General features: G+C 39.4%; 3 protein-coding genes and 2 long non-coding RNA genes across 10 annotated transcripts; 1 reads left to right on the plus strand and 4 right to left on the minus strand.

Annotated features, from left to right (window-relative positions):
• Window positions 1-27702: 27702 nt before the first annotated feature.
• Window positions 27703-28398, minus strand: LOC146393294 (uncharacterized). The gene is made up of 3 exons (XR_014799952.1): window positions 28119-28398; window positions 27991-28028; window positions 27703-27838 (listed from the first exon to the last, which is right to left on the minus strand). It is a non-coding gene; the product is annotated as an uncharacterized LOC146393294 (long non-coding RNA).
• Window positions 28399-30009: 1611 nt separating this feature from the next.
• On the minus strand, window positions 30010-40765 carry LOC146393295 (retinoblastoma-like protein 2). Its single transcript, XM_084929250.1, has 15 exons — window positions 39918-40765; window positions 37772-37918; window positions 36633-36760; window positions 36061-36167; window positions 35787-35890; window positions 35463-35600; window positions 35199-35363; window positions 35002-35059; window positions 34792-34901; window positions 34536-34712; window positions 33415-33486; window positions 33048-33108; window positions 32398-32558; window positions 32123-32287; window positions 30010-31942 (listed from the first exon to the last, which is right to left on the minus strand). Exons 3-15 carry the CDS (start codon window positions 36704-36706, stop codon window positions 31742-31744), a joined length of 1593 nt encoding a protein of 530 aa, XP_084785376.1. The 5' UTR covers window positions 36707-36760; window positions 37772-37918; window positions 39918-40765; the 3' UTR covers window positions 30010-31741.
• A 62-nt stretch (window positions 40766-40827) lies between these two features.
• On the minus strand, window positions 40828-114700 carry chd9 (chromodomain helicase DNA binding protein 9). Of its 4 annotated transcripts, none has more exons than XM_084929211.1 (39): window positions 114421-114700; window positions 109956-111603; window positions 84382-84794; window positions 74916-75021; window positions 71438-71584; window positions 70159-70227; window positions 69892-69947; window positions 69203-69320; window positions 68783-68869; window positions 68406-68543; window positions 67327-67448; window positions 64311-64554; window positions 62343-62519; window positions 62089-62232; window positions 60446-60701; window positions 59960-60170; window positions 58741-58936; window positions 58234-58416; window positions 56941-57126; window positions 56627-56737; window positions 56304-56503; window positions 55784-55983; window positions 55523-55682; window positions 52861-52950; window positions 51880-51983; window positions 51416-51533; window positions 51224-51281; window positions 50977-51025; window positions 50577-50826; window positions 49965-50170; window positions 48676-49548; window positions 48354-48523; window positions 47985-48215; window positions 46876-47050; window positions 46134-46282; window positions 45694-45924; window positions 45335-45484; window positions 45096-45200; window positions 40828-44729 (listed from the first exon to the last, which is right to left on the minus strand). In XM_084929211.1, the coding sequence occupies exons 2-39, from the start codon at window positions 111492-111494 to the stop codon at window positions 43728-43730; spliced, it is 9024 nt and encodes a 3007-aa protein (XP_084785337.1). In that variant the 5' UTR covers window positions 111495-111603; window positions 114421-114700; the 3' UTR covers window positions 40828-43727. The 4 variants fall into 4 exon arrangements, with proteins under 4 accessions (XP_084785337.1, XP_084785355.1, XP_084785346.1 ...); XM_084929229.1 differs by having other exon boundaries at window positions 48036-48215; window positions 114421-114699; XM_084929220.1 differs by lacking the exon at window positions 114421-114700 and adding an exon at window positions 113643-113822.
• On the plus strand, window positions 89956-100881 carry LOC146393297 (uncharacterized). The gene is made up of 2 exons (XR_014800295.1): window positions 89956-92951; window positions 99673-100881. It is a non-coding gene; the product is annotated as an uncharacterized LOC146393297 (long non-coding RNA).
• A 378-nt stretch (window positions 114701-115078) lies between the features above and the next one.
• Window positions 115079-121619, minus strand: aktip (akt interacting protein). Of its 3 annotated transcripts, none has more exons than XM_084929279.1 (10): window positions 121441-121619; window positions 120697-120818; window positions 119102-119313; window positions 118848-118912; window positions 118639-118739; window positions 118351-118439; window positions 117145-117243; window positions 116794-116901; window positions 116601-116661; window positions 115079-116487 (listed from the first exon to the last, which is right to left on the minus strand). In XM_084929279.1, the coding sequence occupies exons 2-10, from the start codon at window positions 120742-120744 to the stop codon at window positions 116380-116382; spliced, it is 891 nt and encodes a 296-aa protein (XP_084785405.1). In that variant the 5' UTR covers window positions 120745-120818; window positions 121441-121619; the 3' UTR covers window positions 115079-116379. The 3 variants fall into 3 exon arrangements, with proteins under 3 accessions (XP_084785405.1, XP_084785414.1, XP_084785397.1); XM_084929288.1 differs by having other exon boundaries at window positions 119102-119310; window positions 120697-120822; XM_084929271.1 differs by having other exon boundaries at window positions 120697-120822.
• Between the last annotated feature and the right edge of the window lie 277 nt (window positions 121620-121896).

The following is a 121896-nucleotide window of genomic DNA, read 5'->3' on the forward strand; positions in this document are numbered from 1 at the left end:
ATGGTTATTGTAATTATTTTGATCAGTATTGAGATCACAATTATGTGTCAGAATTATTCATTGAGTTTAGTGACATGTAAATATAATGGCACTTTCACATTCATGTTCTGCTACTCTGCTAATGTACAAATCTAAATAAAACTGGTATTCTTAAAACCTTATTCTTCTAAATTCTTAGTAAAAAAAAAAAAAAGACAAAAAAACCCATAAAATTACATCAACAAGGCACTCCTCTCCTGTCACTTTTATATTGTCTTTCATGCCTGTTAATTAAAGTATATTTACAGAGAAATAAGGTGTTTATTTAATGGAAACGAGTGCCTCACCTAGAGGCAAAATACAGTACAAAGTCTTTCACTCCATTCATTAGAGTTTCATGCATATGAATAACACTTGTACCTAAGTACTTCACAGCTGTGATATCCCTCTAAATGGGGGGCTAGCATATCTTTTATCCAGTATGTTGACCATTTCCCTGAAGCCTTCATTACCCACTGTATTTATTTATCTTTGACCAAATGGAATGTGATTGCTTTGGTGATTTCAGTGCATTTTTGTGAGCTGGACGGATCCATTATCAAGCTGCACAGGCTCACTTTTATGGACGTCTGAGTTGATGTTGGATGATTTACATTAGCAACCCCTCTATTGTTTTTCCTTGTCTTCATGCATTAATCATACTCTAGTTTGTGGTGTGTTTTCTGCCAGTTGAATAAGTTAGCATAGATACAACTCTGAAGCATTTTCTGCATATGATTTGTCCCTGGTTAACATTTGCCCTGAATCCAAAGTATTTCCAAACAATAAATGATGGTCTGCTTCAGGTGACAAGCTCTTGACCTTCTGTTGTGCCAGACATTTGAATTTTGTTGTGAATCTCTCTCTTAATGTAGTGTTATCAAGGCTATATGGGAAAAGTTCAATCTGCATGGTAAAACAAACAGTTCTGCACATGCAGGCATGTGGTTAGGCAGTGACTTTAGGAAGCACTGCTTTTTGCTTTTGGTTTGTAGTGTGTTGGCACATATTTTCAGTATGGCTAAATCATGTTCATTTAATTTTGGGAAGACAAAATTTTGACATATACACACACACATATATATATATATATATATATATATATATATCAGGCAGCTGATAAATGCAGAATGCAGGACAAATAGTAAGGGAGTGGCAAGCTAAAATCTAAGAACATGGACTAGCTGTCAGCTCATGAGAGGAGCTCTGTGCTCAATGATTATGGGCTGAATAGCTGGAGGCAGGGCATCAGAATCAGGTCAGTCTGTTTACTGATCAGCTCTGAGCCTCCAGAGAGCTATCGGCTAACAGTGCTGTGCAGCAGTGTAAGGAGTGTTTTCACAACCAGTGTAGGTACCCACCGCCAAGGGCCAAACTTGGCAGAATTTATACATGCAATGGAAAAAATATCTCAGAAAACTTGATATTCATCCATACTTCAATACATGAATCTTTATGTCCTTCCAATAAATGTGAAAAACAGGCTAAAATCTAAAATGTTCCCTTTTCATGTTTCCTACAATTTCAAAACTTCTCAGTTAACAAAAAAAAGTAAAAAAAAAAAAAAAAAAGACAGATTTTATTTGTTTTGTTTTGGGGTTTTTTGTTAATTTGAAATGGAAAATGTTAAACAATGTCAATTTTTTTTAATTAGTTTGGTTTGGCAATGATGTAAATGGATAAACATTTGTAACAATTATTATTCAGCATCTGTTATTGGCACAAGGTAAAAGTGGGAGAATCATTAAATGACCTGTGTGGCTGCAGCGTCTCATAGCCGAGACATTTCCTGGGTGAGGATTTGGGGCAAAATAGCGTGTTGTTTATTTGCAGTGTATGTATCGGAAAATGTTTAATAAAGCACATTTTTCATACATAGTTTTGAGAGATATTGAAGAGAGTGAAGTTAAGACAAACATCATTGCTTGGCTGTTTTTTGTTCAGTCAAGATTCTCAGTGTGTGACTTTTACTGGCTTTTCCCATCATGCATCACAGTTACTTTATCCAGCAAATTATTAGTGCCCTATTCAGTTTAAATGTGACACACCAATGTGTATAGAGAGAGAAAGAAAGAACTGTATTATATCCAGCATCGGTAGCAATAGCTTCACCTGGTAAAACCTGTTGTTTTTCCAACAGGGTTGTCTACAGACTGTACAGTAGACAACATGATGGTTGTCTACTGTACAGTCTGCATAACAACAGAGACCATGGGCCAAGTTTAACATATGGAAAGCATAAGGGCAGGATAATTATTTAGTGTATGATGCAAACTTTAGAGAATTTTAGCTGGGATAATACAGACAGCTTACAAGAGTGGAAACAAGAAAGCCTCTTTTGATTAATTCTTTGTTCTACTTGTTTACAAGATGCAACATTAACAATGCAGTACTTTTTTTCTTTACTAAAATGGATATTGTGTGGGCTTTCTTTTGCAAAGTTGCTTTGTAAACATAAGAAGACTGCTATATTCAAGCATCTGCCATGCTGCATCAAGGATATGAAGCTGTGAGAGCAATAAGTGCTAATTCATAATATTAGCAGCTGTGACTTCTTTTTCAGACAAACACATTTTCTGTATGTTGATGTATATATGGGATTAATTCATGATATAGTAACCTTCCTGGTAAAATGTTTGCGTCAACTAATCTCTTAAAAGTATGAGTGTGTGTGTGTTCCCTGCAAGAAGGTGCTGATTATTCCTATTAGATTCGTGTTGTGTTTCAGGCAGAGTAACAGCAGTGTCATCTGCCAATGTTATTTCATGCTCGGTTGGGTGTGAATCAATTTCATTCCAGGGAGCAATTACTGAAGATTGCAGATTTTTTTCCATCCTTCCAATCATAACATTTGAATCAAATCATTGTGTGCTGCTCAACATACAGTGCCAGACTCAAAACACATCAACTGCTCAGTGCCGTGAACATGCTACGTCTATGACAGGCCGTTTCAGTTTCCCTCAGTTTTAAGCCACAGCAAAATAATCCCCCATGTTTTCTGACCTCTTTTCTCTGAGTCAATAAATACCACTCCTGACCCTGGTGAACTCTGACTCAGAGCGTTTACATTGTTAGGCCACGATAGTCAAACAATATGCTGGATGGATGGGAGATAAAGCCTCACACATTCTCCCATTACTCACATAAAGAATGCTGGCCCCTCTGCGATGGACAGAAAGCCTGGATTCCAGGGGCCTAGTTGAGCCAACACTGACAGTTATTTCTGGCCTCAGAGCTGGAGTGAGGCAGACTGAAAGAAGGGCAGTCTGCACAAGGAGCCATGCTTCAACAGTTAAAAAGGCTGATCAGTTTGAGGTTGTGCAGCTCTCACTAACGTGGAAGCTGTCATTCAAGTCCAGCTACCTCTAACTGGAGGACAGGTTCCATCCATGGATCGCTGAACAACACAGACAGGCCCTTTTCAATTAGAACTGGCTGCAATGTATCCGCCCCATCTTTCACAGGCTTTTAGTTAGACATAGACGACTATACTGGGAAGGCTTCAAATAAAGATCATTATAATTAAACTGACAAAGCTTCCAGGACACAGAAGTATTAAATTAGTTCTTAAATTTATTCTGAAATAATATGTCCACTTGGTTGCTGATTGATAGAAATTAAAGTGGTACTTTTTAAAGTGTACTACAGTAGGTAATATACTTTCACTTTTTCTAATTTTTCTTCTTTTTCTATTCTACTTTTTAGATAACAGATTTATAAGATAAAATACTATATTCATAACTGAGAGTTCTTCAAGATTAATGTGCACATTTTTAATTACTGCGTGTAATACCTAAATTATGGAAAAGTGTGGAAAAGTAATAACTTACCGGGTTATCTTTAGCAGCAGCAACTACAATCAAATACTCAAGTATAACTTGGGGTTTTCATCTCTAACCTCACTGTGGCGAAAATTGGGCACTCTCATCTTTGCAGAAATACTTACTTGTAGCCATGTTTGAGGCTATGTGGGCATGAACTGCACTACTCAGCATTACAGTGGGGTTTGGGTCTGGACTTTGACTAAGCTGCTATACATTCTTTAGTGGTTGACTTAATTTTATGGTTGGGATCATTTTTCTTGCTGTTCTTATTTTGGTTTATCACAAATACAGATGAACTGACAATCACCTTTACTTTTATGTCGTAGAAACAAACATGTTTTCCTCAGTTATAGGAGGCAACTAGTGGTGATGCCATGACTAGAGACCATAGAAGGTCCGACATGCAAAATGGTGGGAACACAGAGCAAGCAGGTCTCAAAGTTTGCTTAACCCCAAGATAAGTGATTGAAGACTACCAATCTGATAACAATGAAAGGGTAGTAAATATGTTGGACAGCTGGAGTTTCCCAGATTTCTGGTTTCCTCTTATAGTCCAAGTTCCTAGTCACTTTCTACATCAGCAAAATATCCCTATTTTAAGTTCAGTGTACATTTATTTAACAAAAACACACACTACATGCAGTTTTTATGTGGGCATGAACTACACTCTAGATTACATATATTTATGTACATACTGACATAAATATATAAATATAGTAGTAAGATTATAATAGGATTACATCTGGCACTGTATTTGTTGAGAGATGATGAGATAAGCTGAAAACTGTCATTAACCTTGACGATATCAAAGCTTTTCTTGTTAAGAAACATTTCCTTATGATCCTTATGATAGGTCTGGTGTTTACTGAAGTAATGTTATCAGCAGTTCTACAACCAATATATAGTGCAGACTGATAAAGTTATTGTAATCAGCCATGCTAGTGTCTAGATATGCCTAGTTTTAACAGCTATCCAAATGTTTTGTTCTCTGTAAATGCCCTAAGAAAACAACGATAGTCCCCCCCCCCTGTGCATGCAGTGTTAAGACAGTATTTCTTCCTATAGGCCCCACATCCCTGCAGAGGTGGCCAGTAGACTAAAGGTCACCAGCTAATGAGCCTGGCTACAGTAAAGACACAGTAACAGCTTGAACTTTTGCAGAACCTTCAAAAAATGAATTCAAACTTTGTGAACAAGAACATCCATATTATTCAGCCACAATGAATGAAGTGACCTTTTTTCCTAGGGTGCAGTTCTGGAAATTTCATTTAGTTTGTTTATATATTTGCAGGCAGCTTAGTGAAATTAGTACAGTTTCATTGGAACAGCAATAGTTGCATGAAGCCTGTATCGTTTTTCTAACAAGTCCATACTGAGGTATGACATTATATGTCAGCCATAAGGGAACGACTATTCTAAAAATTCTGATTTGGAATCTGCGGAGTACAAATTGCTTTGTAACTCATTCCAGGATAATGTATTTCAGTCGCCTACATTTTCTTTTCTTCTGGTATTTTTGTTGATTTCGGAATAATGTGCTACTGGTGAGACATTTTAGTCAACTTTACGCCTGTGAAAATGGTCATTGTAAGTGATGGTGTGATTAAACAAAGCTGGTAGTAATCATGTCTGGTTCAGCCACAACCCGTTATCAGTGCAGTTTGTCAGGTGTTTTTTTGTACTTAGTAACTAAGGGGGTGTACACTTTTTCCCACAGCCGCAGTTTATCCATACATAATTCAAAACTTTTGTTTTCTCTGGTTGCCTTTGTTTTAGATTTTAGATGATCTGGCACGCTACGTAATGTCGCACATTTTGTTTAATTCCTAATGAACACATGCTTATATTGTTGCCATCGAATGTTTTGTATTAGCGTGCAGTCAGATAGGGTTAAATTTTACAGGCGACATTGTTATAGATAAAATGTCTGCCATGAAATGTTTTCTGAAATTGAGCGAGGAGCCAATAATTGCATCTCCCCGTTCCAGAAAGATTATCTGTTTTAGCATCATGTCTTTCCTTTGTCACAGAGGAACACCTGGGAGAGAGTGTGAGCACAGCATACACAGATTTCCGCCTTTCATGCCTTGTGAACTACTCATCCCTTTCCTGTCCATATCACACAGATAGCCGACTGCTTTCGACAAGGCTGCAATCATCGAGCCCTGATTTTTCACTCAGATCTCCACAATATCAAATTGACAAAAGGAGAAGAAGCTATTTCTGAAAGAGGCACAAGAGCATAAAAAGCCCCACAAATAGAAGAAGAATCGATAGAGATTCTCTTTTTTGCAACATTGGGGATGTGCGATGTGGTGTATTGTATGGTACATCAACCTTCCACCCACACTTTGCAGATCTAAACAGACACTTCGCTTGTTGTTCGTTGTGTTGCCACAGCAATATTTCTATTTATCCTGTGAGACAGCTATACAAATAGATGAAGTGCAACAACATGACATTTTCTGTACTTCAATTACTTTGCAGGGCTGGGCCACGTGGGTTAAAAGCCAACAAACCATAACTTTCCCTGACATTTCCTCCCCCCACAGTGACCGTTGATGGATTCTCCCTGACAAAGCATTCATTATCGCAGAGAACAGAGAGTGCACTAAAATCTCTTCTCTTTTCTTCTCCCCTCCATCCTCTGCCTCTCTGTCCAAATCGAGATGAACTCAGCTGCAGAAGGAGAATGGGCTCCACACGCACACACCGTCTGAAGGAAAAAGCGTTGAATCGCTGCAGGATATTCACTGGCAATCAAAAAGTATATCCTTATTGCAAGGCAGCCATTATGGTGCAGTGGGCAGAGGGGCATATCAAATGGAAACAACTGTTCTGTGCCAGCTCAGATTTGATCCTGCTACAATGAAAGAGCCTTCTATGGAAATGAGCTACGATGGGATGCCATTGAAGATTAGCTCCCTTTTATCATTTATCTCAGAGTTCAGTGCACTGAAGCTCAGTGGTCCAAGATGCATCAAGTCACCATACGTGACAGGCAGTGCCCCAACCCCACCGCCCCACCCCCCATAAGCCCTCTGGAAGGGTGTAGCTAAGATGTACTATTCAGACAGCTCAATCGGTGAAACAGTTGAGCATACATATGCAGAGATCGAATTTGAAGTCTGGCTCAAAAATAAACCTGTGCTCCTTGTTTTACTTTTTTTTTTTGTTTGTTTAATATGATCGCATGGTAGTCAAACATGCGTAAGGGAGCAATTTACATGCCAGAGTTAATGTCTTAATCACATCTCTTTTGGATGGATGCAAACAAACATACACAAACACACACACACAAATACGCACACATTTTATTCACCTACAGGCAGGGGACTGATTGTCTGATAGCATTAGCATTCCTGTCCAAGTCTGGTAGAAGCAACACAGGAATCAGGCTCACTTCAAGAGGTGCACATCGCAGACAGAAACACATCCATTCACTGTGGACAGGGTAATAAATAAAAGAGTAACCCTGTGGCAGTAACAAGCCTATAAAGTATAGCTATGTTTTACAAGTGAATCAGACGGATGGGCAAGAAAGATGGTTGTCTCGCAATAGTCAGGTATTTTATAAGGCTGAGAGTAGTGTGTGACTGTGCAATACTGCACTCTGCTGCAGATTGACTCTGCTTCATCATGATATGAAAATCTCACTGTCACAGCTTGAGTTATCATGTTTACACTGCAGAGATGACACGCTTCTCAGGTGATGTGCTTTTTTCGTAAGATATGAGCTGGATTAGAAATGCATCCAAACGTCTTGACACAAAAACTCTCTTTTAGAGTTTAAATACACACCTGTTTAAAAGCTTCAAAGCACTTTAATTCTAAACTTTAATCTGAGAACAAAACTAATTAATAGATCAATGATGTAGTACATTAATTTATGGCTATAAAGTACTAAAGAATATTTTGTATATATCAATTTCCCAATCCTTATGATTTGATTTGAGTTGGAAAATTCATCAACTCTTAATAGGGCAAAGTTTTGTTGTCATATAAAGAATTGTTTGAATGGCAGTAGTGGTCAAAATATGGCACTTCTGGCATCTAAGATGTATTGATCTCCTGTTTTGCAGGTTGGACAGATTGACCCAATGATCCCGTTCTGAGTAGATTATAAAAAAGTGAAATAACACATAACATGTTGTAATCTGACTGTATGACAAAATCATTTTTCTTTCATTCATATAGAATTTGCAAGGTAGGGCTGTTTTTTTCTCTTCTAGACACAATTTCTGGTGTTTTGTTTCAAAAACAGCTTTCAGTGATGGCACTCAGCGTGTGCCGGAGGTTCTAGTCATGCAGGATGACCTGAAACTGGAAAAATTAACCTTTTAAAATACTAATATGAAAGTAAAAAAGTCTATTTGTTCCTGAAAAAGTATTAGAATTATTAATTTTGATATTATGTTGTAAATCTTTTTTTCCTTTTAAATATTACAGTATGGATACTTTACATGCTCTCCAGTGTTCTTATTACCACACTAGACATTGCAACCAGAACACAACTATATCACAAGTGGACAAAAGATAGAGAAATTGCTCTGAGGCTCCAGTCTGGCTGTCATGCCACATTCACGCCTGGTAGACACACCGGTAACTGACTCTATGTCAGCTCCAACATATGCGCATCAAATTGTGGATCAAAACGCTGGTGGACATAGCATCTGTTTCACAAGAACTAAAAGCCAACCAATCAAAGCAAGCTAACTCTGCTGCCTCAATTACTGGGATCGCCTGAGCAGCCAAAACACTGGCCTCATCATGTGAGCGTTAGCCCTACTCCTGTCCGCCGAGACTGCAATCAGCAGCACACAACACAAATATAAACACATTAGCTTTAATTAGATTGTGGCCAGCACTTTGACTCCATCAAATCTAATACATGTTATGCTGGATGTAATCCAGCTGGTTGCTATGGTATTGTTGCTGTTGCAGAGGATAGGGGCTGGGCCAATGCGTGCTGCTGTGGAAACAGATTTTTTTGACTGGAGATTTAGATGGGAGAATGTAAGTCTGGTTAATATGAATGCGTGTGTAGCTCATGCTCAAAAAATGTATACTGTTTTTCTGTAGGTTTGCATACAAGAGGGGAGTTTGTACGAGTTTGTTAAAAGTGGTTTGGGCATAGCTGTTTGTGTAAATCCATACCGCACACACACGGGTCTGTACAACCATAAACCATCTAACATATGCTTTGTAGAAGTTCACTTTGGATGGAAAACGAATTGGGGCAAAAGGCAGGTCTGTTCATGATCCAAGAGGATAATGTGGAGCACGTTTGTGTTGGCCGCACAGATGACCCTGGGGGCCTTGAGAAGGCTGGCGATCTGTTTGCGTCCTGACTGTTATTGTCTTGTCTGTTTACTGGCTGCTGGAATGCAAGATGCTATACAGCTATGCATTCCAGCATTTGGAAGAAGTGCAGTCATACACATTGAAATGTATGCACAGTTGTAAACACATGGCATTTGACTGGTGGACTTGTGGTCGTTTGTATACAGAGTCGAAGCTTTGATGCAAAACAGCTCAGGTCTGCAGTTCATCAGATTGAAAAGCAGTAGTTACAAACAGAGTACACACAAGCACACATACTAAAATTATAACCAAATACAAGTGTAGATAGAAACATAACTTTGCAAACATCAATACACAAATATGCACGCACATTTGTACAGGGGGAATTATATGTGTAGACACAGTGATTTACTGATTGCTTTTTTAATGCCATTAAAAATTCAAAACTCAAAGATAATTAGGAACATCACATGAGGCATAGAAAAGCATCAAATTTTCATCATTCAGATGCTTAAGTGAATGAAGTGGTTTGTCCTTAAATAATGTGTTATCATAATGGTTCGTTAGATAGGATTGCCTCAGTCTATTTTCAGATGTGTCCATTGTCATAAATACGTCACGGGTATTGTCATTACACCAACACACCATCATCAGTAAGAACTCATTGTTGGCATACTGCCCTGCCTATATTCTACATTTCCCAGTTTTACCTTTACCACATGACACTGGTCAGAGTCTGACAGCTCCAGAGATATCACCGCTGCCATAGACCAGAGTCTCTTCAGCCCCCTCAGACAAGTCCTGCAGACATTTCAGTCCTTTCTCTTTAAATTTATTAAGACACCTAGGGGGCTGGCCCATCCACAGCCTTGCTTCTTATCCATTATGACCTCAAGGAAACCCTTCAGGTTCAGCTGTCGCTCCTACTGTCTGTATTACAATGGCATCCCTATTGCCATATTATCATTTTGTTTACATGGTGATCTATAAATCAGAACATCTAAATAATCCTAACATGTACTTTCCATGATAAAGAGAGGTAAAAAAAAAAAAAAAAGGCAGGAAGACTTGAGGAGTATTATTCCAACCTTAAAATGTTAAAGGAACCATCTTATGTTTCTTAAAAAATAATATTTTGCCTAGTATAAGTGTTATGTTTCACACAGCAGCTATTATATCTGAGCAGGAAGAAGATGCCATTGCTGATGGTGATGCTGTTCAAAATACTAAACTCTTATGCAGTCCTTTGATAATTAAAGACATTGGAAAAAAAGTAAATAAAAAATGTATGGAATTTGAAAAAATAGTAATTTCTTTGCCTTAATTACTTTGAATAAAATAAACAGAGGAATTAAATAAATGAATAAACATATATAGCTCCTGAAAGTTATGGGAATCTGCTTCCTTCATAAAGAACTGTTATGTTTCTGTCAAAATCACCCAAGAAAAATGTTTATTATAATATTAGATTTATTATACAGCAGGAACGTCATTCAGACATTATGTTTTTTTCAGCTTCAGATCATCAAACTGTGACCTAATCTGCCACTTATACTTTGACAGGATGTGTATTTTCACAACAGGAGTTGTATTCCTGAAAACTATTAATAATTCCTTGAACAAGTCTGTGTTATGGCCACATAAAGTTGCTTGTTTTTGATTGGCTGGGATGACCACTGATACTGTAAACCCAAATATTTCAAATACAGTTAAGTGCATCTAATGATGTGTAACGGGTTGGTTACATAACAAGGCTTATATAACCAGCTTGTCATACACTATACTGATCAACCCTGTTGGTCAGTCAAATTAAAGGTAAACTGTTTTCCCACTCAGAGTGCTGGACACACTTGGAGAAAATAAAGTGCCATGTTTATAAATTGCATTAGAGATGACATTAGGTGGTGGGGATGGACAGCAGTTACATAAATTACATAACTCTTCCAGCAAAACCTGGCATCCAGAGTTTTGTTTGGTTTGGTTTATTCAGCAGAAGCATTTTGTTGAGAACATGCAAAAACTGTAAAATTAAATAAGCTGGAGCTCAAGTCACTGTGGATTATTTCCATTCATTTAAACCAGACCTTGATCGTTCCCCACCCCTTACAAGGAGTTTTACTTACAAAATGTAATAATTAGAGGGCAACAACACAATTCATGACATATTTGCCTTATAGTTAATAGTTTCGGTAACACAAAGACAGTTATTTTTATATTAAGATAAGTTCCTTGCAGCCTCTCCACAGGATGCAATGTGAAACTTGAAGGTTAATAGTTTTGATTATCTGTTAAGAAAAACAATATAAGCTGTTTATAGGCTATTTACAATATGGTGCAAAAGTCTTGAGGCACCTTATTTCTTAATAGTTTGCTTCCAATGAGCCAAATGTTCTATATACTTTTCAAAATGGTCTCAAAAATAGTAATAAAAGTCCAGTCCCTGTACCTGACACATAACACCATTTGAGAAACATAAAAAAGTATTTTTGCACCTGCTATTACCCTGAAATCTAGCATATGTGGTGTATAATATGGAACCAGCTGTCTGTTTTGTCTTTTCCTCTCCCAATATGCACCATGACCAATGTGACATTTGCAAATCCATCTCTGGACCTCCAGTAGAGCCTATGTTTTTACCAAGTGTGGACTAGTTACATCCAAATTGCATTTGTCTAGAACGACGACCCAGAAAAAAGAAGGTGCTGCTAAGGCATGCCATCAAGTACGGCAACCTTGTCTCAAATATCCCACTTTGTCTAAGTATCAGCCGGGCAAGAGGTTTAGCTGTGCACCTACTAAAGCTACGAAATTTAGCACATCTGGTGTGTAATATGCCCAATAAAAAGAGTAAAACAAAGGAAGTGGCAGAAGGGTAGGATAGAATAGTATCTGAAAGCCATTGTTTTAAGAAATAGAAAAAATCCAGCAAAGACCTGACACAGGACATGAAAGGTGCATCGGACCCAATACTCACAGAAGGGTCTCAGTGTAAGGTTGCTGTCAAGAAGCCAGAGAAATAGTTAGAAAAGGCTGATGTATTATAGGTGCCAAATTACACAAAAACTGGACAAAAAATTAGTGGCAACATGTCTAATGGAGTGATGAATCCAATTTTGAGATTTTTGGTTCAAATCTTCATCAATACGTACAAAGGAGGTCGGTAGAGAGGTACAACAGTAAGTGCTACAGTCATTTCTAAAATCTGGTGAAGGCTTTATGAAATAATGAACTATAAATTATAATATGAACACAGAAAACTGCTAACAGATTTTGACCCACCAAGGGAGATAAAAAAGAAGAGCTTTAGAATGTCCTTCAAGAAGCCTGGTGAGCTATTTCTGAACACTACTTAAAGAAATTACAAGAAAATTGGCCTAAAAGAGTTCAGGCTGTGTTAAAGAATAAAAGTGATCCAAATGTTAACTTTTCATTCTCTGTGTTTATGCGTTATATACTGCATTTCCATGTCTGTCCACACATGTTCCAAAAAAGCTGCACCTGTTTTCCATTTTCCTACCAAAATATAAAGAAATGAGGGTTGGCTCAAGAATTTGTACACTATAGCATATACTCGATTCAGAATGTAGATGTACTGTACGTGTAATATTGATATTGTTTATGCTGTGTATATTCCTCTATTCCACTTTTATAGAAACAACTCCATAGGTTAATTCTTACTTTGTTGTCTGTCTTACTGTGGTTCTTTATATTACCACAGCTTCTTGGCTATGAAGGGAAATACTTGAGATGGGTTTTTTTTTTCAGTGTGGAGTGAACCCAAAGAGAAACCCTACAAATGACACAGCCGCAGCCTCAGCAGATCTCTGGCCAATGGATACAATGTGTGACGCGCAGAGCTTTTGCTGGTGTAATGTGCAAACATTACTGTTTGAGCTGATCTGGCTTTAGCCTGCACTAGTCTCTCTGCCTCTCCAAACTTGGAGAGCAGCACCCAAAGCTGTGTGCAGTTACACATCTCTAATCCTGTAATTACTGGCCCATCAGCGCCTAGTAAAACCATAATTGGAACCAGCTGTCTATTTGTTTTGTCTTTTCCTCTCCCAGTATGCACCATGACCAATCTGACATTTGTAAATGCATCTCTGGACCTCCAGTAGAGCCTATGTTTTTACCAAGTGTGGACCAGTTACGTCCAAATTGCATTTGTCTAGAACGACAAGCCAGAAAAAAGAAGGTGCTGCTAAGGCATGCCATCAAGTACGGCAACCTTGTCTCAAATATCCCACGATTCCACTAAGTACCACCTAGGCAGAAGCCTAGGTGGTACTTAGTGGTTTAGCTGTGCAACAATCCAAACAATAGGCATATGTATATATATATATATATATGTATATATATATATATATATATATATATATATATATATATGAAGGTTACTCAAACATAAACTGACAGGCAACCAGAAGATAAGGCCAAATGAGACAGTTGTATTTATGTAAGCATTTCCCAGAAGCAGCTGTGTTCTTGAAAAAAATAAACACTTTGGTTCAAGAAATGTTTTCTGCTTTCATAATAGGTTATTTCAACCCTGTTGACCTACAGAAGCAAAAATCTAAATAACTCTGTAAAATAACTCTGTACTGACAATAAAAACATAACTGTGAAAACATGGACAAATCTTCATAGTTTCATCTGTTGACATGTTAGCTATGTAGACTCACACCACCCAGTTATATGCACATGCATATGATTACTATTGCTAGAATGCACTATAATAATTTGAGTGTGCAAGTGAGGCAATAAGAACTAATCTGTCATTCATTTGATAACTGCTGCTGCATATGCCCTTAGTTTTATTAGCTTGGCTAATATTTAAAGGCGCTCTGTGGTGTTTCCTTGTACTGTAAAAGTACAAAAGTTAAAGTGCAAAGCATTGCAGAAGGAACACCTCCAACTCTGAAAATTGGAGAATGGCAAAAGCAGACTCTTTTATAAACCTCTGCTACTGTTGTGTGTGTCAAGCACAGAAAAAAAAGAAAGAAAAAACATTTCTATCTGCAAACATTATTCATTGGGTGAATGTAAACAAACTGATACAAGTTTATTTTCTCACAAATAGTATGCCTTATACACAAGTTTTAAAAAAAATCAAAGCACATACTTGATATTTTGGTGCCCATTCCCTGTGCATAGATAAGTGTTTACTACTCCAGAGAAGATGTTCCTCACAGCTATTCTAACCTTCATTTTCATTCAATTTTCCTGGTGAAGGTCATTGTTTGCTTTCCCCCCTCTGTATACATTACATTTCACAGTCTATTGCTTCATTCTCATCTAATGACTTGCAGGCTCCACTGTCTGATTTGCCAAAAATGAAAGTAGTCATGACAGACTAAATGACTTCAATTCTACTCGGGAGTAGAACTACATACCCTCAATGAAAACCACACACTTGATAAATAGCGAATAGAGAAGCAGACAGAGCTATCAAGAAGTACAGTCATGATGCAATAAAGCTGAACCACAAAAAAGACATGATTAAAGTTGTTTATGCAATACAAAAAAGGAAATGGTTATTTTATTTTGAATTGTGCTTTTAAAAAATTGCATTTCGTCAGACTCTGGGTGATTATAAAAGCCGCCTGTGCGATGTTGTCTTTTAATAGTGCAACTGTTTTGTATTTGGAACAAACATAAGGCATGGAACAATTCAGCTTGGACATATTTATTAGAGTTTATTCCTGATGATTAGAACTACTTTAATAGATGTAAGAGGATAACCTGCTATCTAAAATAAATGAACCAAACTGTATTCCAAAGAGTTTGGATGAATTTAGCAATTATTGACACCACTTGATATGCTGTGTAACACTGATGTCTGATAATAGTACTGCTTATCTATCTTATCTCAAATTAGATAATAGCCTTAGCATATAGAGTTTGCAGAGTTTGTTCATAGTGTTCAATAGAGTACCTTAAGCCAGCATCGCCTTTGGGCTCAAATTTAAAATGCTACAAATGCTGTAACAACACAGGATAATTTAATAGGTTTCTGACTGCCAGTCCCCAGGAGCCAACACGAGACAGGAGGGAAAAAAAGCAGCTATTCTAATGTGCGCTTGGCTCTCTCTTCCTTGCAACTAGCTCTGATAGGAATGATGGTTTTTATATGTATCTCTTTCTGAGTGGAGGCAGATGTTCCGCATTCTCCAGCAGTGCTCCGTTCCAGGGGGAAATCAGGGAAAACTACGCACTATAAAATTAAACCACTGACACTTCACCGGCCCTGAAACCAAACAGGGCCTGCAGCATCGGCAAGCTGGAGCGAATCCATCATTTCTCATTTTTAGAGGGTTCCATCTGCGCTTACTTTCATTAACACTAGCTATATCTGCAGTGAGCTGCTTTATAAAAGATAAACACTGCAATACTTATTCGTCAGGTCCCATTGTGTCCTGCATGAAAAAATTTAGGAACACCACATATAAACAGGTACAAAAGCTAACATTATCTGATTTTATTATGTGCAAAACATCAGTAATTATTTACATCATTGTGTGCCACAGTGAGATTGACTCTGTCCTAACAAAGAGACAGCCTGTTCAAAATATGTGTTTCAGTCTGAATAAGATATTTTTGGCTCAGGATGGTACAGATGGTAGGGCTGATTTCCTGGATGAGTCATTAGAGTTTTATTGTTAAGTCCATTTTCCAGAAATGATTTGTTGCTTTTTCAAACTAGGAACTAAAAATCTACTAGTTAGCAAATGCACTTGAATACTGCACACACACTGGTGTGCAAATGTTTTTGCCCATAAATGTAAATTGGGGATGCTTTTAAAAATGATGGCATGAATTGTTTTTAATCAGGATTGATTCAGTATAAAGCGGTAAACAAGGGACAAAAATCTCACGTGTGCGTTTTTTTAAAGTAGCTGGCAGGTAGATTGTTGTAAACATCTAACACCTGCTTTACAGAAAAGAAATAGAAGTCAAAAAGCTGACATGGTAAAACGGTTTTGGTGGACGCAAATTTGTGAGTTCTTTGATTATTGGAGGGGCTACAGTTAGAAATTCACTGATATTAAGAGATTTCCTTTCTATAGAAATGACTACAACCTCCCATAAATAATGTTGTGTTAAATATGGTTCTCCAGACTGTTGTGGGCTGGTTCTCATAAACATAGTAAAGGAGAACTGTTCTGTTGATTGAGGCTGTTTCAGATACTTGTGCCTCTTTATCTAAAATTAGTCTGATTTGATAATGTTGATAACAGATAATAGATCATGACCACATTATCGGAGAACTCCATGTTCTTCTTGTGGCTAAACTGTCTAGTACAAAATGACTCACAGTATGTTTTTGGTCATTATCATGCTGCAGAAGAAATTGTACACATGCGGTTTTTCATGTATATTTGTTACTGTTGTTCTGTTTAGTAAAATGTTTATTCATACTGCATGAGAATAAAAATAATAACAAAATGAAAGTGAAAGCAAAATGTAATTGGAAAGAAAGGATAAACATTGGATGCTTAGAACAAAATCAAAAGATGCTGTAGCCTGTAGCTTGATGCACTCTACAGTATCTCTGTGTGTTCCATTTGAAGTCAAGAGTTCAGAGAATTTTCAACTTGTAGCAGCTTCACAAACCCTGACTTAACAGTCCAAGAGGGCGCCAGCATGCACAAAGATTAGTAAAACTGCACTGCTACTTTTATGTATTTGTGATTTGCTCCACTGGCCAGACTCTGTGCATGAATGTGTTGCAGCAGTGTTTTAAAGTGCAAGAAAACAAGCACTGAGCTGCATTGGTAGTGATGCGTGAATGGCTCTACCTCCTAAGGAGCAAAACAAATGCTGTTTTTCTTTGTTTTTTCCACTTTATGACAAAAACACAACTCAACTCACAAGTGACATCACTCCCAGCTCCAACATCCCACTTCTGCAGTATGGAATTCAGCACCTGACCAGTTTGACCTCCCTAAGCTTAATTGATGGCGTTAATAAAATGTGTAAAATCAGTGTATTTATTTTCCAACACAGATTTAGTATAAGATCCTCATACAGACCATTTTAATTATAGTAACTCTATTAATTTTTTTCTATTTTTTTGAGTGAGTCCATTGTAACTATTTAGCCTTTAAAGTTGCCTCCACTAGTAGCCAATGACACCCAGTTGAACCTGGATAAGAGGATTAGGCCTCAAGCATTATGGAAATGGTAAAGATCAAAAGAGAACCAGCAATGGTCAGGCTGTTCATGCAGGTAGACTGGTGGAACAAAGCCTTTTTAATTACCCTTTTAATTGCCCCTTTAACAGCATGAATTAGCATTTTAATGATGGGTGTGTAATTAGGGTGGAAAAGGCTACAAGAGCTGCAGGCTGCTAATAATGCCTCTCAGCTCAGAGATCACAGCAACAGGAGACAAGAGCAGCTGCACCTGAGTGCCAACACACACTGCATCACACAGCAAACAATGAACAGATGCTACATACACACACAAACACCCCCACACACACACATATTAGAGCTTTCTGCACACACAGATATATGGATTCATATATACAAAAGTTTAGCAGTCACTGGGGTGAACAATTAATGGACATCCAGAAATGAAGAGAACTCAGTAACAAACATTTTCTCACACACGACTGCTTGCCAACTCTACAAACGCCTGATTAAATCATTAAACTGATCATTAAAATAATTACACATCATCAGTCACTACCCCAAACCTGGCAGTTTCTTGTTTGTGTTACATTGTAGTTCTATATTGGGAGCAATGATCATGTTATCTACAACATACAATAACAGACGCACTTGCAAACAGACCTCTTAAATACACAGACTCATACGCGCACATTTCGAGCACGTAGCCTATCAGTGCACGACTTACAGAGGATAGCTTTGAGAACCTTGGCAATTACACTATTAACTACAACCTCCCGAGCTTCCCCACTCTCATGTTGAGATGGAAACGATGGTAAAGGATGAGAGTAGTTTTGCTAAAGGCTTTCCAGCTAATTAAAAGTCTAACGTTGCTTCCAAATGACCATTAGGATGCATTTGGCTTGTATGCAAAAAAGGCAGAGATGTACATCTCATCGTAACATCGAAACGCAAGTTGAAAGCAGGCACCATCAAACTTGCCAGTGTGTGTATGCGTGTGTGTGTGTGTGTGTGTGTGTGGATTATTTGTTTCAACAGAAACCTTTACCTGTGTTTACACGCAATGCAAATTGTTCAGCAATCTAATTTATTTACATATGAACAATAACTTAAATCTGCCTGTAGGAGACACAATGCAGGCAGTAATTATGTGACATTATGACGATGTTTGAAAAACAACAGCAGCCACATATCTGATTATACTCTAGTAAGAATATCTGCAATGCAATAATGGAGGTAGCTACCTAGAAGCTCATTGTAAATTCAAAGTACTCTTTTTCTTTTCCACATAATGAAACATAAATGCGCTCCCTCTCATTGACCCTAGATTTGTATTTTATGAGAATCTTTGATGCTACTATTTACATTTAGACACTAATACCATGTTTGTTTGCTTGCAGATTTTTATTATGTGAAACTTGTAATCAGCCGCAGTCTGAAACCTGCCATTCTTTTCACTTGTCTTATTTGATTGCAACGTCTTTTTACAAGAAAGCAAGTTTTATTTAGCACTGCAATAGGATTATTTAACCAGCACTTTGGTCTATCATGACCATCTTTGTGTAGTTTTGTTTCTGAGGAAGAGAGAAGGGGTTATTATGCTCTGGACGTTTGTCCTAATTATTTTTCCCACAGATGAGGTTGCATTCCTCATGACCCAATCACGGAGAGGGGATAGCTTGTTATTAACGATCTGAAGACAAACAAACATGCTGACTAAATGGCATCCATTCAAAATAACCTTTTTCTTTTTTTTTTCTTTTTTATTTGTCTGTCCTCGCAATGATCAAATTCAAACAAACAAATGTAGAAACACAGCGACCAAAACAAATAAGAGAATAATCTTAATATTTTTAGCATGAGAGTTTCAGCTTTGGAACAATGGAACAGATTTTTCTCTTTTCCCTTGAGGCATGCAGGACTGTGGCATGATGACACAGCGGGCAATAATGCCATTAGCAGACTATTACTGTTATTTGATGTGCATGAAGCAGCCCTTCTACAGATGGTTTAGTAATGTTCAGGGTATTAGGCCTGTTGTCATGGTGAACACAAAGGCTCCAGCAAACTGTCGGGGAAAATTATTGAGATAATAAGCCTTTCTTGTCCTAATGGATTTGTTTCCAGTGATGTTAAATGTTGAACACACATAAGTGTGACAAGCCAAAAACACAAGCCAAACAGACAAATACAAACATTCAGTTGTATTTGCTTTATTATCCTTTTGATATATGGCATACATTAAATATGTAGGATTTCTCAAGTATCCCCATTCCTTTTCTCCCCTTTTGTGGTGCTTGGAAGTCAGTTGCAACGTTAGAACGAGGCCCATTCTGTTAGAAGTCATGTATACCCCACAGACATGTCAGATGATAATGAACATGAGAGCCTGTGAGTGGGGGTCTGTAGTTAAAGATTGGACTCAATAGCGGTTGGGCTGTTGGATGAATATATTGGCTGTGATATCTGTTTGGTTTTTTTCACAGATATTTGTGGTCAGCTTCCTTCAGCTCTGTAAATAACTATCTTGTATGTAAAAGCATATGCTAATGGGAAATGTAGTATGATTTAAATTGTCTTAACCAGCCCATCAAATACTGCTATTAAAGCTGCTGGATTCAGAGATACAAACAAGCTGTCCTTTGGTGTCCCTTTATGCAGGGGCTCATGGTCTCACTCCCAACCTTTTACATGTAGCCACTCATTGTTTTCAATTTTAATACATTTGATACTATTAATCAGAACTTTTATATTTTTGATCCAAATCGTGATATTTTTTTTTAAAGTAATTTTGTTAAAATGTGGACTGAGTATCCAGCATACATCCTTAGTGACTTTAAAAAACAAGAATTGGGTGCACAAGTTTGAATTTATTTTGAATTTTCTCTAATTCACACAGGATCAAAATGATTGATATGGGCTGAAATATACAAGCATATAGTATGTATTTTTAAAAAGGTTCCCCACTTTCCCTGCGGGTGGTCTTCAGACCAATTTGTCTTATACTAACTAAGAGGAACTACCAGTTGTAGTTAAATGATTTTGGCCTCGTCAATTTAAACGATGTTGCAGAGCCTTTGGCACCAGTTATTAAAAGATTTAATGAGTATATGTGTTTATTTGAGCCTAAATCTAAACTTTTGATCCTGTGTGGATTAGAGAAAATTCAAACTTACACCCAATTCTTGTTTCATTGAAGTCATTGAAGATGTATGCTGTACAATCAATCCAGTCTGGAGTGAGAAACACATTAAAAACCCCAAAATACCATGACATTACTCATGGGCAGGCATTCACGCCTCTAATGAGTCATCATACTCTAGATCCTTTTGGGTTCCTGGATGAGTACAATTACAAATCAATGAATTTTTTTTGTCTTTTTTTTTTCTCAGTGATTGAGGGTGGCTAACAGCATCGTCAGCATGACCTTGGTTTGTTAAGAAAGGAAAGGCAGTTAGAAAGGCAGTTAAAGTAAACTGGCCTTGTTATCTGAGCTTCTGCAGGCCCCGCTACCATCCTTGCAGTTTACTTTTTGGTACTTTGATTACAAACTCTTTCTGTTTAAGCTAAAATATCCAACCCATGAAAATGAAACAGAATCAATATAGTATGCGGTTAATATTTACCTTCATGAACAACAAAAGGAAAAACATGTACAGAATAATCACCAGTGGTATTAAAATCTGTTTAGACAACTCACAAAGCCTATATAGTGACACGCGTTTGCTTTTACACACTTTTTCTTATCAAATTTGATATTTCAGAGAGCTCACTTGTCCACAGTCACAATAGGAAGAGCTGATTCTGCTGAAGGTCACCCTGACATCAGAGCTGAATGAATGACATTTAGAGTACAATTTCCTATTTTTCACCATTTTCTTTGAAAGGAGTTATGCTACGTGAACAGACCATGCATGCGTCCACAGAGCCATACTCGCACACAACCTTACAGAAGCCTTTCAGCTGCCGCTAAGCTATTGTATTCTTCTACAGTGAGTTACATTAATGACTTGTCCTGTCCCCCGGGCACTTCCTTCCCATCAGATCCCATCAGAATTAAAATATAGACTGACGATTCAAAATGTATTTAAAATTTGAAAATGAATTGATGGTCAAACACTGAAATAGATTATACTCAAAATAAAGTTCTTAGGGAAACACTAAAATATTTCTTAAGAGCCTTTGGTTATCTTCTTAATCCCCAGAAGAATCAAGAAGTACATTAGACATTATTTCAAAAGATTATGTATTATATAAACGTTCTCTTTTTGCTTATATAAATTTCCAGAATTATAGCTGGTACTTTTGCTTCTGTTATTAGAAGCTGGTATTTACTTTCTAACCCTGTTGCAAAAGGACATGTCTCTTTGTGCTCCTTTCCAGGATAATCAAGTCATCCTTGTTCACATGCCTCCCTATATCTTTCCCCCAGCACCTTGACCTTTATCTTCAGCTAAATCTTATTTGCCTTCAAGACTTTATAGGGTTTCCCAGTCATTCATAATCTATTTGCAGTGTCCTACAGACTTTTCATTGCTATGACATTTGACAAAAAACTTAATGGTAAGATATTTCAGTCCCTGTATTTGTTCACCGTTGACTTTTAGTGATTTATTTTGGAAACATTGAGTGAATATGTTGTGAGATGCTTTCCTCGGGTTATGTTTTCCACAGTTTAATGAAATTTTAGATATATATTTCATCAATCATTTATATTTATGAAGGCAGAGGAAGAAATAATAAAAAATATTTTTTAAATATGTTACTGTTTACTGTCAAGTTTCAACAGAATGCAATGCACTACATAAAAAACCGTAGAATTACAATTATTAAGTGTCACAAAATATCGAATATAGTTTATGTACAAAGTATATTTATAATCATGTAAATTATGTATAAAAATCTTGGACCTTGAAATTTCTTTCTACACATTTTTTAGGATATTTAGATGCGATGCATGTTAGGAACTCTTAAAGCTCATATTTCCAAACTGAAAGTACCCTGGGGAATACCAACACGACTCTGATTTGCAGTCAAATCCACAGAAATAACTGAATTCTTACCATAAACAGCTTCTAATAAGATCTGGACAATATTATCGACAGCATTTGGAAGTGCTAAATGATATGTGCATTCTAAAGTTTAGTACCATGGATACTGTTTGGTGGTATTATGCACAGTTTCCATTGACAAGAAAAGAAGAGCATAGAGCAGCAGGAATAGGAGAAAAATAGTTCCCAAATAGACATTTCACAGAATTGCAAACAGTGCACACAATGATTCAATGGCTTGTAGAATGACCTTTAACAGTGTTAACTTGAAGTTAATGCTTTCTGTATAAATTTATCAATTTCTTACACTGTTGTGGGTGAATTCAATTGAGGTTTGCAGGGATTTATTTAGGCACAGCTCTGTTGAGGTCAAATACAGCATTTAGTCATTCTGTTGTCGATTTGCTACTGTGCTTGGAATCTCTGTCCTGTTGCATGACCCAAAGTTGACCAATCTTTAGCTGTTGGACGGATGGCCTGACATTTGACTCTACAGTGCTCTGGTGTACAGAAGAGTTCATGGTCGACTCAATGACTGCAAGGTGCCCAGGTCCTTGCAGTCATTGCAGCAAAATAAGCTCAAATCATTACCCTCTCCACCACTGTGCTTGAGAGTTGGTATGAAGGCTTTGTGTTGATATGGTATGTTTGGATTTCACCAAATATTTCCACTTTGGTCTCGTCTGTCCAAAGGCTGTTGTTTTAAAGGTCTTAAGTTTTGTTCAGATGCAATCATTTTCTTTTTTTTCTCCTGGCAACCATTTTAAACAGGCCATACTTGTTCAGTATTTTTCTAATTATACTATCATTAACTGTGATATTTAACATACTAGCATGCTAGGTTTTTGTAGTTTCTTTGACCATTGCAGCCTTGGGTTAAATTCACTGGGAAGTCCACTCCTGGGAAGATTGGCTGTCCCGAATGGTTTCTGCTCGTGAATAATCTTTCGCACAGTAAAATAATGAACTTTAAATTGTTTGGAAATGGCTTTACAACACTTCCCAGATTGGTGGGGAGCAACAGTTGCTTTTTGAAGATCATTACTGATGTCCGTCCTCCTTGGCATTGTGTTAAAACCCTCCTGACTGCTCCAGACCTACAAACTGCCAAAACGTCTGATATAGACGAGGTGGTCACACTTGCTGATGATCAGTTAATTAGGTGCATTTGAGTAACAGCACCTGGCTCCTCTTAATTCCTATGAAAGAAAAATTGCAAATTGCAATCTTGGAGACTGACCTCGAAGATCATGACATAATAATTTACCAGGTTTTGCACCATTTGTCACATAAAGTAGATTTAATGAAAGAAGACAGAGGGAGATCCCAAACTCAAAGTATAGTTGCTCTTGCAGGACCCAAAACCTGCAGCGAAAAGAAAACAAAAATGGATGAGAAGAACATGTTGGACTTTTCTGAAGCTGCTTGTTGTGGAATTCCAATTTAGTTCCACTTTGTTTCTGAATAGTGTGCTCTTGACTGAGCAGAAGGGTGCCATGGAATTTGAGACAACCATATCTTAGTATTTTAAAAAAAACAACTGCAGAAAATGTTGTAAATGAACTGTTAATTTAACGTGTCAGCTCTTCAAATATACTCATTTCCCCATTAAAAAACAACAACAAAAAATGCTTTTAAAAATATAAGGTGATGGAAGCAAGTTATATCCAAATGGAGCTGTTACAGGAATTAAAATTTGCAGGTGTGATAATGTTTGTATTGTGAGACAATGGCATGTTTGACAGCCCACTTTTGCATCCTTTAAACAAGCACCACCAACTCATGAGTGTCAGATGACATACATGCGATTTTGTGTGCATTTATGTACCTTGAAATATTTACTTGCACCTTGGTGTGCATTTGCCACAAAATGTTTGAAAACCGATAGAATGGGGGTTTGCTACCAAACATTTGGGTTTAAAACTACATTATTTCTCTATAAAATAACATGTTTCTCAACAACTCTTCTTCTTTTGTCCTTTAGAGCCGATGGACTCAGGACCTCATTTATGATCTGCTTCTACTTCCTGCAATCGGTGGCTATGGTGCAAGCTTCCTTGATGGTCAATCGTCAATTTTTGATATCTTCCTTAATGTGGTTTCTCACGTTGTCTTTAACGCCGACTTTTGCAACTTCTGTTAGGCTGGTCTTTTGCACCATGGGAGCTTGAACGGTGTCAGCCCGTGATCCCAAGTACTTGAATTTGTGAACCTGAGCCTTGAGAAGATGGTTGTTGTGATTTGACACTGCATAAATAAAACTGAATAGAATAGAACTGAATTGGACTTTAGCCTGTGTGAGTATGCATGAGTTCATAGTGATTCCAAAAGGGGTGTGCGTGTCTGTGAATATTGAACTATCACCAGCGAACATCAAATGAGTTAGGAAGCCATCTTCCCCAAAATTGGACTCCAGTGTTCAATTTTTCTCCTTTATAAGAGGTTTGGAGAATAGTTTATGAGTCACCTTTACTAGTTTAAACATATTTGAGAGAAAATAGTTTTTGGTTTTTTGTATTTAAGTGGAAGTGTAATAGTAATATTTGCCTCATCTGTAAGAGATGTCATAGTTTGATATAACCAACACAGTGATATATTGGCTAAAGAACCTGAGAGGACTTGTGCTTTCATATGATAATATGCACTACCTCGTTTAGATATGTTGAACCAAAGATTCAACCACAGTAAAAAACAAAAACAAACAACAAAAGCACTTCTTTAAGATTCCTGATTTAAACATCCTTGTTTACGTCTGGTATCATATAATGAGGCACTGTGACATCCTAAATGTATAAATTCATCCACCACCACGTTTAATGCCTTGAAATACAGTTGATTGATTCAAAAACTATGTTGGCATTATTTCTGAGCGTTTTCCCAACTTTAGTTTTAGTTCCCAAACTTTTACATTTCATGGTTGCAGCTTTTTCTCTTCACACTTGTTTCTGTGGGCATTATCAAGCGGAGCAATTTGGGACACACGAACAGATAGATGTCAGACCCGGAGACTTCTAGCTTTATTATACTTTTTTGTGTATGCCAAATGTACCAGTGTTGGGGGTCTATATTACGTCTTCAAATATAGATTAAACCAAAAACGTGTTATATTTCTGATATGAAGTCAAAGTGGGTTGCTCATTGAGAAAGTCTTAGCTATTTTTATACAATCAGCTGTTTACGAACCAGCACTCCAAAGGCCTCTGGGATCAGATGGTTGTGACAAGTTCTTAACAATGTTTTTTTCTCTTTTTTTTTGAAAACACAAAATAAAGAAAGCCATAGCCCTCTAAACAACCAGAAACATGTTCTTGCACCACACTGTGAATAGGATGGTCTCTGTAGCCTGCAGTTGTGGGGGTGTAGGAGGAGGAGGAGGAGGAGGAGGAGGGTGCAGGCTGGTTGGAATCAGTGACATTCTTCAAGGCCAGTGTAAGATTAAAGACCGGGGCTGTCGTGCCTCTGATCATATATTCACAAAAGATACCCTGTGAAGAACACATCTTTAAAGAGAGGCTGGCTGAAAATAACACCACTACTTGTGAATATTTGTGGCAGGGTATTATACATATCATATAAATGGTCTATTACTGAGTAAGGCGCTTACAAACCAAAGACTTTTTTTTTAACTTGCCCTTCTCATTTTTTCGCCCTCTCGTTTGGCACAGTTGTGTGAGCAGCTGCCTCCAGTGGCATGAGTTTGTCCTCTGTGATTTTTTATGTGTGTAAAAATCACAGATCCTAGATTTGGATTTAACTGAAAGACTTTGCAGTCTCTCTAGCTCTATTTTTTCTGATCGCAATACCTCCAACATTCTAGCATTGTGGCATTGAGCTTAAAGAGCACTGATTAAAAAAAGCTAACAGCCTTGGGCACAGTGTACAACCACAAGCATTTATGCAGAAATGAAAAATGTCAATAGTGCTTCCTTCCATAATATTGCCTATTTCTCCGGCACATAACACTGGCCTGTGACTCATGAACATAAATTCAGTGCACATAGTATACTAAACCGAGTAATGATTAATATAACTTTCATCTTGGGTTTGCTTCACTTGGTGTGGCCTTGAGCTTTTTTATAGTCATGGCACAGTGGAAAAATGTAATGGCTTGCTATTCTGCATGTCCTTCAAATAAAATATTTCCATAATGGATTCTCATTGGTAGATATATATACATAGACTGCACCATAAGCTTTGCCCTCTTTGTATCTTTCACAAGAGAGTTAATCAAAAACTCTGCTTGATCTCACAGCCCCTGGAAAGCAACAGCAAATGGCTGTTGAGAAGTATTAATATAATAATCAAGCGTTTCAGGTTGCTCTTAATTCAATTGTCTCTCTTAACATTTCCCAGCTATGTCAATCAATGTGCCTGCCTTGTCTTTAAAGCAACAGAGGAGTTATCCATTCCGGCACCATTAAAACATCAATGTCTCATTTCTGCTAAATGGCAGAGGAAAGATAATTGGCATGTGTGCATGCATATTAATTAACTGATAATGAGACGATAAGGCCCCCTCTTTATCTGCAGGTGTGGAGCCACTAATCAATTGGCAGTGAAATGGGGTAAAAATGCGCTTCTTTTATCCCACTACTGAAATTAAAAACCTATTTAGTACCACGTTTTCCAACAAAGTGCTTTTCATTTATCTTCTCCGGCACATTATTCAATCACACTTTCCATTTGTATAATGGTAATATTTTCATGTAATTTCCCACTGCCTCTGAGATGGGTATTTTTGATATGGCTTTGTAAAATGGCTATTCCATTCCAGCTCCATTCACTGGTAATAAACTTACAACCTATATTTCAGATTAAATGTCTTCAGCAAATGGAACCAGCCTCAGACGTCTCACAGCAGCGGGGGAAGATCGCTCCTGCTCCCTGGTGGCGGCAAAGGGAACTGTTTCCCCTTTCTCTATGCCCCCTGGTGGCAAGGAACAAAGTTCTGGAAGGTCTTCTCAATCCAGCTCTTGGCAGCAGTTTGTTATTTGTTGTATAAAGACTGTCCAAATGAACACCAGGAGCAGCCCTCTCATATGCAGAGCATCCCATCTAGCTGAGAGCTGCAAGGTACACAGAGCTAGCACATAAGTTGACTGTCTTAAAGACTTGCTGCTTTAGCCTACAGCAGTATTGGAAGCATTTAAAAGAGAGTGTTGTAACTATCAGCTCTGACCAGAGGTGTGTGAGTGCAAGTAAAGAGGAGGAGGAGAAGAGAATGAAAATAAATGATTGTGAAAAAACAAAGCAAGGTACGCCGCAGGAAACGACGCCTAAAAAAGAACATAAAGGCAACAGAGGTTCAAGACAACACAATGTAATACTCCAAACGATATATTTATCACAAAATAGTTTCTAGACTTTGACAATAGGAGTCGGATTTCTACAGAAGTGTGCGTATTTGATTATGTGTGCCTGGCCCAGATGACAGACGTTGATGGACAGTAGTGCAGCGTCGCCTCATCCTGCTTACAGGTCCTCCTTCACCCTCGGACAGGCCAATCTGTGCACACAGCAACACAGACACCACAGAACCCTTCTCAGTCACCATGCAGCCCATTTGTCACGTCAAACTGCTTCAGAAAGACACGGCGGTCAAGTTACAGAGGTAATTGTATCAAAGTGACCCCTATGCAATGGTCATAAATTGCTTACTTTACAGAGAGGTGCTGTATCCTTGTTCATTGATAGAACTAAAAGGAGAATGAAAGGACATAGTCAGGTAATAACTAAAAATCTTAAAGGCAGATTATGAATAACATTTAAAGAAAAAATGGTCTTACAAGAAGAAGAGTTAGGTTCGGTGTAAAGGTGGCGCTCAGCTGGAACTCTTCGTTTTTTCATCTTTTTCTTTTGTTCCATTCGTTTCCTCTGCAGGCGCCTGCTTGGTGGAAGTGGCAGTTTTCGGCCTGTCCTCTGGCTTTTCAGAAGGGTCAACCACTGTGGCCCCCCTACTTGTGTTGCAGCCCATGATTTTTCAAAATTTGAAAATGTGCAGCGTGTCGTTCAACTGATGGTTGTCCACAGGAGTATGAAGTGTCAAAATCCTGGTCGTCACCTTAAAACTTGTGTGTTGTGGGCTCAGGTGCATTTGTTCTCCATGGCAACTATATGACTTCCTGTTGTGTTAACTTTGTTAACTTGACAGCCTATTGGTTTATTTTACAGTCCTTTGTCTGTTGTATCACATTGCCTTTTTGCAAATACATCCCTAAGCGACATTGGTTGAGAATTAGCTCTGAAGCAAAACATGGTTACTGATAAACACTGAAGTGGGCTGTGTGTCAATCACAGAGTAGCTATGGTTACTGACTTTTCCACAGTGGAAAAATTTGTGTTTTGATTCCCTTGGAGGAGTGAGTTTCATCCATCGTCATTTCACAAAATCCAATTTACATCAAACTTTATAGAGCAGAAAGAAACAGGTGTAAAAGTCAACAACTTGTGATCAGAAAAGTTGGAATTTAAAAAAATCTATTTTTTTTTTTAGATATTGGATCTATACATGACATGTTTCTGAATTATCTTTTTGTGAAGTGTCTTTCAAAATCTTTGAAAATTGGTTTAATTTACAGGTTAAAGTGGTTAATTTGCATTGTTGTAAAGTTTACAGTATTGTGATATGCTGGATGGTGCAGAGCAGGCTGTGGTGTGCACGGTCACTGGGAAGTTAAGAGTGTCAAGGGTGGCCGACATTAAATTAAATTTAAGGGGATGATGCTGTTTAGATTCATTCACTGAATTTGACCTTATATTCTAGCTTTATTGTTTCTAGGGGTTTGCTCATATCTTTCTATATTCAACTGCCTAAATCCACAAAGACCAGTAAGCAACTGGTCATATTCTGGACACAAAGTAAACTCTACTGGAGCTAACAACAGGAATTCTTACGTGACGTATTTCTAAGTTATTCCATCGCTGAAGTGCTACAGCTGAGGGTTACCCCACCTTTGAAATCGCACGTTAACCCTCGATGTAACACAACATAACAAAAAGGAAAGAGGCAGTATATTGTGGTGCTATTCAGGAATAGCACAAATTAGTTACCAATTAAATTTTTCAAGGAGGCAGATTAAATTAGCAAAATAAAACTACAAAACTCATACAAAAAGAAATCACCACAAATAGAACTGCGGCTGAACTGAAATTTGAAAAATTCTATAGAAATAGAAAGGCATCTGTTCCATTGCCAAACCCTAGTTTTTTACATGATGTTGCACTGGTTGGCAGTGTTTCTTGGAGGTTTCTGGTCCTCACTTGGTTGCAAAGAAGGCGCTGCACTGAACTGGTTGGGAAATAGACATTTTTCCTAGCAACAGGTAGTTGACAGGATGTCACTGACTAATCTGTAGGCCTGCATGACTGGGATATTAGCAATCATTTTCCCAGCGACTGCCACTAACCTCCAACCATTCGCAATCAGCTGAGGACTGCTCATTTTCCCCCTTCATGATGGGTTGTTTGCTGGGGGGTTCACTTGATCCCACATTATTAATTGTCATCAAGGTAAAATCTTGTGGTTAGTGGTCACGTGTCTTCAAAAGCTCGGTAATACCTCCTTATTGTTAAACTTAGATTTAAAGAAACTTTGTTGCATCAGCAAATGATAATGAAGCCAACTTCTGTCAACTGACACATGTATCATTCTGCGCAATAAATCTCAAAGCAAAACACTTTTCTGTTTGGAAAAGAGCTTTAATAAAATCACCGTGCAGTTTTTGATTGATGTCCTGTTGAATCAGCTGTGATACTCAGTCTGTAATAAACGGTGGCTGAAACTGCTGACAGGATTTTTAAAGATTTATTGAGACTGAATTTGTTTTAGCTTCTACATTTATGTTGACCAGTGCAAGTTTCTGCTACTGTAACAGCACTTTTCATTTATTATTTTTGCAAAAGTCTTACTTTAGTTTATCCTCAATAGTTTTGCGATAAGTTGAATGTAAAAACAACTTTAAATTAATTTAGAGTGGTATGCATCAAACCCCTAGTATCACCAATATGCAGTCAGAATCAAATCACTTCAAACTTCAGTATTCATGCAGGTCATAGACAGGAGTTAATGTTAGTATGTACACTCAAAATTCCAAAAGTAAGTCAAACATAAAAAACAGATCAGTCTAGTGAGAACAAATGAGTACATCCTCAAATTAATCACACAGAGCCTTCAAATATGGTGTCAGTTATTAGACTCTTCTTAGAGAGTAAAAAGTCTCATTTTAACCTCAGACATTCAGGGTTTGGTGTTCCCCAGTTAATTTAAAATCAATAATTCTGCAAATCATTTAAAAAAAAATCTTGTTGCTAAATTTAGCTAAATTAAAAAAATATATAGCTGCCAAATTGTCCATAATGGGTTGTCTCAGCAAATTATGCAAGTCTCCAAAGACCCCAAGCTTTCATCAGAGGATCTGCGGTCAACTCTTTGTGTTGTAGACAGTGCAAAAACTTGACCTGCATAACAGGAATCCCCAAAACAGCAAAGCTGTAGTTTTATAGTTAACATAAAGGCAAAGACCAAGGCTACTAAGGCACATCTAACACAGCCATTATAAGAGTACATGTGTGGATATATTATGGTTATGGGAATGCTTTGCTGCCTCTGGGACCTGGCAATTTGCAGTCATACAACTATGAAGTGAGAATGAAATTTAAAATATGCTTTAAGATAACCTTGAGTTGAAATCTTTCAACAGGACAGTGATGAGCATGCTGGGAAATCCACCAAAAATTGAGTTTAAAAAGTTCATTGAAACATTTAAAATAAATAAAACATTTTGCATACATGTAAAGGTACCATGTTATTATTATTATGTGAGATTTAAGTCATTAAGATAACGAACTATAATTATATAAATGTAGTCTAATTATGCAAAAATGACTAAATCAAAATTTTGTTTCGTTACATTAGCTTCAGAGGCCTAAGTTACACTTTTTTTTAAACAGAATTGTTAAATTTGTGCAGAAAAAAAACCATTTTTTGCCCAAATGTCTATTGGATACATTTATGTTTTCATATTACTGTAAATATTAATTCCTGTGGATGCGGACAAACACTAACTAATCTGCCTTTTAGTGCTAAAGTCCTGTCTCAGTCCTTTTTTTATCTAAGAAAAACTCACTGGGCACTTTGCAGCCTTGTCTTTCTTTAAATTCATACAATATCATGAAGGACACTTCCATCAGGCAGCAACCCAGGATGACCAGTCTTCTATTACTGTGCTGGGGATAAAGTGGCTTATTCACAGACCTTCACACATGACTTATGGTATCAGAAAAAATGGTTCCAAACAAAAGAGCCAAGCAACGGAAATTTAGTCCTTTGAGCTGACAGAGAATTTGTCAAAAAGTAAATGTGTGCTTTACTTCCATCAGAGTGGAGGTTAGGCCTGTTAGCTGGAATAAGCTAGACCTGGTCCTGGTTCATTCTTGTAATGCGATCATTGAACACATTTCTCAGTCGTCTCTGCCAGGCTGACTGCCCATCCAAACGAAGCCTCTTGGCTGAGGATCCATCTCCTTCCTCATCTCTATCCAGTGATACCGCGTGGCATCGCATGTTTGGTGACCTGCCCGTTTTGATCATGTTGTTGATCTCACGCAGAAGCTGTGAAAATAAAGGAAAATAATATTCTACTGTGTGCGAGCAAAGTCAACCATTTTTATTCACCAAATCATTTCCAAAATAGGAATGTAGAATGTATTCAGCCTAGATTGTACCCCAACACACAAAACTTTACATTTTTTAAGACGATCATGTGAAAACGAAAACACTATATCCACACACCTCTGGAGGACTTGAGTTGAAGTAGTAGCAGAGCCCAGTTCTGTGCGGGGAAGGGGTTTCTGTGTTGTATGGTGAAATGGAGATGGACGGGCTGTTGGACAGCTGATAACAGCGAGGAGATGCTTTCCACTGTCGAGGGTATGGAGACAAAGGAGGGGTGTCTCGCTGGACAAGAAATGAAGTGTAAGCATTACATGGAAAATAAACATTTCCCATTTTTCTGAGTTCTTAGTTATGTGACATCAGCTCAGAAAAAAGAAGAAATGTTCACTTACTAATGAGGTTTGAGCAAACTGTTTGGCAAAATGCTGCATCTTTGTCGTGTAGACCTGGTTGTAAAAATGGATGAGATTGCCCCGCTCCTCCTGCCCAGGTCTTGGATAATGTGTTGATGGTGTGTTGGGGGTTAGGATAGTGCTGCTGTGCTTTCCATTATCTATAATCAACAATATAATAAAAAGTTACTTATCACTATGGAACTACTCTTGGATAATGGATATAATGCAGGTAAAATGTTGTAAGTGAATCATTTGGTAACTTGATGGGTGTCATTTTTCTTGTGCAATGAGGCATTGCTATGAGTTCTACCTCTGTATAGTACTTTATTTGGATTTAACACAACACATGCTGCATTCGTTTTCTTTAACTCTACCACCACCAGTGCCACTGTTTCCGAGCCACATAGCCAGCTAACAATACATGCGCATTTCATTGCCCACAGTGGATTGCAAGCATGTGAGCATGCATTACACATATAAAGCTACGATGGCAGTGAGGGCAATGTGTAGTCCCATTTTCAATACTTATTGGGACGCATTATGTACATTACTGTAACTACAAGGCTATTTTGTAAGTGTGTTTTTTAAAACAGGTGTTCCATAATATTTAAAATATATGACTTTTTTTTATTTAAAAGCTTTCTTACTGATTTTTTTAATGGTAGAATTTTCCTCCATCCTTTCTGAAATCAGCACGTTTTTGCAGACCTGCAGATAGAAACGGTAAATGCTGAAACAAGTGCTTTGAGTTGCTACTGTCAACCTGCTAACCTCCTTGCAAGACTGAAATGCTCATGTAAAGCAGGTATAATGATATTGTCACAGTTATTTAAAAAATGTACCTGTTAACATTAAAACATTTGATGATAAACACAAAACAGAATGTCGCTAAAACTGATGGAATCTTGGAATAAGTGGGCCCAGCTGATACACGTTTCAACCTGTATCGCTATATTTTGTTAATTCACAGCTGTATGCTAAAGAAAAATAAAAACCAAAAATAAAGAAACTTACACTTTTGTTGGCACGTGGCTGTGACTTGTAGCATTTCATTATCTGTTTGAAGGGTATCTCCATCTTGGTAATCTGTAGAGGCAAATGCCACCACTTAACTGCTGCGTATGTGTTTTCCAATGAAGTCCATGCATTACCAACATGGATTCTTTTTAGGATTACAAATACAGTTTTCCTTTAATTGTCATTAAAGTCAGTGAAAAGCGATAAAAACTCAGAACATTAATAAAAAGGCTTTTTCAGCTGTCAAGTGCCCTCACAACAGTCTTTCATTTTATTTAAACACCAAGTAGTTCTTTTCCATAAAACTGTAAATCTGTAAACCTCCCTGAAGGTTTTGCTTCTCCGTGGTCAGGGTGGACTCAATTTGGGGCAGGTGTCCAACATCAGAGGTCTAAGAAGTCTGGCCATTCTGATTTACTGTGGCTTTGACTTACTGCACTGTCTCTCTGTTTGCTGTTCTCCCTACCTACATCTTGCTGGTACTGCATTAGTCATCATCTGCAAGATGCTGGTATATCTTAGCCCACCCTGAACATTTAAATGTATTCCCCACTCCCTAAGAATGAGGTAACTTGTTAACCTAAAAACAATGTTATGTATGGTAATACATAACATTGAGTAACCTGTTATGTACCATATGTAACAGTTTACTCAAATCCAGGGTTTCTGTTTCAAAGGAAGGGATACAAGCTAAAAGAATCTGACCTTTTGTACCAATGAACCTCACTGTGTGTGAGATTGTGTTACTAAATCACAAATAACTGTAATTTTTAACACATACCACATCAAACTCTGACATTACTATACTATTCCTCCTTGTTTGATGATTGAAATTTCACTTGGGTGTTGTAAATATTCATGTAGGTTAATTCAACTTTATTTTATTTTATTTAAATAGCACGACATTCCAACAGCAGTTGCCTCAAGGTGTTTAAAATAGGTGTGAAAGTCTTACTAAGACTAAGACAACATGTCATGTTGTAAGAATAAGTGGAACCTGGTCAACTGGATTAGTCTTTGGAAAACTTCTCAGTCCTTTTGAACCATCTCTTTCACTAATAATAGCCTCTAGACAACAGAGACACTTCAGATATTATAAAGATACTATTAAAACCCACCTTAGCTATGATGTAGATAGCACACATGAGCAGTTGGTCCAGGTGACGGTCTACCATTAGACAAGAGCAGTGGACCAGGGAATACTCAAAGCAGGTCCAGATCTTTAATCGCAGATCATCAGATATTTCCAGCGTGGAACACAGCTCCCTCAGACGCTTGGCCATCAAGCTGTAAACCTGAGATAAAGACAGACATGACCACACTAAACATGCCATATAACAACAATGGTAACTGGACCCATGATATAGAACTGACCTTCCGAGCAAACAGATGGAGGGAGCTGCTTCTCTCTTGTCTGTTTATAGCTGATGGGGAACACTGCTGCTCTGTCCTGGCTGAGTGGTTCATCCCCAAACTGACATCCACTGGCAAAAATAGTTTACCACTCAATCTATAATAATAGTGTAAACAGTTTGCAGGGAATGGTTTTATTTAAAATGAGTCTTTAGTGCACTGTGTTAATACCTCTCGGCACACCTGGATCCGTTTGCATTGGACCTTCGAGCCTATTTGGATGCATTACCTACATTTGACACAAGGCAAAACTCTCATTAAAACCCGAACTGTTCAAAGAAAAATTAAACTGCTTTGGATATGTTATAAAATTTCCAAATATTGATAATTTATGATGTCAGGCAAAGAGTATTTGTGTTATTCCAAACCTGTTGGCAGGTGGGCATATGGCCCTCGTTGGGTGTGATTTCATCCCACAGTGGTGAGTCGCTGATCCAAGCCAAGTTCTCCAAAACCTTTTCTTCCACTTGGATGAGGTGTGTGACCACATAGTGAGGCAAGCCTGACCCAACCCGCCAAACAGGCTCGATCACCTGTGAGAACAAAGAAAAACAAAAGAGGGAGCATTCAAATCACAGACTAAATGTTACTGTATCACTAAGTGTACAGTATAGGGCAAAAAAAAAAAATACCTTCCAAAAGTGGTATGGTGCCAGTTTGAGGATCTGAAGCAGCAGCGGGAAGTCACATGGTAAGCTGTTTGAGGTTACAGCGATCTCCAAGCAACAGGCCACCAGACAGCGCTGGAAAAGATCATGCTCCAAGATGCCCTGCATCAAACACACCTGTTTTACATGCATTACAAGCACCAGCTGCTTTACTTCAAAGATGACTCAAAATAAATAAAATACATAAGTTATGAGATCACAGGTGCTGTGAGACATTTATCTGTGACTGCTCAGTTAATATGGTCAAAGCTCAGTTCCATCTTTGGCCACCAGATGGCGTGCACTTACTGAGATGTCACTGAAGCCCAGCCTTTTCCTCTCTTGACTGATCAGGTTCTCCAAGATTCTGTGATACCAAACCCCTGCCTCGTAGCAGCACTTTGCTGCCAACTCTGTGAACAATATTAGATAGATTATTTTTGGCACGTATCAACAACACGGGCTTTATTCCAGAATTTCACACCTGCTATCAAAAGACAGCCTGCTCTCTAATCATAAGAATTTCTGCTATCAACCAGATACACGCTGAAGGCCACATTCCAATGTAAAATCATCACTATACCTTTGGTCTTCTCATTTCCCTCGTCGTCCCTGTAATGCTGTAGAAACATTTGCAGCATGCATTTCAGTCTTGTTTGAATCGCCTCAGTCGAATCTCTGGAGCAAGCCCTGAATCCAAGGCATCGTCACAGAAATTTGAGCAGCACAAAAGGAAATGGAAAATGTAATTCAACAATATTCTGCCATTGGCATAAAGTGGAGGTGTAAGTTCTAAACTGTAAATGAAATGCCACACGTGTGTTTTTTAAAGCTCTTGCTTACAACAGTAGAAACTATATTAAAGAATTCCCAGTACAGAAACTTTATCAGCTCTGTGTGTTTACACATTATTGATCTTGACCACACCCTCAGTGCCTTTTAGCAAAACACCAGACGTTAACTACACTATGTAGCTGTTAAATTGATCTAGCCACATTTGTACAGCGTGTGAGGCAGGCTGATGAAAGATCCGAGGCGTGTTGCGCTTTATTGCAGCTATTACTGCTGTGAGTATCAGTATCAGGTTGACGTACACACAGCCTACGCAGATAAACACTGTGTGAGTCAGTAATGCTTTGTAACTGCAGGGCTAACCTCAACATTGCGATCAGACAGTCACTAGGACCAAACCTTGGCTTTCCCACAATCCCCTGTGGCACAGTTGCCATGGTGACCTCCTCACTCACACAGGATGAGAGTCAGAGCAGGAATCAAATGGACACCTAAACATGGAGTGAAAAAATACACATTTTGTTTACAAACTAGAGGTAACTTTGCATGATTCATAATTGAAAATATTAGCTTGTACGAGGACTTGGTGCATTCACTGTCAGTAGGACCTGAGGCATAGGCAGACTAAGCAGCTGCTTATCACACCCCAGATAACTGCATCATCATCAGTGTCAACTACTGATTTAATCATTTTCATTCTAAATGGCTCAACTTGGTTCTCTATTGGACAGTGTGCTGGCAGACCATAGCGAGCTGCAGTGAGTGTGTTTTGCCACAGGGAGGCAGTGTCCAACATTTGTGGTACAATCAATCTGTGTGCTACTCTTGCTTGCGCTGTTGTTGGTCTGTGCTAGTCACGATGTTATAACATACAAAGTACTGTAGGAAAACCAAGTGTTAGAAATAATCAAAAGCGTCCACTGCAGACCCTTGTCTGCTTTAATTCTGTATTTTTGAGCTTTGATGAATTTTGGCACTTTTACTGTTCCACTTTCACCCCCATTCTTTTCCAGTTGGCTTGTCAACCAATCAGCAATCACCCTACATCCAGTTGAGCTACTTACTATTTTAGAGGAGCATGTTTGCATAGGTTAAAGAAGAATGATAAATGTTTTTTTATGATAAATTTGTTAATACTTTTAGCTAAATTCTTTATCCATAAATGTAAGTTTACTAACAAAACACCACATTTCTGTCATTTTTTTAAGGATGTGGAAATGTACATACAATTAATATCAGACTCCACCAACAAAAAGGCTCTCAAAACAATATATGTATGTGAATTTTTGCGTGTATTCTTATAATTGTTACTTTTTTTCTTTTACCCCTGGCTTTGTGTGTTCATGTTCTGTTGATTTGTATACTTCATCTGTTCGTATGTTGTATACTCATTGTTTGTTAAATAAAGTTTTTTAAAAAAAAAAATGTTTGCATAGGTTAAAACCCCCTCACTGTAGGCAAATAACTCGAAAAATACACGCAACCTTTTGACAACGACTAACCAAAAAGCAACTGAACGGGGCTGTGGCTCAGGTGGTAGAGTGGGTCGCTACTAATTGGAAGGTCCAGGGAGGGATGTCCGGTGTTCCGGCTCCTCCTGGTCATGTGTCGAAGTATCCTTGAGAAAGATACTGAATCCCAACTTTCATCTGTTGGAGTGAGTTTGTGAGAATGTTAGATAAAAGTACGTAGGTACACATAAAAGCACTGCATGATTTTGTGTGACTGGATGAATTAGACTTTTAGTAGAAAGTGTTTTGAATGCTCAAATTAGTAAACGGTACTAAATAAGTACCAGTCCACTTACAGCTACACTGCTATAAAGCCAGCTGTTTGTTAATGGACTGCAACAATTGTGTCTCAAAAAAATAAAACCACACTTTTAAGCCTGTTAATGTATAGTGGACAAATGGTCAAGCATGGAGAATATATAGTTAATACTGACTGGTGATGGATTTTACTGGGAAGGGTGCCCAAAAGCCAGCTTATTTACAGAAACGTCAAACTATGGTCTTACACCTGGAGTTTTATATTTGCTGCTGCCTTTCTTGTTATGGATGCATTAGATGGCCTGGTGGTCTTGTTGACAGCACCACTTTCCCACTCTGTTCATTTGCCTTTAGTGACTCATGTGTACTTCCTGTTCTGAGGCAGCTGTGAATAGTCACTTTTGTTCCTGTGCACCTCACATACTGAAAACCTATGAAAAACATCTCAAACTCAGTTTCCCTGTGCAGGGCAACTGTCAATTTGGCAAGTCGTGTAACAACAGGAATATTTTAGATGCCAGAGAAGACTCATGAGGAAATAATAAGTTAAATACTGAACCATCCTTGGGTCACGTGAATAATAATGGTGGATAATATTGACTGTTAATCTCTAAAAAGTGTGTGTTTCAAAGCATGGTTCAATCATTCTGCAGATCTGCTGAGAATTGAATACTCCGTCCCCTGGCGGTAAAGTCCCCTCTTCTTTTTACAGTCTCTTTGTGTGCTACCACCAGCCTGAACGAGACTCTGTTCCTCTAACCATTCTCACATGTGCTGTTTATTACTGCCTGTGCTGAGTCAGTCTACAATGACTGCGGATGACACTGTAGGTGGATAAGAAGCAGTTTTGCTCAAAAATGTGCCATAAGGTTTTCAGAGTAGAGCACGTCACACTCAACATTACTATTGTGATTTCCTAATATTTCCTTTCATGTGGCTGTACTTTTTTCCCCACTAACAAGACAAAATCAGAACCAGAATTAGTTTTATTTCTGACCTTTTGCTTAATCTCCAACATAAGGACATTTCTATATACTTTTGTGATCATTGCAGCTGAATGGATGCCTTTTGATTCTCTGTGTTCCAGATTTGCTCACAACTTACTGTTCGTGTTGGTTGAAGCAGCAGCTGTCTGATGCGTTTTCCATGTGGAGGAAACGGATTTCACAAAGATGGTGAGGTAAAATGGCAAGAAAAACTCATCGTGCACTCCAAATTTTAGTCCAAATACTGATATCAGTCCAATCTTAAAACATCAAGTTGTGTCTCATTCTGACTGACTTCCAGCTGCTGCATCTCAGAAGAGACAAACAGGAAGTTGGAAGCATCAATATGCATGCAGCTTCTCATAAATATGAATCACACCCTATCTTGTTATCTTTAGCAGAAAGATCCTGGCAGCACGGTGTCGATTTAAAAACACCACAGATGTGTTTTCTGCATGTTTGTTTGCTGTTTTAATTTTGCTAAAAGCTGGCACAATATCTAAATCACACCCATTTCCTGTTTCCTCTGGACTGGACTCCACTCAAGTCAACTAACATGCAACTCATGCTAAGTGAAAATAGGCCTACTTTCACTTTCTAACATGTGCTAGTCCCTTAAAGAGAATTAAACTAAACATCGCCTTTATCTTGGTTTATAATCAGACTTTGTTATTCAGTGCATTAAAGCCTGCTGAAAAATAGCTATATAGATGGTTAATGTGTGCAGAGGATTCTTTTATTCTGCAGCTTTTAGGAACACTGAAGCAGATCGTGTAACTGTTGCATTTTACTCCAAATAGTCAGCTGACTTCCAGTGCAGTTTATTATCTCTGTGGAACTTTCAACGTAGCTCAAGAAAACAAAACTCATAAACCAGGATCAAAGTCACTCACCAGTGTCAGTGGCTCTTCTGGGATGGTGTTAGGTCAAACTGACAGACTTCTGCTCTTAAAAATCTCTCCTGTGTGTTTGTCTAGTAGCAGCAGAGCAATGCAGCATGATTCAGTGCAGCCAACCTGCTGCTCTGCAGGGTGAGGAAGTTCAGCCCATTGGCCTCTCACATTAGACAAGCCTCAACTTGTCATCTGGTCTGGTTGCTAAGATAAGTGCCAAACAGCAGTAGAAGCAGTTAAACAGGTCACTGAGCACCACCCTGAGGAGAAAAGAAGGACTTGCAGTGAAGAAAGGCCCTCTGCTGCAAGAGTTTGGTATGTAGCCTTGTTCATTTCCAACATTGCTGGAACAATATGGACACTAGAGTTCTGTATCTACTAACGTTTATGCAGTGTTTATGTGCAAATGGATCCATTAAATTAGCAGTGAATTGAATGTTGTTTTTTTAAAAAAACCACAAGCAAATATGTAATTGTTTTTTTAAGAAAATACTTAAGAGTGAAATAAATTATCAAGCCTCATCTAGAATATTAACAACAAAACTATGTTTTTCCTACTGCGTTATTTCAGTCACACATACTTACCTGTTGTGTCTTTGCTCTACGGCCTAACAGTTTGGGTGCTCACTGCTTCATCATTGTGTGTTACTGTGAGCTAGTGCCCTGCTGCAGTATGTGTGTAACTAAACTAATGTTGAGGCTACACAAATATATTAAATATCATTATTATTAGTATTATAAAAAAATATATATATACACACATGTGTGTTTTTGCATGTGTTGTGATGCTGAACAAAAATTTGATATATACATGTACAATTTTTTAAAGGATTCAAGACAAAGCGGTCATCTCCTTGATATAACTGAATTCTTCAAAAAGTCCCTGGGACAAAGTAAAAGGCACACTTAATTGATAGTCAGAAGAATATGTTTAATAAAAATAATTAAACCTCAATTTCCTCTATAGAACTTCATAGAAAGTAATCCAATAAATTACAAATGACTTTTAAGACGTGTTTTCCTGCACTACATTAAGAATTATTTTGACTACACAGACCACAACTTGCAAATATATCAACTGTCCAATGAGAAAGAAAGAAAAAAAAGAAAGAAAAAGACACAAACTGACCAGGGTGACATTTAGGATACTATCAAGCTTGAAATAAAAATACAAACCCCATGATGGTAGTTTTGTCATCTCAGTGATTACATGTATGAAAACCTCCCTGTACAGCAGTAGTGTGTTTTGTCGTTCCTCTTGCATATTGGTCATTGTTTTCTTGTGTCTGTGTTTAATGCAGATTCAGCACAGCCTCTTTAGCAGTAAGCAGTGCTTTCAAGGTCTGTATACAATATAACCTTTACAAAAAGAAGGAAAAAAAAGGAAGGAAAGCAATGAAAGCGAGAAGTCCCATCTTGTGTCTACATTTATCTCTTAACGAAGATTAACACAGTCATCAATCCATCGCTGCGGGGCAACAAAAAGTAGCAAAAGTCATAAGTCAGTCACCTACAGCAGATGTAGCAGTGGCTGGGTGTTTGCATAAGGGCACTACAAGTTTAAAGAGCGTAGAGGTGCAGATATACAAAATGACAGTGGCATGTTTAAGTTCATTGCTCAGACATAGAAAAATACCGTACTGTTAGTAATAATAATTAAAAAAGAAAAAATGCAATTGCATTGCAAGCAAACCCATGACGAGGTCTATATATAACAGGCATACAAGAAAACCACATTAAAGCAACATTAGAAATCAGGCATGTCTTCAGTCTTTGTTCATGTCTGAACCCACGGAGAAAAATGCTACAGCTACACTTAAGAACTAAACAGGTTTTTCAGCGGGCTGTCACCCTCAGCCCAAACAGAAACCTCACCTCGGAAATAATTTGTGTATCTAACAGTCCACTGTGTAACAGCAGTCCTAGAGCAAGCACTGTTGTGCTGAGAGAGACTTACAAAAAGGTACTTCGGTTCGAGTGAACTCCAGTGTTTGTGTGTATATCCTGGTTACAGGTTTAAAATGGACATGTGCACGGATGCTGAGCAAAACACACAAGCATGGATAGTGAGCGTAGATGTGAGCGGTGAATGAAAGAGTGAGGTACAGGATAAGGGCACTTCTACATCTATCTGAAGCTCTGTTCGTCAGAAAACAGAGTTGAGGGTGAAGTGAAATAAATCAAGACAGCGCTGAAAACTCCCAGCAACAAAAGCTATTATTGAGCCCTTCCTGAAGCTAACCCGTGTGGCACTGCGTAAAATTTAATACTTAGACAATGACAGTGATACTACAATCTTAGCCAGGAACTGAACTAACTTGTGCTTGTGCCCCATGGGCTTTGTAGGAACACAGGTTACCATGCAATGCGTATCATCAAGGACTTGAATCCTCCAAATTTCCAAAGAGAAATTTTTGACGGTATTAAAAAAACAAAACAAAACAAAAAAAAAAAACAACAGCAATGTGGTGTTTACGTCTCATAGCCTGTCAGCCCCCACACCACCACCTAACATACAGCCTGGTGAGTTATGGATGCGGCGAGAGGAGCAGCTCAGGAAGCAAAACACAGAGGAAGGTTTCATTTAAAATAAAATCAAAAAAGGCCTCTGACACACATTCCAGCAGAGATGAGAACATTGTGTACATTGACAGATCACACACACACCCATGCACATGTACATTTGCACAGTGAAGCCAATCCATTTAGCAAAGTTGAGGTAAGATTCAGTCAAATACATCGGGGTTGTAGAAATAATATCCATCAACACTACAAAGACCAAACAACTCCGTCAAGACCGCCAAGGGTCAAAGGGCAGTTTTTTGGCACACAGTAGAAGGTTTTTCTCTGTTACCGCAGCTCAAGGAGCTTTTAGTTATAATTAAGAGATGTGCAGGTGAATGTGAATGCCTACTGTTGGTGGCTAAAGTGCGCCTTGGACATGCTGTGGCATGTTTGTAAGGTGATGGTGAATATTAAAATGTAAAGTCAGACAGTAGAGAAATGAATTATGTTTAACTTCTTCTTCTTTTTTTTTTTTGAAAGACAGATTTAAGATTGTGTACGTCTGGAAAAATAATAATTTTACCATTTTTCCAAGTCCTTACTAAGGAAGGAATCATTTCCTAACTGGACAAGGAGAAGTGATAAATAACCTCTTCAAGATGATATGAAGGTATTTGACAGGTTTGTGAGGCTGTGAGAGTTGTGCACTCGGGTGGAACATGGCAGACAGAGAATCTACAGCTTCAGTGACATTCATTAGCTGCCCAAGTTATTGCTGACATATCCAACGTATGATCTGCAAAGCATAAGTGTCAACGAACCTGTAAAAGTACTATTTACAAGAGAACCCAAAGTGTTTGTCAAGTGTCATTCCCCACACCCCTGACAATCAAAATATATTAATAGTACAGCTCAAAGAGCGTGTTGATGTAGTTTTACTTCTTTTAATAAAATTAATCCTGACATAATTACAATAATGCCTTTTTTGTTGCAATAATTGCATGGTACAAGTTCAGAGTTCAGAAATCTACTAAAGTCTGACATGCAAAATGTCTCAAAACAAGACTGTACCTTGTGAACAAACATTGACATTTTATTTCAGTTTCTTTAGGTCAGTTTTTCCTATTTTTTTATTTCTTTTTTAAAGGTTTTTGTAGTCTTTATTACAGAACATTGTAGTTAGTTCTTGTATTTACATGTAAAGAAATCACAACAGAAGTGCTGGAAAATCCATATATATATGTGAATATATGTATACATTTCTAGGCAATACATAAATAAATTTATATTTATATATTTGTAGGATCAGTCCTCATCACTTGAGTCTGAATCGTCTGAGGATGAGGAAGAGCTCCCAGACTCTGATGAAGAAGACTCTGCTTTCCCTGAACCTTCAGGACCACTGTTATCCTTTTGTTCTATGGATTCATCCTCTTCCTCCTCCTCCCCCTCATCCAAAGCGTCTTCCAAAAGCTCGTCTTCCTCCTCTCCATCCTTGTCTCCCTCTGGCTGCTCTGTCTCCTGATGTGATGACTGGGAAATTGAAGGTAGAGGAGGAGCAGTTGGAAGGGTGGGGTCACTGTTTGAGCTCTGTGGCTGTGTGGTGGACACAGGAAGGTTAAGGCCTGGAGTGAGAAGCATCCCTGGGTAAAGCATACTGGAGAGTAACAAGGGGTTAAGAGACAGTGGCTGACTGGAGGCTGCAGAGGCAGCTGAAGCACTTTGTGTGGCGGAGGAAGAGGAAGCAGAGCTGGAAGTGGAGGAAGGAGTCGTGTTTGAGCCCTCTGTCCTTTCTCCTTTGGTGTCTGAGGTGTGAGAGGGGGCTTTAGAGGCAGTTGGCTCTCCTGTTCCACCGCTGGTTATTCCCTTTGTTTTCTCTTCAGAGTCTCCTGCAGCTTCCTGAGCAGGCTTCCCAAGCAAGCTGCCCATACTAAGGAGGTTTGGCAGTCCAGCCATACCAGACAGCATCATGGGAAACATGGCAGCCAAGTTACTTGCAGCCAGGTTACTAGCATCAGACGGCAGTCCCATCAGGCCTGCAGTGAGCTGCAGGGACTGTAAATTCTGGAGGTTTTGCTGGAAGGCCTGCAGACTTGTGAGGTCCATTCCAGAGAGGAGGCCGTTTGCCAGCAGTGGGTTCAAACCTAGTGCCGAGGCTGCCGGGTTAGGTGGTGCTCCTGCCGCTGCAGCTGCAGCTGCCGCTGCCTTGGCCAAAGGATTCTTAGGTCGTCGTCCACGCCGACTTACCTCCTCGGGAACAATGGGTCCAGTCAGGATCCTGTCAAACATGATCTCTGGGAGGTAACCCTGGAAAAGATGGAATGATGTTGGTAGGGTTCCCCAATATAAGCAAATAGTCAAGTAGTGACAGTAACAACAGTTCACTGTTACTTAATTAGGCTCATTGAGATAAAACTAATGTTGTCCTAAGAGAAGAAGAACAGCACATATTTGAACATATGCATTAAGGTTAGTCAGGCCAGTTTTACTATTATCTGCACTCAATAACATGAATGGGGTGAATTTAAAAACCATTTCGATGGCACCAAACTGCCGTCTCTAAAATGATCAGAAACAGGTTAAAACCTTCATGACAGTAGAACTTACGCCTGTTTAAATTTTATAAGGTATAAATTTTATAATATGTGAGGGAAGTGTTACTCTGTAACTTACCGACTGTTTAACAACATCGGCCCATTCAGGCGGGACCCCGTACTCTGGGTTTTCCTGAAGGAATCGGCATAGGTCCTTCAGCGGAGGAGCAAAGGCTCCACCAATCTTCAAGAAAGAATACAGGCAACATAAACCCGAGTGCATATCACTGTTATAATGTACACACTGTCATTAACAAATTAAAAGCCATCTTTGTATTTGTATGGCTGGTTATGACTTAAAAAACACCACCAACACACCTTGCGTGCGTTTCTCCTGTTGATGATCTGGACCCTTTCTTCTCCCGTCAAACTGTTCACATCAATCTTGTTGGGGTTTCTACAGCGGTGCCTTTTCTGCTTTGGCCGACCATCCTGGAAGTGGAACTGCATTTGCATCTTATTTACCCCCTAAACATGAAATGTAACGACAGTTAGTTACATAGAAAGTCTAACTACAAGAAGTTTTCTGCTCATACTGGTTCCTCTGTTTTTTAATTAAATATGTACTAAATAAAATAATGTTTCTAAATATCTATTATTTTAGTTAATCAGAAATTGTCTCTTTTCAACAGACAAGAAGAATTTGAAGCCCTTGGAGCAAAAAAGTAAAGACTTACACAGATAAAAGCTCCTGTGTCTGCCACAAAGCCAGGGTTTTCTTTTAGCCACTGCTCCAGTTCTTTCCTCCTGGGAGCATCATCCCCAGCTAGCCGGGTGCCATCTTTCAGGTTGATAACCGGGACCCTGCTCTCAGTGTCTGCAGGGACCTGACTGGGGTTCTGACTGTAGCTTGATGCAGGGCCTGGAGTCATGCCCACCTGGCCAATACCCCCCCACCCTGGAGGTACCTGAAAGCATATGAGTATGTCATTATATCCTGTATACTTTGCAGAACAGCCACTTTAAAAAAAAAAACAAAAAACAAATCAGAAGAGCACTTTTAACAAATATAATTGGTTCCAAAAAAATCAGGAAACTGCCATTTGTGATTGTTTTCTGATTTCTAGCATAACACACTTACTAAGAAGTATGCTCAGCTAACAAAACAACTGCTTACCTGATCGGGAACTGTTGGGACTCTACTCTTGTTCATGAAGAGCAGGTCCATTCCCTCAACGTTCTTCCTCCTCCCTCTCCTCCTTTTAACCACTGGCTGGCCATCTATTACTCCATTTGGCCTCATCTGACCAGTAAGACCTGTAGGAACTGGAGGAGAAACAGCCTGTTAGCAGTGAACTACTGTGTCAGAAAAAGGGCTAACTGTAAATCTTTTCTTAAATTGGAGCCACATTCATATTTTGGTGTCAGGACTTCGACTTTTTCTTACATTTAAGAATATTATGAACAGACCAGATGATTTTCTTACAGAATTAAGATATTTAATGACTAGAAATGTCTGTATTGAGTACACAAAGCCAATGCAACAGTCCAGACTGTTTTTCTCTGTCATTTAAAAAGATCCTTTGCTACCATCTTGTGGTGCTAAAGAAAAACAGCATTGTCCATTTCAGCACACTGTGCACGAACAGATGCTCAGATCTTTGCTCTATTTACATTCAGATATATTTTAGACAGCACACATCATCAGGCAATAAATTTCTATAGTGCAATGCATTCCCTTTTTGAATAACACCAACTGTTTAACTGCACACAACTAAAGCCTACTCAAATATGAATGGTCAACACTACTTGGACTACAAACAGAGAACTTCTGCTGCCTAAAATCTTTCCTGTTGCCTAGAGATTTGCGTATTCATATGCCAAATCTGTTGAGGAAGATTATTTTTAAAGAAACATACCCGTCTGGAAGCTGGACTGAGGTTTGGTGATGTCAGCAAGTCCTGTATCTGAGGCACTCTGGAGCTCATGAAGCCGAGCCAGGTACTGCTGCTGGGCCTGGGGACCTTCCTCGGACTCCAGGGGCCTCTTCAGAGGTAGACCCTGTTTCTGGAAGGTCAACTTCAGACCTCCCTCCTGTTATACAGACACAACAGTGTAAGACAAGTCTAGGAAAATGACTGTCGGGCAAATGTACAGATTTATAAAGAAAGAAAAGCTTTAGACTTTATTTGTTGAGTCTGTCTGAGACTTTCCTGAATGATCACATTCTTTTTGTCTCGTGATTTAAGGATGACTAGGACTGTGTTGTTCTCATTGCTCTCTCTTAGTGGAAATGCTGACTTGAGATCTTTGTTAATTCATCTTGTAAAAAGTTTCTCACAAAATAAAAACAAATATTGTTCAGATATTTTCTGGTTAGTAATACTGGGACACATGGACACACAGTGGGTAGTGCTTAGCAAAGCAGTGGGTAAAGCTTTTTCAGACTGGAGTTGAAAGCCATGCCAAAGCAATAGCCGCTGTCAGCATATAATATCTTAATATTGAAGGTAACAAGCTTCTGGTGTTTAATGATCTGTGATGGTAAAAACCATAAATTTGGAAAATGATCCCCATCAAAAAACAGCATAAAAGGAAAGATGAATACAAGCAAATCTGAAGCCTGCCATGTTAATGGCCACATTGCTTAGGAGCATATCAGAGAACACCCACAGCAGAGGTCTCCATTTCAATCTGATTATTAGCAAGACCCCCTTCAGTCTAGAGAGGCTTCAGACTGAACCTTATTATATTCTCATGACTGACTGATTTGTGCTCATGTAATCACAGCCCAAGAGCCCAATTCAAATTGAGTGTGTGGGAAAAGAGAGGAAGGCTGCTATTAAATTAATCTCTCCTCCTGCCAGGCAGTCAAAACCACTAATCATACCCAAAGGAAAGCAGGAAGAAAACCAGAGAAACATGCTGAACACGGCAACTAACACCGGTCATGGCAGCAGGAAGTGGTAGGGTCCTAGGATTAGGGCGAAGCGGAGGGAGGAGGGGAGGAAGGGAGAAATCAACATACATCGTTGAGTTTTACTGAGAACTCCTTGTTTTCTGCAACATGCTTGGTCACCTTTGACCCCTGTGGTGAAGCAGAGGGGTCCTCGCACATGCTGTTGGCATTGTCCAGCAGCTTGGTGGTGTAGAAGGAGGCCACAGCGCCTCCAGGCTCATAGACCCGACGTGTTCCCGGCCATTTGCCTTTAAGCACTGCCTGGCAAATGCTGTCCAGGCGGTTAATAATCACGCGATCCTTAAAAAGCAAGAGCCACAGAATTTTAGTGTGATTTCCCCACAGCACCTGACCACACTGTAAGTGGACATATTAATGTGTTTTCAGCATTACATCATCAGCAAATTATGCAAACCGCACATATACATAGTTAATCACCTTTGGCCAGTACGATGCAGCCAGCATGTACCCTCCACCCTGGAAAGGGTGTGAAGAGTTGTTGGAGATGCCATTCTCAGCTACATGGGTGTCTTGTGTTTCATCCTGCGTAGCGCTCAGAGATGCCACACTGTCCTCATCAAATCCCTTTACACTTGTAACAGTGGGGACTGAGAAAAATCGGCAAAAATACATTTGAGATCCACAAAGAATGCAACAGAGAAAATGCATTTATTTGAACCTAGATAAGCTCACTGTCAGCACTCCTAACAAAACATTACTTGCTTTAAGTTTTCTGGAACTTACATAAGAAAGTACTCACCCTTCTTTTTTCCTTCCTCTCCCTCACTTTCACTGTCATCAGAAGAAGATGAGGAGGAGGATGATGATGATGAAGAGCCAGAAGAACAAGATGAAGAAGAAGAGGAGGAGCTGGACCCTGAATGTGATGAGGAAGATGAGGATGACGATGAAGAGGAAGAAGAGCGTGACGTCGAACTTGAGGAGGAGCCATCTGAGTCGGACTCTGTGCCATGCCTGGCATCCTTGCGGCCCCTCTTGGTCTTCTTCGGTTTCCTCTCTGAGGAGTTGGGTGTGAGGGGTTTCGTTCGTGCTGCCACCATCTGCCTTTCATTGTCCCTGGTTACTGAAACAGGCTTCTCTTCCAGACCTGTGGGAGTAGCTGGTGCTTGAGTCGGGGTCCAACTTGCTCCCTGTCTTTCCTTGCTCTCCTCACCCTCTGAAATTGGTTCCACTTTGGGCGTGACCCCACATAGGTCTGCGGCTCTTTGAGTGGGTGGAGGCAGTGGAGAGCCTGTCAACACTGAGGTGGTAGCTTGGTACTGAGGGTGTAAGAGCGGTGTGGATGTACGTGATTGCTGCTGTGCAGCTTTTGTTTGGCTGTAGTTGCGTTGGGCAGCCATGAAGCTGAGTTCAGGGTCTCTCAGAATGTGGTAATCAGTGCGACTTACACCATGCTTTGCAGCACCAATTAGCAGGTCACGGTCATGAGTACCAGCCTCCCACCAAACAGGTAAGTCAGAGCTCATCTGACACAGTGGCAGACGCTCGTACAATAATTGATGTCGAAGGACTTGTTCCCTCACCTGCCGAAGCAGCTCTATTCTGTACAGGGTACGAGATGCTCGCTCTTCTGTAATGGGCTGGATGTTTAGAGAAGGGTCCACTGCAGAGTCTGGAACAAAACGAACAAGCAGGTTTGAGAAAAAAAAATTCTCAACAGGAAACTCTCAGACTTGTTTTTGTCTGGAGCTTCAATGTCACAGTGTTTATCTTTCCACAAATGATTAACCTTATCAGTCGTCTACCTCAGAACTGCTGAGCCAGCTTGTTTACTAAGGTGTTACAGACCATCCTCCAAAACAGAACCTTGGAGTCAGGATTGAGTGAGCCACATACTACATGAAGCACTGTTTTCACGTTAAGTTATCCAACTAAATGGATTTTCTTGATGAGATCAAATGGCTTAGAGACACTAACTGTTGAAAATAATCTGAAGGATCTTCCCTTCAGATATAGGTGTGACTGGACCATAATATATGACATTGTGATCTGCATACATGTCTGCAAATAAGAAAATGAGCATCTGACCTCCCTCTTTAGGTGGCAGGCGACACACACGTCGGCACATGGCAGTAAAAGCACAAAGGTATTTCTGCAGGCTCTCATCAGTCTTCTTGTGCAGCCGAGCCATAGCCCTGAACTTGGTCCAATCAAACCGCCCGAGGTTTGGGTCAAAAACGACACCAAAAGTGGAGACAACGCGATAGAAGTCAGCCTCTTCTCGTCTGGTCCATCTGTTGAAAGTGGAAAATAAATTTAAATTATATTAATTAAACATACGCTCTCTCTTAAAAAAAAAAAAAAAAAGATTTGTGATGTCTGTGGTTGGCATACTATTGACCAGTCATGTTTGAAACTGCGATACTAAGAATGGAATTTAAAAAAGTGCATCAGATAACTGGTGGCTATCGTTAACAATCTTGATTTGTATTTACTATTTTTAAAACTGAAAATGAATATCCATTGGCCCATTTGAAGTCCTAGAAAATTGGCTGTTGCTCTGGGAGGCTATGTCAGCAGATTGGGTAATGGGTTCCCACACTGCCCATCCCCCGACACATAATATTCTGCTTTTACAATAGCATATGAATTTTGAATTGCTTCTTTTTCAGCCATCGCTGATATAATCTGTGTTCTAACCTTTGTTGCCGTTCAATCTTAGCAGCCATCTTGGGGTTGAGGGTGTCGTTGAGCGTGGGGGGTAGCGGGCAAAGTGGAGCAGACAGCACCATAGTCTGCTGGGAGGACTGAGACTGAGTCTGGTGGATGTGTAGGATCTGGCGGCTCTTGGTGTAGCGCTGAGAAGCTGTTATCAGACGTCTCAGCCTGGCTGTCAGCACTGAGGGGGAGGGCCAGTAGGCACTTTCACTTTCTGTCACTGGAACAGGATCTGAATTAAATAAACAGCAAAAAGAGTGGCATTATTTCTAATATTTTTATTAAATTTACCACTTGAAATCTCTAGATTTCTCCTGCCCGTGGGAGGCCTGTGCTTGTAATCATGATAATTTGCTGTGAATTACAAGCATCTAATACTTACCTCCAGCACTGTCAGTGATAACCAAGTCTCCAGGAGAAGAGGCGTCATCCTGAATGAGAAGAATTTATGTTTAAAGAAGAATACCGGAGAACTGACAACCCCAACAAGTCAAACTAAGTATCAAATATCTTGATGCATGCTCAATCATCCAGGTAAGGAAATCCTAAAAAGTTGATTCTGTTCAGCTGAACAGAAAAACGCTACATCCACAAATGGCAACATTCACCTTTGAGTCTTGTGACCTTACCTCCATGTCGTCCTTTAACAGTGCTGGAGCCGGCTTGTATTCTGGATCATCCACATCCCTATCCACATAGAGAAAGTTTGTGCCTTGTTGTTTTTTTGCAGATGACAGATTAAAAGATATCTGGACCAGCCTAATCAAATTAAAGTAAAAGACAAAGTATTTTAACAGTTCAGGACGGTGTCATGTACTCACCCATCCATGAAATCATTGTTTCTCTGTTCAGCAGCGATGGCCTTCTCATCTGGTTTTCCCACACGCTCTAGGAAACACAGGGTAGGGTCTCCACGAATAGTGTTGTACTTCTCATAACCTGGGAAAGCACAGGAGGATAAGTAAACACCAAAATTAGTTAAGGATAATGCATGGAAACAGATATGAAGTAGACAAGCTGGTTCATTTCCCACCAACCAAAAATATTTTAGTAGGTTTCCACTGATGGTACTTTAAATAACAAATACTGACTTTTCCTTTTCACCAAACTCACCACTATCATCACAGAAAAAGCTTAACTTAAAAGCTAACTTTTAGTTGGAACTTAAAATCCAGAATTACATTTTTTGTACTGAAGTTTTAAAACAAACAAACAAAATAAAAGACCCCCCCCCCCCCCCCCCCCTCCCCCCAAGCAAGTCACATTAGTAGAAAAACTGTGTTACCATGCTTAAAGACACCCAGCAAAAGACACTTGTCAGAGATTGCATCCCACCACAGGGCTGGAAGCTCTGAATTGTCAGGCTCTGGAACCCAGATCTTTACTTCACTGTAGAGGACAAGAAGACACACAGCTTTAGACAGGTATTATGGGGAGTGATGTTTATACATTTCAATATACTTGCTGATAGCTGTGACCGTTTTTCAAAAGATACTTCTTGATGTATTGTTAAAAAGCAGCTGGATTTGATTAAACAACTTAAAAAAAAACAAAAAACAAAACCCTTCTACATCTATTTGCTTCAATACAAACGTCTTTTATTGTTAATCCATACAAAGCTATTTGTAAAATGTAAATAGTAATTTCATGTTCATGGCAGTTGGCATGTTTTTGAAAAGATCACAATGTGGCATTATACCTTAAATACAAATAAGGTTGCTATAGTGATGAATCTGACCACGTTAAAGATGCAAAAGCACTGTAGTTGAACCATCTTGTTCTTGAGCAGAAAATAAATAAGTCCCGTCTTTCACCAGCAGGTGGAGCTCTGCAACCTTCTAATGAATTTGGCTGATCATTTGTTCCCTCAACAGGTTGATACCATAGGCTAATGACACCACTCCAGGAGAGAAGTCTGTGGCAACGCCTTTAACCCTTTAACCAGAGTTGTCATTTAACATCTCTATCAAGGCTTTTACTGTTGTATTAAGGCAGAGGAAGCATTGGTCTTTTCTGTACAGTGAGATTGCGACTAGTGTACAATTATAAAAATGCTGCATAGAGGTTTAAAAGCTGTCTACTGCTAAGTATAAACAGATGAGTTATGTCCTAGGAAGAGTATAGTATAGTCTTTGCCAAAAATAAATTCTAATGGAGACCCAAGCAATAAAGAGTTGCAGGAAAAACTCATCTTAGTGAAAAACGGTTTTAATTCACAGTGCAAGCAACCCAAGTTGACATCAGACTAGGTAAAAGTCAAGCTCACCTGGAGTCCACACCATCTAGCACCTTCTGGGCCTGGCTTCCTATCACCTCTTGTTTCAGGTAGTAGAGCATTCTGACCCTGAGCAGCACCCTGCACAGAGAAAACCCACTGGTCAGAACAAAGCCCTGACCACTCAGCCCTGCTGAGCAAGCAGAAGTAATACACAATACACAGACATACGCACACAGACTCACCAATTTGTTGGGCAGAATGCAATTAAATGCGTGGTCAGACTACAGACTGTATTGTATACTCATTTCATTTTCACTTATACATTTAGTCACATTCATCAATTTATGGCGATAATCTCTCATCTTTAAGTGTACTAAGAGCAAAGTACAGCTATAAATACTCCACTGTACAGGCCTTTGACGGAGCAGGAGACACTACACAACTCTTCTGAAGAGACCGGCATATGTGCCAACCCTGATCAATTAACTATGAATTATTGTATCACTTAAAGTGACATTATTGTATAGACGTCACAAGGGAGTCATGAGCACATCCACAGCTCGGCTCTGAGGACTGAATGAACAGACAAGCGTCTCTCTCCAGTTGTCATGTGGTTGTACTGGCAGTAGATGAAGGCTGGGAAGTCAAGGCTGACAAGGTAGAGAGGAGGCTGACTCACAGGGGAGACATTAGCTCTGTGATGCATGATCGCACATTACAGGCAGCAGGCTTTGAGCGCAGACAGTGAAGTGCTGGGAACCGATGTGCTGGTGTACCAGAGCTGTAGCGTCTAGCAAGCCTTGAGATTTTCTTGGTGACGAAGACCTACGGTCTAGTCATTCTGTAAGAATACATCATGATGCCTGTTGGCCAATTTTGGCTCTAAGGTTTCAAGGACAAAAATAAATAAATAAATGAATAAATTTTGAAAAATCCTAAAATGATTTTTTTAGGTCACATCTCTGTTAGTACCATTGTTGGCAGGCTAGTCTGCTTCCTTGTATTTGTGACCACTTCTTCTCATCACTTATACCACTATATTCATACATCATCATATGGATCCATTGCTTCTCCTGCCAAGGCTTCTTTTCAGCACAGCTTTTCTATCAAGAGCACTGAAAAAACTGTGGGCTGCTGCTCACAAATACATCATGTCAGGCATTCCATCTTTCTTCTGGTATAACTAGGCTAAATATTGTTATAAATGAGCCCAAAATCCTTCTTTCATTTACTGACACGACCATGAACAACCGGAGGGCTCCAGAGTCTGTCCGTCTGTAGGAGTGATGGATGTCTGTGTTGACCGGCCTGGACTTGTGGCTCTGGTAAATTAGAGCTGAACGTCCTCCTCCCTCCGTCCTCCACCCTCCATATTCCTGTGTGACTGGACCCGCCCAGGAGCAGCTGCTGCTTCCTCTGCCTGTCAGCACCCCTTTCCAAGCCTCTGTTAGTTGCATTTGTGTTTGTGTGTGAGAGATGTGGTTCACTCAGAGAGGCTGCAGAGGATCTCAGCACAGTCAAACACAGTCTTTCAAAAACAAATAACCCAAGTATGTCTGACATGAGTGGCATGCAAAAAAATCTCCAATGGGCTGTACATAGAAAACACCATCAGCGTAACAGAGAGATTCTTCATCATAGATAATATTCTCATCCAAAACACGCAATGACCATAAAATGCCTTCTTAAACCTGCATAGTATAAGTATATTTTCATAATTATATTCTTCAGCATGCAGTAAAAAAGGGGAAAAAAAATCTACTGCATTTTATTCAGTAAGGTCCAAGATGTTCACATCGTTATCACCCACTATGACCCAGTTTCATAACCTGTTGATGCTTTAAACTTTTCAAGTCTTTTAGGAAACAGTCTACAGTAATTTACCCCTTCTTCCTATAGCAACCATTGCTGTGCAAGAGCTGTGTCCTACATTTGTGGGTCTGTTAAGAAGCCAGTGCACACCCCCACCCCACCAGTCACATTCCAGGTCCTCAGAGGGAAAACGCACAAGTCAGCAAACCCTGCTAGCTGCATGTCCCCAATTGCCCGGCGTGTCACATATCAGACAATCCCTGGATTCAGCAATACTGGAAAAGGAAACAATGGAGAACTTTCTATGGAAGCTTCAGTGCTCTGCATCCAAAGCCCAATGGACACAAGCTCTGCGTTTTATAGCGCTATTCCCCCCTCTGTAAATAAGAGAGATCTATGACAGCCATTAGATGGGCTGAAGTCTCATGAAGATTCTTATCAGCTGGTCTCAACGTGAAGTCTGTTAATCAATCAGCGGACTGTCAGCTCCAATACATGTTTTAGTGCTTCCTAATTATTGTTGCTTGAAGGTGCCGCGGTTAAAATTTGAGCCATGTGCAAACTGTATTTTCATACACTTAGGCTTCATTACACGAAAAATAAATCGAGATCATCTTTGTTAAAAGAGAATAATCACCACCTGCCAGTTTCTATAATAGCTTAAAGTTTTACATCAGTACTCACACACCTCTTTCTCGCGCACGGGAGACTAAACAACACAGCAATAGACAATTAGTCCCCATCTCCACTATAAGCCAGTTAAATGCATACTCTCTTTTATCTTATAATGCTTTTGAAATAGCAATATAGAACCTCTATATTGTGGTCATTTGGAACATTATTTGCCTTAATTGATGAAACTCAAATTGGATGAAAAGTGCCATAAGTGAATACTTACTTGTTGCAGTGGTGTTTCAGGTGCTTCTTATAGCCATCGTCCTGAAGCATATGCTCAGGGTTGTGCTTCCTGAGCCACTCAGCCTTGTGGATGTCAAAAGAACTAGACTGGGTCTTCATCTTTTTACCCTTTCTCCCCCGAGGAACTGGGGCAGACAAGCCTAGAAAAATAAAAAAGTAAGTGTTGTGGTTCAAATTAATTCTTACTACTTACTGATTGTAATAAAGTCAGTAAATGTCGGCTTGAATTGCTGAGACTCACCTAAGTGATTCTGCAACTCCTTTGTGCGTCCATCCTCGGTAGGGGCTATGAGGTCCCACATGAAGCTTTTGATTTTGTCATCTCCACGATAATGGACCAGGCAGTAGGCCAACAAGGCCCGGCAGATGGACTCCACATCCCACTCAGTCAACTGCTTCTTAAAACGGCCATGGTTGAGGATATCCTTCCAACGACCCCATCTGGAAACAGAATGGGAATGCCACACTTAGGAATACTCATTTGAGTATGGAAGCAGACTCTATATACAGTTTGGATGACTTTTTTTTAGTGTTAAAGTAAAAATGTATACTGCTGTAATTTATAATCCTGATGGTCTTGTTTGTTTGTTTGTTTGCATGTGAATGGACAAATTCAAGTGGAGATAATAGGATGTTTAATTCAATCTATTACACATTTTTCAGGAGCCTCTTTGTTGACAAAAATTCAGGTGAGTCCTTCAAAATACCAGCTATGTTATTTAATAGTTAGTATTAGGTTAAACTTATTAAATGTATCTTACCCGTAGACAAGCAAGTTCTTCTCTACTCTGAAGCACTCTGTGCGGCCATAGCTGTTCAGGCGATCGTAGTTTCGTCTGAGCTTAGGTTTGGTCTCATCGCCGTCACTCTCGCCCTCTGAAAGCTCTGCTAGCTCATCCTTGGTGGCACTAAAGGGCCTTGTCTGCTTTCTGACACGAGGAGTGTCAATGACCAGGCTGTTCTGTAGAGGGGGAAAAAAAATTTCATGGACTTTATGTCTTTTATGCAGTTAAAAGTCCTGTGTATGTCACATTCCAATTATCCATTTCTGTGGATATTGTATCCATTTTAGTCTGGTACTCACTCTGCCGTTGACCATATCCATATCAATGTCAGCCTTTTTGGCCCACTTGTCCCAGAAATTAGGGTCATCCAGGGAGATGTCTGTACGGTTTCCAGATGCTACAAAACTGGCCTGAAAGCAGACATCAGAATCACATTAAGTTATAATCATATTTGTTTTTCCCTGTATGCCTGAGTCAGGAATTGGCACAGGTTGAGAATTTTAAAAAGCCAGCGATATGCAATCTCCACACTCATGTACACAAAAGGCGATAAAGCTGATGTTAAATCATTTGTACTTAACGAGTTCTATTTATCAGATTTCTTGTTTTTTACCTTGGCAAAAGTGGATCCTCGTCCCTCAGACTCAATGGTAATGGTCTTTGTCCTGCGCTGCAGGATCTGGTCAATGTCCTCCTCACAGAATTTGGCCCCTTCATCCTCCTCATCCATGATTGCCCCGTAGGCCCCACGTCGCAACAGATCTTCAATCGCCTTTTTGGACAGCTGCTGCTGCACAGCCTGTAAGGTAAAGAAAAAAAAAATCGCATTAAAGTCATGAGACTATAACACGGTTATAATTACATGATAATAGTTCACAGATTACAAAATAGATTTCAGGTGTGAAATGGAACCACAGGAGGAATGGCACTACATAATGCATGAGTTGATCAAATCTCCAGTTGACAGAAATAGCACACTAAATGCAGGCACACAGATAGAGCGACAAAAAGCGTGCCGAATTATTAAAATCACAAAATTAGCAGCTATATATCCAACCCCAGCATTTGTTTAGTATGCAGATATGTTCAGTCAGACCAGATGTAGAAAACTGCTAATACATCCTCCTTACAGTTCATATAACTCCCGGGGGACACAAACTGCAGCTAAGCATCCACCTACACACCTCACAGTGTTGACACATTCCCTCACAAACAGATTAGACTCTAACAGGATCGGTTACACTTCAAGTGGAAATTTTAAGAGTGACCTTCACGTTTTAGTTTTTATTTTTTTGTTGGCTTGACAAGAAAAAATTGGCTTAGTGTCATTTCACATTTGCTACAGTGTCCTCCTAATGTAATTCAGTATCCCGGGTATATATGTCAACTTTTATGTTACTAGAATGGCAGCTGAAAGAAATGCAGCATTGATCTCGTCTTTTATAAATGTAATAATTTTCAGGAGATCATTAACTTGTTTCATATCCAGCTTTTCAGAGTTTAAGATGGCAAAGCTGGAGAAGAGAGCGGACGGTGTACTGTTCGTTAACAATAAACAGAACACTTCGATCAAAAAACAAAAAACATTTTATTATAATCTATTTGCATCTCGAAAATAAATTAGGCAGCACGGTGGCACGGTGGTTAGCACTGTTGCCGCACAGCAAGAAGGTCCTGAGTTCAATTCCAACATCAGGGGGTCTTTCTGTGTGGAGTTTGCATGTTCTCCCCGTGTTTGCGTGGGTTCTCTCCGGGTACTCCGGCTTCCTCCCACCGTCCAAAGAGGTATTAGTCATTGGCGCTGGGGCTCATGCAATTCTGTTGCAAGATGGTTTCTAATTTACAAGATTTCAAGATTTAACTACTCATTCCTATTCCAGACCGTATGGACAATTCTCAAACTTACCCCTCCCCCAGTGCCTCCTCCCAGGCTGTTATCTCGGCCACTCATGCTCTGCAACACTGCTTTATCCAAACCCAACTTGAGGCTGGCGCGATCAAACATTTCTCGCTCATATGAGTTCCTGGTGATCAAACGGTACACCTTCACTGCCTTGTTCTGACCGATGCGATGGCAGCGAGCCTGGGCCTGTAAAGTATACAAAAACTGAGGAAACTGCACCGAGCATATAATTTGTTTTAATATCTACACATTGATTTGACAGACAGCTCTTCTTAAATGACTCATTAAAATGAGATTCAACAAATAACATGTAAGTTGTTTGTGGAATGACTGAGCATTCAAAACATGTACTTTTGACTAGACACAGTGTAATGCACTTCCCATGGTGGCTAGTTTTACTGCCTATTAATTGCACGAGCAGATCTCAGATAACTGTTAGTATGCCACTTTCTCGAAACAGCAATAAAACAAAGTCTACAGCATTTCGCTGAACCCACTGCTGAGTCCTACCTGCAGGTCGTTTTGAGGGTTCCAGTCAGAGTCGAAGATGATGCAGGTGTCTGCTGCTGTGAGGTTGATTCCCAGCCCACCAGCTCTTGTACACAGAAGGAAAACAAAGCGATCTGAGTCAGGCTTACTGAAGCGGTCGATGGCAGCCTGTCGCAAATTCCCACGAACCCGTCCATCAATACGCTCGTACAGATACCTGCAACATAAATGAAATAAATATGATGAATGTTTGTACAATACCTTTTTAAATCGTTTATTCTGAGTTCTTGTACATGGGATCCAGGTATAGTGCTTACCTAATCAAACACCTCGGTATGTTCAAAATGTGGGCGTTATTCTTTGACAGCCATATTAATTTATCCATACTCAAAACAAGACCACAGTACTTATGGTCTTCACACTATCAAGTATTCTTGTTTTGTTTTGTATTCCCTTTTTCTTAACCCGAGAAATATAAAACCATTTCTACAAGAGGTGAGTATGCTCTTTCATCCTCGTGTCCACAATCATCCCCTCCTACAATCCTACCCCTTGCTCTTCCTGGGGTTATCCACTTCCACTCAAGAGAAACCTCAGAATCTCCCACTTGTCTAATGTGATGGAGCCCTGAGGGCTTTTGTAACCTACTGCTGAACCCTGTCTGAGGTCTGTGTTGCACAGCACCTCACATGTTTACAATAGCTTCAGGTTTGTTCTAGCTTCTGGTGGGCAGCCAGCAGAAAGAAAGAAGAGAAAGAGAAAGGAAGAGCTAGAACAGGACAGTGAAGGGCTTTAGCTGGAACTTAGTTTGTACACATTAGCTTTATATCTTTGATGAAAGAGGAAAAAAATAATTCACGTATACTGATTGAAATAGTTCTGTGTATTGCACTCTGAAATTTAGACCTAAAACCCTGTGATGGAACTGAGACATTATCAAGTTAAAAATGCTAAAGAGAAGATTAAAATAGCAGGCTGTCGTGTAAAGTGACTGGCAGTTTGGTGTGATAATTTGACATCTCTTTGAACATAAAGGAAATTAGAAATTTAAACAATGCAGGTAGAAAGGAACATTTAAAACTACTACTAAGTGTACAACTAAAACCTTGTTTGGTTGTGTACAGCAGACATGGTGCTTCCTTACTATCAGACTGGATAGAACGAGGTCAAAGGTAAGCGAGTAAGGGCGATATCACATTTGAACTGCAGGACTACAGTTTGTCTAGTTACATCCTGTTACCTTCTCTGAATGAGGTAGTCTTCCAAGATGTCCAGACAGCGGACCATTTGGGAGAAGATGAGCACCTTGTGCCCTCCTGCCTTCATTTTAGGCAGCAATTTGTCAATGAGGACGAGCTTCCCAGCAGACTGCACCATAGCCTGCAGGTGAAAGTCTAGGGCAGTAGGGCTGTGCACTTCCCTGAAGTCTTCTAGGATCTTTTCCTCTGCTCCTGTCATAGCAAAGACATGGGCGCATTAAAAAAAAAGTGAAGCAGTATTGTCAAAGTTAATTATTTTATTTAAAGCCGGATTTCGATTCAATGACTGATATATAAGAGCATAATTATATGAGAAACAATGGTACTTGTGTACCATAAAAAAAGCAGATTACAGAAAGAAAGTAAATTGGCTAAATTTGGCTGTTAGCTCTAGAAGGTGAGAACAAAAGTTGTTAGTTTGCAGTTATTACAGAACTTCTTTATTTAAGCTTTCAGCGCTGTCCTACCTTTGATTAGGTAGGGGTGGTTGCAACACTTTCTTAGCTCCATCATAGTGTTGACCAGGTTGGGCATATTTGCCGGGCCAGCTCCTTTAGCCAGGAAAGAAAAATTCTTCTCTAGGATGGCACGGTAGTATTTCTTCTGAATGTTGGTGAGCTCAACTTCAATGATGGTTTCCTCTTTCGGAGCCAACTTCTTCTCCACATCTTCTTTCAAACGACGCAGCATCATAGGCTTCAGGATACCCTGAAGCTTTTGCACCTGTGGGTCACAGAGACAGTTTGAACTCACCTTTGGCAGCTGCTTCTATGCTGCACTTGTTTGGGGGCTAAAAATTGTATGTTTGAAAAGGATACAACTGTAGCTGTGTTGGGTTATAACGAACAGTATTATCCAAGTCATCAAATTTCCATTTACAAATTTAGATTTATTGCATTTAATAAGTGTATTTTAAAAGTTACAGAGCAGCAAAAAATGAAGAAATTCAATTTCTGTTCCATATCATAGACAGACACGTATCATTACACATGGAAAAGTGTATTTCACAAGTATAGTGGGTGATGCAAAGAACCACTAAAAGTAGATAACATACATTATGTAAATAATCACTGGCTAGAAGTGTAACTCAGTGTTAGCTCAGCAGTTGACTGCAAAATTATTTTCATTTCCAGCTACTGTTAAGAAATGCCACAGTAGGGAAACTATTTGCATCATTTGGTGTTAAGCGCAACCATAGTAACACATACAATTTCACTCTTAAAGAAGAAGTCGCTGAAGAGTAAAGCTGATCCAAGCACAGTATTTTATATTACAGAGACACCTTCTTCATATTATCATTATTATTGTAGCTTGCCAAAGAGATATAATCTAGGCCATCTCATATGTATGTCTAGTAATTTCTTTCCTTCATCTTATGAAGACCTACATCTCACAAATCATGAATTTGTGCTGTAGTGCAGCATCACTGTGTAGATACTATTACACTCCAAGGACTGGGCCAGCTTTACAAAGTGGGTTTTTTTATTACACACCCTGTGCAGGACTTCATTTAATATCAGTTATGCTGTGTGGAGAAAATAAGTCTCCTAACAGCACCAACAGCTTTTACTATGAAAAGGATTACACATTTCTAAATTTAGTTCCATGTATTGAACGCTGGCTGCTCCAAATTTTTCAACTTCCACACTCCTGACATTGAGATGTTTTTAGCAGCCTTCCGTTGAACACCTCTTTGGTAACACTGACTAAAAATGAAATGCCAAACAGCAGTATGTAGCAGGAAATGCGAAACTGTCACATAGTCCAGCACTGAGCAGTGTAATACCTGTTATCAGTTGTTATTATTCACCATGTGTTGGATGTGTGTGTTTTATGACTGTGCCCTAGTTAGAATAGGCTCCAGTTCAACAGTATCTACACATCTGATGAGCAGTGTGTTTGAAATTTGGCTGCCCATTCATAAAAAAATTACCAACACTGAAAAGAAAGATCTCTTTTAGATTCTGCAAATATTAAGGTGCTGTGTGGAGCCATAAAAGCACAACAGCACAACACACATTGATGCAGTTTTTCTCTAAGGTGTATTTGTGTCATGGAGAATATTGAGAATAAAACTCTTGAGACAGAATGTGCACATATCTAAGATCACCTGCTCTTCAGTCTTAAGGTCTCCAAACTCCTGCATGAAGGTGTTTTCAGAAGGGAAGCGTGCCGGCTCCAGAAAGTGAAGCAGGCTGAAGAGCTCTTCCACTGTATTCTGGAGAGGAGTACCTGTCAGCAGGACCTTGTGTTCCTTGAAGAGGACAAGAGTTTAAATGTGAAGTGAAAATTGCTTCAATTGGTATTTCTGAATAAAATTCGGACAATGTATAATAATTTTCTCTAAGCTCATGATTTATCTACCAGGTTCATGAGCTTGAATCCCTCTAGCAGCTTGCAGTTCTTGTTCTTGAGACGATGGGCCTCATCAATAATAACGCAGCGCCACTCTATGGCATTGAGTTCGGGACAGCCTCCAAGAATCATCTCAAATGTGGTAATAACAGCCTGAAACCTGTAGGCACCACGTATGATACGACCCTGAAGACAAAAAGGGGAGAAGTGTACATATTTCATCCGTTTAGTTAAAATATCGTATTTTATTAGCTAAAGTATGCTCAATGTGTTTTGTGATTAAAACAATTTTGTTTTCTGTTTACACAAGCACTGAATCTGAAAAAAATGTACTGGAAAAAGTGCTATAAACAGATGCACATGAAAGGTACATAGTTCTTCTGACACAGCTTGTCCTTTTCTGTGTTGACATTAGAAACCTACATATTTGCAACCTTTTTAGCTGTTGACAGCAAACACAGGGTTTCCTTTATTTAGACTTCTCAAACATCAAAAAACATACATTATGGTTAGGAGGCTATCTACAGCATATCCAGTACACAAGCACCTGCCAGTGAGTATTTATTATTTGTTTATTTGTTTGTTTGTCTGGGGAAGCGTTGCTTTCCCCCGCCCCTCCATTTGTATCCATTGCCTTGACAACAGTCCTCAAGGGATACTCAGTTATCCAGTAACCCCCTCCCACAGCCAGCCAGCCAGCCAGCCAACAGGCTGCTGTTGAGGAGTCAGCCACTCTGATATGCCTGAGCAGCGATGACAGAGATCTCCCCGTGGGGGCTGCTATGACATCACAGGCTGCCTGGGAGACAGGCTGGTGGCGGCTCCACTCTGTTCTCCTCTCGCCTTAGATTCCTCCTACGGTTCGTCAGAATACTAAAAGGTCTTAACTGCCTGCTGTGACACATCACATGGCCTGCCAACCACATAAAGCTTCTGTTCAAGGCTCACTAACTACCTAGCAGCCTACATATTGTCAGGCACGGGCCCTATTTGGATTCTTGCTATATGCATATCTTAGTATTATAAACCAGATATTTGTTGAAACGCTATCTCTCCCAGTGTGAGCAAACCCAAGCTGTTTATAGATTTATATTTTATACAGGCTGACAAAAATCAATACAGCTACAAAGTGATACCTTTTCAAGCGATTCTGAACACAGCCTTGACACAAACCTTACAAACAACTTGCACCAAGCACAGAAATCCACTGTGCTTGAACTGTTGTTTGTTCCTGTCTTACGGCAGATGAGTTTTCCTTGAAAAACATGGTGTTAAATGAGGTTGCTGCACTAGCTATAGGACTGTAAAGGGTATCTGGCGTTTGTGTTGCACACACAATCACGGTTTCCTGGCTTTTCAATATCCGACTCCTATTGTTATAAGAAGGCCTCCTGCTTTGAAACATATCATTACACTACTCATAGGATTTCATGTTACTGACACAGTGCTGCTGTTTTTTAAAAAGCACTGTGATTACTTTAATCAAAGTGAATCACAGCCTTTCACTCTTAAAAGGTAAGCACAGCAGAATTGAGTTCTGCTTGCCTGTCTTTAAAAAGGAAAAATTAGGTATATATATTAAAATGAACTAAAAGACCTCCAAATCCTTACATTTCTCTATGTGGTTGGTAAGAGAAACAAGCTGGGAGCCCCCCTGTGCATCCAGAGCTGATTCCTTTATAGGTCCTTAAGTCTTCTCATTGCCAAAAACAGCCAGCGTGGTGATATACAATCATATTACGGTACCTACTACACATTGGCCAAAACTATATGAAAGGATGCAAGTAATACATAGCACATTTCAGCTTCTTAAAGGGCTCCTTTCTATATTATTCTCTTGATTGCGTGACAGAATAACACTGGTACTTGTAAAATAAGAACTACTGTACTCAAGAGCAATAATTGTGAATTCTTGTGTTGAATCTGTTGTACTCATTTTAAAATTTAAAATTTTCTGCGCTTGATATATTCATTTACCTGTGCATCCCTGAAATACATCTCATACTGCTGGAGCATCTGCCTGCTGACCATGCTTCCATGGTAAACGATGACATTGAGGTGGGTCCAGGTACGGAACTCCCGCTCCCAGTTGGTGATGGTGGAGAGTGGGGCAATTATGAGAAAGGGCGCTTGGATTCCAACGCGATGGATTTCTTCTAGGAAAGTGATGGACTGTATTGTTTTCCCTAGGCCCATCTCATCTGCCAGGATGCAGTTCCGTCTTAGAAAAGAAAACACAGTGGATTTAGGACAAAAAGAAAGCAGGAGAAAATAAATTCCTTGCTTTGTACAAAAAGTAAAGTAGGTGGGGGGTGGGGGTGCAAATGTTTTGAATCTAAGTACTGTATGCAATTTTATCACAAAACACAGAGTGGTGTATATTATGAGAAATTCTTCTCTTCTAACAATATACAAACTATGTACAGACGGCCAGGGGAATAGGTGAAAAGAGGAAGAGCAAGAAAGTGAAAGGAAAATGCAGAACTCCGGTGACAATAAAAAACAAACAAAAAAACAAACAAAAAACAGTGAAAACAAGATAATCAGCGGTAATAACAATCCCAAGATATCATACAGCACACAATGGTAAATGCAACTGCCTCTGCTGCGTGGTGTACTCCAGCTAACCATTTATTCAGCTGTCCAGTGGGTGGGGGTATTATGTCTTGATGCTAATTGCAACGTGCAGATATTCCCACTGGCCTCTTAAGCAGCTCTCTACTTTTGATGAATCTCTCTGCGTAGGCATACACAAACTCCTGCATGCTCGCACATAACAAAACCAATTCCCAGGGTTAATGCAAGCGCACTGACACTGTGTTCAGCAGATGTACTGTGCAGCACATCTTTTGAGATTGTAGGCGAAGAAAAGCAAATGTCGCAGCAGTATGCACCTTGACAGGAAATTTGACTACCCTCACAGGCCTAAGCAAATAATGTGAATACAGAAAAACACAAGATGGTCCCACACACGCAGGATTCAAAGCAAGATAAATCATTCATTATTTATAATCCGCAATGCCAATACACCTAAAAGACCTCTTCTTGAAACACAAAATGTATGTAAAATAAATCAAATATACTACAGTATCCTGAACTGATGGAAGTTTCTGTTATTAATCCAATTTGCACTGATACAAATAGAGCAAAGAAAACAACAAACAAACCTCTTTGTACAACGCTAAACAGATTAGCAACACTAAATATTATATCCCCAAAAGAGACCACAGAATTGGATAAGCACATCTCTGTAGTATAAAAAACAAAATATTATTACCTTTATGAAATTAGGGCACATTACATAACCACTGCAATTTGTGATGTGTATGAAATTATGTGCCTTTATTTTTATAAAACAATGGTTCCATAATTAAATTTGATCTCACTTAAATTAAAAAGAAGCGTGTGTGGGGGGCTCTGTGCAACGTTTCATACAGTTGACTGCTGTTGGTTTGAATCATATCTATGAAATAGACTCCAATTTGTTCATGTAAATGGAGAGTCCTCTTCAAACACCATAGGTTAATTATGGAGTTCACCAGAGTTACGTGCTAGGGTCAATTCCGTTTACATTATATATGCTTCCCTTAGGCAATATCATGTATCATAGCATACATTTTTATTGCTTTGCAGGTAATACCCAACATTATCCATTAAGCAAGATAGCACACACATCAATTAGTTAAACTGCAGGAATGCCTTAAAGACTTAAAGACCTGGATGATTTTCAAATTTTCTGCTTCTAAATTCAGATAAAACTGAGGTTATTGTACTCGCCCCAAAAATCTTAGAAACGTGGTATCTAACCAAATGCTTACTCTGGATGTCATTACCTTGGCCTCCAGTAACACTGTGAAGGCCATTTTTGACCATTTAATGTGCATAACAAACAATACGTAGGAGTACTTTATTATATTTGTGCACTCTCTCTAAAATTGGAATACCCAGTTTCAGAGTGATGCTGAAAAACTAGTTCATGCATTTATTACTTCTAGACTGGACTATTGTAATTCATTATTAGTAGGCCCTCCTAAAACTCCTTGAAAAGCCTTCAGCTGATCCAAAATGCTACAGCAAGAATACTAACAGGGACTTGGAAAAGAGAGAATATTTTGCTCATGCTGGCTTGGATCTTGTTAAATCATGTCAAATCTTATCAAACAGGTTTCTTTAACACAGCAATGACTTCAATGGAATCAAATGCTCTCCAAGTTTTAGGCTACGTCCACACGTACCCGGGTATTTTTGAAAACGCAGATTTTTCTATGCGTTTGCACCTTTCGTCCACACATAAACGGCGTTTTCGGTGACTGAAAACGGAGATTTTTAAAAACTCCGGCCAGGGTGGATATTTTTGAAAACTCCGTTTTTGCATTTACGTGTGGATGAGAAAAACGCAGAAAACGCAGCATCAAAGGTGTGCGCCTTTTTTGATGTCACACTGTGCGCCACGTTATTGTTTCGGTGAAATGAATTTCTACAATACTGTTACTGTTAATTGTACTCTCTGCAGTGTTTAAATGCTTACATACACACACACAGTTACTGTCCCTCCACACATACGACTCGGTTCTGCTTCTATGCCCCATCTTTGTTTACTATTTCCCACCGAGGCTTCTAGACTTCTGATTGGCCAACTTTTCTACACGGTTAGGAATATATCGCCACCTGTTGCTTTGGCATGTTCCTAGCAGCGTTTTCCTTCATTTCTGCCTTTACGTGTGGACGGGATTATTTTTTAAAACGAAAACAGAAAATCTCCGTTTTCAAAAATACCCGTGTACGTGTGGACGTAGCCTTAGAGTTTTAGAGCATCTCTGGGGTGTGGCTGAGTGGGAGATTAACATCATGGATATCCAGCTGACAACTACAAAAACTACATGATGGTATAATATCTGTACTGTGATACCAGTTAAAAGCTATTTGGGTTTTTCACAATAGCTGCAGATTTTTTACAGGTATGCACACAGTACTCACAGTGCTTAAAACTAACCTGTTGTACCAGTTGAAAAGAAGCCAGTTGACTCCTTCTAGCTGGTAGTCCCTGAGGCTGTTGCCATTCCTGTATTGCCTCGATTGTTCCCTCTTCTTCCACAGATTGGCAGGAGGACGCTCCTAAGTGACATATATGACAGATTGGAAGTTAACTTTACATTTTTGATGAACACTTTTCAGTAGAACGTAAATATTACAAATACATGACACAATTTCTTATACATAATGTTAGCATTATGACCGTACAATTGACTGGCACCCCATCCAGGGTGTACTATAGCCGAGATAGGCTAAAGGATCTGTAACTTATACAATAGTAAATTGGATGTGGAGCTAGAATCAGTGGTCATAAGCAAAATGTTGGTTATTTAAGCAAACTGGAGAATGACAATGGTTTCGAATATATAAAAAAATAAGGAAATCCAGCAGTGTGAGATACATGCAATATAAAAACAAAATCTCCAGCACGCCAACCTTGCTGCATCTGCAAACCTATATGGTAACATTGCACGCAAAAAGATATACACACAGGTGTGTAGAGGTGTAAAAAATGACCTTTTGTTACAACCACAGGTATGCAAAGTGTGAACTATTGTAGTGGACAGGGAAATAAAAGACGAAAGATAACCTGAAACAAAAACTGTCAGTCTTCATAGTACAAGTTACACAACTGATCTCTGTGTAGTCTAGTTATAAATACAACAGTTTGTTGCTCAATAAAGGGGAACTATAGAGTATGATAAAAAACAAAACCAAAAAACATTGTTCTCTTTGAAGATTAGTCTATTTCTTTTCTCCTAATTTTGACTTCAGTCTGTTCAGTACATCTTGCGAATCTTCAATAGAAAATGTTTTCCTAGTTTTACCTTTCCAATAAAAACATCATTCACTGATGTTGAAGTGACTGACAGCAGGTGTTTGTCTTTCAAGCTCGCTCATGAGTGACACTGTGTGAGTGTTGTCTTATTTAGATCACTGTAATATGTGTGTGTACACGCACACGCACACATGTATAAGAGTGATAAAGAAACATGGAAATACAGTGATAACTGAAGAAGGCTGGCAGGCACAACTTACCACCCTGCGTGAGTCTGGCTTGGCTGCCTGCAGCTGCTCAAACTCCTCAATCTTGCTCTGATCTACATCGTCCTTCAGCTCCCAGGTGCTGTCTTCATAAGGCAGAGAGCACCACTTCACCAGGTAGTACACCACTTCCTGTAACAAGCAGAGGAGGATTAGCACTGAAAAAGACTAGAGTGAGGCCAAGCTTTGCTTTTACAATATTAACAAAGGCTGCGAGGAAGCCCATTAGGATGGCCTTGGGCATTTCTGAGATACAAAGACATTGCTAGAGTGGAGAATCTTTTGAAAGGAACAAAACCATGAAAACCGTTCAGGAACTTACACAAATACAGAACTCACGTATGTGATGAAATGAAAAAGGATTCGCTTACCTCTCTTGTATCTTTGTCCTCGCAATATGACACCTCCAGCACTCTATCTACTTCTACGTAGTCAGGGTTAAATGGCTCCTCTTCCATCTGAGCGAGACAGAAGGAAAACACAAAAGGAAATGAAAAAGATTAAATAAAGGGAATAAACCAAAGTGCCCACTCACCATCTGGAAACTGAGATAAACATTATATTGTATCAAATGAGTGAGTAAAGAGACTCAAATATATGCACGCAGATGTGTACTGAATGTGCAGTTGCATCCTAAAAGACACACCAAATTGTGGAGACACCCACACCCACTTATAGAAATGTCCTCGACAAAAAGACCCCCCCCCCCAAAAAAAATAAAATAAAATAAAAACCAAATATTTGTGTCGACACAGTACGTCCCCAGACACAAACCAGTCGCACATCCTTACATCTGCAAAGAAGAGTGCCCTCTGTGCCTGTTTCATCTTGAAGCGTTTGATCTTCTGCTGAATCCTCTTGTCCTTCTCCAGCTGCTGTTCTGTGGCCCACTCACAGTGTAGGTAGGAACTGACACACACACACGTACAAGATCAGTAAGGTAAGGGACTCGTGCAATCACCTAAACAGCATCTGGGGGAACTGCTGAGGCCAGCAGGTGTGATCACAGATTGCAGATGTGGTCACAGTCTCCACTGGCATGCTGTTCTCAGTCATATTTGTTTAGAAATATTAAAGTGTTTTCACATTCATATTTCCATCCTCGTTATCATTTGGCTGTGAAATGATGGATGTGATCTGGCTGATGACAGATTATCTGCCACACACAAAAAAAAATTCTGGGAAGCTCAGTATGACACTTAAATCTTAATTTCCAAAACATTAAAACTGATAATTTGGTGTGTGAAACGCTAGAATTTGTATTCTTCTTTATTAACAGAAAAAACAGTAATCATAACATTGAGGACACGACAATACTAAAAGTTGTCCCATGCATGCCTGTGATGTATTGATGTTTGAAAAGTCAAAAGTTCTTAATTACATCCTCTAGCTTTCATGTTGCCTGTGTCTCTATAGATATATCTATAGACAAAAACATATATGCCACTAAACACCCAGAAACTACACATGAATAACTTACTAGTTTTTGTATTTTACAAAAAACTCTTCCACCTCAATGACCACTCCTGGAGAGACCTAAAGAAAAAGAATGCAAAAGCATAATAATGAGAAGCAATGCTTTCATTTAGTTTTAGTGCTATAATAAGGGGGGGAAAAAACATAATACAACGATACAACTCAATACATAGTCCCAAAAATCTATTAAGCTAAACATTTGCAAGAGAAGCTTTTATCACAACTGTGCAATGGTTAAAAAATAAGGCAAAATAACAAATTAAATATTTACCTCCTTCTTAGCAATACGAGAAGACATGATTTTGTCAACAACAGCAGCATCCTCTTCACTGGGATTCTCCTAGAGAGAACATGATATGGTTAATGTCAACTGATAAATACATAACAGTCACCCCAGAGCATTAAGTTGCATAAATGTCTTCATAATATGATAACAAAAACAAACACCAGATGCTCTCTTACGCTTTACACATCATAAATCCCTTTGTCAAATTTGTGATTCTGCATTACATAAAAATATCCCAGAACTGAAAAAAACAGGTTTAGACAACAGAAATTAGAAATTAGAGGACAACTAATTTTATTTTTAAGCATTAAAATGTTTCTGTGGCCCTTTCTAACTTCTGTGCTGTTGCATCTAAATCATAAAAAAAGGGCAGTGAATATTATCCTTCTTTTTTTAAAGCCTTACTGCAGGGGTCCTGGTTTGTACGTCACAGTGTGTTGTTGAAAAGAACCGGCTATTCAGCAGAGCAAGCAGTCCTATTGTTTTTTGTCTTGTTTTGTTTTTTTACTGAGTGTGTTTGTGTTCTTTTATGGTACAAAAATAAGATCTTCCCAACAATGTTTATGTGCATTATTTCCACAAACAATTCTATTTATTTTCAAGTCAAAACTCTTAATACATGTGAAAAAGAGAGACAAGACCAAAGTGGAGAGGTTTGGTCATAGAGCAAAGCACCATGGTTGACAAAAATCAAACAGCATATCAGCACAAACACCTCATACCAACTGTTAAGAGCAAGTTGGAGGGACGATTATTTGGGCTTGTTTTAAGGCCACAGGACATGAGCACCATGCAGTCACCAAGTCGACCACAAACTCCCCTGTATACCAAAGTATTCTAGAGCCAAATGTTAGACCATCTGCCCGACAGTTAAAATCTTGGTCTAAAATGGGTCATTGGACCATGATCCCAAACACACCAGCAACTTTACAATAGAGTAACTGGAAAAGAGCCAAGTTGTTGCAGTTGCTCAGTACAGACTTTAATCCAATTCAAATACTGTGGCAGGACCTTAAGATAGCTGTGCATAAACAAATTCCCACAAACCTGATAAAACCATGCAGAAAATAAGTTACTTCAAGTTATTGCTGCTAAAGATGGTTCTACCAGCTAGTCAATCATAGGGTGTACTGTATCTTTTTCACAAATGCAACATTCACTGATTCCAGTTAATACACTGAAGCTGTATTTTCCCATTTATGTTATAACTGAAAGAACTGAAATTAAACGTGTTTCCCACAGAGTTATATGCAGAATTACTTACTACAAATAGCTGAAGAGCGGGTTCCCTGGATGCTGCAGTATTGGTTTTCTTGGCTTTGACAATAACCTTGACTTCTTCATCTGACAACCTGGTCTCCAGCTCTTCAGCATACTTCTTTCTCTTCACCTGTCGATTAGACCGCCTCTTCTAAAAAATTAATTAATTAATTAAAAAAGATATAAGCCCAAAAAAAGGAGTAAGAAGCACATTTACACAAAAGAGAAAACAAAGTAATCTCAACTACTTCATTAATCAATTTTGAAACTGCAAAATAAAATTGGTAACTAATGACTGCTTCGCATGAAAATTTCCCATATGGCTCTAAGACTGAAGATTTTATCAAGACTGAGCAGATGTTGCTAACAGAATCTTGAGCATGGACTCATTTCATTCTTAACTAGTGTGCCTGTTACAAACTGGTGTTATTTATTAACAAAAGCAACAATGTAACTACTTCACATAGGTCGCCAAAGCAAGGTAATAAACTTAGCTAAAGAAAACACAAAAAAAAAAAAAAACAAAAAAAAAAAAAACGCTATATGATCAGGTTCATGATTGAGGTATTATCAAGGCTCAGAGTGTCCTAGGGCTGTTCGATATAACGATATATATCGGATGACGATATAAAAACGTCTATCGTTTCATTTTACGCTATCGTTTGTTTCGTGGTGTCGCAAAACAAACTGTTTACGGCAATATTTTTTCATCGTTTTGATGGTCACTGTAGTGGCTATATTAATTTCTTTAAGTTCTCTCTTTCTCTTATATTTAATATAGCCACACTACAGACTAACAAGCGCCTGTTTTTATGCGTTGTGGTTAGCAACAACGACGGTAACAGCATCGCGTGTCAGCTTGTTTATTTTCCACATAAACCTTTCACAATAAAGCTCAAGATCCTGTTGAGACTTTTCAAAATAAACTGAATCACGTGAAAGAGCAGATTATTTACGGATGAGAATTAAAAAAAGAGCCGCCAGGTGCTAAAAAATAAACCTTAGACTCAAACGTTAGAACAGGCTTTTCCCCGCAGCACGCCGTGTAATAAATACTCAAAGAAAACGGCGGCCTTTACAACTTGTGTCTAAAAATGTATAGTTTCATGCATCTGTTAAAACACTCGACTCCAGCTACATGACGCGCAGCTGGAAACACTTCCCGCAAGACGAGCTGCCCGAGATTCACAGAATTTACAGAAAATGTTACATTTTTGTGATTTATATCGTTATCAGATGATAGAATTCTTATATCGGGATATGAAATTTTGGTCATATCGCACAGCCCTAGAGTGTCCCACTGCTTAGTTAAGGCAAATTACACATGCATTTACACTTAGTGTGATTTAAACTGACAGCAACAACATCTACAAACTATTTTAAAGTTGTGACTAATGAGCATGCTTTTACTCATATAAATCCCTGCCAGTACTTCCAACATTTTATTATTAGAATTTAGAATAAGATTAGAAAAGCATTAGGCTAACAATCAGGTCTACTGTCAAATATATTTTCTTTAATATTCTATGATCACAGATGTTATGCTTCTTCTTGCTGGTTGAAAACACAAATGGCAAAAGCTAGGGCAGTGCGATATGACCAAAATCTCATATCCCGATATAAAACATCTATCGTCCCGATAACGATATAAATCACAAAAATTTAACATTTTCTGTCAATTCTGTGAATCTCGGGTAGCTGAAGTTTTTCCAGCTGGGCGTCGTGTACCTGGAGTCGAGTGTTTTAACCGATGCATGAAACTATATATTTTTAGACATAGGTTGTAACGGCCGCCGTTTTCTTTGGGAGTATTTATTACACAGCGTGCTGCGGGGAAAAGCCTGTTCTAACGTTTGAGTCTAAGGTTTATTTTTTAGCACCTGAAGGCTCTTTTTTGCTTCTCATCCATAAATACTCTGCATACTTTTTCACGTGATTCAGTTTATTTTGAAAAGTCTCAACAGGATCTTGAGCTTTATTGTGAAAGGTTTATGTGGAAAATAAACAAGCGGACACGTGATGATTTTACCATCGTTGTTGCCAACAACAGCACATAAAAACAGGCGCTTGTCCATCCGTAGTGTGGTTATATTAAATAAAAGAGAAAGAGAGAACTTTAAGAAATTAATATAGTCACTACAGTGACCATCAAAACGATGAAAAAATATTGCCATAAATAGTTTATTTTGCGACACCATGAAGCGTAAAATGAAACAATAGATGTTTTTATATCGTCATCCGATATACATCGTTATATCGAACAGCCCTAGCAAAAGCACTTAACATTTATACATTTCCCGGTTCAAAATGATAATATAGAGTTTTCCACTGTGCAGGCCATTGCCCAACATAACCTATTACTGGCCTTATGTTACCAAAACCAAGTCAAAGTCCAGAAAAATATCCTTAAAATCAGAAAAAAAGTGCTCTAAAACCCAGCTTCTTTCTATTCCTTCCTGTCAAGCCTTTATAATTATCATATGCGTGGGCAGCTGCATCCTGCATCAATACACGAGCCCCTCCTAATGATAATATGTAGTTAATTAGGAATAAATGCCACTGAGCCACAGTTAATTAGGTGTGCAGCACAGTATTCCCGTGGAGATATACCCTCACATTCACAAACCCAAACTGACCAGAAGCTGGAGACTCAAACCTGCCGCATGCCACAACAATAGGAGCGAGCCCCTGAGGAGATCATGCTCCTGTTCCAGCTGGCGGCCAAGCTACTTCAACCTCTTCCACAAGATATTCATAAATGAGTCATCCACCGACTATTTTAATTAAGTCCTGGGGTGCCACTTAGCGGACGTAATTATATCATACAACACACTGTAGTTAGTGGGGTGTCGTCCCCAGTCATTCATTCATGTCACTCATAACCTTTTGGATATCTGTCAGAACCTACTAGTGAGAAAAGCTCCACACAGACCAGAAGTGTGTTTTAAATGCTAAAGGGTAAACTCAGGTGACACCTACTTCAATTTGCCATTCTATCATTGATGCTCTGACCTAGATAAAAACCTCTACTGTCAGTTTTCTCAATCATCAACACAGATGAGAATGTGTACTTCAGATAGCCACCCACTGTATGACCTCCATATGAACCAGAGAGTGGAGCCTTCCAGGATCAGACTAAAGCTGTTAAGTCTTCTACAATGCTCAGCAGCAGTGTGAACAGCCAGGCCGAGGACACCACTTAAGTTTTATCAGAAAGCTAACAGAATCTCGTATTTCTCGTCTGCTCTCAATAACACCTGCACAAAATCTGAATAAAGTGGGGAAATAACACAGTCAAATATAGCCAAGTTCCAACTTAAAATTCTAGTGTTGTCTCATATGTAAGGTTCATACTTTGGTTTGATAAACGGCAATGAAATGCACTAATTTCTCCCAGTCTCATTAGAGCCCCTGTTCCTTGTTGGCTTGTACTGTGCATGCATGTCTGCATAAGTTTGTGTATACTTTATACTGGAACTCACAGAGTCATCATCCTTCAAAGTGTGTTGAGGGGGAGGGTCATCATCCGACTCCTCTGAAGACTCGGGCTTTCGCCTTTTCTTCTTTCCAATCTTGATGACAATTTTCCTAAGAGAGAGAAAAAGACCCCATGAAAACAATAAAAAACATGTACCAAATATACAATTTTTACTCTGCTTTAGGCATATTTTAGCTGGACAAATGCCCTAATGGTACAATCCAGAGGCTTCTGATTAGTGTTTTCTGCCTTTTCGTGCTTGATTCGACACTGTGAAATTAATCTACATTTATTTTCAAAACATTGTTAAAAATCTTGTTTATCTCACAAATGTGTCCATGTCTAGAGTTCTTAAATATGAAACGATAAAAAAATATCTACCCAATAAACTTGCTCAAGTGTATGAAGTCCTGCTAAACATTCTACAATCTGTTTATCAAGTATAAATATTCTACATGGGCAATTTGGCTTGTTCATCGTTTTTGACAATTCTTCATTTAAAGATGCACTTGCATAAACTTTATGGAGTATATTAATGCAAAGTGAATGCATTTTTAAGAGCTCATCACAGAAAGCAAAAACACCTCAAAAGAACTGACATTTATTTCAGAAGAAACAGGGTTATTTTGAACTAAATCTAAAGTGAGACATTTTAACAGCTTTTAAGTGGGTGGATAAGGAACTACTTCTAACAAAAAGGCTATCATTAATGGCTTCTAAGAGAAGGATGGAAAGACAACCAAAACTATTGGGCCCCTTGCAAACATATACATTGAAAAAGAAAAGCATTTGCTGCATTGTATTCTGAAAGGAATAAATGCAGTTTAATGTCAAACTCCAACATACATATAACAACAGCAGTGGAACGATTGTAGAGAATGGCTGCACGTATTAACATGCTCACAATGGACGCTGCCTCAGTTTATACAGAGAGGAATTCGGTGCTTTGCTAAAGCTCCTCCTTAAATGGAAGATTCACACCAACGTCATTCGATCCTAATTTGGTAAATATTTTTTTCCTCTTTAAAATACCATTCCTAGTTTGTGGGTGATGAAACTCTTACCTTGGTCTAATATACATTTATAGTACCAGAGCTCCAGATATCTTCAGCATCTCAGCAAATATCACTAAACTGCAGAATGACTATATGCAAGCTTTTAATTTTTTGCCAGCATTTCATATTCTAATCCCCTCTCCTCTCTTTCAGTCACATATATTTCTGTGACCTTTCTCCATATATTCTCTAACCACATATGCAGACACTTCCCATCTTGCACTTCTCCACATGCATAATCTCTTGCTAGCCGCAAGAGGTAAATCTTTGGCTTGGTGTGATATTGATAGGAAATATGTATCTTCTTCCCTATAAGCTTTCAAACATGTTAAGAGTGTGAGAGGAAAAATATGTGCAACTAGGACAGCAAAGAAACAAACTGTCAAGATAGCAACTTCAATATTTAAAGCCACTAATTTTGTTGTTTCCGATTTATCATTTCATTCCGATTTAAGACTTCTTTAAAAGTCTTATCTTCGTATATATTTGTAAGTGTGCATAAATATCATTATAACCCAATTTTTTTTCATAGTTAAAATAAAGTAAAAACAAACAAAATAAAATTCCTCGAAAACATATTTTTGACACTTTTTCACGCATTTCACTTTTAATGTCAAAAAATGAATCATCTGAAGCTTATCTACATGGAAAAATACTTGAAGCAACATAGAATTAGTGGTCTGATAGACTAGATACATTTCAGGTGATACAAACACTCATCCACATACCCATTATAATATCTGACTGTGTAAGGTAGAAAATAACAGACTTCCAGCAACACTGAAGAGCTGTCCCCTCAGCTGGCATCCCTGTCCCTGTCCCTGTCCCTGCCCCTCCACCCCTCTCTGGATGATATTACATCTCACAAATCCTCTTGACAATGACACTTTATGGTTGCCATGCAACATGCCCTTGGGAGTGTATTTGGCTATGTGGGTGTTAAATCTTCCTCATGACATCACTTCCTGTGAAAACAACACCAATACATGGTTACTAACGCTACGAATGGCTAAGATATATGCCAAGTCAGAGTGACACAGTGGAAGAAAAAAGAAAGTTTCCAGCTCTGACGCCAAGAAAAGAAGACAAAAACCTAAACGAAACAACACAAAAACAATACTGATAATAATGATAATAATAAAGTAACTAAATGGGACTGAACACAATGTTTATCATTGACTAAATAAAAGCTGGCTGTGATATGGGTCTTGCTGAATAGCAGTGTCACATCACCATTTAGCAGCTCGGCAACTAACAGCACATAACAGGGCTAAAGCATCTCTCTGACCCCCATATGGGAAAACTTGAACTGTGAAGCAAGATACTTGAGGACTGTAGAAACATCAATTGAGCCAGAAAGTGAAGACAGAAAATACGGATGCCGGTGTCGTACATTTGTATCGACATCTGCTGCATGTGTGCATGGCATTTACGAGAGTCACGTGATTTACATAGATGCCATCGTAATGAAAAATAGATTCTACACTTGCACACACAAAAAACAAAACCCACATCTTAGTGATGGTAACATCCTGTTCCACCGCTTATGTGGCTGATACACAGGACCACCCAAAGATTTACTAACATCAATACTAATGCACATTCTCCCTTTGACTGGATAGCCTTCCCACAAGCTGAAATATGGTAACTCAAATGACAGGGAATAAACTCGGACTTTGAAGTCAACCCCTTACTGACAAAAAGTGGAACAAAAGCAGACTCTTCTGGGTAGTAGTTAGTTCTCCCTGATGCAAAGAACTTTAAAAGATCAGCATGAAAACCACTGAATTACAAAAATTCTATCCATTCTCCTAAGTATTCAAAATGCTTAACAGCCTGACCAGGCAAAGAGACAGCTGTAAAAAGAGGTTTTTTTTTATATTGAAGGAAAATGCCAAATTTATGAGAAAGTGAACACAAGAAGAAACTGTCTGCAACAAAGTCTCTGTGGCATGTGTTAAACAAATAATTACCTTATAATACCAACAGTCAACTCTATATTGATGCAATTTCCCATATTGAATTTTATCAATTGGGTCAAAACCATTTCAAATTATTAAATTTGTTCTCACTGATGTTTTCCAATCTTGAGCAAAGCAAATGACCTTCAGACCAACCCTCCGAAACATTATTCGATGAATAGTTTGTCCATTAAAACTAACTGATATCAGAAGGTGACTTCATAACTTTGGCAACCATGTCATGTTTCTTGACATGTGATAACCACTATGGTGCAGAGGACACCTCTTCTACTCATTTTTGTTTCCTATATTTGTACTTTATGGTGCATTTCCACCCAGAGTTGCTGGGTGGAAATGTTTGTTCCTGATAAAGATTCTAAATTTTACAAGGCCATGTTCAAGACATAATCCTACATCTTTAATTTGACTACAGTTGCCCCTGATCTGACATTACTCTGTATCACTGATGATAGGCTATCACAAGCTTTTTCCTGAGAGTAATAATCTAGTTGCTCGGCTTTCTTGGCTGCTTTTCCCCCATTGTGCCAAATAACCCCATCCCTTGTCCCCCAGTGTTGTCCTGTCCTACTTGGCATGCCGCCAGTGAGAGTGCATGAGTGAGGGTTTGATTTTAATAGAATCAAGATCTGATGGTGCTTTGCCAGCCAAAACTGCAATGAGGCATTTCAGCATGTCGGAGGAACAGTATTCACCTATTAGATAGCCTACCTCAGAAAATTATGATTTTGAGTGAACGAATTATACTCAAAAATGCCGTTAAGTATGCTGCGTGTTTGTGTGCGTTTCTTATCCTGAGGGGCTTATTGACACAGCAGTGCAGGTCATTCTCAGGAAATCCCCCTTCTTATGAATGGAAGGCTATAATCTCAGTACCACATAGCAAACAACTGGAAACAGTAGCAGCAGCAGCAGCTCTATCAAGCACCCTCTAAAACACAAATACTATATCAGCGCAGAGCACATGGCCTCATGGGATTTCTGCTTTATACAGCAAATATATATATTTTTTTAAATTAAAAACGGGTAGTAGCCTCTCTCTCTTCCACACAGACACACGCACGCACACACACATATAAGAACATCTGAGTTTGCATTAAGACATGCACAGACCCCCAGAATGTTTATATATCACATGCCTGCACATGTGAACACGCACAAAAATGCACCCTGCAAGGGATTAACTAGGAAAACAATAAAAAAAAAAAAAAAAAAAACAGCTTTAGCTTTCCCTAATGAAAAAAGTGAGGGAGAAGAGATTAGACAGCTAGCAGGCAAGCATTGAAATATGAACAGCTATACGCTGCAGCACATACACTAGACTTAAACCTCCATTTTCTATCATGTAATTGATCTCACAAGCACCATTTTGTTTGATATTTTCCTACTACCCTGCTGCTTTGTAGTATCAGCATATTTATAACATGCCTGCTCACAGGAAGCATTGGATGCACAGCTTTGAGCATGCTGATTGAACCAAATTTATATTAGGAAAAAAAATGTAAAGAGGAGGGGGAGGGTGGAACAAAAAGAGCAGCACACTGCTTTCATCTGATAATTATTTGAGGGTATTTTTCAGCAGGTAGGCTGCACAGAAAAGCACATTCCAGCCTACATAGAGCCGTGATCGGTCAAGCCTATCCAGTAAAATAACCACCTCCTCTCCTTAGAGTAGATAATGTTGGTTAATATTTAAATTCATAAAATTCTGGCTGAAAAGCGAAAAGAAAAATCTATCAGTGCCCTAGTCCTGTTTATTAAGATTAGGTGTATTTACACAATATTAAAAACAGGATATGCAGGTCCTATGGTGACCCTGAAAAAGGCATCCTATCCACAACATCTTTTAGGGTCAGTCCATCATGTCACGCTGAAAGCAAGTGAAGCTTTTATAATTAAAAATGAACTATTTTACAATGATGGGTTAACTCACTAATCTGTTTATTATTATTACTATTACGGTCTGTCATTTCCAAAGCATACCACAAGCAATTTTATGTATGATATTATGGTATATATCTTTGAGGCACAAATACGTGCTTAAGTAAAGCCCTTTTGATTAAAACAAAAACAAAAAACGCCACAAACGAGTGAATCTGAAGATTCAAGATAAACACCTGTAGTACTAACAGTTGAAATGATTCCCCAGGGTTATCGCACCTTATAGCAGCAAAGCATAAGAGCTTCCATGATGATGTGTCTGATTTGCCTAAATGCTGTGGGATCTAATGGTCTATGTTTAAGCTTTGATAAATATTCAGCAGTCATAGTGATTAAAGTCAATTTAATTATTAAGACGGTTATAAACCAAGTTGAAAATTAGTCTCTATAATTCCCCAATAGCTGATTTTAATGTACCACATCTTGTTTTGCCAAAGTAGGACATCAGTTAGGACTTTAGTGCTGGAAAATTCTTGTTGGGCTATAGTTTCATTAAAAATCCCCAGATAAGAAGAGTCATTTGATACTGAAGCATACTAGCCAAGACAAAGATAACAAATATGTAACATTTGTTCTCCGGTTTGATTTTTCTTGGATATCTGTCATGTCCACCTGTCACAGCGGCTGTTGCATCCATATTTTAATCGGCTGCATTAATTTATTTATTCTCATTAGACAGGCAGATTTTCCATATGATTGTATGACCCCCCAATTTGCTTTCCAAGCATCTGGTGAGAAAACTATCCAAGTAATCCAGAGGACACTTATTAGGCATTAAACAGAATTGATTCTCCGAGAAACATAGGTAGTGATGACAGTATAGTGGTCTCAGAGAAACAGAGCCTTAAGTATACCGACAATTAGGGTAATGGTCTTATCGTGGGATCCAATTCCCTGCTTAAAGAACAGTCAGACGATGCGATGGAAGAGTGAGCACATACTCAAACAGCACCAAATACACACAACCTCCAGCTTTCTGAACACAGCCAAGCACACACCCTCAACAGAGCAGAGCCTGAATTAATGACTTTAGCGGAAGGTTAGTACCTCTGCAGTCGGTATACATTAATATTTTATGTGGAGATCCTTGGTGGTGCATGCATATAAACAGGACTCTCTCCACTATGAATACAGAAAAGACACTTCGTGTCATAGTCTCAATCACCGCAGTCTTCATCACAAGTGCAACAGATCTACCCCTCACTGTACATATATAAACATATTCCAACTGCATCTGTGTGGAGCAAAAATAGAAACTGTGAATCTTCTTCACAAAAAAAGAAAGAACTAGTAAACAGACTATGCATTATACAGCATATCTATAATTAATTGTGTACTCTTGAATGTATGCAAATGTGTGTAGAATTGGGCTTTTATTGCCAGACCAAGAGTCAACCCAAAATCCATTTCATCTATGATATGGGTAACTAGACTTCAATTCAGCTGTAACTACCCAAGTAGTTGAATGACAAGAAGACCATGACAGGTATGGCACATAAGGGCAAGAGGCCAAGACACAGTCAGAAATACAGCCATTCATAGCCTTAATGCAAGAACACTATTATGGGTAGGCCCTGTGAAGTAGTTCTACAAGTCCATAGTCAAAATGTACAATACAAAAATAAAAATAAACACTGTAACTGTTACAACAGTGCCAGTCACTTCAGTCTTTTATAGCTGGTATGTTTGTTCTGTTAGCCTGGAAAGTTTTCTCCTTTCTGTCTTTCATCAACAAGTAGTCACTCCCTGTGCATTTGCAATAATACATTTACTTCCTTACTGTTTAGAAAAAAGTTAAGTCAAAAAGTGGGTGTTGAAAATGGCATTTATGACAAAATCAGGCCATCCAGTGCTCAGGACAATAGGTTTTAGTTTTTATGTTTATGATTAGAGTGCTGTGAGACTGTGGCGGATCATGTTTTGACTTCGTGATTCAAGGTCTACACCTGCCTGTCTCAGTTAAACTGGACTTGCTGGATTTAGGTGAATGCACATTCTATTCCTGTAAGTGTCTTTGTTTATATCAACATGGCCATCAAGAGTCACAGTTATTTTGGTTTTTGAGTCTTCAAGCAGCATCATTAAGTGGAGCTCTTGAAAAAGATCCGCTCCAATTTGTCTGTTCTTTATTTGCTAATTAGCAAAGTAAAAGCTCCATTAGCCTCAAGATTTTCTTAGCTATGAATCTTCACACCTCAGAGGAAACATTCACACACTCCTACAAACCTCTTGTCATATACAGACAGCTATACGTCACTGCCGTGTTCGCACCAAAGTCTTTTGCATTTTAACAGCTTAACATATTTAAGAGCAATTTTAATAGCTTAAATAGCTTAAATCACAAAATATGATTAATTAAGGCATAGTAATGTCATGTAATGTTTAGCAAAATATAAAGCAAAGCAGTCAAACTAATTTGAAATGTCGTGCACTTTATAAATTTCTCAGTATGGTCATTCTAGTCAGATGACCGGCCCATCATCTGACCTGAATACACTTCATTTTTCAAAATGGCTGGAATACATGAAGAAATGGGTGCTATAAAATGTGGTCTGTATCACTGACTGTATTTTGGTCTGACTGTTTTTTTTAAAACAACATTTACCCCAGGTATGGTTGCTTGGGTTACTTAGCTCATTAGCTTACAACAACAATGACTGTTATCTGTGACACATTTAAATGACAGACTGCAAACACACGGTTAGCTGTCCTTTAAAGCCATCAAGTCTTAGACTGCACTTGATTACATACTGATGGTTTTAAGAACTGTCTCAACGGATGCAAGGTGGTTAGAAGAGTAAAAGATCTGGGTGTGCACTCTCTAACCGATATGAGTGAAGCTTCCTGATCTTAAAAGTCAAAGATAAATAACAAGTTCAAACAACGCTTTCATTTTAAGATCACACCTGAGCTTGTTCAAAAATTCAATCACATCCACAAACCTCATGGAGCTCATCATGGAGCTGAGACATGACTTAATGTGAACACCAACAGACACCTACCTCCAACTAAACCTGAAAGTGTAGGCAGACTGTATCACAATGACTGATGCCTCCATCATCTCGCTGTTCTCCCAAACATTAGCACTTCCACAACTTTGTCATTATCACACACAGGACATGTGAAATTCATTATGTGCTACAGATTTTCTCCCTCAGCATACCTCATCTAATTATTAACCAAGGCCGCAGCCAACCAGATATTCAGTTTGACCATTTCCAGCCACTCTCACGCTAGGTCTCAAATGTGGGTGCTGCTTTAAAACCAATAGCGATTTTTTTTCTAGCTGTACAATGTGACATATTTAAACATTCACCCATTCCTTCAGTTCCCTGCCTCTGCATTCACATCTGCACCAGCTGATATCTTAACAGGCTGCGCTGGGTGTGGCTTAGAGCTACATACTGCTTATAGCAGTTAAAAACGGGGGGATGGGAGACAGATTAAGGTATCTTTACATCAGCACTACTCACAAAAACATACTAAGAAGCACTGTCCTGCATGTAAATGGAGTCTTTGTGTGCTCCTCCCATGTCTATGCTGATGACTGAGCCTGGTTTATTGTTATGGCCTGCAGTAAAGTCTGTTGAACTTTGAGCTTCCATCTTGGCAACCACAGGAAGAAAATAAATGTAAAAATGTACCAATAAAAATCAACCGATACACAAGAACCTAAAATCAGTCAAATGCTGCTGCTTTATTGATGCAAATAGCAAGAAGACATTACCTTAAGTCAGAAAAAGACAAAGTATATGTATAGTAACATTAATTCAAGTTTAAACTTACTGATCTGTGACTTGGGAACTTGAAAAAAACAATTTTTTCCCCCTATTGAAAATTGCTCTTTTTAAACTGGCTCTTGAATCAAACATTTAGAACAATCATCGTAAATATGTAATAGTTTCAAACTCTAAACCATCCCTTTAAATTCCTAAGCTTCAGTGGGAACTGTTAGAAAAGTGGATGTGGATGAAGTGAAGTGAAGAGCCTCACCATAAACGTGACTTTTACTGAACGCAAGCTATGTGTTAAACCATTTTCCAGTAGTGACAAAATAGTGATCAATAATGTTAACATGTTTTTCACTACATAATCTATAGAAAATACAATAGCTGACATAAGCTTTCCAATATGTAAGATTTGGTCCTGTAACTTTTCATTTTATATGAATCTCTGTCTCAATGTATTGTTTATCCTATTTACATATTAAAGTGGTGTATCTTATTGCTATACAATTATTTAAAAATCCTAATTTGAATTCTGAAACGCTGAAGCTACGATTTCTTTGTCTTTTGTATATTAAGTATAATGACAGATAGTTAATCAGTGGCACATGTTACTTGCTCATACGGGCTCATGAAATGCCGCTGTTACTAAAGCATGAGTTGAGTTAAAAGAAATGAGATCAAAGCAATGCTTAGTGGATTATTTTTCGCCAAAGCAACAGCGCACTGCAGCAGTTTATAGCTGAGCATTAATGGTTGTGACTACATACCCGATCTTGGCCTTCTGCTTGGGCTTGGAGGAGGGTACAATACAAGCTTTCCTGCAGGCCTTCTCCTTGGACCGTGCCTTCCCATTTCCTTTGTGCTCATGATCACGGTGGGCTTTGTACTGCGAAGAAGAGCTGGGGAAGCTCTCTGGGCTCATAACCCTTGGGATGTTTTTCTCCCCTCTTTGCCGAGCCTTTGCAATAGCCTCTGATATTATCCTATTTGCCTTCTCCTGCTTGTCCTGTGGAGTTGAATCCATCTGATGATGCGTCCTCCGTGGAACCCTCTTCTCTGATGAGGAGCTGGATGAAGATGAAGAGGAAGATGAAGAGGATGATGACGAGGATGAGCTGCTCTTCATTGGGGGACTGAGGACCCGTATCTGGCTTCCGGGACCATTAGCGTTCTTTCGAGGCTATGGTCAAAGAGAAAAATAAACAGAAACATAGTGAGCATGGTACTGTAAAAGGTGTGTGATGTCATCTAGCCTTCGAAACAAAAAGCTGCACCTTAGAAAAATCTAGTGATGCAAAGATCTTTAAAAAGAAAAAGCTTAATAACAAAACAAATGTCCAAATACTAGCTTCAAAACACTGACTCACAAAAAATAAATAAAAAATACAAAACAGGAAAAAAAAAACAACCAAAACATCAGCCTTAATTTACATAATGCATATAACAGATTACAAAGCCAATGAGGTACAATGTGGATGTACTGATACAGCCTGCAGCCATTTACAGGTTATGTATTTCTACTTATATAGGTGTGTTGTCACTAGGTTTGGTAACAAACAATTTTTTAAAAAAAAGAAAAAAAAGATATTGTTCAAAACATCTTCCTGTTTTGTAACACCATAAACATTTATTTAAAAAAGAAAACAAGCCATTAATACCACTACTTGTATTGATAGCTGCATTCAGCATGTGGATCCACTATAGTCACACAGCTCAGCTAACACAATCGAATTATTGTTTCCTTCATAGAATATCGTGGAAGCACAGTGCGATGCCATTTTACTGTACAGTAAGCAGCTGAATGTAATAAATATGAAACAAGGTCTAAAACAAGGAAGAAACTAAATGTTAAAATCCAGCCTTCTATGAATTCGCAACATACTAGGGTGCATTCGTGTGACGGATGAAAATATCACTCATTCAGAAAAACAGAACCTTCTCAAGGCTGTGTGAAGCACTCCGGCAGCAGAGCTTGTTGCTGTCCCCATCTCAAAAGCTGGGGGTGGGGGGTGGACCTGCCATGCTCTGCATGATGCTCACTTTAACTCTACTATACTAGTAGACACTGAGCTTGATGAAAGGCCAATGTTTCCTCCAAGAATTCATTTAGATCAAGGGCAGACGACCCTCTGTCTGAACTCTGAAACCATGTGACATCAAAAGTCAAATGAAATTCTTTTGGCTCAAGTAAGCTTTTCAAACGGAGGGTTAAACACTGGTTCAATGTAGCAGGTCACAGTGAGCCTCGCAGACATAAATAATCTAGCCTGCCTGATACATGATAATATGTGCATAATAGATGGCGTGACTGCGGTTATGACTACACAAGCACCCTGTGGTGGGCTTTAAGCCCAGCAGAGAGGGAACCCATAAATGGATGACCTAATCTAAAAATGTGTTGCGTATGCCTACATGGCCCAGGCGCGGCTGGTTGCTTTTTTTCCACACTGCTAGCTAAATAAAGAGAATTAGCTTGAACCTCACTGACAAAGTGGGGGAGGGAACTGAATAACTAGCAATTCATTTGGAAGAAGTGGGGAGAAAAAAATACACACATACACACAAAAGCTGCATTATGATTTTCACGTGTGCCACGCCGCTGAGGCTATTAGGAGGAAATTTACCAGATCATGCTGGAATGTTCTCATTTAAGTTATTGGTGAAAAGAAAGAAAATAGAGAGAGAGAGAGACAGAGGGAGGAGTAGAAAGTAATGTTTAAGAGTGGAAGAACATGAACGCACATGAAAGAGGTAGGAAAGAGGAAGACTAAATATGAAAACAGTTTTCTATCAGAAAGGCAGCGCAAGGGAGAGAGAGAGAGAAAAGATAAAATGCACCAAAAGTGAGAGCACTGCAGCTGTGTAATACATCTATAAATAACTGAAATTACAGCCTGCCAGCACTGCAGTGATTTCAATCTCTCTAGCAGCACGCAGTCCCATGAAAACGGCAGGGACTATTACAGCTAATGAAAAGGTAGAGTAAGCTCCATTTGGGCCGGACACCTTTCCCTCGCTCCCACCCTCTCATTTCCACATGTAGTGAGGTCTCTGGTGACTGACAGGCTCAACTCATAGAGGGCACAAACACACGCGCGCACACGCACATACACACACACATACACACACACACACCATACACTGTACATAAACTACAGAACAGGGCAGCAGAATTCAACTGAGAATGAAAAGTGATGTATGATTGGACAGTGGGGATGGGGAAAATACTGTACATCCAGTAAACCATGCTAAGGTCCAGCACAGCAAAGCAAATGAATATAGAGGGAAAGGGGAAAAAAGCAGCAATGAGTTCAAGATGGCGGCAGTGCAGCATGAGCCAGTAGCAGAGGAGGTTGTTCAGTTCCTGCCAGCCCCTCCTCCTCCCCCTTGTCCCTCCTCCCTCCCAGCTCTCAGCACAGCTCACTTACCCTTCCTCTTGGCCTCTTCACTGTAGACATGGTGTTTTTTTTCCCTTCCTCTTTCCTCCCCCTCTCCAACCGGCTAACAAAAGCCTTGCCCTTTCGCTGGGTTTCTTCTCTCTCCGTTGCTCACTCACACTTTCTGTTACAAACACACTCACTCTCTCCTTTTCGTTTGTCTCTCTCTCTTCCTTGAGCCGTGTGTCCCCCCCTCCCCTCCCTCTCTCCTCGTTTGCCTCCCCTCCTCCTTCCCGGTCAGCTCTTCTCCTCGGGCAGTGCAAGAGCGCCGGATCTGTTCGTCTCCTCCTCCCCCAGCAGGCAGGGCTCAAGAGGAGCGCATGGGAGCTCACTCTCTCTCCTCTCTCTCTCCCACTCGCTCTTTCTCTCTCACCCTCGCCTGTCTCTTCACAGGGTGATGGGGGAGCAGCGCTGTTGGCGGTAGAGGAGGTGCGTGGCAGTCCAGGAAGCTCTCATTCTGCTGCTGTGTGCTGCTTTACTGTCGTCCGGCTTCACCCAAGTCTCCCTCACTCACTCTCTGTGTGTGTGTGTGTCAGAGTTGCCTTCCTCTCTCCTCCCCTCTCATTGATTCCTCTTTTTGCCTGCCTTTCGTGAGTGCTCTCAGTGCCTCTCTGAGCCTTCACACTCTTGTTTCTTGTTCTTCTTGCTCTTCCCGCTTAGCCGTTTCTCTTTTTGTGCCTCTCCTCGTCTTCTTCACCAGCTGGGATAAGGTAGGTTACTCCTTTTATTACACACAAAAGCCTTTTTTGTGTTATCTTGCTCGCTTGTTTGGCTGATTGTTTTTTCCTCCTTTCTCCCCCACTTATCTTTTTCCTTGTTCTCCCTCGCTGCCCTCCCCTCTCCTTGGCTCGGGCGTGTGTGGCGAGCTCGAGACTCTGGCAGGCAGAGCGGCGGAAAATGAAAGCACAAAGCAGCAAAATGCATCAGCATGAATATTAGAGATGTCGTTAAAACCCAGACTCGTTTTTCTCTCCCTCTCTCTCTCTCTCTCTCTCTTACTCACTCTCTCTCTCTCTCTCTTTGTAAGGAAGTAGGCCAGCAGATGGTGCTAGCAGTTATTACATTAACTTTCACAACTTAACCCCCAAAGTACTGGATTTCTCCCACGCCACAGATTGTCAACATCGTAGCTTTTCACTTCCTCATATTGGTTACTGATAGTGATATGTTGATTTATAAATAGAACAGCAGATTCCAAGAGAGACAGAAGAACAAACAGAAAAACAAATTTCCAAAGGCTAAAAATAAATTTCTCATACAAACAGAGTATAACAGACTTTCAACTTCCTAATTAAATCTGGCACACACAGCCTACACTGTCTCCAGCGGTGAATTCAAACACTTTTACCGGGTCAAGGCCAGGTCACCCTGCTACGAGTCTTGGGGGAGGGGTGACCAAGAGTGGAAGCTTGGATGTGTCCAAGACATGGAGCTCTTCCTGTGAACCACAAACTCTTTGAGCAAGAAGGCCTTTCAGGGAACTCCTGACAGCACAATGTAGGGTCCATGTGCACAGCCTGGCACATGGTATTGGGAATTATTTAGACACAGGCTGGCTTGACGCCAGGTACAATACCCCCCAACGACTGGGTTAGGCCTGAGCTACTGACGGACGCCATCAGCTGTTTTTAGTCTGTGTTTACTGTGCAAAACAAGGTAAACCAATATCCTTCCCACACAACACAAAGTCAATTTCAAATGCAGCTGCACACAACAGAGTTTGTTGTCTGTCCAGTTCAATTCAAGGAGGGACACACTTTTCATGCCGTTTCTAAAAAAAAAGTTATTCTAATGGCCAAATCTAAGACACCAAGAAACTAAAGGACTAAATGGTTGCATTCATGGGATGAATAATTACCACAATTCAAAACACGAACAGCTTTTGAAACACATGCCATCTGATCAGTCAGGGTGACACAAGCTGCATGGCGGTTGTGAAGACATTAGTAAATAAAACACAGAGTAAGACATTATCCTAGGAAGCAAGGAGTCAGACTTCCAGGCAGGAACACATCCCATATAGTGTTACTTTATATATAACTTATTATATTATTAAATGCCGATCCTCCTCACATGGGTTGTGAGTTTATGGTGTGAAATGTGTGGGGTAGTGTGTTGAGGTTACAATACAATATGGCTTTACACTCCATGTTGTACACATATTCTAACAGCCTTATTCAAAATCTGTATGTGTGTAAATGGGGGTGTTGTTATAGCAGTGGCTTTAGAAATTCTCACACCATCTCCCTCTGGTTTGCTCTTAAAACTCTATATTGTCTTTTCTACAGAGATCACAGCCATGTGTGCACAGCAATATTCCTTTCTAAGTGTTTGCAGCAGCGTGCCTTGTATCAACCTGCCAAGTCAGGCCTTGGAGTTTGGACTTTAAAGCAGACCACATGCTTGCTGCGAGCAGAGCAACAGCATTTTCTCCAAGCTAAACAAATCTATTGTCAGATAATGTCCACCAGGCTACACTCCCCAAGGATGACTCGACGACACACACTCACATTGTAATGAGTTCACAGTCATATATTGCATAGTCATATATTCAATCCGCCCTAGACAAACATAAAAATAAATAAAAATGCAGTCTCCTCACAGTCCTCATTAAACTGCAACAGTGAAAACATAAAAAAACTTTGGCACTCATTACTGCCACAGGTTTACACAAGTATGCAATTTTGTACATCCCACAATGGTTTATCTTCAGGAAAAAAACATCAAGTATTTGAAGAATAAAATAACCTGGTACAAGCCTCCAGAGAGTGGGAATAATGCCTCATTTAAAACCAGATTCAGTAATTATGTTGCTTTTAATGAAACATTTTTGCTGCATGGTAAATGTTTTTTCTACCCGGACTAGATTTTAAAAAATGAAGGGGAGAAAAAAAAAAAAAAAAAAAAAAAAGTATAGCAGTCAACAACGTACACATGCTTCAACGGTCACATGGCATGAAGCCACAGCTCCTTGGCAACTAGACAGTTAATATGCAAACAAGCCTGGCAGCTCTGTACAAGGGGAGTGGCTTCCTTTTAGGACAGATGAGGGAGGGGAAAGGAAGAGGGGAGGGAAGTAGAGAAGGGGAGGGGAGTAGCAGAGCTGGTAAAAGGAAGCGGGTGGAAAAAAAAAATGTGTGTGCATAGAGAAGCAGCGTGGCTGCAGAGGCACAGGTGTCTGTCTCTGAACACTCCATTACTTCCTCATCAAAGGGTCTGTATTAGTGCGCCACTGCTCTCATTTCTTGCCTGAACCACCATGAGAGTCTCCACCAACTCACCATTAAGAAAATGGAGAGCTCAGAGCTAGCAATGCACTGGCTGTAAATGACAAGATGGCTAGCACCCACGAGGCTCTAGAGCCAAAAGCCAGCTATTACTCTCATATCCCAAAAATTAATTCCTTATCCAGCTCAAATGCAATGACACCAAGTGTCAGTGACAACACTGTGTGGGATGAAAAAAAGGCTGCACTGGAATAGACAATGCACACACTTCACATTTTTAAATGTTATTTAAGAATTAAATTTGAACAGGTGATTGATAAAACACTACTTCTTTCATATAATGAGGTTTTCACTGGTGAATACGTTTACTGCCGTGTTCTCAAGCTATAAAATACACACAAAATCAAGGACAGCTATTCTGTAGCGGAGACTCAACTGTGTGATTTTGTTTTGTCTTCAGTGACCAATGCTATATCCAATCTATCCTTGCCATGATTCTGAATTAGACATGCTATGATGAAAATGGATGGTGTCCTGTTTAACCATTTTTTTTTTTAGCCAAAAAAGAAAAAGTTTAAACAGGCCTCAACAATATAATGATTTATGCATTTCTTGGAAAACAAAGCCAGCCTTCAAAATTTAATGAGAATCAATTCACAATATTCTACTATATCATCTACTATTTTCATTTCATTTTGTAGCACAGAAGTAGATAGTCCACTTAAGTTGCAAGTGAATGAACACATAAAATCACCTGTAGTGAAGTCACCAAATAGTTACCTGCCTTCTTGAGCTAAACGTATGGTCCTGTGATTTGTCCATTTGCGCATCTATTTGTTTATGGAGAGCCTAAGAATTTTCCAACAATGCAAACGTACACTTGTGCAGTCCTCCAAAATCCCAACTGCTCATTGCTGGATATGGATGACATGCATTGCATTTAACAGAACAAGTAAGGGAGTGATAGTGGCATTTAACCGGAACGGAAAAAGCACAACCCCCCTCCCCCCCCAATAAAACTCCAAAGTTAAAAAAATAAAAGTATGAAAGTAGAAACCTAGTTGCAGTGGACTCATTTTGTTGCTTTAAAACACTGTTTCATTTCAGCTCGTTGTATGTTTATAACTTCGCTTTTCTCCGTGGCTGGCTGATGGACCAACAATAGCACAAGCAAGAGTAGCCCACAGACCGGTTTTACCACATACTTCTGATACTGCCCCTATCTAATGATTTATGCTTTCTACAGGTAGATGGGCAGTTTGTAGCTGCCCATCTACAGGTAGATGGGCAGTTTGTAGCTGCCCATAGACATCTAACACACTGCCAATGCACTACAATCACATGTGCACAATGAAACATGACATGGACCTTTTAACTAGGGAGCTCACAGAGTAAAGACCACTTGATGACTGTTTGAGCTGAACCTGTTATTTGTGTTCTTACCTCCACCTCAGTCTGGAAAAATTCTGGATGACCATGACTGTTTAATTTCAGCCAGGTTGTATGTTTTGAAAGGAGATGGGCAGGTTATTCATTCACCTTCCAAACAGGTGTTCTAGTTTAGAACAACAGAAATTGTTTTGCAAATATTTAAACTTAAAAAACAAACAAAAACAAAACATTGATACCCATGAAAGAGGTTTTGGCTTTCTCCAAAAGAAAAAACAAAACAAACAAACACCAGAACTGCTATTTTTCACAAGGACTTTCTAAGCTGGGTTTAATATACTTAAGATTTTTCTTTTTCATATGGTGAAATTTAAGAGGGAAATTGAGAGACCTCACTTAAGTCGCTGCCTGAACTATGTGCCAGTTGTTCTTATATTCTGAGTCACCCCCTAAACATTTAAACCAGGAAGAAGCCAGCTTTGAATATTTTTAATAAACTTTAAATTAGACATAGCTTTTCTCTGTCTTCTGCAAGTGTGAAAGGTGTTAAACCATCAAAATGCTTGTAATGTAGGTGTTTTTAAAAAGGTGATGCTGCAGCTAGAAATAACAATTGGTCACATGTAGGGATGGGTATCGAAAACCGGTTCTTGTTGAGAACCGGTTCCCACTGTTTCAATTCCTTGGAATTGTTTGCCATTTTTGCAAACGATTCCCTTATCGATTCCAGTCGCCCCGAATGACGTCACCACGTTGCGGAGCGTCATTTACCCAGCAGGAAACACGGCGCCTTAGCGTCTCAAACGCTCAAAAGTTTGATTATACTTTACCAGAACGGATGACAACAGGGCAACTTGCAATACTTGCAAAGTAGATATTTCATTTAAGGGAGGAAACACTACGAATATGCAAAAGCATTTGCTCACAAAACACGCGATGACCTTAAATGAATGTTGTGTTTTTAATTCCGCTCCGGACTCGTGAATCTCAACCCAGCAGCAGCGGTAACGTTTGCACGTCCGCTCCCGTTAATGCGGCAGGTAAATAATCAACTAACAGTGCATATTATGTTAGCGCGATCTGCCTTATTACAAAACCTGCCATTACTGTGCATTTAGGTGACCATGATGAGAGAGACCGACAGAGTCTGGCTGGCTCAGATGCTGGCAGTTCTCGCTGCAGTCTACCGGTAGCGTCTCCTTTCAGGCCAGGATAGACGAATGTAACCGAGCAGTGACTAAGTTTGTGGTAAAAGGCTGCCGCAGCAGATGCCCCCGATTTTCGGTAAGTGAATGTGTTTAATTGTAGGCAGGGACATTACTGGATATTCTTGTGTAATTGCTACAGAATAATTTATGTTATACTTTGTTATTGCTACAGAAGAATATTTATTTTATTATTTTACATTTACAATTTTTTTTCCTGGGGACCCTGTGACACCCCATTGAAGAGCCGTAGGCTGGATCTCTTAAGATCTCACTGTTGGGTTTGTAAGGCCATGTTACTCCTAAATTTCTACCTTCTTCAAAGAGAAGATATAAAACAAAGTTCTAAGCTAATCGACCTTAGTGTTCTCCTTTTTTTAAACGAATCAATAAGAGAATCGATAAAGAATCGAATCGTTAAACAGAATCGAAAATGGAATCGGAATCGTGAAAATCTTATCAATACCCATCCCTAGTCACATGGGAGTTGTTCAGGCCACTTTCATCTTACTATTAGTTCAAAACATTTCGTATAATACAGATAATTATAATGCTGCATCCACTGGGTTAACCATTCAATAAACCCAACACACCCAAAAGAAGTGAATGAGCATGAAAACTGTACTAGCCTCAGGAGAAACAACACTGTCAGCACACTATGCATTGTGTGTGCACATGTATGCATCTGTGAAGATAATTATAGATAACGTGCAAGTAAACCAGGATCTCAAAGCCGAAAAGGAAAAAAACCAAATACAATACCCCGTTTTCTTTCCTCCATCCTTTAACAAACAAACACACTGCATGATCTTTACATCAGGGTTATTTCAGTACAAATACAACACTAAGTGTACTGGATGCAGTTAACTAACTAATAGGTCCAGCAAATTGAAGGACAGGCTTTACAAATGTAATCATGCTACACTCCTTAGAAGCATAACAACAGATCCAACAGGCTTTCATAAAGAAAGACCATATATCCTTGTGTTTGTGCAATGCACTATTTGACTTCTTCCTTTATTTAAACAAGTTCAGCGCTGAAAGACATTCCTAATTCCAACAAAAAGCCTTTGGGGCGCAGATGGGATATAGGTATAGTATGCTGGACGTAATCATCTAGCTATGTCAGTATTAAACACTAGAGGGTGACTGTGAGGAGACAAAGCAGGAATGCAAGGTATAGAGAAAAGATGTCTACAGCCACCTTATGTGATTCACATCCAAGTATGAGTCCAGAGTAAATGTCAGGCCTTTGTCTAAATTCCACTAATAAAGCAAAAGAGAAAAAAAAGAGGAAATTGATTTTACATTAAACAGCATTGTTTTTAACTCCTGAAGTACTATCACAAATGGGTAAATATTTGAAACTGTTTCTCTCTTTGACTTACTACCCACTTAACCAAATAAAACGGAAGCACTGTCTGCCCCGCAGCAGTGTTTCTAAAGTTACTAATTAAACTAAAGCCATGTGAATAGCAATAACATCTTTCATTATGCTGATGACTAGATTTAAAATCATATTTTGTTAATTAACATACTGAGGAAAATAAACTCAGGCCTCTGTTTTGTGTTTGCTTTGCTTATGATGCTCATTTTCCCAGTGATTCCAAAAAATTAAAAATTTTAAAAAATTAACAGCCATGATGTGGGTTTGGGACTTGGTCAGAATACATAGTATGGTCTAGTCTGGGCTCTTTGACAACCAGGGCCAATGACTTAGAAGAGAGAGAGCAATTCTAAGTAGGACATTTGCCCCTCTTGCATCTTTAAGTGTCAGCTCAGAGGGCAGACACTCAGTGAGATTTAAGATGATATTTCAAGGACTAGCACTGCTTGCATGCACGAATGAGTAGGAGTCAAAATGAAAGCAAGAGACCATCCATCCAGAGAGGGACAACTCTCACAATTAGTAGCTGACAAACACACTTTACATACCAGCAGTGCAACTAAGGAGCCTCACTTCTGAGTACTGGTTAATATAATTAGTATACGTTATTCTTGACATTCAAAACAAATCTGTGTATAATGTCTTATCGCACATAAACACCCCCACACACTCGGTCTTATCTTTGTGGAAGTGCTATCTAGTTGTATATCACTTTCAAACAGAGGACAGGACCCTATCCTAGACAGAATATAAAACACAAAGTCAATGTGACAACACCAGTTAGTGAAGTCCTGTCATGAAGGGTCAGTTTTGACTATTGCCATCTTGTTGCTTTGAAACTGGACTTTTCAAGCAAGAAGTGTAACTGACTAAGAAACTGACGGACGGTGCATCATAATTTATATGAACTTTCTCAGTCTTGCCACCCCCTATTTACACATCACAGTTTAAGTGTAGGGAGAGTTTGGAAACTCATCTATTCCCTACAAAATCAGTTTTTATGTTGAATCAAAAAAGCTATTTGAGCTACTTGTATTGTAATATTTTTGATTCACATGCATTCTCCCAAATATATTTCTGTAGAGGGTCTACTGTTAGTCTTAAATGCGAGTAAAGGCTTATGCTGCCCAAGATAACTAGCATTGCCTCCCTGCTGTATTTTCCAATCCACATCAGCCTCTTTACTTCACTTTAATGTGGAAAAAAACCCTACTAACAAGGGATGACATTTTTCAAGGTAAACTCATAACTCTTATTGGTGGTAACTCCATCACTGATCACCACAGCTGGCCAATCAACACTGTTTTTCCTTTCAACTCTGATAAATCCTGAGCTCCGCACTCTTTAAAAAACATCTGTAGCCATGGCATTGATTCATCATCAGAACAAAACCAGAGAATGCAGGAGGACCTCTCTGTTATCTTGATTTAAATTAAAGCTTAATGTAAAAGTCTGTTTGCAGAGATACTCAGTTATTTCCCCCCTACCTCACTGGGCGTGTTTGCAAATGAAAGACTCCAAAGTGTGGTGCCTTTTGAAGAGGGGAGGAGAGACAGACAAGCTATTTAATACTCATAGCAACAGAATGAACGGAACAAGTTAGAACTTTAAGCATAAAGAAAAAAAAGAAGCAGCAGCAAATTCAATGACTTAACAGTTTTAACTTTGTAGGTGATATCCACAAATGTACGCCCACTAATTACGGTAGGCTCGTTATGATCATTCAACACCATATATGCACAAATGTCTCCTGCTGGTATAGCCTTACATGTCAGGCTGGAATTAGAAAATAAATCCAATTGTGTCTCTTTATTTCGCTAGCAGTCGAGCTAGTTGGATAGCTTTGCTGTGTGTTTGAGCCACACAGTACACAAACATAGAGATTGGACAGTGCCACCTTTGCATGACTTGTCCCAGCACAAGTGGTTTCACTTACTGGCAATCTCACAGGAGGGCAACAAGACCAATTCAGAAGATTGCCCAACCCTACCATATTCATACAGTGGAGACTTGTCAATCACAATGTAGGCCCACTCTAAAGGATACCCTGCGTTACTGTACTTTTTCACTATCAACTGAAATGATAAAGTAATAAACATCATAACAATCATAGATCAACTGAGCAGTAGGGTGGTTTCCATTTTCATTTGTAAACTCCTACTTCTACAAATGGACATCCAGATGAGTTACCTGGTCATGAGAAAGAATGCATGTTAAAGGAATCAGTGTGTCTGTCCTTTATATTGATTGATTGATCGATCATACTTTATTCATCCCGAGGGAAATTGGGTTATGTAGTCCATGGTCCATTCTCAGGGCTATGTGCTCATTCTAAAGTCAAATTTCATGGGACTTTGTTCATGCTGGAAGACTCCACTAAGGCAGAAACAATTTAATATGGGGACCAATCTGAATTGCTTTCTTAAAAATTGTGAAACGGGACATTTGCCTCGGTGGAGGATGTGCTTTGAAAGTGCCCTTCTAGAGTTTTTTTGTGTTAGTGTGTGCTGTGGTTGTTCTGAGTAATGATGTGGTGCTCTCTGAATCAGAGATGGCACAGCAGGTCAGACACCAGGCAGTGAAGTGGAACTGAACTGTGCAAAACAAGCAAGCCGGATGATGCCATTCATTAATGGGAACATCGGTGCAAACTGAAGAGTGGAGCCGAGAGGAGGTCCCTTAGGATGCAAGAGAGAGAGAGAGAGAGAGAGAAGGAGAGAGAGAGGGAGCCAGACAGAGACAGAAGGAGAGGGAGGGAGGATGGGAGGGATGAGGTGGAAGAGAACTCAGCAAAGGGCTTACTGCCAGACCTTTACAGCTCCTTCATTATTGAAGCAGTGCAAAGGCAGAGCAGGGCCAGTGCCTGCGTAAGGAGGAACACACATAGAGGCAACCACATACATTCATGCACAAGAAGCACAGTGCGGGTGTGTAGTCAACCTACAGCCTTCAAGATTTGATGAAGTGAGGACTTTTTTTCCCCCCCAGCTTTGATTTCTACCTTCTCCTGTGCGCGTGGCAGATATCTATGAAACGAAGAGAGCAAGAGTGCAGAGCAAAAGCGTTTTCCCCGCAAAAATGGAAAAAAAAGGGAAAGAATTACCTTAGTTGCATCTTAACTTTATATTAAGATAATGACATTTTAACAGTTAAATCGAAATTATAGATCATTTTTATGACATGTCTCATAAGCTGCAACATAAAACTGAGTTGTTGTTTTTTTTTTTCCAAACTAATATGCAATCTGAGCTAAAGGTAAAGAAGGTAAAAGAGCATGGTGAGGTCTAACAAGATCAGGTCGTCACCCCCAAGCCAACTGAGGCATAACATAATTCACACCTCATCAGGGGTTCCCTGTTGACTAATTTACTAGTCAATTAAACATGAAAGAAAAAATACACTCAAATTGAGAACAATCAAAAAGGAGTGGAAACTGTATCCAAACAAATGTGGTTACACACTGCTCCTGTCGAGTTGCTATGTGCCAATTTACTCACTCATTTTTTTGGTCAAACTACTGCAGTCATCTGCCTTACTTTACCCCTTACTAGTGGTAGGTGGGTGTGTTACATCTTTGAAATGAACCTTATGTGTAAGTTCAATAAGGAAGATGTGTAATCACACATCTGTGTACTACCCGGATGTTTGGAGGCTAGACAGTGCTTTTCATTACTTCCACGTTCCCAAGCTATCAAGCTCATCGCTGACATCACTGGTCTGGACCAATCATCTTTCGGCCCACCATCTTCAAGCCAATCGGCCTCCACTTTGTGCACTTTCACTCAGTGCTCATCAGCCATTCTCCCTCAAATTCAAGTAAGACATACAATGAAATATACAAATTTTCTTGCCTAAGTCATCACTAGGAATCTGTACAGCTGTGATGGGCCATTAAACTCTAGTTGCCAAATAGCTTAATTCAATCATGACTCGTGTTCAATCCACCCTAATGATCTTTTCTTATTAAACTTAAAGCTAACTGAAGTGAAATTAACAATATATGATTAGTTTAACCAACTAGCATTTCTGGTGCCAACATTTCATCAGCTAGTCAACTAGTCACACATTTCACTAGTCCCTTGTGGGGACTATATTCCTGGCTTTACTTAAATTGACAAATTTGTCCATCTTTTGTAGTAGTATGAAATCACCTTAAGTCAAAGACAGACAGCTGTCAGCCACAAATGTCTAAATGTCTAGTGGCAGGGACGAGTTATGGCCAGAGAAGAAGCAGCTTCCTGCTGATAATGTTACAACTGAACCCCAAAATAAACACAGAAATGCAGGGTTTAAAACACACTTCATTTCATAGTTATTCAGTTTCAAAAAGACTGTCAAATTTTCATCAGTAGAGAACAACATTATGAAATGTTTGGCCACAAAATATAAACTAAGGCTCTTCAGGTTTGTTTTCCTGATGCATTATTGAACAAAGTACAAGAAATGATAGTTATTTTTGATAAAATTTGTAATTTTAAGACTATTTTGATTTTTTTTAAAATATTTTATTTTTAATCACAAAATAAAATACAAAAGAGTCCAAAATATATATAACTGAGTCAGAAATACTAAAATGAAGTATAAATATATTAAAACTATAGTTAGGTAAATTACTTGACTAAATATACTGGTACCATCCATGCTCTTATTCAATGGCAACGAAACAAGTTGTATGAATCAGATCAACAGTATTTGTACTATATTTTATTTTTACGTTTTTATTCTTTTCCACTATGATCTCAAAATTGTAATGCAGATTTATGGTGTGTGAAAAACTCATTTTATGCTATTTGCCTTTCTTCTACAAATATTCCACATTTAAATGACAAAAAAATAATTTAGCAGTTTTTAAAGGGAGCAAGTTAAAGCAAGTCTTCAATTATGCTTCTGATTTCAGCTTTATTTAAAAAAAAAAAAATCTTGGCTATGGTTGAGTTTAATGTTTTCAGAATGTACTTTACAAAAATGTAAATGTATTTTTTAACATACAATATATGTATTAATTTTACTGGTGTGACCTGGTTGAAATCAAACTGGGCTATAGACACTACAGTACAGCATAACCCCCTTACCTCACTCTAAGACTGCAGACTTACTTTCCTAATGTACTTAAAAGTAAAGTGGGAGGTACAGCTTCAGCTTCCAGACCCCTCTTCTGCTGAACCACTTCCCAGGTTGGATTCAGGTGAGAGAGACACCTACTCTACTTTTAAGATTAGGCTTAAAACGTTCCTTTTTGATAAAAGTTAGGGCTGGATCAGATTACTCTGAATCCTCCCTTAGTTATGCTGCAGTAGGTCTAGGCTACTGGGGACTCCAACTGATGCATTGTTTCTTTTTCACTCACTATGTATTTATACACCACTCTGTATTTAATCATTAGTTATTATTAATCTCTGGCTCTCTTTCACAGTGTGTCTCATCCTGTCTTCCTCCCCTCATCCCAACCAGCCGCAGCATATGGTCGCCCCTGCCTAAGTTCTGCCGGAGGTTTCTTGCTGTTAAAAGGGAGTTTTTCCCTTCCCATTCTCTCCAAAGTGATTGCTTTAAGGGGGTCAAACAATTGTTGGGTTTTTTTGTTTTCTTTGTCTCTAAGGGAATGGGGTTTTGGGGGCTAACAGGAAGAAAGAAACTGCATAGAGCATGCAAGACTACAGCTCTGCTTGGTCCCAACTCTACATAGTTATGCATCACACAAACAGCAGGTGCTGCTCTCTCAAACCCATTATTTTCAGTGGCTTTCACAGTACAACAAAGAATGACTGGACCTTGTGGTAACTTAAAATGGGCCTTGGGGTGTTGATGAAGCAGCTAAGTATGATTAACTCAGTTGCATCCGCACTTTATATAGCGATATAGCATTGTCCACATAACTGTTTGCATTTGTTAAAACAGGCCCAAGAAAAATCCTGGTGCCAAAAAAGTCCACCAGAGGATTAAATGACTACAGGCCTCTCATGCTAACATCTGTGGCTGTGAAGTCCTTTGAAAGACTTGTGTTAAGCCACCAGAAGGACATTGCACTGGAAGTTCACCTAGCTTCCACCTGTCAGTGGATCACCAGACCATTAGCACCAGCCTCATCCAGGGATGTGTTCTCTCCGCTGCTCTTCTCTCTCTAGACAAATGAGTGCACCTCAGGAGAACCATATGTGAAACTCCTAAAGTTTATCAAGGACACCACTGTCATTGGTCTGATCCAGAAATATGATGTGTCAGCATACAGACAGGAAGTGGATCCCCGCAATCTGAAGTGGTCCTCACATATAGACTCTGTCTGAAAGAAGGCCCAGCAGACGTTGTACTTCCTGCAGCTACTCAGGAAGTTCAACTTGCCACTGAAGCTGCTGGTCATGTTCTACACTATCATCATCCAATCTGTCCTATGCATGTCAATCACTGTCTGGTTCAGCTCAGCCACAAAGCAGGACAGGGCCAGACTGGAAAGGACAATCATGTCTGCAGAGAGGATCATTGGTGCTGATGTTCCCTCCATCCAGGACCTGTACAGGTCCAGGGCTAGGAGATGGGCAGAAAACAGCGCTACAGGATGTCATTTACTAAAACCTAAAACATTTGCTTTGACCACAGTTTAGGTAAAAAAAGATTTAACCCCCCCCCCCCCCCCCAAAAAAAAACCAAACATCTGCAAACGTACAAATAGCAGCTGTTGATATAGCCGGTGTGAAACACCTCCAAACGGCTGGTGTTTGCTAGTTTTGCTGAACAAAAGAGAACAGCTTTGATTGAACTGATGGATTGTGTCATTGTCACCGATATGCGATCCAGTTTTTTAAATCAGTATCAGATCAGTATTTGGTTCAAATACTTGACTGGCACATGGCTAATATGGTTAAGTGTGGGGTAACTTACTTAACAGAACTCTGTGCATTTTCCTGTTGTTTCTGGATATTTAAAAACAAAAATTAAATTGAAGCTTGATGAAATGTAATTTTAATGGCTGTTTTTTGTTTTGTTTTCCTTTGGAAGGCCAGCACCTCCTTGATGGTGACCAACATTTTTTGTCATATGCAAGATAAAACCCTGGTTCCGTGTGGATTACATTTTGTAGGTTTGCTACAGCATGATCAATATAAAAAAAATATATATATACCCAAAAAGACACAAATAAAAGTCAGATTTTCACATTAAAGGCCCAAAATTAAGGTGACTGTAATACTCTTGTCATTTTTTTTAACCTTTGCAAAGCCTGTCTGACAACACTGTAGCCTGACTCACAAAACGGGGAGCAATGATTGATTATGACATACCGGTTTCAACAGTCAACCCTCTTCTGCTAAGGTAAACAGTCAACTGAGTAAGTCAAATGTTGTTAAAAAAAATGAAAAGCAAAAAACACATACACACAAGCATAACACACAATAAAAGTCTCCACTTACAACGTCCATGGCAACTATTTAATGACTTCCTACTGACACAAACCTGTTTGCTGAAGTTACAAATCACTAAGCCAACTGCCGTCTCTCGGGACACTACAATTGACATTTAGTTTGTCAAAGTCAAGCTGTGGTGCAAAAACCACAGACTGGAACAGAATGACAGACTTATGCACTCATTCCAGTCTTATTCGCTTTAGATAACTTTCTTTAAGTTTTTAGTCATATTAAGGGTTTGCTTTTATCCTCTCAATTTTCTCACTCATTGTATTAGGTGTAAACACAAGGACAAAGGGGTCATTACACCTCTGCGTCTTTTCTTATTTCATCTGTTGCACCCTATACTGAAATAATTTACAAGTGATTTTTAAGCTGTCCCCCTTGAACTGAATCTTTTCATACTCAGAGACACTGTGGTAGTCCAACCGCCCTTTCTGCCAGTCAAAGGTTAGCGTGAGTTCAAGAAGGTTGCGTCACAACCAAAAAGACATTCCAGTCACATACACACACAAAAAAAACCCTCCACATTTTGACCGCTGGGCAAACACTCACCCACCCATCACCCCCAAAAATATTCAAAGCCATTTAATCCCTGGAGAAGGAGGCAAAAGAGAGTAGAAAGGAAAGAAAAGCAGCATAAAAGGGCATACTTTAAATTCAGACCTACTGTGCAGTTGAGGCTGGCAGCGTTCCCACATGCTCCTGACACACTCAATCCAAGTACAACTCCCTCCTCCTTCTCAGTTCTCAGCCCCTCCTCCCACTGAACCCTCCCCTTCCGCTCACAGCAAAGGCCGCCTGACTTCCTGTCTACCTCTGACCCTCAGTTATCCCCCGCCCTCATCTGGCAGGCCTCCAAACAGACAGGACAATCAGAGCGGATGAAGCAGACAGAATGCTTCGTAGAGTGAGCAACCAAGACAGAAAGTGAAAGACAGACAGAAGAAGAAATGCACACATACAAAGCTCTGCGTGTCACACTGGAGCAGGTTATTAGACAAAGTGGAAAGTGTGTGAATAAGACAGGCTATCACCATGTGGGCACAGGTTTCTCCAAGTACAAGTGTGTGTGTGTGGCACATGTCGGTTGTGGGGTGACAAACGGGGTGACGCATGGTGTCATGTTTCAGTACTGATTATGGCATTGCTTGCCCAGTTTGGGTGGCTAGAAGTTACATAAACCCCAGAGAGGTCAGGAAGTACTCAAGCTAGCCTGTCACAGAAACAGCAATCCTTTTTACAAGCATGCATATTCAAAGTTGATGACTGGAAATACAACTCAGAGGAAAGGGCTGGGCAGAGAGGGGAAAGCAGCAATACACCAGCGATATAGAAAGCCAGCGGGGAGGTACCTGCTCAGTATCACTGCTGGGGGGCCCCCCAAATGACTACAGCCACCCGGGCAATCAGTGTTCATCAGTCTCACTTCTCTTTTCTATTCAGCATGAAAGCCGTAGCCTCTAGTGTTATGAAAATTACAAACAGTAGAGTGTAGTAGCATGCCAAAGAAAAAATGACAAAGCCATTCATTAACACAACAAAGCTAGCACTCCACACATCCAGGTGCCAAAACAATGACAAATAGGGCCTTATATTTGCCACAACAGAATAAAATGAACTGAAGCTGAAATAACATCACATGGTAAAAACATGACTCCATAAGAAAGAGAGGCTTAATGGCAAAAGTAGTTTTTTCTTATTTCTTTTTTTATAAACTTGCAGCATCAAAATGCCAGTCCCAATCAAATGTGTAAGACCAAAATATGTGATGTAATGTCATATCGGCCTTATGGACTGTCAGTGAGCTGAGTGCCCAGAAATATTTTGGTTTTGAATGGAAATGGGTCCTCAACACCAAAAGGCAATACATTCAGTATTGCCTTTTGTTTGGCAAATATCTTTCAGTTTGAGTACACTAGGAACAGAAGTTTCAAATAAATGAATTTTCATTTTTTCCACCCAAATTTAAGCCAGCACACTGGACTGCTCTGAGATGTCAGAAATTAGTCAAGTACAACATTCAACCGCTAAAACAATTTTTTCTTTTTGGGTATGCAAGTGAATAACAGTAATTTGGCATCTTAATAAAAGAATAATACTGTGCTTCACTTTTTCCTGCTTTTATATAAAACAGTCCATTTTAAAATTAATGGATAGCAACAATATGTATTAAAAAATTTAATTTTGATAAATAGCATTTTGTTAAAAGAGCTTGCACACATACTGGTGAATTAACCACTACAGAAACATAGAAATTTCATATTTAAGGAATTTGCCAATCTCAATGTTTTATCCAGTTTTCTTTCTGATTTTAAATCAGAAAGAAATACTTTTTTTTCAATTACTAGTAATTTTTAAGTTTTACTAACTAAAGCACACAAGGTTCACATATTCACATAGTGCTTTTAATACAAACATTTCCTATTACACATATTTACTCCTATGTCTGCATAAAATATGCTGCTTACAGCCTGTATTATATACATTTACCTTCTTAAAAATTTTTAATATCACAGAATCATCATATCTTCCTTTATAAAATTGGCCGCTCTGCTAATATACACCTATAATGTAGAGCTGTCCTTGTTTGTGACTGGTCATATGCTGCCAACTCTACACCTTCATGTGAACGTGTTTGTAGTTGCATTTGGAAACCTTAGGTTGATTTTTCAAGTTGATAACCACCTTCGTAAGGCCAGATAATGGAAAGATATCCTGGGTAGGCTGAACTTGTTTTGTAGTATAAGCCTTGGCTGACCAACACACACAATGAAGCATTTTCAAGTAAAGGTGGTTATCTAGCTAAAAAGCTCTAGCTGAGCTTGCTAACTAGTTTAGTCGATAGCTGATTTAAAAAACAGGGCTAGACAACATATTGATATTCTTAAAAGAAGAAAAAAGGGGGAAAAAAAGATAATCATATAACTTATATATCTAAGGAGATATCAATGTTGAGATTTTAAAATCATCTGTCCTTCACAACTAGAATCTCAAAATTCTGAGGACACAGCTGCCCTGTTTCTTTGTACAGTGATAAATAAAGTTAGAAGGAAAAAAAAGCAAAAACAAGCGCATGTCCTCGGGGTTGGACACAGTGAATTCAAACCCAGGACCTTCTTGCTGTGAGATGACATGCACCATTGCACCACCTATATAACCAACAATTAATTTTCAATTTGTAGCTCTAAAGGATTACCAAACCCTTAAGTCTTTCCTGCAAAAAAGCCTAAGTCAATATGACTTGCAAAAAATGAACCAAGTGATATGTGTGTGTATTTAGCAGACTTTCATTTTGCTTTACTGGGTACACTGCCAACATAGACACCAAACATTCAACAACCTATGACACTGGATAAATGTCATTATTTCAAACATGCCTTTATCAAATCAATTCAAATTTCAGTGGCCAGTGTGACTGCATGGTGGATGAATATAAAATGAGTATTCATTGCAGTCTTCTCTTTGTATTACTCAATACAATTTCCTGACAGCACTAGGGATGTCAGAAGACCGATCCTTACAACACAATTTAATATCAAAATCCTGAAAACGTGATGGTACTTGGTTTTTTTTGGCATTGTAAGCAGTGTACTGACTGAGGTGGCTACTCTTCCAGAACTGCAGGGGGAGGCACATGGCTACAAGTATTCTAGTCTAGCCTTACCTGTTGAAGAAGAAGGAAGCAAAGGCAAAACTAGAAATGGCACAACATATGAAAAATAAGTGACTAGTGTAGCGGTCACAATAGCTCTGTTCTGAATCACTGATGAGAAGGGAAAATTCAGCTATAGAAGCACTTTGTGTTTAGAGTAGGGTGGGTTGAGTTGGTGGACCAAGGCATTAATTGATTCACAAAAGCCAATATCCAAACGATGCTATTTCAGTTTTTGAACAAAGGGACGAAATACTTCCAATTTAGTGAAGACAAGCCTCCAGATTTCTTCAAAGTTTCAATTCACGGTAACGACATCCACAGTATTACCTCTCTAATTTTATCCTGAAATGCTTGTTACTATTTTGTTTAAGACAGCTGAGACTGATATTCTGAAATCAGTTTTACTCCATATACTAAAATATTTTTCAGTGGCTAAAATTAAATGCCTATGCTAACATAATATAACTAACATTAGTAGGCCAGAACAGCACAGTAAGGTGGTGGTTAGTAGGGCTGGGTATCGTCACTGATTTCTAGAATCGATTCGATTCCGATTCACAAGGTCCCGAATCGATTCGATCCACGATTCGATTCAATTCGATTTGATTTGAATCTGGGAAATTTTGCCTCAGACGTTCAGAAATATCATAATTCAGATCAGTACATTTACATATTTTTGTATCTATAAAAAGGAAGCTGACACTCGCAAGACTTTATCAAAGGTGTGAACATCACAGCAGATGCCTTTGTGTCAAAGTAACTGAGGATAAAACACAGAAAAACACGAAGGTGATTTTCCTGGCCTGGGATTTTATAAAAATATTCTGCAGTCGATCAAAAACGAAAGAAAACCATTAATCAACATATGAACATTACCTCTGAAGTTACAGAGGTTTTATTAGAGACACGGCTAAGCGTTTTGCATTTTGCATAATTTTAAAAAGTTTAAATTTGTTCAGAAGCCTGTTGAACGGCAGAAATTGGGTTTTCTTTTCGGAAGTAAGTAAAAGGAAAGGAAAAACAGTGGCAGACAGCGCTGTAAACAACAGTAGACTTGTGTGTAACAAGCAAGCGAATAATGCAGAAAACAGATTTTTAGATGGGAAACTGTTCTTGAAGTATACTGAGAGAGAGAGAGAGAGAGAGAGAGAGAGAGAGAGAGAGCTGTGCATGAAGTGTGATTTTTATCGTGGTGAAAGCAAAACAGCAAAAGTCAGAGAATTCATGACAATGTTTATGTGAAGCGTAGATTGGATCGTCTTTGGCTGCTGGTTCGGTCAATAATGTTTGGAGAGAGATAAAACTAACAGCTTCAGAATCAGCGCAAAAAGGGCGTAAAAACAAAGCGCGGACCCGCCGAAACATCAGAATCAGTGAGCTGTTGGCTTTCAGCCCCGACTGTGTCCGTGCCGTCGGGTGAGAAAGGCGACACCTCACTGCTTCTGATCCGTCGGCGGCTTTGTGTTTACGTCTTTGTGCAGAATCTGTGTACCTGCTCTCATTTACTGTTTTAGCTGTTTGGTGGTTGTTGAAATTTTGTGAGGTTTAACCGGAAATTCTGGCTTTTCGGGCAAAATAAATTTATATTAAAAAAATCGATTCAGGATTTTAATGAATCGATATCACGTTATCCAAGCCAGAATCGATTTTAATCGATAAATCGATTATCAAAACCCACCCCTAGTGGTTAGCACTGCTGCCTCACAGCATTAAGGACCACACAGTTTGCATGTTCTCCCCAGTGCTTGTGTGGGTTCTCTCAGGGTTCCTCTCACAGTCCAAAGACATGCAATTAGTTGGGTTAAGTGAATTGGTAAATCTAAATTGCCGATAGGTCTGACTATGAGTGTGAATGGTTCTCTGTTTCTCTGTGTACAACCTGACCAGGGTGTACTCTGCCTCTCGCCCTATGGTAGCTGAGATAGGCTCCAGCCACCCCCAAGCAAACAAAGGACTTTGTGTTTAAGTACAACTGAATTTGGCATTGTGAATCATTTAGTTCTATTGGTATTGGTACCAACTACTAAATTTCTAGTACTGTAAAATCCCCAGTCATCACTAGCTCTAGTTTCATTATTGCTTTTACTACTGGATCAAGATGCTGAGAATTAGAGATGAACCCTCAGAATTTTCCCACGCCTAAAAAAATAAATAATAATGTAGTATGATCTAATTGATTATTTACTCAAATTTGCAACTTAGTGTAGAGATGAAATGACCAGAAGAAAGGTACTTTTTAGTTTACCCATGTTTAAGGAACAAACTAAACAATTACCAAATGACCAAAGAAACCAAAGAGACCAAAGAAATGAGAATCATCAGAATTAGCCCACCCATACATGTTGCCAAATTGATTCATGGAAATAAAGAGTTCTACACATATCTAGTAGTAGCTGAAATACTGCTGTGGTATATTTTCTGTCACTGTAACAAAATGTGGTACTATTGCTTTTGGAATTGCAGGAACTATTCCAATGTTGTCTTGAGTACATCTGGCAACCGTTTATGTTTGAGGACTGATTTTTGTCAATACTACAGTCGTGTAAAACCAAGTCCAGAAACTTAACAGGTATGTAGCAAAACCCAAAATGGGTGTGGTTCAACCTTTGCTTATGTAATAATGCAGAAATTGCTACCAGGTAGGGTGTACCCAGCCTCTCACCCTATGACAGCTGGGATCATGGGCTGTCCTCCCACTAAGCGAAAGAGGATAACCAAAGCTATCTCACTGATTTAATGTCAGTATGCTGACAGACATGATATTTGATTTGGTTCTATTGCAAGAAGGTCTCTTGTTTGATTTAAAATTTATTTCAACCGAACTTTGAAATTTTCTAAATATTTAATTATGTAAAAGTTCAGAATATTGAAACCTGTGATAAGTCTTAAATCTTAACCCTGGCGAGTCATTACATCTGTAGCTGACCATTACAAACATTGGAAATCCTAATTAGCCACATTCACTGTGGGGGAGTGAAGAGTGGGCCGCTATCCCCTGATGCCTTGCCTGTTCAGCAAACACACTATCAGCAGGCTCTTCACACATCAGTGCACATGAATAGCACAGTCAGCCTGTAAGCATCAACACAGGGCTGGATGTTGACACAGACAGGGAGAGGCTTGTTCATATGGCTGTGGTTCATGGCCCCATTTCAATCAAGGACCTTTGCAGATGAGCAAATGGCCTGTGTGGTTGAGCTCTGGTTTAGGCGCAGCACCAGTTTTGTTATCACCTGCTGAATGCTGGGGTATAGATGAGCTACTCAAAACACAAGTTTTGTTTTGGCTCCGGGGCATATATTTGCTTTTAAAATTGGGGAGACATAATGGACCTGCTGCTAGTAAGAGGTCCCTGTTTACAGAGATTTAAATGAGTCACTCAAACACATACTGTAAAATTGTAGTAATATAAGTGTTTACTACACTAGGGTAAGTGCAGATACAGACAAAGGTGAGGTTGGTACAATATTGCCAAACAACACTTCTGTACTGTTAGTGGTTATGAGATGTTTTGTTAGTAGAGGGCCATAGGAAACACAAGTGCTTTTATGGTTTTAAAAAAGTGCCTATATATAAACTGTGCCTTAAAAAAATAATTTTCATTGTTTTAGTAACAGAAATTCTGAAATCTAACACAAATGTTCTCAAAAGAGAACACAAAAATATGTTTCTATCTACATATGCACATAAAGTGTGCAGAGCATGATGAAAGGTCTGTGACTTTAGCTGGTGGTCATGTGTCACTCATGGGCGATGGTAGTGCATGGATGCTGCTAAGTTACAAGCCATCTGAGGTCCAGGAACCGCCTGAAGCCTGTTACAGCCAGCTAATGCATTCACCCAACCTCCCCCTCCGCTTCTCTTCTCTCTGTCATGCTCTTCCTCTCTGTCTCTTTCCCTCCCTTTCTTTCCTAAGCTCTCCTTTTTCCATGAGCTGCTGCCCTCTCCATCTCTCAAACCCCCTCCCCCGCTCTGAAGTGCTAACCACTCTCCTTCACCGTGCTCTTTTCCTACCGCTCACTCTCTCACACGTGCACACGCACTCACGCACAGACACACACAGAAACTGTGGCAGCTACCACAACAGCGTGCAACCTCCCCCACACTCCAGCGAGGCAGTGTGCAAGTGCTTCTGGCTTGCCCTGACCCACATCTTGATATAGCCCTAAGTATGCTTACAGCTAAGTCCTGAAGACTCTCCTGCCACTCTTAGCCTAATCAGGCCTGAGCTGCTGTCAGTGCACTGGCCAGACAGACAGGCCAGGTTGGACTGACCATTATCATTTTCAGATAGCTTTCAGACTGCCCAAGATACACCTTCCCCTTTCCACTGCTGATTGCAGGTTTTCTACTAGGCAAGCACATGTTCTACCTGAGATAGCTAAGCATTATATGAGTGGCCGAATTCTGTGCCATAATATGGAAAGAAGAAAATATTTCTCCATTATTAAAGAAAAAAAAATATTTAAAATTGTGAAATTCAACACATCACTGTTTCATTTCATTCAGCGTATTCATTTTCATTCTTGTCACTGACTATAACTTAGAAATGGGTGTTAAGTATGAGGTGTGTGGTTATATATAAAGATCAGTGCAGTGCCTTTAAACAAATGCTTTAGGAACAAAAAGGATGAAATGTGTTACCTTATCTTCACTGTACTCAGTGGGTGATGGTTTCCTGTACTCAATTCCCATCTCCTGAGTAGTATCAGTCCAGCTACAGTTAGATTTGTCCTCTTGCTTAAAAACATGCTCAAGCTGGGGCAGTAGGTCAGGCAGGAGGTCAGGAGGCTCCAGGCCATCCAAGTCTTCATCATGAGCTGCTGATGGTAAAAGGCTGTCTCCCAAAGCTTGGTATCCATTAGTGTTGATAACCCTACAACTCTGGGGCTGCTCAGAAGGCAGGTGGGTGGTGATGTTGGGGTAGGATCGCATAGATTCACCAAACATCTCAGATGACTTGCAGTTTCCCTGGGTTTCGCTGGAGCAACGTATAGCACGGAAAGGACATTCCTCTGCCTGGCTAATTGGGGTCCTAGTGTGCTGCTGACTCAAATGTGCAGTGGATGAAAACTGGCATGGTGTCCCTGTAAGTTCAGGTATTGTAGAAGTGAGTGGTGCAGTGGTGTTGCTGGGCCTAGACACCGAGGCTGAGGACAAAGATTGCTCATTGAGACTGGGTAATTCTGGCTCCCCAGGATAAGTAGGGTACTGAGTCGGTTGATAAGCTCTGGCAGAACTGACAGAGCATGTGGGCAGGGAATGAACCATAGATGATGAGTGCATGGGAAAGGACAGGTTAGATTCTTCCAGTCCTGTTCCAGGGAAAGCTTGACATTCCCTGACCAACTGGTAGTTACCTTGCTGTGGCTGTGTTTGCAAGCAAGTTGCAGTCATAGAAGCATTCTGACTTTCCAAATAATGCTTACTTGGAAGAGCTCTTGAGTGGAACTGCTGCTCTCTCACAGTTAGTTGGCGCTGAACCTGCTGCTGAGTGTGGTGAATTTGCTGTTGGCTGCTGGACTGGCCTCCCTGGTGAAACGGGAAATTGTGATGCTGCTGCTGCAGGGACACAGTCTGTGTGTTCATTTGTTGGTGCTGGTTTAACAGCTGTTGCTGATGACTTTGCTGTTGTTGCAGCTGCTGCTGTCGCATTCTGTGCTGCTGCTCCTCTTGCTGATAACAGGGATGGTGCTGTGTTTGATGTCTGCCATGAAGTTGCTGGCTTTGTAGTTGTTGCTGTTGATGACAAAGCTGCTGTTGAGGTAAGGCCTGGTACATGTTCCCATTCTGGTCTTGGTTACCCCACATCGGACTGCCACTGTTACAGAAGAGCCCATTGGATTGAGGAACTTGACTCATGGGAGCATTATGGTATGAGCCATGTTGCTCTGTAATCATGCCTTCACTTATGCCCTGAGAACCAGAAAATGCCTGAACCACATTGGCCTTAATGTCAATGTAATGACCCATTGACTGGCTGTAACTAGGCATAGCTTGTTGGGTAGAAGCTGGTGGCATCATGTCTTGATGCTTCCCAGGGCCAAGAGGCTCCACTTGGAGCGGTTCAAAGTCAGCAGTAAGATTTAGCTCATCCACGAGTGATGGTGCTGAAGCGAAGCCATCGTCATCCAGCCCTTCCAAACCTCCACCAAAGAGGCTAGGGTCATTAAAGAAGTCCATGGTGGAGGCTGGAGGATGACTGGAACCTCTGGAACACCAATGGATCCAAACTGGTCCCCAAATGCCTCTCTCTAGAGCTACAGCATGCCGACTATATAGTTTTCGTGCCCTAAAATGAAGAGAAAAAATATAAATTATAATACTTATATCAGATGATAAAGTTTCAGCTGGTAATCTATGGCCTACATCAGATTTCATTTGGTAAAAAAAAAGGTTACTTATTAGCATAATCAACCTTTAACCACACGCACAAATAATTTCCAGTTAAAAGATGACACAACAGTTTATCAAGTATATTTTTATCCACCATATTGAACTTTGTCATCCACTTCATCATCAATGATGCATTCTTTGAGAGCAGTAAAACTGCATGACTCTATCAATCTGACATATAAAAGCACTTATCCAAGTGAAGGCTATGTCATGGTTCTGGAGAAACTTGGTACTGTCAGTTATCTGTCAGCATTGCCTTTCATGTGTGCAGCAAAGCAGCTGGTGCAAACCAACCGCCAGCCACCAGCAGGTGCCTCTTCCTGTACCCCCACCCTTTTCAAACACACACATACGCACAAATGCGCCTCAACCCCCTACCTTCACAACCAATGAAGCTGCCTGCCCTGCTACTGCAGAATGTGTGGGAGGTGCAGACAGCTGATAGAATTTCAACAGCTAAGGACAGAGGCAAAGGAGGCCCTTTAAGCATGCGCATGTGCGTGTTCTGCAACCACAGACCAGCGGAAGATGACAGAAGCCTACCGAGGTCAGTTATTATGCTGACTTAACATGCACACAGGCACACAAATGAACACAGACATTTGTCCCATATTTTTGTCTGGCATCTTTTTCTTTATCACAGCATATATTTAAAATAATAGCCATGCTAGTAAATGGTTTAACATAACATTCTACCAGCATAAAAAAAATTATGGTGCTCTCAACTACTGACTGTGTGATTTGTTATCAGAGACACCAACCTAATATGGATAATATTATACAAAAAAAACAACAACAGAGCAATGTGCACAAGCCAATAAACTAAAAAATGATTCCTAAAAAAGATAAAGTCATAAGTTTGATTTTTCTTGTTTAACTGGCAGTTACCCAGCTGCTGCTGCAGTTTTGTGATGGCTATAAGAAAAGCCCACCTAAAAAAATCCTTTTGACTAAGTGATTCTAACAGCCAACTTCTCTGTATGCAAGTTAAGTTCACCTTAAGGTGAACCAGCATAGGTGGCCTGCTTGGCCCATAGCAACAGAAATGTCTACATGAACTCTCAGAGTTAAACAGTTCCACTAGCTACATTACGAGTTTTATAGTGACTTTATAACGTTACTAACATCAAACCTGAGTAATGTGTAATCTCATATATTAACAAACAATTCATAACATTCTCACCACCTCATGCCACTGCTTTGCATTTCGAAAGCAATATTTAAATCTTAAATTAAACATACAGAGAAAGGAAATCTACTTTACTGTACTATCACTACATTTCCTTTTAAGACTCATTGTCATGCACATTACCACTCTCTCCACTAACCACCAGGTCCCTGTAAAAGTCAATTCACACAGGCATGAAGCAATTCCTGTTTTCACATTAGGCTGTTCTTCAAGCTCAAGACTCTCTCCAGTGCTTTCTCTAGTGATCATTATGTTTACTGGGAAATCATGTGACCGCCATGTAATTACTTGTCAGTTTTAAGTTTCTGTAGATCCCTATCTATATGCAGGTTCCCTATAGCTAAACCAAGCAACTGCTAACCTTCAAACGCCACCCATCTGGCTCCGAGGCATAGACCAGTCCCCTCTCCCCTCTGATGCTTTCCAGCTGTTTCCTTCATAATTGTGACGTTGTGAGCACCATCCAGGCACGTGCAACTCATGCCTAATATCAACATGAACTGTGTTTATAAACTGCCCCTGAAATCTGGGAAGATGTCCGTGTAAAATTAACAAAATTGAAACAATATCAATTTAATTGAAAGTTGAAGCAAAAGCTAAGCGCCTATACGAACGCATTTCAGTCCACTTTTAGGAAACTTCCAAGGTTGTTATTGGTAAAGTGTCTCAGTTGGCGACATGGCGATACATCTGTGGTGTTTTCAAAGCCCTTAAGCGACCATGTTTAAGTAAGACACCGAGCTCACCTCTTGAGTTAATATCATCCTCTTCATCTTCCCTCAGAAATGGCTACAGCCTCTGCGAGCGCGGTGGTTGATAAGCCGACGAGGCGGCAATGTGTTGCGCTACTTTAAGCGCAACTGCTCGGCGAGCGGAAAGAAAATGAACGCACGTGGAACATTTGAGTTTTAGATATAAAACTGTTTGTCGAGGTGCGCACGTGCACTCGAACCGTATAACCTAAGGATTCAAAAGGTGTCGTGACGCTGCTCACAGAAGAAGATAGGGAGGGGGAGGGGGCCGGAGATGGATGGAGAGGTCGTCAATGATTGTGACCGTGATAACAGCCAACTAGTTTATCCTCGCCCGACTTTCGTTTTCATTTCAAATAACCTGTCGAAGTATTGGCACTGTTAAGTACATCGGCGTCCACATTCAAGTGCCATGCTGCTTTGAGCCCGGCTGGTCGCTGTCAGTTCAGGACCACCATGACCAAGAAGAACCCACCAAGGAGTACTTTGGAGACACGCGCATTTACATGTAGGCGTCAAACTCTGAAAAAGTACGATGATATTTGCTGCTTTCGATGCGAATTCAAAGAAAACAAACAAGTTTTTGGCTCCTGAACACCCTTGCTTCTACAGGGACGATACACAGCCAGCTAGGCGGTGTGTCATCAGACAGCTGAGGCGACCCTCATTGACTCACTGTCCGAAATTTGACAGCTACTTGACTGTATGAAACAGAAGCCCACAAGTCCAAACGCGTCTCAGAAAAGTCAACGAAATTAGCGCAGTTTCTTACCTGAAAGAACCACAAAGCGCAGCTCCAGACGCCAATGAAGACAGAGTGGTATTAGCGAAGTTGTTACTGTGTTGTTAGTTGTACTCCTGCTGGCGACCACGGCACAGCGGCTCTGCTGCTGCTGCTGACGTGACTGTGATAACGCCGCATTTGCATATTAGTAACCCTCTCTGTGATTGGACCGCTGACAATTTGCCAAAATCACTCATTTCCATGTTAAATTAAAAACCGGTTCACCAACTGTGACTACTTTGAGGACGGTGGCGCCAGGGCGTTGCTGATTAAATCATGTCATCGTTTGTAAAGTTGCTGTGTTGACAGAGTGCATAAGATGGCCGCGTCTAAACCGGAGCCAATCCGGAGAGGTTTTATATTCGCACATGTACCCTAGTCTGTCCTCAGTGCGAACGTGACAGAAGCCGGAGATGCTTTCAGCTGTGGGTACATAACGCCATCTGTTGCCAGAGGGAAATACTTCGCTAAAATAAGTAACTTCAAATTTGAACGTAGTTTTCTTTGATAGAATCATTTCTAACGTAACAGAAATCGCCACTTTGTATCAGTAACTGTATTGAGTAATTACGTTTGAAATACGTTTCTTGTAATCAGGTTTTCATTAGTTCAAAACAAACGCTTGAAAAAAATACATAAACATACATAGCTTTTAAAAATCCTTTTATTGATTTCAAAGAATACCGTTTCAATTTCAAACCTAAGCAGTCAAAAACAAATGGTTCACACATCAACACATCTGAACTTCTGAAGAGCCCAAATGGCATCATGTAAATTACAATTATTGTTACAACTTTCCCTCTTACAGCAGCTCAAACAACTTTGGCCAACATACCTGCTGTGCTCATTTCTTTATGAAATTTCTACTGATTTTAAATCTATTTTCCAACAGTATTTCCAAATACAGCAATCAAGCCAAATTCCTCTGCTTGAAGACTTCAAGTTTGAACTGACACTGGCCTGTAACTAAAGAATATGAAGCACCCCAGTTTATTACCATCATATGTAGCTGTTCAGAGTGTCCTAAATAACTAAACTTTATCAAAATAAAGGCGTTTGTCTTCCAGACTTCTGTAATTCTAGAGTAACGTCATTTATTTGGGAGTAATTTACAATTATCTACAAAAAAAAAACAAAAAAAACGACATTCTCTTACAGAGCACCAATGCAGATGTCTCTTAAACCTCAGCATAGAATCCATTATTTACACATCAAACCTTTAATAACCAATGATATATATATATATATAAAACATTCAAAATGATTTCAAATCTGGCAAAATACATAAGCTTACTTACTTAGAATCTTATTTAAAACCATATTTGCCAACTCTGCTTTACATAAATATTAGGAGCAAAGTAAGACAACCGTTTACACAGTGGAAATAAAAAATAACTCATTGTCCAATAAAACACAAATATAAAGCAAATGTCAACCTAACTTGGTAATAGAGGAGGATGTGACAGGGTTTTTTTCACCGACACAGCTGTGATTAAACATTCCAAGTCTTACAAATAAACAGTCCTGAGCCAAATTGAACAAGTGGTATTGATCATGCAATCCACTGTACTTGCAATAAGAATGAAAATAATTTCGCTCACATCTTCCACAGCCTTTTGCAGCTGTATGTCATAACGTAACTAAATATGTGAATGGACAAGAAAACGAAAATGAGAATGTAGTTTGATTGCATCTTACCCTAAAGGATGTTGATGCATCCATTTGTCATTGTTGATTTAAATATGATACAAACTTGGTTTCCTTTTTTCTAAAACTCTTTGAGGCCTAAAAAAAAAGCTTTTAAAGCCAAGCAATAAATGTGAAGAGCTAATATAAAGTTGCCAACTACCAAGGTTCCACTTTCACACAGATGGCTGATGCAAGCCTGTGGCATGGAATCTGATGCTTCTGACTCCCTCTAGTGGCCACTATCTTGACATTGCAGGTTCAGCTCTGGGGAGGATTGTCTTCTTTGCTGAAGGGCTGTGTCGAGCCAGGCTTTACCCAAGACAAACCCGATGCCTGAGATGCCTTGTGGTGATCCTCAGGTCGTCTCTAGGGCAACAATAACAAATTAAAAGCTGCATAACAAGAATCACCAGATAAAATATACAGATTAAACTCTCTCCTGCTTCGAAAGTGCAAAGTTTTAATTTAGAAAAACTTACCTTGTATGTGAACATCCTCTCTTTTGCTTCTTCATGTACAGCTGGGTTCCATGGGGAAAAACTGAAACCAATGAATCAAAGTGGAGAATTGAACACAAGATAATTTTTTCCCCCCTTTAGAGTTTTAACAAACACACACACTTTTTTCCTTATTGTGGTCAGCACTGGAATGTGAAATGGACAGTTGACCAACCTTATTGCGTAGGGATCATCGATCTTTGGCTGATCAAAAAGATGACTGTTGCATAGTTTCACACTATCTACCACTTTGCTTTTGAACAACTGCACATCCTTCTCGTAGCTGGGGAAAAAAAAAAGCCAGTGTCAAACTTATTTAGCTAGAAACATCACTTTGCACCGAGTGCTAAAAGACCAGTTTCTTAGTCGAGATTTTAATTATGTTTTTCTATAAATGACTAACAAGATTTTTTTTTAACATTATCAGAGGAAAAATAAAATATACACACACACAACAAGTTCCATTAAGGTAAAAAAAAAAAAAAAAAAAAAAAAAAAAGGCAAAAACCAAGAATGTTAAACTCACAGTACAGCAGCCTCCGGGTTGAGTGGTTCTGTGGTGTTAATCTTGTAAAAAACTGTACGTGCATACATCAGGACTTGCCAGATGTGGTTGTGATTCCGTCTATACAGACACATTGGTGGATGAAGTCAGTAAATGTTTGATTTATTTTAATTCAGTTACATATCGTATATAGAGAGCCAAAAAAAAATAAATAAAATAAAAAATTACTGTCGCCCCAAGGTGCTTTATATTGCAGCATAAAGCCCATATAATATTACTTTATGAATTAGTTGGTGTCACTAAGATGATCCCGGTGCAGCAGAGAGAAATACTAAGTTTGTTGAAGAAAACTTGCTAGCAAGCAGGTAATTTGTAAGTTAACTCAGGAACAGATGAGTTTTCCTCAGCCAAGAGTTAACAAACAGAGCTGTTAGCTACACTTGCATCATGGAGGAGTGCCAAGATGTCTTTAAATGCAAAACTTGTACTACAGTCCATGCCATTGTCAGTCCTTGCTGAATAGCATAATAAACTTGTTTTTACTGCCTTGTGCGTAGTTCAGTTTTTGATAACGTCCAGAAGCACAGCTAGTCATGGCATACAGTTTTTGGATTTGTGTTACTTTTCAGAATCATGTTTCCTGGTGCATCTCTCTCTCTCTCTCTCTCATATTTTACACCTGTTCAACTGTATGTTACAGCAAATATCTCAGGCAATCGCATGACAGTAAATCAGTCAGGCATGTAAACCTGGTGACGTGCTGAATTTCAAACCAAACATAAGAATGGGAAAGAAAAGTGATTTAAATGACTTTGACTGACTGGGTGGTAGCATGGGTGTGGGCACCAGACAAACTAGTCTGTGTATTTAAGAAAATGCTGATCTACTGGGTTTAAAACACAGTCTGAAAATAGAAAATATCAGCAAGTGGCAGTTCTCTGGCAGAAAATGCCTTGTAGGCACCAGAAGCCAGAGGGGGCCAGTTTCCTTCCAGGTGATAGAAAAGTAACAGTTACTCAAATAAGCACTTGTTACAACCAAGGTATGCAAAAGAGCACCTCTGTTGAACCTTGAAGCCTATGGGCTACAGCAGCAGCCCACACTGAGCTTGGTGATTCATTTAGTTGCTCAAGTTTTTCCAACCTCCCCCCAATTTCTTCCACTTCAAAATATAATTCGAGAAAAGTAACAAAGCAAAGTACATAAGCAGAAAAATGATAAACCTACCTCCATTTGGTAAAAGCTCTTCTGACATCAAGCTCTCCAGACACAGGGTCAACAAGTGGATGGAAGACTGGTATGTCAAATACTAATTTCTGAAACAAATGGTTTGCACCATTTTTCTTAAACCATATTTTATGACAGTTTATGTATACATCATTTATGCTGCTACTTCTTATTTATAATGACATACATCTTGCATTTTCCAATGTTTACTCTTTCTAGCTAAATCATGCAATCTCACTTTTTGGTAAGGGGCAAAATATCAAACAAGAACACTTTTTTAATACTTACAGGACACTCCCCATCTGGATAATTGTCTGGAATATACACAGTGAACTTGAAGACACCATCCTGGTACAAGCCATGTCTGATGAATATGACACCAAACCACACTAGACAGTGAGAGATGCCATTTTAGAATCACTTATCACTTTTTTTTTCTTTCCCCTGATATATAAAAAGTGATTAATTGCATGAACTTTTAAAAGTGGAATCCTTACTTAGTGCAGACTTGTAGGATGGCTGGACATAAATTCCAGGGAGCTTCTGCTTTATCACTAATGTGCTGCAGGTCACAAGAAAAATCAGAAGAAGGGAAACCAAATAAAAACAATTTAAGTGATACTGTGAAACTAGTTTAATACAAAATGTATACAGTGGGTATTTTAAAAACAAGGGCTACCAGCATATTGGAGCATGCCAAGAAATTAACAACAAACTGAAATTTAAATTCTGATACTGGACCAATACGTACAACTCAGCCAGCAGAGAGTACTCCAAGTAAAAAGGGCCATAAGAGGCGTGCGTGCCATTGGCAGACTGGATTGGAGTACCCATTGGGGAAGGCTTGGTAATAGGGGCTGCATTCTTAGGAATCGGCGGAAGCTGCTTTCTGCCGAAGGGCATCCGGGCTGGACTGGCCCTCTGCTCCCCATGCCCACTTTGTTCCTCGTTGTCAGATCTCTGCTGTTCAGGATTGAAAACATGACAGGAATCTTAACACATCAAACATTAAAGCCCATGCTATGTGGGAGGGGGAAAAAAATCAGAAGGAACCCCCTGAGTCGAATTTAGATAGTGTATATAAATGCTCAAACGGTAGACCTAAGGAGTAATCCAATGGCACAGGGTAGTGACCATGTGCTGTGAGTGACCTCTCAGGTTACACTGCCCATCTGGTTTGTAGCTCGTCAGGGAGCCATGTCTAGACAAGAGCAAGCGTTTTCATGCCTAGCTGTAACTCCATCTTACTGATGACGCAAGGATGATAGGAGGAGTTGCGGTAAAGTGTCACAGTGCACTCTGAACACAAAACAGAAGAATGCTGTTTTGAATGGCAGGATACATCAGGAAGCCATAGGAAACGGTGCAAGAAATGCGTGCAATAAATATTGCTAACACACCAAATTTAGACTGCATAATCACTAAAACAAACAAACAAACAAACAAACAAAAAAACAAAACAAAAACCCTTGACTGTAGAATGTGTTAAAATGTACCTTCGATGAGACAAACAAGGTCACTCACACTGTTTTCGTCCATCCTAAATCCCCTCCCCACCACTGTGGGTGCTGGTGGAAATTTAGTCAAGCAGTAGCAAACTTCACCAAACACCACAACACAGAAAGAGTGGAGACTTTGTTATAACGTAGTTTTAAATCATATGGTTATAGTTAAACTTCACACAATATAAGCATATTTCCCCCAAAATGAGTGGAAAAACCACACCCTTAGGTCGAGTATGAAAGTTTTCCAGTTTAACAAGATTTGTTAACAAGATTAACAATATGAATCCAAGTGGGAACAGGTGCGGGAATCAAGGCTGAGAAAAGACAAAGCTATACATTTTCTCAGTTTGATGTTTGTCCCCTCAAATGTTAAATTATTAGGACTATCGAAATCAAGTTTTGGCAGACAAGTACAGATTTTATTTATTTATTTATTTATTTTAATCTTAGGAAGTGCAATCAGCAGAAATACAACCTTTGTAACCCATAGTAAGCTCTACTATACTCCAGGTTTAATAGGCAGTCAAAACATTTTATATGTGAAGATTTTAGTTTAAAAACAAAAAAAAAACAAACAAAACTTACTGCACTGTTAAGTCATCAAAAATCTCCTTTGCAAAGCTCATGACTATCATGTGCAGCACATTTTAGAGAGAGGTTTCCACAGGCTTGTACATATCTGAAAGGCACCTAAGGGCGAGCTTCTGGACACTAAAGTGTTGTATCAATATCAAGTTTGCCATTTTTTCCACAAAAAATACCGAATGGGAATGGCAATGTTTACAGTATGTTTACAGCTTAAAAAAACCAACCAAACAAAAAAAACCTCCACAACGTTTACCTTACGACTTGTATTGGTAGACATGCTCCAGAAGGGGTTTAAGTTCATCACTCGTTCAGAGGTTCAGACTGATGTCCCTCTTTTTATGAAGGTCCCACGACAAGTAGTCTCCGGGCCATTCGCTGCCTTGGTGGAAACAAATGCTATAGTTGAGGTCAAACACACACAACCTAAACACGTATCTAAAATAAATAAATAAAAAATAACAACAATAACACTAATCAAGCATCCCATGCAAATTTAGCTAGCATAGCTACTTGCAACCACAAAGTTAACACTAGGACGGGTTGTTTCGGCTAGCTTAGCTTCGTGCTAACCTAGCTGTTTCATTGAAGACGTTTTAAAGCTTGTGTGTCTAACGTTGTTTGTCGGAGCCGTAACAAATTTTAAACTAATGTTCTGATTTTAACCAAATGTATTGTTAAAGTCTCTTCATTTCTGGTACAAGCATGAGCTATCGTGTCATTCACCACAATCTGAGATTACAGTGCTACGTTAGCAAATGTTATGGACCAGGGTGTTGCAGCTGAACGTAACATATTTCTAGTTGACAGCTGGAATTTTGGCAACATAAGCTGTCAAAGCATACGACGAGTTAATTTTACCAGATTTACACCGTCTCATTTGTTTTACTTGACTTACCTAACGTCAGCTTTAGGTTTAAGGTTACATTTGACGTTGCTAACAAAACCAGTCTTTTAACTGTGGATATTGCACTTAAGAAAGCTTATTAATTAAACTCACCGTATTTGCTTGAACTGTATAAACGTCCCTTTAAATATTAATAAATGTTAAGGCGTGTCCCACCTTAATTTTCGAAGGAAAGTGCACAGCTGCTCACCATTCCTTTGGTTACCATTCCAGCTAGCTGGCTAACGTAGGTTAGCTAAATAATTTGACAAACACAGAAACCGGAGATCAATCTAACAAATGAAGGGCGTTTTGCTGCTGTACAACGCGTCCTTATTGGTTCATAAGGAAACAAATCTTAGCAGGTGATTTGCTGGTGACTTCGTCACGTGATAGACAGCGTGCCCTTTAACACAGAGGCCTCGAATTCAATGGGGACTTGGATGTTTGAAATAATAACAATAAAAAATAAATCCACAAATAAATAAATAAAAAAAATAAATAAATAAAAATAAAAATCTAGAGAATAATGACATCCGGAAAACCCCAAAAGAGAGCAGCTCCACCAGC

The sequence above is a fragment of the Perissodus microlepis genome, chromosome 1 (genome assembly GCF_051167445.1).
Source record: "Perissodus microlepis isolate ML-2025 ecotype Zambia chromosome 1, ASM5116744v1, whole genome shotgun sequence".
NCBI classification, from domain to species: domain Eukaryota; kingdom Metazoa; phylum Chordata; class Actinopteri; order Cichliformes; family Cichlidae; genus Perissodus; species Perissodus microlepis.

Bases quoted from the DNA above. Each gene is read 5' to 3' on its own strand.
- LOC146393295 (XM_084929250.1), bottom strand. From the start codon at position 36,706: ATGGCAACTGTGCCACAGGGGATTGTGGGAAAGCCAAGGTTTGGTCCT. The intron at 33,487-34,535 runs GTGGGTTTTAAT...TTGCCTCTACAG, and splicing joins CTATCTACATCATAGCTAAG to ATTACCAAGATGGAGATACC. The intron at 32,288-32,397 runs GTAAGTGAACAT...TTTCTTGTCCAG, and splicing joins AGTTTGCTCAAACCTCATTA to CGAGACACCCCTCCTTTGTC.
- aktip (XM_084929279.1), bottom strand. From the start codon at position 120,744: ATGAACTTAAACCCCTTCTGGAGCATGTCTACCAATACAAGTCGTAAG. The intron at 118,740-118,847 runs GTAAGGATTCCA...CTCACTGTCTAG, and splicing joins ATCCTACAAGTCTGCACTAA to TGTGGTTTGGTGTCATATTC. The intron at 116,488-116,600 runs GTAAGTTTTTCT...TTGTTGCCCTAG, and splicing joins AGAGGATGTTCACATACAAG to AGACGACCTGAGGATCACCA.
- chd9 (XM_084929211.1), bottom strand. From the start codon at position 111,494: ATGGACTTCTTTAATGACCCTAGCCTCTTTGGTGGAGGTTTGGAAGGG. The intron at 58,417-58,740 runs GTAGGACTCAGC...TATACTTTACAG, and splicing joins ACCCTCAAAACGACCTGCAG to GCCCAGGCTCGCTGCCATCG. The intron at 48,524-48,675 runs GTGAGTACTTTC...GATTTTTCTCAG, and splicing joins AGAGGAAGGAAAAAAGAAGG to TCCCCACTGTTACAAGTGTA.